Source organism: Mustela nivalis (assembly GCF_964662115.1).
Source record: "Mustela nivalis genome assembly, chromosome: 17".
NCBI classification, from domain to species: domain Eukaryota; kingdom Metazoa; phylum Chordata; class Mammalia; order Carnivora; family Mustelidae; genus Mustela; species Mustela nivalis.
In genome coordinates, this window is record NC_139036.1 from 42,775,482 (window position 1) to 42,891,220 (window position 115,739).

The 115,739-nt window shown below is 45.6% G+C and overlaps 2 protein-coding genes across 6 annotated transcripts; both read right to left on the minus strand.

Annotated features, from left to right (window-relative positions):
- Nucleotides 1-943: 943 nt before the first annotated feature.
- On the minus strand, nt 944-74,229 carry STAT3 (signal transducer and activator of transcription 3). 4 transcript variants are annotated; one of them, XM_082706119.1, is made up of 24 exons: nt 73,879-74,229; nt 33,292-33,442; nt 31,557-31,701; nt 30,703-30,801; nt 23,723-23,818; nt 23,453-23,534; nt 23,162-23,256; nt 22,833-22,984; nt 18,757-18,915; nt 18,554-18,646; nt 17,585-17,644; nt 13,806-13,835; nt 13,613-13,706; nt 13,453-13,500; nt 10,999-11,082; nt 9,827-9,925; nt 9,595-9,730; nt 8,370-8,422; nt 8,052-8,146; nt 7,810-7,949; nt 7,094-7,303; nt 4,166-4,208; nt 3,767-3,879; nt 944-3,060 (listed from the first exon to the last, which is right to left on the minus strand). In XM_082706119.1, exons 2-24 carry the CDS (start codon nt 33,417-33,419, stop codon nt 3,005-3,007), a joined length of 2,310 nt encoding a protein of 769 aa, XP_082562245.1. In that variant the 5' UTR covers nt 33,420-33,442; nt 73,879-74,229; the 3' UTR covers nt 944-3,004. The 4 variants fall into 4 exon arrangements, with proteins under 4 accessions (XP_082562245.1, XP_082562244.1, XP_082562247.1 ...); XM_082706118.1 differs by having other exon boundaries at nt 7,091-7,303; nt 73,879-74,225; XM_082706121.1 differs by having other exon boundaries at nt 3,767-3,829; nt 73,879-74,190.
- A 12,095-nt stretch (nt 74,230-86,324) lies between these two features.
- On the minus strand, nt 86,325-99,259 carry CAVIN1 (caveolae associated protein 1). Of its 2 annotated transcripts, none has more exons than XM_082706163.1 (2): nt 98,567-99,259; nt 86,325-88,816 (listed from the first exon to the last, which is right to left on the minus strand). In XM_082706163.1, exons 1-2 carry the CDS (start codon nt 99,035-99,037, stop codon nt 88,115-88,117), a joined length of 1,173 nt encoding a protein of 390 aa, XP_082562289.1. In that variant the 5' UTR covers nt 99,038-99,259; the 3' UTR covers nt 86,325-88,114. The 2 variants fall into 2 exon arrangements, with proteins under 2 accessions (XP_082562289.1, XP_082562290.1); XM_082706164.1 differs by lacking the exon at nt 86,325-88,816 and adding an exon at nt 93,305-93,529 and having other exon boundaries at nt 98,567-99,185.
- Between the last annotated feature and the right edge of the window lie 16,480 nt (nt 99,260-115,739).

Genomic DNA, 115,739 nt, shown 5'->3' on the forward strand with positions numbered 1-115,739 from the left:
GGGGGGCATGGTGGTAGGGGGAGGGGGGTGCAGCAGAGAACCTCACCAGCAGTCCCTCCTTGCCCCGCCTCTTCTTGGACACCAGCAGGTGGCACCATCCCACTGCCACCAGCCTGTTGAAAGGGACAGACAACAGGTGACTGTAACAACAGTCTCCCCATTTGGACCCTCTGGTGCCGACCCCCTGCCAGTCCAGAGGCTGTCACTGGGGCCCTGGGTGTTTGCAGGGGGTACGGGTTGTGAAGCCATGATGTTTCCTCAGAGCTCAAAGGAAGGGAAGAGGGGTTTGCAGCCCGCAGGCAGGCAGCGCAGGGGCCTGCACGGGGCTGGCGGGGGTGGGGTGGCAGAGAGAGCAGCCGCTAATCTCCCCTTCCATCTCTGCAGGGGCTGGTGGTGCGGTCTCCATGGTGCTTGGCACCCGGGGAGGGCCCGGGGAGGGGGTGGGGAGCCAGCCGAGTGGGTGCGTTGCTGTCTGTGAATTATCACCACCGGTCGGGCAGCCAGTGAAGTGTTTCCATTCATCCCCACGGAGTGAACTGAAGGGAAAGCGATAATGAAGCAACTGTGGGAGGGAGGCCCTGGGGCAGGGTGGGACTATCTTCACCCCAAGCCCCCTTAGGTAGCCCTTATCTGACCCGAGACAGGTTGGTGCAGCTTGTTAAAGGCCTGAGGAGTGGGGGAAGGAAGAGGGAGAGAGGCAGGGCTCCACGGGAGACCTTTATGCAGGAGTATGACCTCCCTAGAGGCCGCCGGCTAACATGATGGGGAGGGGTTGGGTGCCCAGGGCCCCCAAGATGGGCTGCAGAGACCAGCCTGGGAGCAGGGGCCCCCACCTCCTGTCAGCATCCAGGCTCAGCCTATGGGTAAGGCCCCCTCAGAACTGAAGTGGGGAGGGGAAGGGGGGGGACCTCCAGCAGCCAGATACAGAGCTGCCACGCCCTCAGACGGTTCCTATATAACTTTTATTTCTGGAAGTTAAAGTAGATACAGCAATATACAAAAACAAAACAAAAAACCAAAACCCCACAATAATATAAATTTTTACACTACGAAGTATACAGTGGAATCTGATGCGGTGACCAGGAGAGCAGCCCACAAGCCACTGAGCAGGTAGTTTGAGCCATCTACGGGGACGGACGGGGCTGGGGACGGGCAGGGGGAGACAGCGGAGAGAAAGCAGGCAGGGCCTGGAGGGCTCCATTCTTGAAGGGAGGGGCCAAGCCTGGGCTCCTCTCAGAACTTTTGCTACAATCAGAGTTAAAACCAAGTACACATGCTACCTCAAAGCCACGAACTTTACAATATCGGCGCCAGAGAAGCCTGGATCCTTGCCCCAGGTCCCTCTGATCTAAATCTTCTCTCAGTTTCTGAGTTAAGCTTATTATGAAGTGAAGAGTGTTGCTGGAAAAGGGAGAGCTCTGTGCTACCTACCAACATGTCTAGGCCAAAGGACAGGGATGGCCAAGCACAAGCCCTGTCTGTCTTGGAGAGAAGGTCCCCATCCCCTTATTTCTGAACCTGGTGAGTATGGGTGAAACAAACAGCACTCCCCCCAACTGGGATAAGGTGGTCCTGGACTGCCTGATCTGGTCGGGCCTCTGGGACAGAGGCGGCCCAAATACTGGAGAGCACAAGGTGTTCTGAAACGTACAGTAAATGGGGAGTGCTTCTGCTTCATCTGGGAGGCCCCAATGGGGAGAAGACAGTCACCAGCTTCATCTGTGAGGCCACAGTGGGGGGAAAACAGTCACCAGCACTGGGGGGTGAGGTGGGGAGGAGGCCAGGGTGTATACTCCCTCACACAAGGGATAGACCTCAAGTTTATCAGAAAGCCTTTGCCCCTGGCTTAACCAAGTGAAGAAAGGATTAGAGGTGCCGCCGGAAAACATCAAGAAACCGGGATAAGAACCGTATTCCCTGAGCTCAACTAGACCCTTGGGGCCCCACAGTCTGTCGTGTTCCACCTGCTAACTCTCGCCTTCTTATTCCGGGATACCCAAAGCAAACAGAACAGGGGACCTTTCCACACTGGAAGGAGCCCTACACAGGGAAGTAAGGTGGACAGGGAGGAAAGAAGGATCACCCCATCCCTTATAAGGCACCCACAGAACAGCCCAGGCTCTGGAACAGGAGCAGAAGTCCAGGGAGATGGGGGTGGGCGGGCTGGGGCGTCGGGAAACGACAGGTGGGAAGTACTCCTCTGCCCAGCCTTACCTACTAATAGGCCAACAAGTTAAAGGGGAAAATAAAAACTTTATTAAAAAATGTCTAGGATGTTTAGGTTGTCCTTCAACCTTCCTTATTTCATAACCAAAGGCCAAGCCACAGCTTCAGATGTCTTTTAAGGACTGGATCTGAAGCCCATTTCAGGATTTCTATAAATTATCAGCCTGAAGAAAGCTGAATGCCTAAAGCACCAAGAAGGCTATTGACTGAGTTGTCTTAAATACAGAAAAGGCTATGCCAATACAGTGTTTTTTGCCCTTTAATTTTTTTTTTAATTTAAAAAGAAACCTAGGGGCTGTGAAAGTCCTATCTTCTATTTGGTTGTTAGCAAGGTTAAAAGTGCAACGCCAGGAGTAACGTAGCTAGAGGCAGCCTGTGGCGTGGGCTTACAGAGACAGGCAGAGGGATCCGCGGGCACCAGGAGGCACTTGTCCAAGGACAACACGAGCTGCTGAGAGAGGAGGGCCGGGCCAGCAAGAAAAGACCAGAACATTTCCACCCTCTCTCCCTCTTGCCACCCCTTCCACATCCCCGCCGGTCACAGTCTCAGAGAACACATTCTTATTTGCATTTAGGTAAAAGCGTATCACCCACATTCACTCATTTCTCTATTTTTAAAAGTGCCCAGATTGCTCAAAGATAGCAGAAGTAGGAGATTAAAATCTGGAAGCACAGAGTTAGAGGAGTCTCAGACGATCTGGGGCTGGCTTTGTAAGGGGTGGTAAAACACAGGTAGGTGCCTCCGTCCTTGCTCTCTGCAGCCTCAGCCTGCAGCGCCTCACATCGGGGAGGTAGCGCACTCCGAGGTCAACTCCATGTCGAACGTGAGGGACTCTGGGGGGACAGAGCGGGAGAGCTCGTTCAGTTGCCCAAGCTTGTTCAGTTCTTTCCCCAGCCCGACAGCCCGCAGGGCACGCTCCCTTAGCCCTTGTGGGGACAGAGGTTCAGCCACCAATGCCATCCAGTGTCCCTGCCCCAGATGGCCAAGACAGGGTCGGATGCTCCAGATTTACTTTCCTCCCTAGAGGGTCTGGTCTTGTGGAAGGGCTCAGCCCTCTTCCTCTCTTAACTCGTTCCCAACCATCCATGTGGAAAGATGGAAGGCTGTCCTCCTGAAGACGGAAGCCTGGAGCCCCCCCAGGGCGGGGAGGGGGGTACTCAGCACCAAAATATGGCTTTTCCCACTCCAGATGGGCTGCAGCCACACAACATCCGGAAGGTCTCAGAGACTTAGCACAAAAATTAAAAAAAAAAAAACCCTCATTAGCTTTCTCTTGTGTATTAAGATGCTAGTACTGGGGATTTATTGGGTTATAGAAAAGATATGATGAACATTAACTTCGCTTGTTTCTTACTGCTGTTTTTCACGTGGCTACAAGAAAATTCACGCTGACAGGGGTGGTGCACATTTGGTTTCTAAGGTAGAACATGGCTCTAGAACTTTCTACCAATCCCAGGGAGCCAGCTCTCAGCTTGGTGCATGGCACACCAAGGGGGCTGACTTCCCTCCTAAGGACAGGCTCTGTCACCCAACACTCACCGAACTGCCCTCCTGCTGAGGGCTCAGCACCTTCACCATTATTTCCAAACTGCATCAATGAATCTAAAGTGCGGGGGGACATCGGCAGGTCAATGGTATTGCTGCACGTCGTTCTGTAGGAAATGGGGAGCAGCAGGAGGGGAAAGGGCCGGGTTGACAAGACACAATGGAGAAAAAAAAAAAAAAAGAACAAAACACACACACACAAGCCATCAAACTCTGGTCTCCAACAGAAAAATAAAAGCTTCAAGCTTTTTAAACACACAAGGTCACTCTGAGTACTCCACGGAGCCCAGGGCGTTCCGCCCCTTAACCGGGTGGCTGTCACCCAGTGTCCTACTCCCGGGAGAACTGAGGACACCAGAAATAAAGGTCAAATTGAGAAGGGAAGCCACTTACGGTGTCACACAGATAAACTTGGTCTTCAGGTATGGAGCAGCACCTGGGAAGAAGAAAACTGGGGTTTACTAACTGGGACCCCACTGCAGGCAGGGGCAGGAGGAAGCCGGCTGCCTCGTCGGTGCTGCCGAACACCTCCCTTCATCCTGGAGCAGAGACTGTTTGGAAGCCCTATCTCCCCCCAGAGCTGTCCTCCGGCCACTGTGTCCTACTGGGTGTGCAAGGCGCTGGCAGCTTGGCAGTTCAAGGCTTTCCATAAAGCCTTCCTGACCTGCAGAGACTTTTCAGCCCACTCTGGTCCCACCTGACCCTCAACCACCGCCAGCCTCGTTGGTTCTTTCCCCAGATGACGGGAACACTGAGCTGCCCGCATGGGGTCTGGGGACTGCCCTCTGGACTGGCCGAATGTCTTAGCTACAACCTCTCTGCGTGCAGGAATGCAGCTAATGTCGTCTGGGCTCCAACACAACCCAGTCCTGCTCAGATGCCAAAGTCACCGAGTCTCTAAGAGAGACTCATGCTGTTCCAGGGCCAGAGTCATACTTCCCGCTCCTATGGGCATTCGTCTGCCTCAACTACTTTTTAGGTGAGCCGTGTTAGTAACTCCCCAGCTGGAGAGCGACATCACACAAAAAAGCAGCCTCTCTGTGAAGGGAGGACCATCGACTCTGGACTGAAGACAGGAGGCCTGGGCCTCATTATGTCTTCCACAGCTAAGACACCAAGAGCAAAGCACTTTCTACCTACCATAAGAGGGAGGGGGAAGAGTGAGAGGGAGGTACCCATCTCAGTCATTTACAATTCTTATTCCATAGTTAGAAGTGTGGGGATTGGAGTAACTGAATTTTAGGTGCTGAATGTTTACACCAAGAGGTCAAGGAGGCTTGGAGGCACTGGCATGAAATCTGGGGGATTCTGGTGCACAAATCACTTAGGAGGTGTGGGGCAGGGTAGGGTGGCCCAAGAGAAACAGTTACAAAGCTTCAGGTTTATAGAGAGATGGAGGAATCTGAAAGTGTGCTGACAGTCTGAGAAAAGGCATTGTTAGGGGGTCCTCAGACTGCCACTCAAGGTTATGTGGGGCCAAGAAATAGATTCACGTGGAGCAGAATCCAAGGACACTACCCAGGCAGGGTTCTGGGGTCTTATAAATCCACTGTGGCAAGGACCCGAGGGGAGCCGACATCCTGGACAGAGAAGGATTTAGTTTCCCAGTGATCAGGTAGCTCCGAAAGCTAGCTTCAGCCTGAATTCAGCCAGAGCAGAAACGAAGGAGAACCGAGTTGAAACAGGAGCCATGGCTGTGTATCAGGCTGTCAACATACTTCATCCAATTTGTATGGTTAGGGGGCTGTCATTTTTGAGAGAGGAGTCTCGCCCTCAAGCCATAGAGAAATCCTTTGCGGGGTCTAGTGGCAAAGTAAGAGGATGGCAGAGTCCTAGGAAAGACAATCGGAGCTATCCCCGGGGAGGAAAATACCTTCATGATGGAAAACAAGAAGAAATGAGCACAGATCCATCTCCCAGAGGACACCCACTCGAATGCAGGGACGCCCCCCCCCAGCACTTGGCACACCCCATTACCATGCTCCCTCAGTGCCCACTGCTTACACTCACCTCCCCCAGGAGGTGGGCACAGCATTCAAGTAATTAACTCCTTTCTCCTGCCTGGAGTCTTGGCCACGCCCCCCGCACCGAAAACACGGACTCCAGGCAGGAAAGGACCTTGCCTCCCGGTCACATGGGATGACTGATGATAAAGGAAGATTGGGAAACTGGATCATGAAAGCCAACTTTATTTGCTTTCATGCATTTGGACCGAAAGGTCCTCTGCAAAAGGAACAAACAGTAGCATGTTGGGGTTGATAAGCACATCTTCCAACTGAAGCACAGCTGGAAAGCCAGATAAGTAGCAGACAGGAAGTGAAGAGTTAGCTCTTCTACAGTAGAACAAAACCCCACACCAGAACAAAGGAAAGAGGGAAGTCAGTTAGCAAGCAACTCAAACTCCCTCTTCCAAGTCTGTCTTTCCCCCATCACAAGAAATTCCTCAAAAGAGGGGATTCCTAGGAAAGGGGTGTGTGCCTGGATGCATGAGGTCTTTGCACAAAAAATAGATTTTCAAAAAACAAATGGGATAGAGAAGCTACCCTCCAAGGATCATTTTGAAGAGCTCCCTGCTGGCTCTCCAATGAGGGGAAATTCAAAATAAATAAATAAATAAAAGAATGGCGAACCACAGTCTCCCCACCAGGATCAGGACATCACCTTCCATGGTGATGACGCTGGCCGGTACAAACTTACTATGAAACAGTGTCTACAGACTTACAGAAACACCCATGCTCTTGCACATGACCCAACCGCTTAACTCAACTGCTGCACACTCTAAATCCTATCCCGCGCCCTGCCACAGGTTACACGCTCCCCCTCCACCGCCACTCCCCCGCCTCTGCTGGTAAACCGCGTTCCCGTGTTGCGAACACTCATTTCCTCCAGAAAGCCTTTCTCCATCCCACACGACACCGCTGACATTGTTCAGTGATGGGGAAAAGGAAACACGCTAGACTCAAGTCTGAGTTGCAAACCTTCCAGCAGCTATTTCGTAAGAAGAGCTGTGCTGGCTGGACATCCTGCTACTGAAGAAGCCTGTTCTCGCCCTCTCAGCAGCATTTTAGGTGTTTGCGCTGAGTGCGTGTGCACTCTTAGCCTGGCAGGATCCCTGTGGGGCAGGGACGAGTGACTCCGACTCCCCTCCTCTCTCCAACCCCATCAGCCACCCCAAAAGCACTCACTACAAAGTTCTTTCCCACAAAGAGGAATAGAACATCACTAGGCTCTTCAGGCATTTACCTGTGTATCTCCCAGAGATCCTGCAATTTCCCCCCTTTCCCCAGAATTAAATGCCTGGCGCGGAAAATCAACAACTACCTGGGTCAGCTTCGGGATGCTCCTGGCTCTCTGGTCGACAGTACTTTCCAAACGCCTCCTCCTTCGGAATGTCGGGGTAGAGATAGACCAGCGGAGACACCAGGATATTGGTAGCGTCCATGATCTTATAGCCCATGATGATTTCAGCAAACGACATGTTGTTCAGCTGCTGCTTAGTATATGGTTCCACTGACTGGATCTGGGTCTTACCTATCATGGGATATTGTAAGGGAAGATAAGGGAACCTATGGCCAGGTGATTGCAGAGAAAAGGACCCAATTTATTCTTCCTTAAAAGGTAAAGTCTTATGCCAACGTAGCTCCTGAGCCCTGAATGTCCTGTCTAGTCAGTGGGAACTGTGGAAATGCCCAGCTGCCTTCTAGAGACAACCCAGGTGGCTCACAGACAATATACCTGAAGAACTACTTGCATAAGGTGTATTAACAAGGCAGATAAGAAAGGAGATGAAGAATGAGGTTTAAATGGCAAATATTTCTAGGCAAATATTAGCCCCCAAAATAAGTAAAATAAATCTGGCAAACAACCCTCCAGCTGAAAGAATTTGGAGAGAATTCACTATAAAGCGTCACTTCAAGTCCAAGGTAGTAGAGTGCGAAGCCATCTTTTCCCACTAGGGGGCAGCAGGTGCTTGAAACTAGCAGCAGTGGGGACCGCAGAAACTGCCACCAGGTGGGGCGGGTTAGAGTCCAACTTACCGCTGATATCCTTCTCTACCCAAGTGAAGGTGACACCTCCTTCTTTGCTGCTTTCACTGAACCGTAGCAGGAAGGTGCCTGGGGGCTTGGTGCTCAAGATGGCCCGCTCCCGCTCCTTACTGATAAAACCCATTATGTACCTGGAGCCAAAGAAAAGCAAAAAGAAGGTCTCCACCACGGGGCTCCAAGAAAGCAGGTGACTTGTTACACACGTGCACTCAGCCAGACACATTTCAACCTACCCTTCATTCCAAAGAGCCAGGATGTACTTTTTCACAAGGTCAATGATATTGTCCAGCCAAACCCAGAAGGAGAAGCCTTTGCCAGCCATGTTTTCCTGAAGAAAAGAATAATGGAACAGCTAAGTCTACCCACAGCCACCTCTTTCCTCGGGGCACGATGCCACCAAAATCCCCAGGCCCATCTACCCTCAAGTAGGTCCTACTGGCCACGAGACCATGAGTCTTTAGCCTTCAAGCCCAGTACCATCCCGGACAACCTCACATGTGAGCACTCCCTCCCACTCCCAGAGGCAGCGAGGATTTAACAAGATGGCTTACTTTGCAAAATTTAGCCCATGTAATCTGACACCCTGAATAGTTCACACCAGGTCCTGAAGGAAAAAAAGAATAAAGCAGTGTAATTCGCAGCTTTGAATCAAGGTCGTCTTTCCTAAGATTTTTATTTATTTATTCGACAGAGAGAGATCACAAGTAGGCAAAGAGGCAGGCAGAGAGAGAGGGGGAAGCAGGCTCCCTGGTGAGCAGAGAGCCTGATGCAGGGCCCAATCCTAGGACCCTGGAATCATGACCTGAGCTGAAGGCAGAGGCTTAACCCACTGAGCCACCCAGCGCCCACGGTCTTGTTTTCTTGTAAAAGAACACACATTCATACACATCTGTCCCACAATGGGCTGAGACACCACTGGCTTCCACGTGTTTGAAGCTTCCTACTGTTGTATGCATGCCTGTGCTTGCACACGGACACACACATCCACCCTCACAAAACCCCACCATCAGAGCACCTGGGGTGTGGTGGTGGATGACATGTCAAGTCCCGCCCCCCCCCACCACCCCGCCACCCCCTCCTCGTCTTGGTGTGGTGGACTGGGGACCAGTAGCATACACAAATAAGCTGACAGTGTCAAGAGGCTCATGTTTGGGGACAGCACAGGATAAAGCTGCTTTCAGTCCAGGAAGCATGCAAAATAGAGCACTGAAAAAAAAAATTTTTTCAGGAGAAAAAAATAAAAACAAGCCTCCAGTTTATTGAAGAAACAGACAGGGATGTCAAGCTTTTACCTCTGCCTTCTAACACGCACTTTAAAACCCCTCTTCCTGGGTGCCTGGGTGGCTCAGTAGGTTAAAGCCTCTGCCTTCGGCTCAGGTCATGATCCCAGGGTCCTGGGTTAGGCCACATATTGGTCTCTCTGCTCAGCGGGGAGCCTGCTTCCTCCCACCCCCGCCCTCTCTGCCTGCCTCTCTGCCTACTTGTGATCTCTGTCAAATAAATAAAATCTTAAAACAAAACAAAACAAACTCTTCCTAAGGCTAGACAAAGTGGTGCTCTGGAAGGGTGAGGGGTCCAGCCACCAGAAGAAGAGACATCTGCCACCCACCTCCGCAGGCACCCACCTCCGCAGGCACCCCCCACCCCCCTAACTGCACAAACGCATGCGTCCTAGACCCAGCGGGAGCCTCGCTCAGCACATTTTCCTGAAAACAGCCCCATGGGCCAGATTCCTTTTCTGAGGAGGGCAGCAGGGAAAAGAGGGAAAATGCTGACCTAAGAGTTTCTCAGCCAGTGTCGTCAACTGCTCGATGCTCAGCCCTCGCTTTGTGGTGGAAGAGAATTGCCAGCTCAGCACCTCGGCCACTTGATCCCAGGTGCCAATTGGGGGCTTGGTGAAGAAGTTCACGTTCTGTTGAAAATGACACGGTTGCTCAGTGAGATGAGACAGCGGTGGCCGAGGACCCACATGAGGGACTACAACGGTTTCCAGAGGACGGGCACCTACCTTGGGGTTGTTGGTCAGCATGTTGTACCATAGGATTGATGCCCACGCGTTTGGCATCTGACAGATGTTGGAGATCACCACAACTGGCAAGGAATGGGTCTGTGGAGAAAGTAGGCAATGAGCTGGGGAGGCACAGGGCCCTCCCAGCATCCAACAGCTCTTCAGTCATACCTGCAGGTTTTGGAATAAAAGAATGTGCCGTGAACCACACCTACCGCCAACTTTTGGGGAAGAGCGTGGCTGAGTCAGCTCCACAGCCAGGGTGGAGAGAATGCCAAACATGGGCCACAGGGCACAACCAGGAACTTGAAAATCTGACTTGCTCAAACCTGGAACTCACAGCCCTCTGATTCCCCATCTATAACACCTGGAAGGCAGCCTCTGGGAACTGAAGCTGTATCTACCCATTAAAAGAGAGGTCCCAGGAGTACAAGACAAGGATTTTTGCTTTCTTCAGCTCCATCTTTTAACTTAAAGATCAAGGAAGTTGGTAAAAAGAGAAGGCTAAGGGCATGATTGCCTGTGTACTAAAACACTGGCTGTCTAAAGATTATTTTGCCCAAACCTTATAAAGTTAACGATAACTAATTCTAAATACAGATTTTTCACATCAAGTCCGCTAATAGCTGACTTTAGAGTTGACCCTTGAACAACATGGGTTTGAACTGCATGGGTCCATTTATACGTGGATGATTTTTTTTTTTTTTTTAATAAACAGAGTACAGGACTGTAAATGTATTTTCTCTCATGATTTTCTTAGCAACATTATCTTTTCTCTAGCTTACTTATTGTATGAATACAACATAGAAAACATGTAACATACAAAATGTGTGCTCATAGACTATGCTATTGGGAAGGCTTCCAGTCAACAACAGGCTGTAAGTTGTTAGGTTTGGGGGTGGGGGTCCAAAGTTACACCCAGATTTTCAACTGGGCAAACGGTTGGCCCCTAACCCATGCTGTTCAATGGTCAAGAAGTACATCTTCTAAGCACTCAAGCAAGACTCTGCTTTCAGTGGAATACGCTGAGGTTTTGGGAGAAAAACAAGCAAAAATAAACACAGTGCAAAGCAGAGAGTCATCTCTCTACCGTCTCTAAAGTCCCAACTAGAGGTTCTTGTCTTCAACCACCCCCGCACACAGCCCCATCCCAACTCTGTGGCAGAACTCACCTCAAGGTCAATCTTGAGGCCTTGGTGATACACCTCAGTCTCAAAGGTGATCAGGTGCAGCTCCTCAGTGACAATCAGGGAGGCCTACAACAACAAGGAGGACACTCTCTTCCTCAGAGAAAATGGCCCTGGACACTAACAGCCATGGCTGAGGAGAGTGATAGGCCACAGCCATGCTGCACCAAGAAGGGCAGTTAGTTCACCAGTAGGCCATGGACACGTGGCCAGGGACACAACTCTGGGCACATGCGTTCTACGACTCTTAAGTGCTATGATCTTCAAACTCATCCTTTACTAGTTTTATCAGACTAATACAGACCCAAGAGATTATTTGTAAAACGGGGAAGAACACCTGTATGGGTACAGTTTACCCAGTTTAAGGAAAAGACTGTTATCACTGAGATTCTCAGGATGCCTTTCCCCACTGTTATCCCTGTCCCTTCTGGGTTTGGGTTTTTGGTTTATCTTTGGGTTTATCATTTCCTAGCTTTTCTTTATGGCTTTACCGAATTTCTATCTCTAATAACGTATGCGCTGTTTAGTTTTGGATGTTTGTGAACCTAATACAGATGTGATCATACCCTATGTACTGGGGTGCCTCACTTTTTTGCGTCCGCGGCTGTATGACTCTGCTGGTTATTCATATTTATAGCTATATCATATTCCATCACAGGACTCTACACCAAATCCTTTATCAACTCCGTGGTGACGGTGGGCTGCATTTAGGACTTACCGTCAGGCTGCTGTGACATTTTGTACATGTCTTCTCACACATATGTGCAAAGATTTGTCTACTATTAAATCCTGGGAGGGACGCCTGGGTGGCTCAGTTGGTAAAGCAGCTGCCTTCGGCTCAGGTCATGATCCCAGCGTCCTGGGATCGAGTCCCACATCGGGCTCTGCTCAGTAGGGAGCCTGCTTCTCCCTCTGCCTCTGCCTGCCATTCTGTCTGCCTGTGCTCTCTCTCTTTCCCTCTCTCTCTCTGATAAATAAATAAAATTTAAAAAATAAATAAATAAATAAATAAATCCTGGGAGTGGCACTGCTGGTTCATTTTTTATAATCCCAAACTGTTCTCTGAATTGTTTATACTCCCACCAGCAATATCGCAATCTTATTTTCAGTGAGACTTCCAATGAATTTTCAGAAACACAATTCCAATTCATTTTTTAAGATTTTTTTTTAAATTTATTTGTTTGACAGACAGAGGTCGCAAGTAGGCAGACAGGCAGGCAGAGAGAGAGAGAAAGAGAGGAGGAAGCAGGCTCCCTGCTGAGCAGAGAGCCCGATGCGGACTCGATCCCAGGACCCTGGGATCATGACCTGACCCAAGGCAGAAGACTTTAACCCACTGAGCCACCCAGGCACCCCAATTCCAATTCATTTTTAAAACACTTTTTTCCTAACTATAAAAATAATATATGTTCAGTTTAAAATACAATTATTATGAAGATAGGATAGAGCAGTCCCGGGCACGGACAGCAGCAAAAATGCATCAACACTGGCATATATTCTTTGAGAACTCTGGAATACATACACAAATGGGCAAAAAAACTGTGTAGTACGCTTTGCAAACAAATATACTAATTTACTACTCAAATGATTTTGCATCTTACTTTTTTTTTTTTTTTAAAGTAGGTTCCACATCCAATGTGGGGCTTGAATTCATAATCCCAGATCAAGAGTCACCCATGCTCTACCCCATATCTTGCTTTTTCAAAACAAACATGCCACATACATTTTTCTATGTTGTTGAACTTCACTCTTAATAGTCAAGTACTATAAATTCATTTTTTTAAAAAAGGTTTGCTGCATTTTAGAGAAGAGGGAAGACTGGCTCAGGACATAAACACCAGAAAAAGAACAGGGTGTCACAATCTTTTCAAAAGATTAAAAACCAGTTTCTGGTCACATTAACCTATTTTTTTTTAAGTTTATTATTGACACCAAGCATTCAATAATCTGAATCAGAGGGAGAGAGACAGTAAGGGAAATAGGGGGACGGGTTTTATTCTTTTTCTTTTTCTTAGATGTTTAACTCCAACTTAATTACAACCTTCAGTGGCCCCAGTGAGAAAAACAGGTCACCAAAAATGGAGCCAAGCCATCTCAGCCAGCAGAAGTTGGAAGGGGAATCTGGAAAGCCCCAGGCAAGGTGGAAAACTTCTTTTCTACCAAATGGGTGTGGGTAAGTCAGTCAGGGACTTTCCACTCCTCCTTAAAGATGAGCCAACTCCCACCAACTCCCAGGACCATCATGGAAATGCTCCAAGTTGGAGAACTCCAGAGCAGATGTGACTTCTGACCATGTCATTCTGAGCTGTGGTGATTTTTCTGTATGACTACAGCTTAACCACAGGTTGGTGTCTCTAATTCTGGGCAACAGGAAGGCTCTTGTTCTCTCCCCATCAAAGACGACCCTCCCAGGTGGCTCCCATCCGCAATAATACTCACGTCACAATTGGCTCGGCCCCCGTTACCACATCTTTGCTCTCTCAGGGTCTGTAAGAGAGGCAGGGAACACCTGTGTCACGTGAGGCACCCCCTGCCACCAACCTCCCTCTCCCTCTTCCTGATTCCCCAGGAGACAGAGACCCAGGCTCCCCCCTCATACCAGGTGTTTGAATTCTGCAGACAGGCTGCCATTGTTGGACTCTTCCATGTTCATCACTTTTGTGTTTGTGCCCAGAATGTTAAACTTCCGGGACCTGAATCACAGCAGAGAAACCAAGCACGCAGGTGACTGGGCAGCCAGAAGACAAAGTCAGATTCAGCAAATCAAAAGGAAGCCTCTAGGCTGAACTTACCCTCTGAGAGCTGCAACATCCCCGGAGTCTCTGTGAAGAATATAAACTGGTGTTAATAAAACTGGCCCCGGGTTTCTTTGAAAAGTCTACTCTGAATACCTGTCATTTACTCTGCTGGAAAAACCACGGTTTTCCAGGGAATTTCTAGAAACGATTCAATTGCATTTTCTATGGGCAACATGACAACCCTCTCTGTACCTACCCAGCCTCACCTCTCCCTTCTCAAGAGACCCTTGGTTCTGCTCAAGTGTCCTTCCTGTGCCCACCTCCAGGGGATCCTGACTGTTGAATACATCAGCAGCCGTCCTGAGGGTGCAGACATGACCTCTACTGTCTCCCTCAAGCTGGGAAGGAGTTACAACCCAGCTGGATTTACTTTTTCCACAGCTTCAACTGAACAGAAGCAAGGAAGCATAGGACCTTAATTACCAGAAGCAGCCATACTGGAACTCAGAAGGGAATGTTGCAAAGCTGATGGTACTCATGATGGTGGAGGCGGCAGACGGAAGATACTGGGTCCTGGGTGACGTAAATGAGTCACTAATCTCACTGTCAGGAACTTGCCCTAACTCTGCATTTCCAGTTACACTGGGCTGTAAATTTCCTTATTATTTAAGCCACACTGGACTTTCTGTAAAGGTTTACTGTTACCAGTAACTCAGACCATCTCATCTGGTATTAGCTGGAAACATTCCCCCTGGTGTGTCCAGTGTCTTTTGCTCTACTGTATTTGAATATATGGTTTTTTATATAGTCGCATTTCTCATTCTTTCTTCTTTTTTTCTTATTTTAAGTATTATCTTAAGAGTGGTTCTCCATTGCTATATATGCACTAGTGTAGCTCCTATTTATTAATCAGAGCATTTTGTGTGGGTTTATAGATTAAAACTAATTAAATTTTAAGCCATTCAGAAGATATCTTTCCATATATCACATTTAAGAGTCTTGTTACCAGGAAATCCTCCCTCCTGTTTAATCTAGACTTCCTTTTTATGTATTTATTTTTAAGATTTTTTTTTTAAAGATTTTATTTATTTATTTGACAGAGAGAGATCACAAGTAGGCAGAGAGGCAGTCAGAGAGAGAGAGAGGAGGAAGCAGGCTCCCTGCTGAGCAGAGAGCCCGATGCGGGACTTGATCCCAGGACCCTGGGATCATGACCTGAGCCGAAGGCAGCACTTAACTGACTGAGTCACTCAGGCGCCCCTCTAGATTTCTTTTTTTTTAAAGATTTTATTTATTTATTTGATAGCGAGAGATCACAAGTAGGTGGAGAGGCAGGCAGAGAGAGAGAGAGAGATGGAAGCAGGCTCCCTGCTGAGCAGAGAGCCCGATGCGGGACTCGATCCCAGGACCCTGAGATCATGACCTGAGCCGAAGGCAGCGGATTAACCCACTGAGCCACCCAGGTGCCCTAGATTTCTTTTTTAGAAAAAAAAAATTGTGTATTATACCTTTGATACATACCTGATGAACAATAAAGTGCACTACTGAAAACGTATGTGGATAAGGTCTGACATATGTATGTACATATGCTACACATACCTGTGAAATCACCAGCACGAACTAAATAATGAACAGACCCATGATCCCCAAAGTTTCCCCACGCTCATTTGCAATCCATTCCCGAATCCCACACCCCACCCCACCTCTGTCCCCAGGCCACCACTGATCTGCTTTCAGTCCTCATAGATTCATTTTCATTTCCAGAATTCTATATATGGAAACTAAAGGAAAGTCTTTTTTTTTTCTTCGTTTGGCTTCTTTCACAGAGTGTAATTATTCTGAGATTTCTTATGTGTTTTAAGTTATCAGTAGTTCATTCCTCTTTATTGGTGAATAGTCCATTCATAGATAGACCATAAATTATGACGTTCCAGTGGCGCAGTTGGTTAGCACAAACTTATAGACATGCCACAAATTATTTGTTCCCCAATTAATGGACATTTCTGTACAGCCCTGTGTGTGAATATATACTCTCATTTCTTTTGGGTTAATACCTTGGAGTGGAATAGGTGGCTCCTAGGGTAGGTGCATGTTTAACTGGTAGGAAACTGCCAAGTTCTTTTCCAAATTGGTTTTATCATTTTGTGATTTTACCATCATTATATTATATATATATTCATCCACATGTATTTAAGATACATGAGTTTAAACATACAGATACATCTGATGGTTAGCAAACAGTACAACTTGAGTTTCTCATTCAAATCCTCTCCAACAGCAAGTCTTCCCAAAACTCCTTCCTGAATAATCCATCCTTTACTCCCCGATTTATCATTTTAAACATATATGCATTCTTTATATAAACTTGAAGGTCTATTTCTGGACTCAAGATTTTATTTCAATAGTCAATCAGTTTATTCCTGCACCAGTAACACACTCATTGAGTAGCTGAAACTACATTTTTGTATCTGGCCAGGCACCTTCCCATACCACTCCCACTTATTTTTATTCATTAAAATTTTTTTTTCGGAAGTGAACTGGTGGTCACCAGGGACTGGGAGGATTGGGAAACGGGGGCTTGTTGTCAATGGATGTAGTTTCCATGTTGCAAGATGAAGAAGTTGTGAGATTTGTTGCCCAACAATGTGAATATACTTAACACCATATACCTAAAAATGAGTAAGATGGTAAATTTTGTGTTAAGATTTTTTACCCTAAAGATAAATAAATACATCCATTTTTTTAAAAAACTATCTTTGTGGAGTGCCTAGGTGGCTCACTCGGTTAAGCACCTGCCTGCAGCTCAGCTCATGATCTCAGGGTCCTGGGATCAAGCCCCGTGTCAAGCTCCCTGCTCAGTGGGGAGTCTGCTTCTCCCTCTCCCTCTCTCCCTGCTCGTGTTTCCCCTCTCTCTCTCTCAAATAAATAAAATCTTTAAAAACCCTAAAAAACAAAAACTATCTTTGCTTATTTTTCTCATCTAAGCTACAACTTGAAGAGTTAAGTTACAGAGTTTAAGAAATTCTATTTGCATTTTGTTTGGTGTCATATTAACTGAGAACAATCAACATCTTTATAATGCAAGTCTGCAATTCAGGAATAGGATTATTTTGTTACTTTTTACAATATCGCTTCCTCATAAAATTTCATAATTTTCTTCAAAGAGCCCTTAAACATTTCTGTTAAGTTTATTCCAATATATTTTTTTACTTTTTTGCTTATTGTGGAATTATTTTTTCTATTATAATTTCTGACTGGTTAATGCTAATGTATGGCTGAAGTTATTAATTTTTGTTTATTAAACCTACTGCCTTCCATAAGTCCCTTATTTCATTAGTAATTATTTTCCAATCATTCTCATGGTTAATTTCCAGATACTTACATCACCAGAAATGAAGGGTAATTTTCTTTTTTTTCAAATCTCTTCAAAGTGTATGTGCATTTTAATTTTTGAAAAGTATAGTTAAATTTTGAGAAGTATGTATTCCATTATGTGGTGAAGCGTGGAACAATAAACAGCATCAATTTTTCCCGTATAGTCAGGGTTTTATATGATATGCATAAATTACATTTATAGGTAAAAAAAATTAAATAAAAACGGGGACCCAGGGTCACAGCAGCAATCGCAACTCACATCTGTATCACCAGCTTTATGATTTTGTTCAGGCACGTAAGTGACAATGCACTACAAGACTTTTGAAAACTTTTGTTCAAAAAATGAAGATTCCCTGAATGGAGATGAAGTCTCTTACGTCACATGATTATCTAAGTTCTCATTTCTGTTTCTCATTTGAAAAAAAGAAAAAAGAAGAGTGAAGATACAGAGTACTTACTTGTCAATGCACACTTTAATTTTAAGCTGATAATTTAACTCAGGGAACTTGACCAGCAATCTGTTTCAAAAAAAGGGGGAAAAAAAGTTTTTGAGTAAAGAAAAAAATAACAGTTAACAAAGAAAAAAGTCAGTAGGCTCCCCGCCAAGCAACTCTTACTTAGAGGAATATAAAATTCAAAACCCTTTGTTTCTAAAAGGTGAAAAAAGCATAATCCCAAATTCCTCTTCCTGCTAGTAGTGTGTCTTTGACCTTATGCCGAGTATCACCTCTTCGGGCCAAGAGGTACTGAAAGAAAGCCTAAGAACCTCGAACTTGGACAAAGTTGTGAGAGATTCACGAAAGTCGTTTCATGAGAAGTATTACAGGAATACAAGCTCCGCAGCTGGTGTTCTTTCTGTTAAACCTGAAACCTAACACCAAGTTTCTGAAGAGGGAAATTTCACTGCAGAAGGGCAAACCCCAACATACCTGTTCTTACTTAGGTGTGAAAGCCACACACACACCTCCTGCCCCCCACCTCCTCCCCCTCCAACCCCCACCCCCCAACCCCACACCCTCCCCCCACCCCACTGCAAGGCACACCACCCATCTGCTCCGGGGCTTCTTAGCTTCTGGATCTCAAAGCCTTACTCATTCTCTTAAAATCCTTAGGGAAAAGTAGGCTCCAAGAACAGAAAAAAACCAGCATTATTCTGCCTCTGTTGCAGGAAAGAAGGAGACACAACAGCCTAAGAATACAGGCCTGAAATCATAGGACTATGCCCAGTAATCTCCAAAAGAGGTAACCATTCCTTGGCTTTTGACAGGAGAATCACAGAATAAGCTGGTATTATGTCAACAAATTCCATACCTCCCATCCTACCGCCTGTGATGCCTAGAAAGGACAACCATGGCCACCAACTCTGCTCTCATCCTAAGAGCGTCTCTCAATAAAATATCTAGCGAAAGAGGAAGTGCGGGGCCCACCTGACTTTGGTAGTGAACTGGACTCCAGTCTTGATGACCAATGGCCGGTCAGGATGCATGGGCATACACGGCTGCCGCTCAACCACGAAGGCACTGAAAGGCAAAGAGAGGGACAGCGGTCCACATGCTTCACGGGGAACCGGTCTCCATCCTGTGCCTCTGAAGCAAGAGGATAAAGGAAAGAAACCAGAATTCTATGTTACCTTTTCATTAAGTTTCTAAACAGCTCTACAATCCTCTCCTCCAGCATTGGCCGGTGCTGTACAATGGGGTCCCCTTTGTAGGACACTTTCTGCTGCAACTCCTCTAGTTTCTTAATTTGCTGGCGGGTCTGAAGTTGAGATTCCGCTAATGAGGTTATCCTGCCAATAAGATAAGAAAGCACTTAGTTACCTGAGTCAGTGCGTACCAGGGAGCTGGAGAAGAGGCAGGGAATCCCACAGATACAGACACCACCATGCAGACCCCTCAGATCAGAAAGGGAATTTTTTTTTTATTGTGGTAAAATATATATTGCATAAAATTGATCATTTTAAGTGTGTAATTCAGTGGTATTAAATAAGAAAAAGTGGGGGGTGGCTGGCTGGCTTAGTCAGGAGAGCACGTGACTCCTGATCTCGAGTCATGAGTTCAAGCCCCACACTGCGCAGAGAGCTTACTAAAAAAATTAAAATAAAAATAAGGGAATCTATTTTGTTTTTTAAAAATAGTCCTTTCTGGGGTACCTGGGTGGCTCAAGGGCTTAAAGCCTCTGCCTTCAGCTTAGGTCATGATCCCAGGGTCCTGGGATCGAGCCCCACACTGGGCTCTCTGCTCAGCGGGGAGCCTGCTACCCTCTCTCTCTCTCTACCTGCCTCTCTGCCTACTTGTGATTTCTGTCTGTCAAATAAATAAATAAAATCTTTAAAAAAGAAAATTTTTTTAAACATAGTCCTTTCCTAAAATTTAAGATTTCAAAGAGAGAGCTAGGCATAGAGGAAGAAGTGTTAAAATTTATCCTCCAAAGAAGGGGTGCCTGAGTGGCTCAGTCATTAAGTGTCTGCCTTTGGCTCAGATCATGATCCCAGGGTCCTAGGACAAAATCCTGCATTAGGCTCCCTACTCAGCCAGGAGCTTTCTCCAACATCTCCCTCTGCCCCTCCCCCTGCTCATGCTCTCCTCATGCTTTCTTGCTCTAATAAATAAAATCTTAAAACAAAACAAAACAAAACAGGGGCACCTGGGTGGCTCAGTGGATTAAGCCGCTGCCTTCAGCTCAGGTCGTGGTCTCAGGGTCCTGGGATCGATCCCTACATCCGCCTCAGCATCCCTGCTGAGTGGAGAGCCTGCTTCCCCCTCTCTCTGCCTGACTCTCTGCCTACTTGTGATCTCTCTCTCTGTCAAATAAATAAATAAAATCTTTAAAAACAAACAAACAAACAAACAAAAAACTTATATTCCCAAGAAGCATGAAGAAGTGACAAGCATTCGAACAAGCATTCGAATTATGAAAAATATGAAATATAAAACTTGGCATTCACTGTCTTCATCCTCACCTGTCCTTGTACCAAAATGTAGGGACAGGGGAAACGCAATTAGACAGCTCAAGAAGATGAGTTTGAGCTAGCTCTGCCACTATCTGTGCAATCCTGGCCATGTCCCTTCACCTTCGCGGGTCTTCATGACCCCCAGGCATGACAGAAGGAGTTGAAGCGCATGATTAATAAAGACTAGAAGACCTCAGAGAGAAGGTGTAGATGTGCTAGGGGGTGGGGGTAGCGGGGGCAGGTAGGAACAGGACAGCTGCTGGAATTTCTGGGCTCCCTGACTCTCTTCTGGCACTTACATTTTCCCATTCCCAGAACTTCAGATTTTTGGTTCCCTGATTAGAAAGCACTTAAGGTGGCCTGTGTGGCTCAGTTGGTTAAGCATCTCCTTCGGCTCGGTCCTGATCGCAGGGTCCTGGGATCAAGTCCTGCACTGCGCTCCCTGCTGAGCAGGGGGTCTGCTTCTCTCTCTCCCTCTGCCCTTCCCCTACCCCCATCTCCCTCTTTGTGTCTCACAAATAAACAAAATCTTAAAAAAAAAAAAAAAAAGTGGGACGCCTGCATGGCTCAGTTAAACATCTGCCTTCAGCTCAGGTCATGATTCCAGGAACCCGGAACTGAATCCCATGTCGAGGTCTCTGCTCAGAGGGGAATCCGCTTCTCCCTCGGTCTCTCCCCAGCTCGTGTTCTCTCTCATCCTCATTCTCTCAAATAAATAAATAAATAAATAATCTCTTAAAAAAATAGTATGTATTTTTTATGGGCCCAGCACTAGAATGTATTTTTTAAAAAGCACTTAAAACTGCTTTCAATGAATTCACAAAATTCAAGGTTAGTGAGGATATGAACAAGCAGGCTTTCTCGTGTAGGGCTGTCCTAAATTTTCAGTTTCATGCTCTACACCTGCTGCGTGTCCTTTTATGTCAAGTTTCTCATAGTTTAAGCTGGTGCATCATAGGCACTGCTGGGCCTTGCACATCAAGGATGCTCATTAAGGACATGCTGCATGAACAGCACGGAAAGAGCAGATGAAGAATCATCCCACCGATGTGAAAATGTAGAAATGACTACCGTATTTTCTTTTCAGATTTTTTTTCAAAAGATTTTGTTTATTTATCTGACAGAGACAGATCACAAGTAGGCAGAGAGGCAGGCAGAGAGAGAGATGGGGAAGCAGGCTCCCTGCTGAGCAGAGAGCCAGATGCGGGGCTCAAACCCAGGACCCTGCGATCATGACCCAAGCCGAAGGCAAAGACTTTAACCCACTGAGCCACCCAGGCGCCCCATCTTTTCAGATTTAATTAATGTATTATTTTAGAGAGAGAGCATGCATGCACTGGGGTGGGGGAGCAGAGGGAAAGGGACAAGCAGACTCAGCACCGAGTGCACAGCTCAACATGGGGCTTGATCTCATGACCCTGAGATCAGGACGTGAGCTGAAATCAAGAGTTGGATGCTTAACTGACTGAGCTACTCAGGCGCCCCTAGAGATGACTATCTTTATGTCCATAGGTACAGTAACATATGGCAAGGGGGATGGCCACCAAAATACCACGTGTAGGGACCTCTGAAGGATTGTTTGTTTTTTTTTTTAAGTTTTATTTATTTATTTATTTATTTGACAGACAGAGATCACTAAGTAGGCAGAGGCAGGCAGACAGGGAGAGAAGTAGAGGAAACAGGCTCCCTGCTGGCCAGAGAGCTCGATTTGGGGCTCAATCCCAGGACCCTGGGATCATGACCTGAGCTGAAGGCAGAGGCTTTAACCCACTGAGCCACCCAGGCACCCCTGAATGATGGGTTTTTAAAAGACTTTTCTTCTCTTCATTAATTTTCTGTGTATCAACTTTTTTCCCTTATAAAAAGCATGCATCACTTTAAGATTATTAGAATAACTAAAATTCAAACTTTGGTCTGTGCCACGTAAGTTAAAACCAAAAGCTTTATTTAAATTATTAAATAAAACGGGGCGCCTGGGTGGCTCAGTCAGCTGGGTGTCCGGCTCTTGGTTTCGGCTCAGGTTGTGACCTTCCAGGCATGGGGTTCTGCACTCAGCACAGAGTTGGCTTCGGATTCTCTCTCTCCCTCTCCCTCCTCCTCTGCCCTTCCTTCCATGTGCATGCTCTCTCTCTCTCAAATAAATAAAAACATATTTAAGATATCTCAACATAAATAAAATTTTATTAAAAAATTGTCCAGGGGTGCCTGGGTGGCTCAGTCATTAAGCGTCTGCCTTCAGCTCAGGTCACGATCCCAGCGTCCTGGGATGGAGGCCCACAGGAAACCTGCTTCTCCCTCTCCCGCTTCCCCTGCTTATATTCCCTCTCTGTCTCTGTCAAATAAATAAATAAAATCTTTAAAAAGAAAATTGTCCAAATAAAGTAAAACTTTTTAGATTTTAACTCTCAGACTTAACTATTTTTTTTTTAAGATTTTATTTATTTGAGATACAGTCTGAGCACACACAAACCAGGCAAGGGGTAGACGGAGAGGGAGAGGGAGCAGCAGACACCCCCCCTCAGCGGGGCAGGGAGCCCAATGTGGGGCTTGATCCTAGGACCCTGGGATCAGGACCTGAGCCAAAGGCAGACGCTTAACTGACTGAGCCACCCAGGTGCCCCTAGGCTTAATCTGAGTCCATCCAAGTCTGCACCTGTGAGATGCAGTCCACTCCTGAGTTTACAGTTAAGACCGTAATTTCAGAACAGCGTTCTAGAAAAGAAGGAAACACTCCTCTGCCTGTCATCTTTTACCAGTTTTCGAGGCGATCTAGGCAGATGTTGGGAGGGCCTCCAATGCACGCAATCTGTTGCCGCCTCTTCCAGTCAGCCAGCTCTTCGTCTGTGAGAGTTTTCTGCACATACTCCATCGCAGACAACAGCCCCGCCAACTCACTCACGATGTTCTGGTTGGAAACCAAAACAAAGTCAGGAAACATTTCCTCAGACCGTCTCTAACCACACTCTTTAGTCAATTCCAGAGAAGGAACTCATTAGAAACCAGGCAAGTTCTGCCAGGAAGTGCCGTGACCGCCCAGGTCGGGGGGGATGGTGCAGACAGGGAAGGTGGTCTGAGCTCTTACCCGTCGCATCTGGTCCAGCGCCGTGAGCATCTGCTCCAGCTGCTGCATCTTCTGCCTGGTCACTGACTGGTTGTTTCCATTCAGATCCTGCATGTCTGTGGATGAAGGAAAACCCCCTTGATTCGATGGAATACTTGTGTCCTTAACCCTCCCAGAAGCACCAGAGCCCCTCTGTGCACCACCTCCATCCCGGCCACCAAGTCTGAGCAGGCACCCGATACACGAGTCCCAGGACTCAAGTAACAGACGCACTTTCTCCAGCAGATTGTAATGTTTCTAACTGTCACTTGCCTCCTTGACTCTTGAGGGTTTTGTAGTTGAAATCAAAGTCATCCTGGAGATTCTCAACCACTTTCATTTTCTGTTCTAGATCCTGTTTAAAACCAACACACAAAACACACCAAAACAAAACAAAAAGGCAGAAGTGAACAAGAGTTTCCTGGGAAGAGGGAAAGGAAAGTTTCTGAGAATTAAAATGAACCCAAAACCTCAAACAAGACACACGCAGGACCCACAGGCAATGTCCCCCAGGAAAGGCTTCCTGCCCACGACTTGCTTCACCTGAACTCGCTTCCGAACATCTTGTAGGTGCTGCTCTAGCATCTGCTGCTTCTCTGTCACCACGGCGGCTGTAGGGTGGTTGGCCTGGCCCCCTTGCTGTCAGAAAAGGATATCAACACACACGTGAACACAGGAACTACGGGGAGCTGTCCAGTGCCATCGCACCCACCACCCTTCCTGTTTGGCTGAGGTGCTGCTGCCACTGGTAGGGGAAGGGATACTGGCCGCAAGCTGGGCGTCATCAGCATGGTGCAAGGACACTACCCCGAAGTTTGGCCCGTGTCCTTGCCTTGACCTCAGGCCAACTCTAAAGCCACTCTCTGTTGGACTACGGAACCACACATTGAGCTAAGACATGGTCCCTACCTTCAAAAACCTCATTCTAAGTTAAGTATGTTAAAAAAAAAAAAAAATTCAGAACCGGGGTGCCTGGGTGGTTCAGTTGGTTAAGTGTCTGCCTTCAGCTCAGGTCATGAGCCCAGGGTCCTGGGATTGAGTCCCCTGTTTGGCTCCCTGCTCAGTGGGAAACCGACTTCTCCCTCTCCTGCTGCCCCTCACCTTGGCTCGTGCTCTCACGTGCTGTCTCATGTTCCCACTGCTCTCTCTCGAATGAAAAAAAACAAACTTTTTTAAAAAAAATCAGAACAATTATGACCGCAGATCTTGGATGCCCACTTAGTGTAGTTGGTATCCGACACATTTTGGTGGCGTAATGAAAAACCACCATCTAGGGGTGCCTGGGTGGCTCAGTGGGTTAAAGCCTCTGCCTTCGGCTTGGGTCATGATCCCAGGGTCCAGGGATGGAGCCCCGCATTGGGCTCTCTGCTCAGCGGGGAGCCTGCTTTCCCCTCTCTCTCTGCCTGCCTCTCTGCCTACTTGGGATCTCTGTCTGACTTGTGATCTCTGTCTGTGAAAGGGATAAATAAAATCTTAAAAACAAAACAAACAAACAAACAAAAAAACACCCCAAAACAAAGAAAAAAACCACTGTCCCAGGGGAGAAATGCATTATTAAGAGAGAATACCTCACGGGACGTACCCTGGAAAAGGTCAAATAGCACATGAAACGTGAACATGGTATATTTCGTCAAAGTAATAGGATATTTGGGGCACGTGGCTGCCTTAGGTGAAGGAGCTTGTGACTCTCGACCTCAGGGTCATGGTTTCCAGCCCCATGCTGGGTACAGAGATTACTTAAAATGAGTAAATCAATAAAAACTTGCTAAAAAAAATGAATAAGATACCTGACCCCCAATAAAGACCACATAAGGGTGCCTGGGTGGTTCAGTCTGTTAAGCAACCATCTCCTGATTTCAGCTCAGGTCATGATCTTGGGGTCATGGGATCGAGCCCCACGTTAGGGTCTGTGCTCAATGGGGAATGTGCTAGAGATTCTTTCCCTCTCTCTCTGTCCCTCCCCCTGCTTAAGTGCTTACTCTCTCTTGCCCTCAAATAAATCTTTTTTATTTTTTAAAGATTTTATTTATTTACTCGAGGGCAAGAGAGAGAACACAAGCAGGGAGAAGGGGCAGAAAAAGGAGAAGCAGACTTCCCGCTGAACAAGGAGCCTGACATGGGGCTCGATCCCAGGACCCTGGGATCATGACCAGGGCCAAAAGCAACACTTAACCAAATGAGCTGCCCAAATGTCCCTAAATAAATCTTAAAAGAAAAAAAAAAAAGCTGCAGTGTTCAAGACAGTACATATTGGTATGGGACTGAGGAAAGACATCCTGGTCCCAGTTTTCCAAATTAGAACATCTCCGTCTCAAAGACAGATTTCACACTGAGTCACCAAATCCTCCTGGCTCTGGGCTCCATAATCTCACATACAGATCTCTAGTTCCACTGGCTCAGCTCAAGCTCCAACTACTGATCTCTTTGCCTCTAGTCTCTCATTTCCAATCTGTCCTCTATACTGCTACCAGGCGTCTCCAAAGTAGACCCAAACTTGCCAGTCCTACAGGGACCCACTCTCTCCCTTTCCAACAGTCCCCATCCAAGCCCACAGAACACCAACTTCCATGAGTTCAGGGAAGGCAACCACCACCCCTATTTATTCTCTTCACAGTGAGAGTGACTCATCTGATTGGTGAGATTAGGAGAAAGACTGCACACACAGATCTTCGAAGAACCCAGCACTTGAGCTGGTGCCTCTCTCTTCCACCTCTGCCTTCCTGGGGCACACACGAGGCAGGAGCAGGGGCCTGGTTTCTAGAAGCCATTCTAGGGGCCTCTCACTCTGTGTTCAGTGGGTCCATAAGGATATCTGGGGACTGGGTGCCTGGGTGGCTCAGTGGGTTAAGCCGCTGCCTTCGGCTCAGGTCATGATCTCAGGGTCCTGGGATCGAGGCCCCCATCGGGCTCTCTGCTCAGCGGGGAGCCTGCTTCCTCCTCTCTCTCTCCGCCTGCCTCTCTGCCTACTTGTGATCTCTGTCAAATAAAAAAATAAATAAAATCTTTAAAAAAAAAAAAAAGGATATCTGGGGACATACTGTCCTGCAAACCACCCCCAGATCAAACACAGGGGCAGGCATTAGAAATCCCCAATGGTTACCTGCCCAAACCACATTTTCTAGTCTTTTTTTTTTTTTTTTTAAAGATTTTATTTATTTACTTGACAGAGAGAGATCACAAGTAGGCAGAGAGGCAGGCAGAGAGAGAGAGGAGGAAGCAGGCTCCCTGATGAGCGGAGAGCCCGATGCGGGACTCGATCCCAGCACCCTGAGATCATGACCTGAGCCGAAGGCAGCGGCTTAACCCACTGAGCCACCCAGGCGCCTTCCAGTCTTGTTTTATCAACAATACAGCTGACAGTTTACTGTTTTGGACTGCCCTGTCTATTTCTAAATTGGTACTGCACTTAAAGGGAAACAGATATGGTTCATTGCCACACACAGAAGCCCACCTCCAGGACCAGTGTAAAACCTACCGGCTCCCTCTGCTTCCAGGTATAGACATACATCTCCACTGAGCACACACCAATGCAATCTGATGACAAGGGAAGCCGACCCTGCCTGTGTTTCAGTCACCCCATACTACCCACTCTTCCCCACACACAGCATGCTCCCCACACACCATCGGCTCAGGCTGGCATGCGCTTCCACCCAAGGACACCTGAACTTCACCTTCAAACTCAGTGCAACTGTCTGCTCTCCTTTAAAACCTTATTCAACTTCTGTAGGCAAAATTACTCACATCTTCCTCTACATTTCTCTCGCTTTGAGTGTTTGTATACCTATCATCCCAACTAGACTGAGAGCCCTGCCTGGAAGGGCTCACAACTACTCGTCTTCCTAGCTTCTGGTGCTCTACCCATAAAAGACACTTAAGAACATGCCAGATGATGTAAAAAGAGAAACTTATAGAAGGCCTGCATTAAGACATCAAGTATCCAATTTGTAGTTCTAGGTCAACTGTGGCAAACTTTCCCTTATAAAGGCTGTGGTACATATTTTTGGCTTTCTGGGTCATCCAGTCTCTGCTGTCAAGACTCAGCTCTGAACCCGCAGCATGAAAGCAACCAGAGACAACGTGTATATAAACGGGTGTGGCTGTGTTCCCCAAAATTTCATTTATTTAAAAACAGGCATGGCAGGTTGGACGAAGGCCACAGGCACTGTTTGCCAACCCTGGATCTGTAAGATTGGGAACATCCGCAGGGAACCCACTGTTCCCTTGCCTTTTGTGATCAATTTGGGAGCCTCTACCCAAATTGGCTTAAATCGAGTATTTTTATCTTACCGGACAGGATGAACACATAAAGGTTCTCCACAACAGAGAACTCCTGTGATGCAAGGAGGAGTGCCTCTTTGCAAGCTGGACTGTCTCTGGTGTCTCAAACAGTGACTGTTATCAGTTCCCCCTCATGTGTATCTGAGCACATCAGTGCTCTGCTCTGGGTTCCTCAGTGGGTTCTCATTTCTTACAGTAATGGTGACCGCGACGATGATGACCGTGATTGTGACAGCAGTAGCGGGGAGCAGTTCATGTTTACTTTGCACGTATGTGTCAGGCTCTAAGCACTTACAGGCACGAGTCAATGTAATTCTATGAAGTGAGGTATGATGACCATTCCCATGGAGGCACATTCCCACAGCCTGAGGTTATCCAGCAAGGGGCAGAGCTACGAGGCTCAAACCCAGGCAGCCTGGCCCTTGAACCCTTGTGATAAACTGCTCTTTCAAAGCCCAGCTGCTGGGCATGACTGACTAAAGAGATTCACAATACGGCCCTTGACCGTTCCTTATCCAACCAGATGCGGAATTTTCCACAGCTCCTCCCAATACATGCGTTCATGCTTCCCTGTCTGAACACGATCTTCTCTCTGCCTGGAGTGCTCTCTCCTCATCAGCCTGGTGTACTTGCCATCAGCCTTAAATCTTGGCTCAAACACATCTCTCTCTCTCTCTCCCTGTGATACCTTCCCCAACTCCCTCAGTTAGACTTAGATGTCCTTTTTATTCTGTTCCTGCTACATTTTTGTCTTGTAAGAGAAAAAACTGTACACTTCTGTTCACAGTAGCATTATTCACAATAGCCAAAAGGCAGAAGCCATCCAAGTGTCCCTCAACAGATGAATGTATAAACAAAATGTGTCTATATACAGCGGAACATCATTCAGCTTCTGAAAGACAGCAAATCCTGAGACGTGTTACAAGGATGAACAGTAAAGCATTATGGTAAGGAAAGTGACCCAGACACAAAAATACAGGGTAGGAGTCCACTTCTATGAGGTCCCAAATTCACAGAGACAGAAAGGAAAGTGGTGGTTGCCAGGGGTTGCGGTGAGATGGGAACGAAGAACTGTTGTTTCATGGGTCTAGATTTTAGTTTTGTAAGATGAAAAGAGTTCTGGAGATGGCTGCACAACGATGTAACTGAACTCCAACACTATGAAGTGTACACCTGAAAATATATCAGATGAGGGCTTGGGTGGTTCGGTCGGTTTAGCGTCAGCCTTTGGATCAGGTCATGATCCCAAGGTCCTCGGATCGAGCCCTGCATCAGGCTCCCTGCTCAGCAGGGAGTCTGCTTCTTCTCTCCCTCTGCCACTCCCTCCCCTGACTCATTCTCTCTCTCAAATAAATAAATAAAATCTTAAAAAAAAAAAAAAAGAAAGATTCAGATTGTAAGTTTCATGTTGTGTGTATTTTAGCACAATTTTTTTTAATAGTAATATTCTTTTTTTTAAGATTTTATTTATTTATTTGACAGACAGAGACCACAAGTAGGCAGAGAGGCAGGCAGAGAGAGAGAGAGGAGGAGCAGGCCCCCTGCAGAGCAGAGAGCCCGATGTGGGGCTCGATCCCAGGACCCTGGGATCATGACCCGAGCCGAAGGCAGAGGCTTTAACCCACTGAGCCACCCAGGCGCCCCGGCACAATTTTTTTTTTTAAAGAAGTGGGGCCAGGGGTGCTTGTCTGACTTTGGCCCAGGACAGGAACCCAGCGTCCTGGGATCAAGCCCAGCATCCAGCTCCCTGCTCAGTGGGAAGCCTGCTTCTCCCTCTTCAGCTCCCCCTGCTTGTGTTCCCACTCTCACTATCTCTCTCTCTGTCAAATAAACAAATAAAATCTTTAAAGAAAATAAAACCCCCTCAGAGAAAGTTAAAAAAAACCTCCTATAACCAACTACTGTGATGAGTCAATATATAAACTTCCAGTCATTTTATCATATTTACCAATAATACATGCATATTATATACAATGGTTTCTACTATTATGAATCAGATCTTTTCTTTCCTGACATTTTCTAACAGGTTACTGTAGCTATTATATAAGATTCTTAAAATACTTACCTTGAATGCAGTCATCTTTCTAAACTCTTGTTAATGCCAATGGCTTTTTTTTTTTTTTAATTATTTCTCTTGGATCTTATAGGAAGACCTATCTATCTATAAACAATGACAGTTTTGTTTCCAGCTTTCCAACATTTTTACATAATGTAATATTAAATGAAAAAGGCAAGATACAGAAAAGTAAACTCATTTAAATATACTGTGCGTGTGTTTATTTTCTGTAGTTTGTATGAGCCTGAAGAAAGGTACTGAAGGATATACACCAGACTATTCACATTGGTCTCCTGGGAAGAGATAATAAAGAGAGGGAGGGACATTTCAGATTTTTGTAAAACTTTCTTCCTTAGGGTGCCTGGGTGGCTCAGTTGGTTGAGCGACTACCTTCCCCTCAGGTCCTTGAGCCCTGGGATCCAGTCCCGTGTCAAGTTCCTGGCTCCACGGGAAGTCTGCTTCTCCCTCTGAGCGGGATCCCCTCTCACTCTCTCTCTCTCAAATAAATAAATAAAATCTTTAAAAAAACAACTTTCTTCCTTATACTATTGTGTCAAATTTTAATTTTTTTAAAAAAGACAGTGCATTATGCACTCAAGAAAAAAAACAACTTGGGGTGCCTGGGTGGCTCAGTGGGTTAAGCTGCTGCCTTCGGCTCAGGTCATGATCTCAGGGCCTTGGGATCGAGTCCCGCATCGGGCTCTCTGCTCAGCAGGGAGCCTGCTTCCTCCTCCTCTCTGCCTGCCTCTCTGCCTACTTCTGATCTCGCTCTGTCAAATAAATAAATAAAACCTTTAAAAAAAGAAAAAAAAACAACTTTTCATTGTTTGTAAGAAAAACCCTAAGTGGGGCCCCTGGGTGGCTCAGGTGGTTAAGCCTCGACCTTCAACCCATGTCATGATCCCAGGATCCTGGGATCAAGCCCCACATCTGGCTCTCTGCTCAGTGGGGAGCCTGTTTCCCCCTCGCTCTCTGCCTGTCTCTCTGCCTACTTGTGATCTCTGTCAAATAAATAAATAAAATCTTTAATTAAAAAAAAAAAAGGAAAGAAGAAAAGAAAAACCCCACGCATCCACTTTTCCCACGGAGGTCTTTGCACACTGTTATGACTGTGTGAGAGGGAGCCCATCTCTGCACACAAGAAGGGAAGCGCATCTTCAGTGGTGCTTTGTTTCTTCCCCCGTCTCACCTGGGCTGCAGTGGCTGCGGTCTGGAGCAGGCGGGACTCTTCCCACAGGCACCGGGCCACGATTCGGGCAATTTCCATTGGCTTCTCCAGATATCTGCTCTATAACGGGGGAGACAAAGAATGAAAAGTAGCAGTAGACCAAGGAGTTGTGGACGCAGAATATTACACCTACTACATGAAACAATAAAATGAGGCCCTCAGAGCCTGGCTGCCACCAGTGGGAGATGAAGGGGAGAACAGAAAAAAGACCGTCACAGTGAGCTGTCCTTCTGTGGCCGAGGGCATACTGAGTCTTTGCACAATATGTTATCTTGGTGTCCTATGGAGGTGACAGACCTGGTCCAAGAGTTCTGATTACAGATTTTAAAATACTTAACATCTAAAAATAAATCATCTGGGGTGTCTGGGTGGCTCAGTCAGTTGGGCGTCTGACTCTTGATTTCAGCTCAGGTCATGATCTCAGGGTCATGATATCAGTCCCGAGTGGGGCTCACCCTGGGTGTGGAGCCTGCTTAAGAGTCTTTCTCCCTCCTTCTGCCCCTTCCACCACTTCCTCTCTCCCCCCCCCCAAAAAAAAAGTCATTTTCCTATGAAACCACTAGCTCTGATCATGTCATTAAGATGTACTAATGTAAGATGATTACTGTAACAATTATGTCTCCAGCAGACAAAAGAAGTGTATTTCAGATAATGATGCCCAAGGTTGGGTATACAGAGGTTTGAGGAAGAGCTAGTAATTTCTCCTTTGATTTAAAGTACAAGATAGGATCCCATTACCTAGGCAAATGAGGAAAGAAATACTTCCTGGACAGAAAGCTAACAGCCTACTCTGCGGGGTCAGTTTCGCATCCCACCTGAAGGAACTGCTTGATTCTCCGCAGATTGTGCTGATAGAGAACATTTGACTCCTGCAGGAAACGGCTGTATTGCTGGTCAATCTCACCCAGGAGATTATGAAACACCAAAGTTGCATGTGATTCCTTGCTGGCCGCATATGCCCTAGAAAAAGGAAGAAGGATACAACGGTTCTGAAACCGACACACATCTGCATACACGCACACACACACACACACACACCATAAGTGTGCATGCGTGCATGCAGACAAATCACCATCAAGGTGGAAAAAAAACAAATTTGGGAAAGGTGGGGAAAAAAAACCAAACTTGATACTTTAACCCACTCCTCACTTTAGATTCACCTTGCTCAGCTGCAAGAAATATCATGAATTCAAAGATTATTAAAAATTATTCCAGACACTATTAGCCACTGCCATAGTCTATACTTATGAAATACTCAAGTGGGGGCGCCTGAGTGGCTTAGTTGGCTGAACAGCTGCCTTCGGCTCAGGTCATGATCCCAGAGTCCTGGAATCGAGGCCTGCATCAGGCTCCCTGCTCAGTGGGGAGCCTGCTTCTCTTTCTCCCTCTGCCTGCTGCTCTGCCTACTTGTGCTCTCTCTCTGACAAATAAATAGATTTTTTAAAAATCTTAAAAAAAAATACTCAAGTGAAGTGGACAGATACGCTGTTTTGCTTTTTTTTTTTTTTTTCGCTGTTTTGCTTTTTAAAATTCTCTCTCAGTCAGCTCTGCAGTCACATTATTAGTAACAAATAAGCAAACCCAGATCCATCTCCATCATCTCTGACTCACCTTCCTGGATCCTCTTCAAATTCTAGAAAAACTAGGTCATAGTCCTGAATTAAATGAAAATCAATAGGTAGATCTGAACACATTAACATGAAGGAAAAAACAGTGCTTGCATGGCTCAGTCGGTTACGCATTCAACTCTTGGTCGGCTGGGGTCATGATCCCAGCATCATGGAGCCTGCTTAAGATTCTCTCTGTCAGGACGCCTGGGTGGCTCAGCTGGTTAAGCCGATGCCAATGCCTTTGGCTCGGGTCATGATCCTGGGGTCCTGGGATTGAGTCCCGCATAGGGCTCCTTGTTTGGCAGGGAGCCTGCTTTTCTCTCCGCCTCTGCCTGTTTGTGGGCTCTCTCTGACAAATAAATAAATAAAATCTTAAAAAAAAAAAAAGAAAGATTCTCTCTGTCCCTCTCCCTCTGCCCTTTCCTCTACTCTCTCTCTCTAAAAAAGGAGAAAAAAAATGAAGGAAACAGTCCTTGGAATTCTGGGCCATCATCTCTATGAATGAGTCTGTTTCTCTTAACTCTGTGTCGCCTTCTTTTAATTAAAGGGGAATCAGAATTACATACCCAAATCTCTACCCATGGGAGAACTGTCCTTGAGATAAAATATATTTGTAGCACATCCCTGGAGTGTCAGAACACACAGAGGCTCTCCCCAAGGAGACAAGATCCAAATCAGCCTTCAAAACATCTACCACCAAGCAGGCTGCTGTCCCAGGTGCCAAGAGACGGCTGCCTGCACACACTTCTAACATAGAACACATTTTGCAAGACGGAGAGTCCGTCTTTATTCTCCTGATCGCTTTCACCCCATCACCTACACCCTTAAGTTTTCTGATGAAATAGCACAGAGTTAAGCTAGAACAGGTTGGGTCTCTTGACTCAAACCCAAACCCAAACCCAAACCTGACACTCTGGGGAGTTTCTCAGGAAGGACTTACCAATCCTGACTCTCGATCCAAGCAGCCAGAAACTGCCGCAGCTCCATCGGGAAGCTGTCGCTATACAGCTGATGAAGCTGCTCCAGGTACCGTGTATCGAGCTGCTGTAGCTGATTCCATTGGGCCATCCTGTGGCAATCAGGGGTCCCAACTGTAAACCAAAGCGTCCACAGGGTCACTGCAAGCCTTAGGAGGAGCAAACCACCTAGGAACACCCCATCTACCCAACACAGGCATAGGGTCCGTGATTAGGGATAAAAGATGCTTTGCACAGGATCCTCTGTGTTTCTCCCAGTTTACAGTAATACAGACACCTCCCCAGTCTCTGCCTCTGGAAGCACATCACAGCTTCTCCTGCACTGGGATGCCATTGTGGGTGTGGCATCAGCCAAGTTCCAGAATCTGTTATCTAGCAGACAGTATGTGAAGTTGAAAAACAACTTTCAGATTTCCACTCCCTCATCTATAAAACAGAGATCATCATTCCCACCTCTCATGGCTGTTGAGATATTTCTGAAGAAGTTAGTAAAGTATGTTGCATAAAGTCAGACCAAAATGTGGGGGGATGTGACTGTTTAGGGAAAACAAAGCTAATTCCAAGAATACAGGCTTAAAAGTATAAGCAAGGACCTGCCTGAGATTCTCCAAGTCAATGAAAAGTAATTTTGTTTTGAAAAAAGTTCTCAGTTAACATAGGCAGCAATCTCTTCGATCTCAGTGGCAGCAACTTCTTCCTAGGAACATCGCCAAAGGCAGGGGAAGCAAGGGCAAAAATGAACTATTGGGACTTCATCAAGATCAAAAGCTTTTGCACAGCAAAGGAAACAGTTAACAAAACCAGAAGACAACCGACAGAATGGGAGAGGATATTTGCAAACTACATATCAGATAAAGGACTCGTGTCCAGAATCTATAAAGAACTTAGCAAACAACACCCAAAGAACAAATAATCCAATCAAGAAATGGGCAGAGGACATGAACAGACATTTCTGCAAAGAAGACATCCAGATGGCCAACAGACACATGAAAAAGTGCTCCATATCACTCGGCATCAGGGAAATACAAATCAAAACCACAATGAGATACCACTTCACACCAGTCAGAATGGCTAAAATTAACAAGTCAGGAAATGACAGATGCTGGCAAGGATGCGGAGAAAGGGAAACCCTCCTACACTGTTGGTGGGAATGCAAGCTGGTGCAGCCACTCTGGAAAGCAGTATGGAGGTTCCTCAAAAAGCTGAAAATAGAGCTAGCCTGCGACCCAGCAACTGCACTACTGGGTATTTACCCTAAAGATACAAATGTAGTGATCCGAAGGGGCATGTGCACCCTAATGTTTATAGCAGTGATGTCCACAATAGCCAAACTATGGAAAGAACCTAGATGTCCATCAACAGATGAATGGATAAAGAAGATGTGGTGTGCGTGTACACACACACACACACACACACACACACACACAAATGGAATACTATGCAGCCATCAAAAATTGAAATCTTGCCATTTGCAACGACGTGGATGGAACTAGAGGGTATTATGCTTAGCAAAATAAGTCAGTCAGAGAAAGACAATGATCATATGATCTCCCTGATATGAGGAAGTGGAGATGCAACATGGGGGGTTTGGGGAGTGGGAAAAGAATAAATGAAACAAGATGGGATTAGGAGGGAGACAAACCATTAACAGGCTCTTTTTTTTTAAAGATTTTATTTATTTATTTGTCAGAGAGAGCGAGAGTGAGCACAGGCAGAGAGTGGCAGGCAGAGTCAGAGGGAGAAGCAGGCTCCCTGCGGAGCAAGGAGCCCGATGTGGGACTGAGCCACCCAGGCGTCCCTATTAACAGGCTCTTAATGTCACAAAACAAACTAAGGGTTGTGGGGGGTGGGGAGGAGGGTAGGGAGAGGATGGTGGGGTTATAAACATTGGGGAGGGTATGTGCTATGGTGAGTGCTGTGAAGCGTGTAAACCTGGCGATTCACAGACCTGTACCCCTGGGGCTAAAAATACATTATATGTTTATTAAAAAATTTAAAAATTATATTTTAAAAAAAAGCTCTCAGTTGAGGGACGCCTAGGTGGCTCAGTCGGTTAAGCGTCTGCCTTCAACTCTGGTCATGATCCCAGGGTCCTTGGATGGAGACCCGCATCAGGCTCCCTGCTCAGTGGGGAACCTGCTTCTCCCTCTGCCCCTCTCCCTGCTCAGGAGGACCCGCTCTCTCAAATAAATAAATAAATAAATAAATAAATAAATAACTTCTTAAAAGAAGAAAAAGTTCAATAAAGCCAAGAAAGGAGAATATCAGAATGAAGTAATTGACCCCATCAGGCCAATATGTTTCCATAAATAAACTGAACCTTCTGATGACACCAGAGGTGGTGCTTGGCACTGATTTAATTTTTTTTAAACAATGTTTTCCTTCCTCTTAGGCATCTCCCAAACATTTTCAGCTACCACACCTTTGCTGTTGCCCCTGTCCTCACTACCCCCAAGACCAACCTGCTGCATGACAGATGCTGCTTGGGCCATGGTACATGTATACTAAGCACTGGCTGGAACAAAAGCAGTAGCTGAGGCATTATAACCACGGTGGGTATCACCCTCGATAAGAAATGAAAGGCCAAGATGTCGGGGTGGCTCAGTGGATTGGGCGTCTGCCTTCAGCTTGGGTCATGATCCCAGGGTCCTGGGATCGAAGCCCCACATCAGGTTCTCTGCTTAGAGGGGAGCCTGCTTCCCCCCACCCCGTCTGCCTCTCTGCCTGCTTGTAATCTCTGTCAAATAAATAAATAAAATCTTAAAAAAAAAATAAAGTACACTCTCTACCTGCAATGTGGGGACTGAATTCACAACCCCAAGATCAAGAGTTGTGCTCGCTTCGCCAGCACATATACCAAGATCAAGAGTCACATGTTCCCCCAACTGAGCCAGCCAGGTGCCCCTAGACACCTAATTTTTATAATAAAGTCCAATGTTATAAGTTAATTTAAAAAACAGACTAATTACTTAATTCCTTAACTTGGATACAAATGTATAGCCATCACAATCTACTCCCTAAAGTTCCATGTTAGAACCATAAAGCGACACCCCACTATACCTGCTCAACTGGACGTGAACGTTGGGTCACACACAAATATACACATTTTCAGCAAACCATTAAAAAAGTACAAGTTGTTGAAAACTGTCTAGTTCATTTCTAGGTCCATAACTCAGCAGTGTTTTTTGCTGTTGTAGTTTTGGCTTGGGGGTTGGGGAGGACAACACAAAGGGGATAGTAAGTAGTATAGTAATTTTGTCATTTATTAAACCACAAACCAGTTACTAGTTTTGTTTTGTTTTGTTTCCGTAAAAGTAAAGCACCAGGGGCACTTGGGTGGCTCAGTGGTTTAAGACTCTGCCTTCGGCTCAGGTCATGATCCCAGGGTCCTAGGATGAAGCCCCATGTAAGGCTCTCTGCTCAGCGGGGAGACTGCTTCCCCCCCCCTCTCTCTGCCTGCCTCTCTGCGCACTTGTGATCTCTCTTTGTCAAATAAATAAATAAAATCTTTAAAAAAAAGAGTTAAAAAAAAAGTAAGGCACCAAAAATGACTGGCATTATGCTTCACTTCTTAGTCTAATCACTGTAGGTAACACTGTAATAGCTATACTTAAAAAAAAAAAAAAATCACTGCAAGTTAAAGCCAAAAGCAGACAGTATTCTCAAGGAGAAGATGAACAAAGAGCCTTATAGTGATGATTTTCTTAAAGGCAGCTTAGCTACAAACCATATTTAACCAACAACAGCCATGAGGCAATCAGCCCAATGTTCTTCATAAGAACTATATATCCTTAGGAGATCACCAGCCAAACTGTCTAGGAAAACCATTGCCAACTAGCTTGTGGCCACTGTTTTACCGGAAAAAGTTTTACAAGAGCCTACCTTATTTCACAATCTCAATTCTGTTTTTTAAAATTACAAGTTAATCTAAAGAACTCCACTTAAGTTCTCACTGAAGTATTTATCTACAAAATAATGCAAAGCCTGTGATTTAATAACCATTTTCACAGACCCGCAGGACACAGAAAGTGATCTGTACAATCTGAATGCCAATTGCCATTCTGGGTACAGAGAGAAATGAGTTCATTCCACAGAGAGACTGGCTTAGGGCATCACGCCGGGCTTAATTCTCTCCAGAGGTGAGTGCTAAGTTTACATTAGCAGACAGCAGATGGGGGCATATAAAGGGAATATTAAATCTGATTCTGTTTTCTACAACTTCAGAGAAAAGAAAAATAAAAATGAAACAGCAAGTCACCAAAGACTTTCCGGACTTTTCAAAACAGGAATTTCTCAACCCCTTGGGGATAACTTAGCAACAAGTCATAACTCAAACAGCTATTGTCTGATGAGGAACTGATTACTGTAAGGACCAGTAAAGTTTGTCCAAAGTCGCAGTTTTCATTTATGTATTACATTCTAAGGAAACCAAGAGACGTGTCAAGAAACACAAATCAGGACCCCTTACAAAAGGGATTCATTACATCATTTCGTAAAACCTCGTTTTAAATTAAGATTTGTAAATCACATCCACGCACTAATGGATTTGTGGTAGAGTGAGGGGCCAAAGTGAGGAGAGAGACGAAACCCCAGCGCATATAATCCAGAACAGAAAGTGATCTAAAGATAATTTCTGTTCCACCTTGTGACAAGATTCTTTTGGGTGTCAGCCATACTTTGTATTAGAAATACCTATATTATAAATAGAGTAAAGCCGTTATCTTATCCATTGCCTCTACTAAGCCCCTTTTGCTTCAGGAAAGGCCCGGTGACTAAAGCAAACAAAGAAGTAACAGAAGTACCCTTGCGCTAATTTCTATAGACATTACTTTCCATAAAAGTAAAGCACCAAGGGCACCTGGGTGGCTCAGTGGTTTTAAGAAGGTACTTTTAAAAAAGATTTTATTTATTTATTTGACAGAGAAGAGAGAGAAAGCATACAAAAGGGGGAGAGGAAGAAGCAGGCTCCCCACTAAGCTGGGAGCCTGACTCAGGGCTTGATCCCAGGACCCTCAGATCATAACCTGAGCCAAAGGCACATGCTTAACCAACTGAGCTATTCAGGCGCCCTAAGGTTTTTTTTTAAAGATTTATTTATTTGAGAGTGTGTGTGGCGGGGGGAGGACAGAGGGAGAGACTCATCAAGCAGACTCCCCACTGAGCTCAGAGCGTGAGGTGGACTGATCCCAGGACCCATGGTTTTATGACCTGAGTGGAAAGCAAGAGTTAGGCCCTTAACCAACTGAACCACCGAGGCACCCCTTTAAGAAGATATTTTTAGGGGCACCTGGGTGGCTCAGTCAGGTAAATGTCTACCTTCAGCTCAGGTCATGATCTTAGGGTCCTGGGATGGAGCCCCTAGTTGGGCTTCCTGCTCAGTGGGGAGTCTGCTTCTCCCTCTGCCCTCTGCCCCTCCCCTCTGCTCGCACATGCACTCTCTAATAAATACAATTTTTTAAAAAAACATTAATATATAGCAAACTCTTTTCTATGAGAAGATATATTTTTTTAAAGATTTTTTTTTATTTATTTGACAGAGATCACAAGTAGGCAGAGAGGCAGGCAGAGAGAGAGAGAGAGGAGGAAGCAGACTCCCTGCTGAGCAGAGAGCCCGATGTGGGACTCGATCCCAGGACCCTGAGATCATGACCTGAGCTGAAGGCAGCGGCTTAACCCACTGAGCCACCCAGGCGCCCCTATGAGAAGATATTTTTGTTCAAATCCCTCGAAACAACTATCTCATTTCTATTAGTGTTTTCAATCTAATCCTACTAATCTTGAGGGCCACAAAATTATTTAGACATGCAAGCTCCAATTTGTTTATCCTCCCCATACCACTTCTAAAATAATCTGAGGTAGCTGCAAACTCCATAAAGTAAATTAGGGAGAAGAAAAATTATTAAACTAAAATGCAATTAATGCTAGATCAAGACACTCAACCTGCATGAAATTTTCCTTGTGGGACAAAAGGTGTAATGAACAGCAGGGAGCCCATATTTAAATACTGTATTTTTAACAATTTAACCATGGATAAATTTTTTTTTAAAAGATCCAGGACCCAGAGATCATGACCTAAGCTGAAGGCAGACATTTAACCAACTAAGCCACCCAGCACCCGGGGACCCATAACCATTGATAATTTAACCATTCATAATTACCTTAGACATTAAGACTGTGTGATTTCAAATCAGAAAAAGATAATTCAAAATAACTATGCCTGGGGGAGACTGAGAAGCTCAGATGTTAAGCCTATGAATCTTGCTTTTGGCTCAGGTCATGATCTCAGGGTTGTGAGATCAAGCCCCATGTGTGAAATCATACCCAGTGTGGAGCCTCCTTAAAATTCTCTATCTTTCCCTCCCTCCTAAGCACACACACACACTCTCTCTCTTTTTAAAGTAGGCTTGTATAGTAAACATATAATTTTATTTCTTACAAATCCAAATAGTACTTTTAGTTTAAGTCCAGGTGTTTGCCTTTGTAATAGGAAGTTTATATATAAATCTAATTTTGATTTCCTAAGAAGAGAAAATATTAACAGTTGAGTGCCCAATCCAACTATAGTTACTGTAATATTCAAATATATTTAATTACAAATAATGGAATTTGCTTTTAAGTCAGAAACCAACTTTTCATTGTAAAAATGGATATTGAGATATAAAAGAACATGAATTCTAGTTCCCTACTAATGTGGCAAAATTGAATATATGGACAGAGTATTAAACTACTGGGGAGTAGAGTTCAGGGAAGCAAGGGAAAGGAAAGGATGGTTTTGGGGCGCCTGGGTGGCTCAGTGGTTTGGGCTGCTGCCTTTGGCTCGGGTCATGATCTCAGGGTCCTGGGATCGAGCCCCGCATCGGGCTCCCTGCTCCGCAGGAAGCCTGCTTCCCTCTCTCTCTCTCTCTGCCTGCCTCTCTGCCTACTTGTGATCTCCATCTTTCAAATAAATACATAAAATCCTTAAAAAAAAAAAAAGAAAAGAAAAGAAAATCAAGGGCTATCAACACACTCTGAGAGCAGTTTTCCTGTGTTTTGTCTCTGGCACGTGATTGGGATTTAAAACTCCAGATCTTAAAGGAGCCAGCATCACTGGAATCTGCTACCTTCTCTGATTAGAGACTTAGAGACTTACTGTGCTTTGACCAGTGCCCTTTGTCCGACTGACTTTAACTGACTGAGCTGCCCAGGTACCCCGAGAAAGGGGAGTTTTCAATGGCACTCTGGAACATTCTCAACCCAAAAGTCTATTATCCCTCACTGCTCATATCTCACTTTAACTCTTGGTAGAGTTAAAGAATCTTGTGCCAAGCACCTTATTTTTTCCATTCTAAATCCTAACATGGTGTAAGGTCTTACCACTAGCAGTACCTTCTAATAGTTCTCTAATCCATATCTAGAAACATAGAGAATAAAATTTACCAGATTCAGTTAACTTTAAGAAATGAATTGTGCCAGGAATGTGAACAGCAGAAAGGATAAAAAGATCTAGGGCTCTGATCCATGAAGAATAATCAAGATCTTAAAAATAATGGGGCACCTAGGTGGCTCAGTCCGTTAAGTGTCCAACTCAATCTCAGTTCAGATCTTGATCTCAGTCTCATGAGTTCAAGCCCTACGTCGAGCTCTACAACAGACCTGGAGCCTACTTTAAAAAACAATAAAAAGGTCTTAAAAACAAAACTACAAGAACTACTCAGATCTACTGCTCCTCCAGCTATCCAAAAGGATTCTGTGAACTTTGAATTGACCAAGTCTCCAATTATGTCAAATCTAATAGCATTAATGACATTAAAAAAAAAAATGATTGGGGCACCTGTGTGGCTCAGTTGGTTACACATCCCACTCTTGATTTCAGTTCAGGTCACGATCTCATGATTGTGGGGCTAAGCCCTGAGCTGGGCTCCTCGCTCAGTGCCTCTGCCCCTCCTGCTTGTGCTTGCATGCTCGTGCTTGCATGCTCGTGCTTGCATGCTCGTGCTCTTTCTCTCTCTCAAAATAAATAAATAAAATCTTTTAAAAACCCATGTATTCTCCATACTTGATTTGGTACAGGCACCATATCTGATCACAAATATTTCAGACTAAAGGAACAATATAAACATAATTGCTTCTAAACTGAAAGTAACACAAGTAACGTGCTTTTGTCAATTACTAAGTGTGCAGTTTATGGTTAAAGCTGTTTGAGAACAGGTCTGAGCTCTAGATAAAAACCACAGAACAGACCAAATTGGTGCGTCACATGGCCTCCCCATTTTGTGACACTTCCACTCCCCCGACCAGACAAGCTCCACTGAAGCAGGGTGATGGGAGGCCAAGGACACGGGACAGACTATCCCACAGGATGGGCCTGGGTCCAAACCCTGCCTGCCATTTATCAGTGATTTCTTTTATGGGTATTACTTGACTTCACTAAAATGGGGAAGTATCATTCTTTTGAAAGACTGCCGTAAAAGTTAAAAAAATAGTAATAATGGGGGCGCCTGGGTGGCTCAGTGGGTTAAGTCTCTGCCTTCTGCTCAGGTCATGATCCCAGAATCCTGGGATCGAGCCCCGCATCGGGCTCTCTCCTCAGCAGGGAGCCTACTTCCCCCTCTCTCTCTGCCTGCCTCTCTGCCTATTTGTGATCTCTGTCTGTCAAAAAAATAAAATAAAATCTTAAAAAAAAAATAGTAATAATGGATATACAGCATCTCTCACAGGTGGTGCGGGGTGCCTAAGGGAGCTGGATGGTTCCTCCCTCCCACAGCATTCCTTCCACTGGTACTTCTTAGCTACATCTATCTCCTCAATGCCCAGGGAAACAGATTAATTCATCAGATTAGGGGCGCCTGGGTGGCTCGGTGGATTAAGTCTCTGCCTTCGGCTCAGGTCATGGTCTCAGGATCCTGGGATCGAGCCCCACATGGGGCTCTCTGCTCAGCAGGAGCCTGTTTCCCCTTCTCTCTCTCTGCCTGCTTCTCTGCCTACTTGTGATTTCTGTCTGTCAAATAAATAAATAAAATCTTTAAAAAAAAAAAAAATCATCAGATTAACCATGTTAAATGATGAAGTCAGCTTTCTCTGCCATGCAAAATGCATGCATTTCAATGAGTCTTTGTATTATCTCCTGAGGGAGGGAGTTCATAATGCTGTGATTTAGTGTACGTGTCTAAGGGGAAGAGAGAACAGCAGGAGGGCTGGGGGGGTGCTCTGATGAAGTTTATCTCCCTCCATACACAGTTCACCTAAGGATAGCTCCAGGTGCTAGAAAGACCAAAGGTAAAAACACTAAATGAGGGGCACCTGGGTGGCTCAGTGGGTTAAAGCCTCTGCCTTCAGCTCAGGTCACGATCTCAAGGTCTCAAGGATCGAGCTCTGCATCGGGCTCTCTGCTCAGTGGGGAGCCTACTTCCTCCTCTCTCTCTCTGCCTACTTGTGATCCATCTGTCAAATAAATAAGTAAAATCTCAAAAAAAACCACAAAAACCACTAAATGATAACCAAATGAAAGAAGACAGAAAGAATGAACCTTGGTTTAAGAGCAGGCCAAAAGGGGCACCTGGGTGGCTCAGTGGGTTAAGCCGCTGCCTTCGGCTCAGGTCATGATCTCAGGGTCCTGGGATCGAGTCCCGCATCGGGCTCTCTGCTCGGCGGGGAGCCTGCTTCCCTCTCTCTCTCTCTGCCTGCCTCTCCGTCTACTTGTGATTTCTCTCTGTCAAATAAATAAATAAAATCTTTAAAAAAAAAAAAGAGCAGGCCAAAATAACTAATGATTATCACTAATGTTTATATAGCACTTCACTATGTTCTAGGCACTGTTTTAAGCACTTGACATATTTCAGTTACTTATTTCATCTTCACAACAACCCTATAAGATAAATACATTTTTAACCCTGTTTTACAGAGGAGGAAACTAAGTACAGAATTTTAAGTGATTCACCCAAGCTCATCAGATAGTAACATCATGGAGCTCGAATCCTAACCCAAACAGTCTGTTTTCAGAATTCCTGCTCTTACCCATTAGGCTAGAGAAGGAGTTTTCACTGATTTTTAAGTAACACATGAGTCAATCATGACATCAAGCCAATGTGATCATATGGGTTTTTGTTTTTTGTTTTTTAAAGGTTTTATTTATTTATTTGTCAGAGAGAGAGAGCGTGAGAGCGAGCACAGGCAGACAGAATGGCAGGCAGAGACAGAGAGAGAAGCAGGCTCAAGCAGCCGGATGTGGGACTCGATCCCAGTATACTGAGATCATGACCTGAGCCGAAGGCAGCCGCTTAACCAACTGAGCCACCCAGGTGTCCCTGTTTTTGTGTTTGTTTTTTTTTAAAGGAAGCTCTCTGCCCAACATAGGGCTTGAATTCACGACCCCAAGATCAGGAGTCACACGCTCTACCAACTGAGTCAGGTATCCCCATCTTACGTCATTTTCAACAGCCACATACGGTGTCTGAATTAAAGCTATCCATCCCGCTATAACCAGGCTCACATCTACAATGAATCTCTAAATGTATCATAATTTAAATGGCATGACTAAAAAATAAACATATTCAGGGAAGGGTAATCAGGTTGTGAAGAGTCTGAGAACTTGAGCATTTTGCCCAGCATGAAGGCTTGGGAACAGGAAGTGTGGTTAGAAGAGGAGAAGATAATTACAGAGGAGTAGCTCTTCAAAGATGGGGAGATCTGTACATGCAAGGGCGAAACACTCCAGAATCAATCTGCTTCCCCTCAAGACCGACCCCTGTTCTGCCCTCTGGAGCACTCCCTCTGCATCCACAGGTACCCATCCTGGCTGCAGTTCTTTTTTCTTTGAAGGGAGAGATGCCTGGGAAATCAAACCAGATTTATTAAATCAGAACTGCCAAGGGAGGGACCCATGTTTCGATATTTAAAATCTCCCCGGACGATGCTAACTGTGTGGCCAGACTGAGGACCCAGGAATGAGCGCAGAGATCAGGATCTGGGTGGTCAGGATGACGTGAGGGGCTTTCAGAAGCCGGAGTCTGCTCCTTACTCCTGATGTACTGAATAATGATCTCCAGGGATGGGGTCCGGGCAGATGTAACCAAGCCCCCACGTAAGCCATACTGAGAAACATGAACACTGACCGGGGGTTACAAGGAAGTCTGAAAAGTCTGAAAAGTGTTCAGCAGGCTGGGGACAATCTGATTTACATTTAAGATCCCTCAGGCAGCAATAAGAGGTAAGATCTGGCAGTGACCGGAAGTTGTTGCAAGGTGGACATCTTCCAGAAATAGAGGGAGCTGTGATGGGGCTTGGTGACTGTGTGAAGGGCAAATGGGACTCAGACAAAGGGAGGACGAGGAACAACCTCCCAGGCTCCTGTTGTGTTTGGGGTTCAAATGGAGGTTCATTGTTCACTAAGACACACTGGGAGACCCCAGGCTGGATGGCCTCCAGAAACTATTCGATCTGTAAACTGCGATCAGGCTCCATTCCCTCAAGACATTAAGGTTGCTGTGACCCAAGAAAAAATGCTGCAGCAGAAGGAGTACACGGATATTTAACAACAAGGATCTGGGGCTCGCACACCAACTACCAGTTAGCCTCTGTGCCTCAGTTTCCCCACCTGTGAAAAAGGGCAGAGAACAGGACTCACCTCATAGGGTCACTTAAGAACTGAATGAGTCAATGTACACAAAGGACTTAAGATGCCCAAGCAGGCAGGCAGGATGTGTCTCTAAGTGTCATTAGTGCAACCGAGGGCCTGGTGAGCCCCGCCTTTCTTGCCCTCAGCTGCTACTGGCCTGCTGGCCGAACGCCCAGCACTCACCCTGCTCTTCTTCCAGCTGCTCAAAAGCACCAAGGCCTCCCTCTCAGGGTCCTCCTTCTATCACCATTCCCTGCCCAGCGCTGAGCACCAGGATTCCATAACCCGGACCTGCAACCACTTGGCCGGATGCCAGCTCTGTGAGGTCAGGAAGAGCCTTGCTTAGTGTGGCTCTGTAATGTGTTCTCCTCCTCACCCACCCCTGCCCCAAGCATCCAACACAGTGCCCTGCTCACAAAAGGGAGTCCAAAAACATGTACTGAATGAATCAACTGCTGGGCTATTACCACTCTAATTCAATCAGCCAGACGAGGACACCACATCTGGTAAGAATTACTCAGAGGAGCAGACCAACTGACCAATCCTTTCAGTTCTGCTGTCGGAAAAATTCAAGAATGGTCCCTCAGGGATCTTTCAGTAAGAGTAAAATCCCAGACAACACTCCCCAAGCAGAAAAGCGTACACTAACTTCTCACTGTCCAATCCCACATCTCTACCCCTGGCCAAGGTTCTGTGACTCCTCGGCCAATTCTGCCACCTCCCTCCTCTCTCCAGCCTCAAGAGGAGTCTCAGGTCTGTTTATCTTCTCCCCCTTATCCCCCACCCCAAACACCAGCCTTTGTTCCTTTCTTGCAGAGAGATGTTCTTGCCTGAAGTGTTTCTCCCCTTGGTGACACTTATGTCCCTTCGCTGTCCCCAATGGAAAGGCACCTCTGGCACAACCCCTGCTTTAACGATGAACCTCCACAGCACTTAGACATGAGTCATGGCAATTCTGATTCCTTCTCCATGTGAGGAGTTCTCCGTTGGCAGCCCTCATGTCTCCTTCTGAGTTAGAGCTTCTGACCGGATGTTAGAGGATGCCAAATGAACACTGCCTTTAGTTTCCTTTCCTCGCCTTTGCACACAGACATAAATACCAGCTCCCACTGCAGAAGTGTCTACTGATGGCCACAATACTGAAAAGCAGGACATGAATATGACTAACTGCATCTGGGAACAAGATCTGCTCTAGCCTGGATGACTGGTGATCTAGACTTTTTTCTGGAGAGAAGCAAAGCATTCTTCCAACGTACAAATGCTGAGGGCTTCACCCTCGCAGGAATCAAAAGTAGGCTGCCAACTTTTTTTTTAAAGGTTTTTATTTACTTATTTGAGAGAGTGTGTGTGTGCACAGAGGGAGAGAGAGAAGCAGACTCCTTGCTGAGCAGGGAGCCCGATGCAGGGCTCGATCCCTGCACCCCAAGACCCTGACCTGAGCCAAAGGCAGATGCTTAACCGACTGAGTCACCCAGATGCCCCAGGCTGCCAACTTTTTAAAACAGAAGGAATATAGCCCTTGAGAAACTGTAGATTGGGCAAGCAAACATCATGTCAAAATTTCCAGGCTTGAGGGCAACTGAAGGGAGAAGGGCAAGTTGCTGGTAAAAGCCTGCAGATATTGTATCCTTGGACAAAACCCAAGTAAGAGTCAAAAAAGCACCCACTGATCTGAAATGCTAGTAAGTTATAGTATTCTTCAAAGACAGAAAAACTGAAATAAACCAGCAAAAGGGAACTTAAATTTCTAAATCTGTTATCACAGACCCATAATATAGCTCACTACTTACTGGAGACAAGCAAGTACCTTTTCCCAACCTTATTCAAGTCACTTCCCTAAAAGAGGTATCAAGGTAATCCTGGTCACTTAGCATGCAGCAACGCACAAGAGGGGCTGAGAACACACAGCCATGGATCCCATGTCGGAACTCCTTCCTCCAAAGAAACGATGGTTTGGGGGCAGAACCTTAAATTCAAAGGGCATTGGCGGTGGTTATACATGGCCCCAATTTCTTTAATACTCTTCCAGTTGAGACAAGAGTTCTTTGTCTCCTCCCCTTGAATCTGGCTAAAGCCATGACTGCTCCAACCAATCGGGTTAAGACAAAAGGGTCGATACACAACTTCAAGGCTTCCGCCTGATTCTCTTGGCAGGCTCATTTCCCAGCCAACACCCTGTGTGAAGCCCAAAGGCACGAGGGGCCACGAGGAGGCACTTGGTCTGCAGTCCCTGCTGAGATCAGCCTTTGGCTCATCTCAGCCCAGGCATCAAATATGTGAGTGAAGCAGCTCCAGAAGACAATTGCCCCAGATGTTCCCGTCTTCCCAAAGCTGTGCAACAAAGGCAGCCACCCCTGCTGTGCCGATCACATTTTCTGCCCCTAGCATCTCTGAGCATACCAAAATGGTTCTTGCCTTGTGCCCCTGAATCTAAGAGGTTTATTCCATTTGGTACTAGAACACCATTTTTACTAAATAGTGATAGAATATTGTCTTTACATAGAGTCTAACTTCCATGAGAAAAGAATTTGCAGTTTTAAAGGAAAAGGCTTTGCTGTTAAAACTATTTTATTTTTTTGAAGTTTTTTTAAAAATTTATTTGAGAGAGAGAGAGAAGCAGAGGGAGAGGCAGCAGCACGTTCCCTGCTCAGCAAGGAACCCAATTCGAGACTTGATCCCAGGACCCCGGGGACCATGACCTGAGCCGAAGGGAGACACTTAACTGACTGAGCACCCAGGCGCCCATTTTATTTTATTTTTTTTAACTTTATTTATTTAAGTAATCTCAACGTGCAACATGGGACTCAAACTCACAACCCTGAGATCAAGAGTTGCACACTGTTCTGACTGAGCCAGCTAGGCGCCCCTACTGTTAAAATTGTTTTGTTTTGCTTTAAAGATTTTATTTATTTATTTGACAGGGAGAAAGCGAGCACAAGGAGGGGGGTGCGCAGAAGAGGGAGAAGCAACCTCCCGGCTGAACAGGGAGACCCTAGTCAAAGGCAGACGTCAAACCAACTGAGTCATCACGCACCCCTTAAAACTGTTTTCATAGTAAACCTCTTTCCTCTGTGCACTCCCCTTCTAAGTGATCCATCTAATCCCACTCCTTCAAAATGACATGTACACCCTGACAATCCCCAAATTTACATCCCTAGCCTTAACCCCCCTCTCGTGAGCTCCAGAGTCACATCTAACTGCCTATTCAATATCTCTACCTGGATGTCTAACAAGGAGCTCATATTTAATGTACCCCACACCAATCCCCTCATTAAAAACCTCTCTGGCCAACTTCTCCATTTTAGCAAATGACAACTCCATTTTTGCATAGGCTCAGGCTAAAAACCTTTAAAATAAGCCTTGACAGCGTGCCTCAGTGGCTCAGTTAAGCATCTGCCTTTAACTCAGGTCATGGTCTCAGGGTCCTGGGATCAAGCCCCACATTGGGCTCCCCGCTCAGTAGGGATTCTGCTTCTCCCTCTCCCTTTAACCTGCCTCCCTGCTTGCGGGCGCGCTCCCTCTTTCCCTCTCAAATAAATAAATAAAATCTTAAAAAGATAAATAAAATAAGCCCTGACTCCAATCTCTTTTCTCCTTCTCTTCCCTCCAACATCCAATCCATTAACAAGTCCTGTTGGTTCTACCTTCAAAATGTATCTAGACTGTGAGCACCTCTCACCATCTCCGCTGCTGCTACAGTCTTAATCTGAGCCACTGCCACCTCTATTACCTGGCTGCCACCACTGTGCTGAATTCCTAACTGGTCTTGGTATTCACTCTAATCCCACCACAGTCTATTCTCCCCATTACAGATCCTTTCAAAAGAGAAATCCCAGGGCGCCTGGGTGGCTCAGTGGGTTAGAGCCTCTGCCTTTGGCTTCGGTGGTGATCCCAGGGTCCTAGGATGGAGCCCCACATTGGGCTCTCTGCTCAGCAGGGAGCCTGCTTCCTCTTCTCTATCTCTGCCTGCCTCTCTGCCTGCTTGTGGTCTCTGCCTGTCAAATAAATAAATAAAATCTTTGGGGGGAAAAAAAAGGGGAGAAATCCCACCATGCCATTCTTCTGTTCAAAACCCACGTAGGAAAAAGTTCAAGCTCCTACCTCAGCCCACCAGATGACCCAATTTGCCTCTGGAGATCTCTCTGATATCCTTTCCCACTGCTCCCCCTTTGCTCATACTGGTCCCCCTTTTGCTTCTGGAACATGCCAATCCTCCCCAGAAAGCTCTTCCCTAGACTATCACTTGGCTCGCTCTCTGTCTTCACTCAGACTTCTGCACAAACACTTCACATCACTTCATCGAAGAGCACATCTACCCCTGCTGAGTATTTCTTCATGGTACTCAACACCCTCTAATACACCATGTATTTCTTTTTTTTTTTTTTTTAAGATTTTATTTATTTGACAGACAGAGATCACAAGCAGGCAGAGAGGCAGGCAGAGAGAGAGGAAGGGAAGCAGGCTCCCTGCCCAGAAGGGAGCCCGATGCAGGGCTCAATCTCAGGACCCTGGGATCACGACTCGAGCTGAAGGCAGAGGCTTTAACCCACCTGGGCAGAGCCACCCAGGTGCCCCTCTTTTTTAACTCCTTCCACCACCAGCAGCTAGAGATGTAAGCTCCATAAGAACAAAGACCTTTTTCTGTTCACTGCTATGTCCCCAGGGCCTAGAAGATGCTTAAATATTTGTTGACCAAATGAATGAAAATTAGTTAAATTGTTGTTTTGTTTTTTTAAATCTGTGACAGGGGCACCTGGATGGCTCCACTGGTTGAGCACCCAACTCTTGGTTTGGGCTCAGGTCATGATTTAGGGTTGTGGGATCGAGCCCCACAAAGGCTCTGGGCTCAGCAAGGAGTCTGCTTGAGCTTCCCCATCTCCCTCAATCCCCCCTTGCCCCGCTTGCACGGTCTCTGTCTCTCAAATAGTTTTTTATAATTAAAAAAATAAATTAAAAAATAATAAATAATTCTTAAAAATCTTAACATACTGCTAGCACAGAGAAGCCTGAAACACCTTAAGAAGGTAATTAACTTCAGGGAAGGATATCCACTGATCTTCCTTGAGCATGAGCTAACAGGTGCAACTAATTCATGCAGATTTACTGTCAGTGACAAGCAAATATGTAACATTTCCCAATAGAAGAATTTATATTAAAATGTTAAACCTCAAAAGAAAAATGATTTTAAATATAAAGCTAGGGCTCCTGATGGGCTCAGGTGGTGAAGTATGTGACTCAGGATTTTGAATTCCAGCCCCACGCTGGTCTTAAGAGATTACTTAAAGAAATAAACTAAAAAACGAACAAAGAAACAAAAAGCTTAAAAAATAGGGGTGCCTGGGTGGCTCAGTGGGTTAAGCCCCTGCCTTTGGCTCAGGTCATGATTTCAGGGTACTGGGATCAAGCCCTGCATTTGGTTCTGTGCTCAACAGGGAGCCTGCTTCCCCCCTCTCTCTCTGCCTGCCTCTCTGCCTACTTGTGATCTCTCTCTGTTAAATAAATAAATAAAATTGAAAAAAAAAAAAACTTAAAAAGTAAAATAAAAGGCTAAACTGTTACAGAGTTGTTTCCTCCTTAAATTGCAATAAGGAGACTTTTGCACCTGTCATCATCTAAAAGAAAGTATTTCGTGACATGTGCCTGTTGGTAGTATTTGGAAATCTAAGAAATTATACCCTAAGTTAATACTGATGGGTAGACACTGAAATGAGACATCTCATAAAACATAAAACCCCTGGGATGAGTAAGTTTATTCTGAGATACTCCCAAAGTAAAAGGTAAGACCCAACCTAGAATCAACAGCAAACTTCTCTACACAGTAAATCAATTATCTGCTTTTCAATGCTTTACCCTCAAGACACTTGGACTCAGGGTGACTGGGATCTCAGTGGGTTAAAGCCTCTGCCTTTGGCTCGGGTTATCGCCCCAGCGTCCTGGGATCGAGTCCTGCATCGGGCTCTCTGTTCGGCGGGGAACCTGCTTCTCCCTCTCTCTCTGCCTGCCTCTCTGCCTACTTGTGATCTCTGCCTGTCAAATAAATAAATAAAATCTTTAAAAAAAAAAAAGACACATGGACTCAAACTTATTAACAAAAAATATGTTTGTGATGGTTGTTGTTTAACAGCCCTTAAAAAATAGAAAATCCAACCTCCTCACTTTACAGACATGGAAACAGACCACGGATGTGAACATCGGGAATAATAATCAAAAGGGCAGCCTCTTGACTTGAATTATGGTTCTTTCCACCCCACTATGACTTAAGAGGCAAGGAGTACATTGAGCCGTAAACTTTGTAACTGGAAAAATGTGGCTAGAGTGGAAAAGACATGTGACTGCAAAGAGAAAATCATCTATCCAGGCAGAAAAAGAGAGTCATAGTTGTTATTCTCCCAAAGAGAGAAGTACTTTATTGTTGGGATTAAAAAAAAATAATAATGTATCACATAACTGTGACCTTGCTAAATAAAAATGCACAGAAGCCAAATGCATCATTTCTCAGAGGTTTTCTTTCTTTTATTTTCAGTGTTACTGAGATAAAATTGACATATGACATTGCATTATTTTTAGCTGTACAACATAGTGTTTTGATGTATGTAGTATTATGAAATAATCACCACAAGTTTAGCTAACATCCATCATCTCACATACCCACAAATTTTTTTTGTGATGAGAACTTTTAAGATCTACTCTTACAAACTTTCACATATATAACATCGTCTTATTAACTACGGTCCCCCTGGTGTATATTACATACCCACCCTATAGGTGTTCTGGCCCACCTGTGACATTCAGGTGGCCACATGTAGAGGTGTCCTTGGTTCACTCGACACCTGAGTGCCTCTTTACCACATGCTTTGCCAAGCTGTGGGGACACCAAACTGCAGAATTCATGGTCCCTACCAGAGCAAGAGGGATGCACAATTTCAGAGGGCACCCCCGGAACGTAATTCCAAAACAACAAGGCAAATGGTGCTCCTGGGAGTGGTGCAGCCTGGTCCCCACTGTCCATGAAGATACACTTTTCAAAGAAAAGCAGGAGGTGCCTGGGTGGCTCAGCCGGTTAAGCGTCTGCCTTTGGCTCAGAACATGATCCCAAGGTCCTGGGACTGAGCCCCAGCTCAGGCTCCCTGTTCAGCAGAGAACCTGCTTCTCTCTCTCTCTCTGCCTGCTGCTCCCCTTGCTTGTGTGCTTTCTCTCTCAAATAAATAAAATCTTAAAAAAAAAAAGAAAAGAAAAGAAAAGCAGACATGTAACAAGATAATTACGTATAAATGGAATGGTGTAACATTAGAAGACCAATCCTTTACAAGGACTGGTGGTCATGCTATGGAGGAAGGGGTAAGCAGTCCCAGCACAGGGAACAGCATGTGCAAACACGGAAGATCTCCAGAGAACATGACACGGATCTCCTGGTTAACCATGACCCAAAAGCTTATTAAAGTGATAGTAAAGCAAGGGCAATGAGTATAAACCCACAAGGACAAAAAGTGGGAAATGAGATGACTGTGGACTAAAGAAATCAACAGATGCTGGAATCCAGCAAGTGGAGACAGGGTCACTGACCTAGCACAGCAGAGAACTGAATAATAAGCGCCTGTAGAAGTGATTTCCAGCCAGAGTTATGCTATATGACCCCCAAAAGCTCAAAGTTAGAGGAAGTAGGTGTGGTTCAATGGCAGGGATGAAAGGTTTGGCTGAAAAGAAGAGAACTGGCTGGACAATTTGTATAGTTGAGATTTTCCAAATAACTACCTCTCTCTGAACCCAGGAGACAAAGTACTCACTGTCTGGAAAAAACCAAGTACAGACCCGGGGATGCCAGACACAGCTTAGGGCAAGGCAGTCACTGAACTAAAACAACAGAGATTAGGTAAGAAGCTAACATCAGCTCCCAGAATCCTAGGAGCCAGGGCTTTCCCCAGTTACCCCACAGTGAAGCCCAACAAGCAAATAAAACCAACTTGAACTGAGAAGTAAGAACTACCACACTTTTTTTTTTTTTTTTTTTAAGTAAGCTCTAAGCCCAACATGGGCTTGGGCTTGAACTCACAACCCCAATATCAAGAGTCACATGCTCTACTGACTGAGCCAGCCAGATGCCCTTAAGAATTACCACACTTTTGAAGAAAACCTCCAACATAAGAAAAAGAGGGATGAAAATAAGAGGAACCCAGGAATCAGAGAATGCCAGGAGCATATAAAAATTTCATTGAACTAGGGGTGCCTGGGTGGCTCAGTGGGTTAAGAGACGGACTTTGATCAAGTCTTGATCTCAGAGTCATGAGTTCAAGCCCCGAGCTGGGCTCCATGGTAGCCATGAAGCCTACCTAAAATACAAAACAAAAATATCACAGAACTATAAATGGAATTGTCAGAGAGACAAATTATGCATATTAAACAGGATTAGGATGAAAATGAAGATAAAGAAAATGACAAGTGAAAAAGTGCTATTGAAACTGAAAATGGGAGCCAGAATTGAAAATTAAGTGGATGAGTTGAAAGACAGAGCCAAGGAAACCTTCCAGAATACTCTCCAGAACAAAAATGATGGAAAATAGAAGCAGAGGGGAAACAAAATAAAACTCTGATGATCTGTCCAGAAGATCCAATTTCTGACCTAGAGGATTCCCAGAAAAAGAGAAGGGAAGAAGGGTAAGATAGAAATTATCAAATAAAGAATAAGAACTTCCCTTTCCAGATTAAAAGGGGCCCATCAGGGGCACCTGGGTGGCTCAGTTGTTAAGCATCTGCCTGCCTTCAGCTCTAGTCATGATCCCAGGGTTCTGGGATCCAGCCCTGCATCAGGCTCCTGCTTGGCAGGAAGTCTGCTTCTCCCTCTCCCACTTGCCCTGCTTGTGTTCCCTCTCTATCTCTCTCCCTCTCTGTGTGTCAAATAAATAAATAAAATCTTAAAAAAAAAAAAAGAGGGGCCCATCTACTACCCAATCCAATGAATGAAAACTGATCCACACTAAGGCACATCCTGTGAAATTTTGAGAGAGGGAATAAATAAGTTCTAGAAGCTTCCAGAGAAAAGAGCTACGTCTCTCAGAGAGGATCAAAATCAGAAAAGCCTTAGACTTTTTTTCTTAAGACTTTATTTACTTATTTACTGGGGCCTGGAGGGCAGAGGGAGGAGAAGAGAATCCCTAGGAGATTCCACTGAGGAGCGCAGCACAGAGCTCGAGGCAGGGCTTCACCCCACAATCCTGAGATCATGACCTCAGCCAAAGTCAAAACCAAGAGTTGGACTCTTAACCCACTGAGCCACCCAAGCACCTCAACACTGGACTTTCAACACAAACTGTGAAGGATTCTAAAGCCAATCACTGAGCCAAAATGCCTTCAAAATGATGGGACATACGATTCGATGCTCAAATGATCATTCAAGTCAGAAGAAAGAATAAAGACATTCCAAATACTCAAATTTTCAAAGAACTGAGTTTCCACGTACTTTTTCTTGACAGCATGTTCCTGGAATAGGTGCTTCAAGAAATGAAGTAGTAAAGCTAGAAAGAGGAAGACATTGGATCTGGGAATGAGGGACTCCAACATAGGAGACCTTGATTGTGGCAGAATAGGGGGTGGGGCAGGGTTGATTGCCAAGAACATAAAGACTAGTTTCCCAATGTGTTTTAAGCATTTGAAGCAAACTGCCAGGCACTTGAGAAACCTGCTGGAACACTTGGGGGAAGTCAGCAATAGGTGTTAAGAAAACCGAGCAAGTTTTTAAAAATAAAAGTATTAACTCCAGAAAACAACAACAACAAGTATTTGTATATAAAAGGAAACATAACCATAGCATACTTCTTGGCTTACCAGTGAACCACCGTTGGTCAAAATAAAACATATGATTAGTGGTTTTGCTAAAGTGGCTTAAAATTTATGACCACTCTATTGTGAGGGATGGGAAGAACAGCTGTGGCAAAGAATACATCCTCACCAATGGTAACAGGAAGTTAAAGGGCATCTAAAATTCTGAGAGGTCAAAAATAGCAGTGTATACGTATTACTGAGAAGCATGGGATAGTTGGAAAGTAGCTTGGGAAGTAAGGAAGGGTGGGACAAAAGACTGTCATTTTCAATGTAAGTTTTTCAGTATTCTTCAATTTCTAAATTATCTGTGTGCATTACTTGGATAAAAATTATTATTTTTAAAAAAATTTTTAGAAAGATTTTACTTGTTTGACTTGTTTGACAGAGCGAGTGAAAGAGGGAAGAGCAGGCTTCCCGCCGAGCAGGGAGCCTGATGCAGGGCCTGATCCCAGAACTCTGGGATCATGACCTGAGCTTAAGGCAGACGCTTAACCACTGAGCCACCCAGGAGCCCCTTGGATAAAAATTGTAATTATGTTTTCTAAGTGAAAAGCTTAATACCAAAATAAAACTTAGGTAACATCATGTTCTCTTCTTTCAGAAGGAACCTCCTTACTTGACTCATTCATTCATCTGTTCATTCATAAAAGAGAAACACATGGTAGGAAGCAAGGGCAAGGTATGGAATGGTGAACAGGACAGGTCCCTGCCCTCCTCAAGACACAGACACAAGACACAGGGAGGCAGACAGACAAGTAAATAAGGAAGTAATTACCACTTACGATAAGAGCAGTAAAGATGACAGGATAATGAGTGACTGGGGCCAGGCTGGTAAACTTGAGAAAGTCAGGAAAGGCATCTTAGAGGAAGGAATTATTTGTCCTGGCTTCTAAAGGCAAACACACCTTTTGATGTTAAAATCTCAGCTTGGAGGGATGCCTGCTTGGCTCAGTAGGTTAAATGTCTGCCTTAGGCTTGGATCACAATCCCAAGGTCCTGGGATCCAGTCCCACATTGGGCTCCTTGCTCACTGGAGAGCCTGTTTCACCCTCTGCCTGCTGCTCCCCTTGCTTGTTCTCTCTGACAAATAAATAAAATATTAAAAAAAAAAAATCTCAGCTTGGAGTTTCCAGGACCAAAAAGGTAGTGTAGATCTAAATGTTAAAATGGGCAGGCCTATGCTTAGGAATGGTTTTGGGAGACTTGGCTGCTCCAACTCCTCACCAAGGACAAAGGCCTGGTCTCCTGCCTAGAGCAGCCTTTAAACTAAAAATCCTTAGTTAAGGGGCACACAGGTGGCTCTCAGCCAGTTCAGCATTGAACTTTAGACTTACACTCAGGTCATGATCTCAGGGTCATGAGTCTGGCTCCACACTTAGCACAGAGTCTCCTTGAGATTCCCTCTCTGTCTTCCTCTGTTCCTTTCTCCACTCACGCACACACTGTCTAATAAATAAAATCTATTTTTTTAAGTCCATGGTAAAAAGGTAAATGCTAAACTCCGAGCCCCATTATAAAAGGGTAAATTCTCTCTTTTTTTGGGTGAGATTCCATTTGCTTTTGGCCTCTCAAGACTTCCTCAATTTTTTTTTTAAAGATTTTATTTATTTATTTGACAGAGAGAGAGATCACAAGTAGGCAGAGAGGCAGGCAGAGAGAGAGAGGAGGAAGCAGGCTCCCTGCTGAGCAGAGAGCCTGATTTGGGACTCCATCCCAGGACCCTGGGATCATGACTTGAGCCGAAGGCAGAGGCTTAACCCAGAGCCACCCAGGTGCCCCAACTTCCCCAATTTTCTTAAAAGTTTCTGCAACATTTCTTTGTGTTCCGCACAGGAGGGTTTTCAGGATATCTAGTCTACCAAAGAGCTAGAACAGAAGTCAATCAAGATGAGACAAGAACAGGAATTTAAGAAAACTTTAAAGGTAGCACCAAAAGGACTTGCAGATAATTGAAGAGAAGCAGAGGTATGAGAAAACAGGGGGTTGAGGGATTATTTCCAGATTTTTGGTTTGCACAGTGGGTTAGATGATAATGCCATTTATTTAGATGGGGGGAAATGGGGTACGGAGAATGGCACAAACTTACGGTGAGAAAGTTTAATAAGAGTTACGTTTCAGACAAGATAAACAGGAGACAACTACAAGTTGTCCAAGGGGAAATGTCAAGTGAGCAGCAGGACACAGGAACTGGGAGCCTGGAGAGGCCCTTGGTAATCACCAGAATGGAGACGACATTTAATGCCGAAGTAATGCAGGAGATAACCTGAGGACAAAAAACAGAAAAAGGAAGGAAAAGAAAGCCCCAGAGACCTGAGAGCCTTCAAACGTTAGTTTCGGATAGAGGATGAACCAGGAAGGCAACTAGGAAGACAAGTAAGACTGAAGAGAAACCAAGGGAGTATGTTGTCACAGAAGCCAAAAGAGTGTTTTACGAAAAAGGTGTTCAACTGTGTCCAAAACCGCTTAAAGGATGAGCAAAATGGTGACAGCATCCACTCAATGTGGTAAATGCAGAAGTCTCTGGTGACATACCTAGTCCTTCCTTCAATTAGGTTAATGTTTCTGAACCCCAAGACAAATTCACCAAGATCACAAGGGCACTCAACCCCCTGGAAGAGTATCTTCTCACTTTTGTCCCTTAATCTGATACATATCCCCCCCGCAAAAAAAAGGCAATTTAAAAGGCCCCTAGAAGGATGATCTCTAGAAATACTATTCTTTTTCCCAAAAAAGATTTGGAAATCTCCAGTATTTCTCCACTATTTCAATATACCTGGGATCAGAAATGTTCAGGTCTTAAATGAGGAATCAACACTCTATCCAACATATGCCATGGAAGGGCACATGGCAGAGAGATTACGCTAAACATCAAGATCAGTGTTTAGGTCTATCCTCTGGACTACAACCCTCCAGCCAGCCCCATCTAGACCCAGAAGAATTTGAAAATTAAATGTGGAGAGGGAGCGAGGTTAAGTATTTCATTTCCTTGTTCTCAAAGTGCTAACCACAAGCATCCTGAAGTTTGTTTCTGTATCAACTTGAACTCTAGGAGAGAAATTTATGCCAATTAAAAACATTTTAAGGGAAGAAAATTAAATATATCATAGCAAGTATACAAAGAACTCTTAAAATTCTCTGAAAAATAAGAAAATAACCCAATTTAAAAATGGGCAAGGGGCACCTGGGTGGCTCAGTGGGTCAAGCCTCTGCCTTTGGCTCAGGTCGTGATCTCAGGGTCCGGTGATCGAGCCCCGCATTGGACTCTCTGCTCAGTGGGGAGCCTGCTTCCCTGCCTACTTGTGATCTCTGTCAAATAAATAAATAAAATATTTAAAAAATAAAATAAAAAATAAAAATGGGCAAAAGGGGTGCCTGGGTGGCTCAGTCGTTAAGCATCTGCCTTCAGCTCAGGTCATGATTCCAAGGTTCCGGGATCAAGCCCTGAATCGGGCTCCCTGCTTGGCAGGAAGTCTGCTTCTCCCTCTCTCTCCCCCTCTGCTTGTGTTCCCTTTCTCGCTGTCTCTCTCTCTGTCAAATGAATAAGTAAAATCTTTAAAAATAAATAAATCAACAAATAAATAAATAAAAATGGGCAAAAGATCTGAACAGGCACTTCACCAAAGAAGATATACTACACATGCCAAATATGCGTATGAAAAGATGTTCAACTTAATACATCACCAGGAAACTGCAAATTAAAACAACAATGAGATGCTTTTACACACCTATTAGAATGGTCAAAATCCAAAATGCTCACAACAAAAAATCCTAGTGAGGGTGTAGGGCAACAGGAACTCTCATTCATTGTTAGTGATGCAAAATGGTACAGCCACTTTGGAAGATACTTTAGCAGTTTCTTATAAAACTAAACATACTGTTGTTTAAAAAAAAAAAGATTTTATTTATTTATTTGAGAGAGAGAGAAAGCATGACTGAGGGTAGGGCAGGGGGAGAGGGACAAGCAGACTCCCCACTGATCACAGAGCCTAACCCAGGGCTCGATCCCAGGACCCTGAGATCAAAGTCAGACACTTAACTGAATGAGCCACCCAGGTGCCCCACAACTAAAAATACTCTTAACATATGATCTACCCATTATGCTCCCTGGTATTTACCCAAATTAGCTGAAAACTTGTATCTACAACAAAAGCCTGCACACAAATATTTATAGCAGCTTAACTTCCAAAACCTGGAATCAATCAAAAAGTCCTTTATTAAGTGAATGGATAAACAAATTGTGGAGCATAGAGGGAAAGGAGTATTAATCAGCAATACAAAGGAATGGGCCTATCAGGCAACAAAAAGACATGCAGTGATTTGGATAAATGTTGCTAAGTGAAAGAGGACAATCTGGAACAGCTACATACTGTATAATTCCAACTATATGGTGTTCGGGGAAAGACAAAACTATGGAGAGAGTAAAGATGAGCTGGTTACGGTGGTTTGGGGGAGGGATGAATAGGTGGAACACTGGAGATTTTTTGGGCAGGGATACTATTTTATGAGATACTATAATGGTGGACACATCTGTCAAAATCCATAGAATGTACAACAAAGTGAGCTCTAATGTTAACTGTGGGCTTTAGTTAATAACAATGTACCAATACTGGCTCATGGGGCACCTGGCTGGTGTGACTCTTGATCTCTAGGTCCTGAGTTTGAAAACTCTGCATTTGGTGTAGAGATTTAAAAAATACATACTGGCTCTTCAACACTAACAAATGTACCACACTAACACAAGATGTTAATGATTGGAGAAAATGGGTGAGGGGAGAGGAGAGGGTGTATGGGAACTCTATACTGCTCAATTTTCCCATGAACCTAAAATGACTCTAAAATATATACAGTCTATAGGGGCGCCTGAGGGGCTCAGTCAGTTAACATCCCAGACTTTTTATTTCAGCTCAGGTCATGATCTCAGGGTCATGAGATTGAGCTCCGTGTTGGGCTCTGTGGCAGGCATGGAGTCTGCTTAAGATTCTCTCTCTCCCTCTGCCCCTCCAGTCCACCCCTGTGAGCGATCTCTCTCTCTTAAAAAAAAAAAATAATAATAATATATATATATGTGTGTGTGTGTGTGTGTGTGTATACATACACACATATATATACACATACACATATACACACACATATATGTATATGCATGTGTATCTATAAAATCTATTAATTTTTTAAATATAGGATTTGAGCTTTATGAAAAGGATTTTTTTTTTAAGATTTTATTTATTTATTTGACAGAGAGAGATCGCAAGTAGGCAGAGAGGCAGGCAGAGAGAGGGAGGAGGAAGCAGGCTCCCTGCTGAGCACAGAGCCTGATGTGAGACTCGATCCCAGGACCCTGAGATCATGACCTGAGCCAAGGCAGCGGCTTAACCCACTGAGCCACCCAGGCGCCCTAAAAAGGATTTTTAAAGATAAATATGACCTACAAGGCTTAAATTTTATTCCAGATAAAAGATGAGCTATCTCCCCAGTTAAAACAAACTTTTCTCTTAAGCCTTCATAAAATGAATAATATACTTAGAAAAATAAGTCATATCATATACATCATGGTTTTCATGATGTAAATACTCAGAAAAGAACTGAACTTATCCATTAGCATCTCCATAAGAGCTTATGAAAAGGCTCAATTACTCATGAAATTATAACCCAACAATGTGAGGTGGTAGACATGATTTAGAGAAAGAATAAATACTTAGAATCACAGCTGTACAGAACCTGGCCTGAAGCAGGAATTCACATTGGACGCCCCAGTCAATCACTCAGCCAAAAAGAACCCTGAGGCGGCCAAGATACAGTAACAATTCTATCAAATAGGTTGTTGTTCCCATTTTACAGATAAGGACTGAAATGTGAAGCAATCACAAAGATAATGGTACCACCAGAACACAAATTTAGAATCTTCAAATTCCCAGGCTAGTGGAGGCAAATGATCTGTCTTATCTCTGGTGTGCGATCTCTGACAAGCACATTCCTCTTCGAATTGGTTATATAAGCAATCACAAGAAGAAAGGAAAATCATAATTTTACGTATGGGGGCACCTGGGTGGCTCAGCCGTTTAGCATCTGACTCCGGCTGGGTCATGATCCTAAGGTCCTGGGATGGAGCCCTGTATCTGGCTCCCTGCTCCTTGGCAAACCTGCTTCTCTCTCCCCCTCTGCTTCTGTTCCCTCTCTCACTGTATGTCAAATAAATAAAATCTTTTTAAAAGAATGTACACCTAGGGGTGCCTGTGTGTCTCAATGGGTTGAGCCTCTGCCTTCAGCTCAGGTCATGATCCCAGGGTCCTGGGATAGAGCCCCACGTCAGGCTCTCTGCTCAGCAGGGAACCTGTTTCCCCCTCCTCCTCTACCTGCTTCTCTGCCTACTTGTGATCTGTCTCTGTCAAATAAATAAATAAAACCTTTTAAAAAAATGCACACTTAAAAAGAATTTTACATTCATTTATTACATGTAATAAATGAAAGTTAACTTTATTATGAAGACATGTCTGAAGGGTGCCTGGGTTGCTCAGTGGGTTAAACATCCAACTCTTGATTTCAGCTCAGGTCATAAACTCAGGGTCATGAGACTGAACCCCATGCAGGGCTCTGGAGTCCGCTTGTCCCTCTCCCTCCCCTCTGCCTCTCTCCTCTCTCATACTCACTAAAACAATTAAGTAAATAAAATCTTTAAGAAATAGTATTAAAAGAGAGCCTGGGTGGCTCAGTGGGTTAAAGCCTCTGCCTTCAGCTCAGGTCATGGTCCTAGGACCCCTGGGATTGAGCCCCGCATGGGGCTCCCTGCTCAGCAGGGAGCCTGCTTCCTTCTCTTTCTTCCTGCCTCTCTGCCTACTTGTAGTCTCTGTCAAATAAATAAATTAAATCTTTAATTTTAAAAAATGAAATATTATTTTTAAAAAAGACGTCTGAAATAGACATGCCTGGAACTTATTATAAAGACATGTATGAAATTAATCAAAGCAGTCAGAAACTGTCTTAATACATTTATGTATGGTCTACCAATATAGTAAGACTGAACATTAATCTGGTAAAGTCATGACTTTTTTTGATAGTCATAATCCACCCCTAATTAATATTAAAGTTCATAAATACTAAGAGGAGTAAACAGACGAAAAGGAAATACCCAGGGGCCCCGAGATCAAGAGCGATGTGCCCCTCTAACTGAACCAACTAAGCACCTGAGCATGTGACTCTTGATCTTGGGGTTATGAGTTCAAGCCCCACATTGGGTATAGAGATTACTTGGGATTTTTTAATAAATAAATAAATAAATAGAAAGGAAGGAAGGCAGGGAGGGAGGGAGGATCTCCAAAGCTTTTTTCCTTAGTAAACTACATGCCTACCATTTACCTTTATCTCCAAAACAACAATGATTCTAAACCCTGTGGACATGACTCTGCTAATCTGAAGAAAGATTTTAAGACTTAACAGTTCTTCAGAGCAAAACGTCTCAAGCCGGGCGCCTGGGTGGCTCAGTGGGTTAAGCCGCTGCCTTCAGCTCAGGTCATGATCTCAGAGTCCTGGGATCGAGGCCCACATTGGGCTCTCTGTTCAGCAGGGAGCCTGCTTCCTCCTCTCTCTCTGCCTGCCTCTCTGCCTGCTTGTGATCTCTCTCTGTCGAATAAATAAATAAAATCTTAAAAAAAAAAAATGTCTCAAGCCAAGGACCACCTACATCAGAATACCTGACTGCTTGTTAAAACAACCCTAGATCTATTAAATCAGACTCTCTGGGTCAAAACAGTAGAATCTTCTTTTTCTTTTTGAAACAAGTGTCCTGGAGGTTCTTGTACTAAAATCTTTAGACCAACAGTTCTCAAACTTTTTGCTCTCAGGACCCCTTTATATCCTTAAAACTAAGAACCTCAAAGAACATTTGTTTATGAAGGTTCTATCTACCAATTATTTACTATATTAGAAATTAAAACAGAAATTTAAAAATATTAATTCATTGGGGTGCCTAGGTGGCTCAGTGGGTTGAAGCCTCTGCCTTCGGCTCAGGTCATGATCCCAGGGTCCTGGGATCGAGCCCCACATCGGGCTCTTTGCTCCATGGGGAGCCTGCTTTCCCCTCTCTCTCTGCTTGCCTCTCTGCCTACTTGTGAGCTGTCAAATAAATAAATAAATTTTTTAAAAAATATTAATTTGCTTAAAAATAATAAACCTATTATATGTTAACATGAATAACATTTCTATGAAAAGTAACTATAATTTCTAAAACAAATTAGTGGAAAGAGTGACACTGTAAAAGTTTTAGAAATTTCTCTAATGTCTGGCTTAATAGAAGACATCTGGAGTCTCATATCTGCTTTTGCATTCAATCTGTTGCAGGATGTTGCTTTGATGAAGAAAACTTGATGTCACACTGGTTGGAAAAGGGAGGAGACTATCTTAATAGCCTTTACAGATAATTCTGGATATTCCATAACACCACATAATACCACACCAAAATTCACAAGTGGTCATTTCTTTTATTTTTTTTTTAAAGATTTTATTTATTTGACAGACAGATATCACAAGTAGGCAGAGAGGCAGGCAGAGAGAGAGGAAGGGAAGCAGGCTCCGCGCCGAGCAGAGAGCCCAATGCGGGGCTCAATGCAGGGCTCAATCCCAGGATCCTGGGAGCATGACCTGAGCCGAAGGCAGAGGCTTTTAACCCACTGGGCCCCCCAGGCGCCCCAACAAGTGGTCATTTCTTAAAGATCAGATGCAATGTGGATTGCATGCCACTGGATCTCAATTAACTTTTCATACTCAGCTGCAATGAGATCCACTAGTCTATCTGGCATTTTGAACAGAATGTTTTCCCAAGCATGATCTATTCATGTTGTGCATTAATCATCTGGAAAACACTATCTCAGAGACATGTAAACCTTCCACATGTCAATACATTTCATTATGAACTATCAAAAAATCACATCTGTTTTACCATAAAAAAATTCCACTCGTTAATATGGGAAAGCTGTCAAACTCACAATTTTTCTCCCAAGTTTTCTCAAATTCTAATTTTTACTCAAAAGTTTCAATTTTATCATTGGCAACAAATACTGCCAGCCAGTTGTTTCCTGGAAGAGACAGCTTCTCTTCTTTCATTTTTGAGAAAATGTCTACCAACATCCCAGCTGGTCTGTCATTCTTTCACAGTAAAAACAGGGTTTCAAGAAAAAAAGGAGCTAGTTTGAGATTATAACTGAAAATTTTCCCACAAGAGATCTCCCCTGAGACAACCATCATACTTCCATGATGTTGCAGGGAAGAGCTCTTGTGGAACATTTCAGTTATCATCTCAAACTAGCTGCTTTTTTCCTGAAAACGTTGTTTTCTATCTTTAGATTCTGCAGTCTATGGCTATCATTAGGAGATTAAATAAATTATTAAAATTTTTAAAAAACGCTTAAAAGAAAGAGGCGCCTGGCTAGCTTTGCCAGTAGAGCACATGACTCTTGATCTTGGGGTCATGAGTTTGAGCCCCACCTTTGGGGGGTAGATTATACTTAAAAAAGAAAAAATATATAAATATATTATAGCATCCATAGCCTAGAATACTGGGCAGATCTTAAAAAACACCAGACAGGGGTGCCTGGCTGGCTCAGTTGGAAGAATATACGACTCTTGATCTCACACTTATGAGTTTGAGACCCAGGTTGGCTGTAGAGATCACTTAAAAATACAATCTTAAAAACAAACACACACAAAAACATGAAACAAAACATATCCACATGGAGGGTTTACTAAGATAAACAAAGTGACAAAAAGTAAGATACAGTTATATGTATAATGTACTATATTCTTTGGCAAGGGAAAAAGAGAAAATAATATGTTTGCCTGCATACAAATGAAATCACCCGGAGAAGAATAAAAACTAGGCGACTAGCTGTCCCTGAGAAAGAGAATTTGAAAGAAAATTTGAGAATCTGGAAGAAAACCTTCCACTTACTACTAAATTTTTGTACTGATTAAACTTTTTCTTTTTTTTGTTTTCCTAAAATATTACTTTTACGATAAAGAAAGCCGGAGTCTGGAACCGAAAAACAAAACTGATATTCTTGCAGCCAATCTGTGGTTAAGACTAGCTAGCATTTATCTTTCCTGGGGGAAAGGGGAAGTAGTTGAATCCACAGACTGTAGGGTGTGTGGGTTTTCTCTACCTGCCACCTCCAACCTCCTTCTCCCTTACTCGGAAGATATTCTCACTGGGTATATAAGAATGGTACTTTCATTGTAAAGCTTAGGGTAAACTAAGGCAGATCACACAGGGCACTTCTGACCCAGGACACCTTAGATATTCCTGTAGAAAGATTTTAATTAATAAGCTTTATTTTAAGGGGTGCCTAGGTGGTTCAGTCATTAAACATCTATCTGCCTTTCACTCAGGTCATGATCCGGGGATCCTGGGATCAAGTCCCACATTTTGCTCCCTGCTTGGTGGGGAGCCTGCTTCTCTCTGTCTCCCACTCCCTCTGCTTGCATTCCTGCTCTTGCTCTCTCTGTCAAATAAATAAATAAAATCTTTTTTAAAAAATAAGCTTTACTTTTTAAAGCAGTTTTTAGGTTCAAAGCAAAATTGAGTGAAATTGAGCAGAAAGTACAGAGTTCCCATAAACCACCTCCCCAACCCCAACAGGCACAACCTGAACATCGAGAAACAGGAATTTCAGATGGCTCCATGAACCCAATATTCTCCAACCATTATTAGGACCTTAAGGGTCCCCACGTGCTTCTCTGCAGTTACAGTCCACTCTTATGCGCGTAAATGCAAAGGGACAATAACACATAGTATTAAGAACAAATACTGAGGGGCGCCTGGGTGGCCCAGTGGGTTAAGCCTCTGCCTTCGGCTCAGGTCATGATCCCAGGATCCTGGGACTGAGCCCATATCGGCTCTCTGCTCAGCAGGGAGCCTGCCCCCCCCCACACACACACCCTGCCTACTTGTGCTCTCTCTCTCGGTCAAATAAATAAAATCTTTGAACAAATAATGATATTTGTGGGGCACCTGGTTGCTCAGTCGGTTGAGTCCCTGACTCCCGACTTTGGCTTGGGTCATGATCTTGCAGTCATGGGGTCAAGTCCTGCATGGGGCTCCATTCGGGTGAGGGGTCTGTCTGGGATTCTCTCTCCCTTTCCCTTAAAAAAACAAAAACAAAAACAACCCAAGAGTTCCTAAACAGAATGCAGTATCTGTTCAGAAAAAAAGGGGGGGGGGTGCTAGGTTCCCTCTCTCTCCGTTGAGAGTCAGTTAAGGGTCTGACTCTTGGTTTTGGCTCAGGTCATGATCTCAGGTCTTGAGATGGAACCTCACCTAGGGCTCCAGAGTCTGCTTGTCCTTCTCCCTCTGCTCCTTCTCCTCACGCTCTCTCAAATAAATAAATAATTTTTTTAAAAAAAGATTTTATTTGGGGTGCCTGGATGGCTCAGTCATTAAGCACCTGCCTTTGGTTCAGGTCATGATCCCAGTGTCCTGGGATCGAGTCCTACATCGGGCTCCCTGCTGCAAGGGAAGCCTGCTTCTCCCTCCCCCACTCCCCCTGCTTGTACTCCCCCCTCACTGTCTCTCTCTCTCTCTCTCTCAAATAAATAAATAAATTTTTTCAAAAAAATTTTTTAAAGATTTTATTTATTTATTTGACACAGAGAGAGAAATCACAAGCAGGCAGAGCAGCAGACAGAGAAAGCAGGGGAAAGCAGGCTCCCTGCTCAGCAGAGAGCCGGATGAGGGGCTCCATCTCAGGATCCTGAGATCATGACCTGAGCTGAAGGCAGAGGCTTAACCCAATGGGCTACCCAGACGCCCCTAAATAAATAAATAATTTTTAAAAAGAATATTGATACTTGGCTCCAGAACACTTTAATTATTCCACCTCCCCCTATGCATAAAAGTCATCAACTTAATTATGTTTGATTTTAGTTAATGTTTCAATAAACTGGCTTTCCCTAAACATACTAATAAAAAGAAGCCCAAATACCAAACTGATTTATCAGACAAAATGAGTCTAAGATTAAATATTTACCATATCTAAGCCACAAGCAGGAAAAAATAAATTCAAAGGCTATTTTAATGCTAACTCAATGCAACATTGCCCTCTGTTTGGTTTATAAGAGAGATAATTATACAGCTAACATCTGGGTTTGGGGGTTTTTGAGGATTACCCTGGTGGGGAGAGAAGGGGAGAACAAAGGAAGGTCTTACGTTTTTCATTCTGTCATAAAAACAGCATAGGCTAAATAGCAAAACAAAAGTACATTAGAAGAGATTCGAAAAACATGCATTTTAGGAAGCTTTCACCTAAGCAGATGCTCAAATTCAGACTCAAATCCTCCATTTCTCATAACCAGAATGAGTGGTCAGGCTACCGAAAACTAATAAAATCAATCAACAAAGCGGGAAAGCAGGTGGTTAACACCAGGCGGGGCAGGGTTTTCCTAAATTGAGCTCACCTTCGCTAATCTAAATCAGTTTTCAGAAATGGCTTTTACAAAAATTACCCAAACATCCCCCTAATAATCTGTACTCCTCCTCCACAACAGGGAAGCCATTTATCTACTAGAAGGTTTACTTTCTCTTTCAAGCTCCGCAGGCTTCCTCCTGCCCCACATACTTGCTAGAAGCAATGGGGCGGCCCTTCTTTCCTGGCTTCTTGGATCCCGAACTGGAGAGCTAGTGTGAGAAAACCTGTTTCACGGAGAAGCTGAGTGGTTCTTCTTAACCGCAAGACTATTTTGAATACAGATGCACTTTGCAAAGGAAAGTTACAGGACAAGAAAATAATGCTCTATTCCTCGGGTGAAAACATATGCACTTACACACACACACACACACACACACACACACACACACGAAAGGACAAATCATCTCTTAGCCACAGACAGGTCATTCATTCCCCTTGGGAAGCACCACACCATCCCCCCCAAAACGGTATGCTGCCCCACCTTCAGAGCCCGACGCCTCTCCCCCTCAAACCTTCAACATCCTGTGTACTTCTGGTGTTAGGAACTCCAAGCGGCTGTTCAAATTCCTAAGGGGTAATACATTTTTAATGTGTCGACTACTACTTAAAATAAATGGCCCATAATCAGAACCTTTGGAAGATGTAGAGAGACCTGTCACAAGAGCATTCGTGTAAACAGGAATTTACGGGTTGCCTATTCCTTTTACGTGACAGCCTCCATCTCCTCCACCACAATGTAAATCCCCCTGGTCCCTATTCATTTAGTTTTTTCCTATTAGGTTAGAATCTCCCAATTACTCCTTCTTTCCTTTGGGTCATTAATGGCCCCCATGAATCATAACTTGCCTGACTTTGTAGGTGGATAGATACTGTAGTTTTTAATGATATTAATTATTAGCATTCAAATTTTAGCTATCTGCCAGGCACCAGACAAAGTACTTCATATGCATTATCATGTGGGGTCCTTGGCTAGCTCAGCCCATAAGGCATGAGACCCTTGATCTAGGGGTGCTAAGTAGAAGCCCCATATTGGCCATAGAGCCTACTATAAACAAACAAACAGTGGCACCTGGGCAGCTCAGTTGGTTGGGTGGCTGCCTTCGGCTCAGGTCATGATCCCAGGGTCCTGGAATAGAGCCCCACATCAGGCAACTTGCTCAGAGTGGAGCCTTCTTCTCTCTCCCTCTGGCTGCTATTCCCCCCACCCCACCCCGGCTTGTGCTCAATAATCAAGCAAATAAATTCTTTAAGACAAACATACACAAATACATATATACACACATTATCTTGCTTAATCCTCACAACTTCCCAGCAACAAAGCCTGGTATCTGTATTTTATGGCTAGAGAAACTGAAGCCAGGAAGTTAAAGCACTGACCTTGCAAGGTCTAAGAGGTGCTGGATTCAGGAATAAAGCCCAAGAAGTCTGACCTCACAGTCCATTCTTTTACTTCCCATAGCAGCTTTGGCTCATGAGACCCTCAAACACATGGCCCAAGCATTTCGACAGTACAATGTTACATTAGGAATGCTCAAAATGAGTTCCTTGTCCAATGGAGTTATAAAGCAAGCCAAAGGTCAGGCAAAAGTTCAGTGATTAAAAGAGTCATTTATTGGGGCACCTGGGTGGCTCAGTGGGTTAAGCCTCTGCCTTCGGCTCAGGTCATGTTCCCAGGGTCCTGGGATGGAGCCCCACATCGGGCTCTCTGCTCAGCAGGGAGCCTGCTTCCTCCTCTCTCTCTGCCTGCCTCTCTGCCTACTTGTGATCTCTGTCAGATAAATAAAGAAAAAATCTTAAAAAAAAAAAAAGAGTCATTTATTCTTATGGGTGAGGGTAGCAGAAAGAAAACCCAGATAATCCAAACCTTATCATATTTTGGGGGGTAGATTTGCCTTCCTTATTGTTTTTTTATTAGGCTATTAGAAAGAAATTTGCTATAATTATGTCCAAGTTAGGGCACCTGGGTGGTTCAGTGGGTTAAGCCTCTGCCTTCAGCTCGGGTCATGATCCCAGGGTTCCAGGATCGAGGCCAGCATCGGGCTCTCTGCTCAGCAGGGAGCCTGCTCACCGCTCCCTCCCCACCTTCCTCTCTGCCTACTTGTGGTCTCTGTCAAATAAATAAATAAAATCTTAAAAAAAAAAGTCCAAGTTAAACTGGTAAGTAGAAAAAGGTACAAAAAATCTGGAGATACACACACCATTAACCATTAATACAAGTATTAACAGGATATATATTATATATATATCCACACATACATATATATATAAAATACATAGAGCTTATAGTTCTACAAATTTAAATATTTTGTAACAGCATATATTTCTTTTGTAAGCAGGACCAAACAACTTAGTTTTGATAACATGTGAACCCAATAAGGAACAGAAAAGAAGGGGGAAGAGCCACAGCTCAGCAGCTTCCTTTCCCCTCAGTTCAGTCCTCCTAAATTAAGAACTTACACTTGCAGCTCCCTGGCACACTCTGCTGTTTTAAGCCTCTGCACATTCATGTTCCCTGGCCTTGAATGCAACGTTCACCACTCAACTTCATCAGGAGAACTCCTATTCAAACCTACAAAACATAGGTGTTCCGACCTGATAAAGACCCTTTTCATAGGTGTTCTGACCTGATAAAGACCCTTGGTCATAAGCCTTTTTCTTACCCCTAAAGAAAATGAATCTCTTTTCTGGGACAATTAGTAAGAACTTACATTTATGGAGTTCTTACTGTGTGCCAGGCATTATGCTAAACATTTTACCTGTATTTTCTCAATGCATCTTCAACAGTTCCAGGAGATAGGCCCTGTTACCCTCTACTTTTACAGATAAGAAACTGAGACTCTGGTTCTGAGGAGGAAGCAGCTGATCCAGGATCTGATCCCAGACTTGTCTGACTCCAGAGCATCAGATGTGAACCTCTTATCCTGTCACCTCCCCTGCCCTGTTTCCTTACTAAAGCAACACACACCCTCGTCTGCATCACGCCTCTAGATCCCTGAAAATAGGAAGCATATTTCATTACCCTTAGATACCACCAAGCACAGTAATTGGCTCTCAGTATAAAATGTCTGCCAATAATTAATTAATTAAAACAAAATGAAATGAAATAAAATATTTGCCGGCCTGATCTAAGAGTTCTGACAATCCTCACATAATGAGAACTGAGCAGAATAGAAATTCATTCTTCCACATGCTGCTCCTTTTAAGAACTAGAGACATTTCAAACAACTGACCACCAAAGTACCATCTGGCCATCCAGACTAAAGTACACCACAGTAAGCGGAGGTTCTGAGGGACAAACATGTAACTGGGATATTAATCCTTTTCACCGTGACTGACAAAGTCTGAAAAGGCCGGGCAAAGTCATCCTGCTGTATCTCACCAAGGTTGCTCTAGGAACCAGGACTTCAAGATCTGGGGACACCCTTCAGTGCTCTTTTGGTGGTTTTTATGAATGACCCAAAAGTTTCAGTAGAATTGTTTAAATATGGAAGACATAAAATATAAGTGGCCATTTATAGCCAACCAAAAATCCTAAAAGACACTTCTGCACTTAAACACACAGATCTGTTAAGTCAGAACACCTCTCTGGGTGCTGGCCCAATTTATAAGCTCAGCCCCAAGGACAATTCCCCTAGGGAAGATGCCATGTGCACTGATCTACTTTGTACAAATTAACCAATGCTAGGCACGTGCCCAACACACAGGAGGCACTCACTCCACAATTAAACACCAATACTTGGCCTCCTACATCTTTGAAAGGACAAAACCTGAAATTCCATGGTCTGGCCTCAAGACCTCTTATGAGTAGACACTCCTCCCCTACTTACCTTCCTAATCTACCAGGATTTTATTCCTACTGTACCACCATACCTCCTTACCCCCAATTCTTTACACCTATCAAATTCCAGCTATTATTTGGGACTCAGATCAAATCTCTCCTTTGGCAAGACGACTTCCTAGACCATTCCAGACCTTATAACCTCTTCTTCCTCTGAAGACCTATAGCACTTAGTGCAGCACTGTCCAAAAGAACTTTCCAGGACAATGAAAATGTTCTATAGCTATGATACTTTTTTTTTTTAAGATTTTATTTATTTATTTCACAGACAAATCACAAGTAGGCAGAGAGAGGCAGGCAGAGAGAGAGGGGGAAGCAGGCTTCCTGCCAAGCAGAGAGCCCGATGTGGGGCTCTATCCCAGGACCCTGGGATTATGACCTGAGCCGAAGGCAGAGCCTTTAACCCACTGAGCCACCCAGGTGCACCAGTTATGATACTTTTAACATGTAACAGCTACCTCATTGAATGATGGCACAGATTTAAGGTCTTAGCACCTCTTTAAGGACATGTTGTTCTACAGGGATAATGCATTTATCAAGCCCCTCAGTGGACTGCAAGTCCTGTGAACGAAGCCTCTGATTTTTCATGGCAACTTTCACAAAGTCACAAAAGGCAAATATGTGTTGATCTGTACACCACCTCTGGGGAATCCATAAGGTAAAAAGATGCTGGACTCAGCATCTGGAATGCTCACTACCTCGGCCCCATCTCCTATTGGAAAGTTAAAGAGAACCAGAGCCAGGAAGGAGAAAGCAACTTTCTAGAGACACGAATGATCACTGATCAAGCCACAAAGCACTCTGGATTAAACTGCAATTTTTTCTCCCTCTCCATTAGCAAATAGCTAAATTCTGACAAGTTACACTAACTAAAAAGTTTGTGACTTCCCAAGTTAGACACAGCAGATGAAAAAATAACCTAAGCATACCCTGTTTCTACTTATTTTTGCACCTGTACTGGCTATCTCCCTTGGAGTCTTAACAGCCTAATGGTGGTATTTCACTGTCCAGAGAGATGTTACAATTTCAGTGACACTTTTCCCAGCAGGGTCCGGACTCACTGTAAATCAAGACCTAATACTTAACATAGACAGACAAAATAACACAAAATATACCAAAAATACGAGTTCCACCACTGTGACATTCTGCTGCCTTGGGCAAGCACCTTGTTTCTTTGGCCTCAGTTTTCTTATCTATAAAATGGGGATAATGTCATGTGAACTATCTACCCTTTGTAGGGCAAGTCATAGCTGTGGATATTTCTAAACAGTTATTCTTGCCAAAAGTACTATATACAGAAAGAAAAGATCCGTGAATTTGCTAGTGGTTCTCCGTGGTGGATATGCTAACGAATATACAGACTTTAAGATCAAACCTCTAATATCTAATTTTTTCCCCTGGTATTCCAGACTTCTTTTCTCCATCCCACTATGCAAATATCTGAGCAAAAATTCTGCTAGTATGCCAGTCTGGCACATGTAACAAGGAAATAAATGTGTTGATTCAAAGAACACAGACATATTTAATATAGAACAGAAATTTGGCTGAATCGAGTCATAACAGTCCAAATCCACATATGAAAGACTGAGATGATTTATAGTCCTGATTTATTCCAACCAATGCTTTATCAGCAAAGCCAGCCAAAAAGTTACAAACCATACACAGAATATAACCTGTAGATGCACACATGAGAAAAACCAGCAGATACACATTATGCACATTTTTATTTAAAAAAAAAAGTGTGTGCCAATACCAGACACAAAGATGTGCACTAAATATGGAAAAAGCAAGTTGGATGACGGTGTGAATTTTACTAACTTAAGCCCAACCACACCCCCCAATCACAGGTAAAGTTTGCACACATGGCTTTGCCAAGGCCAGCCTGTCTTTGTTTCCCTCTGCGTTTACCCAAGATCTTGGCTCTAAGACAGAAAACTCCCACTCTCGATTGGTTCATTCTGTCCTATGCAATTAAGCAACACCACAATCCAGTAAACGCAAGGGCTCAATTATTTATCTTCTGGCCAAGTTTACCAGGTGTTTATAAAAGAACAATGTCAAGGAAGAAAGGTTTATTTCTCTCTAGAACTGGCTTGATAGAGGTTTTATTTTGCTTTGTTTTGTTTTTAGAAGGGGAGGAGAGAAGCAAGGTTTAATGTATAGGGGGAAAAAAAGACGGGAGGGAATTTAAAAAAGAGTCCAAGACTGTCAATTTCCCTACAGGAAACTTGATTCTTATGCAATAATCCTAGCCACAACCAACCAGCCTGTGGGGCTGCAGGGGGGAGACACCTATTCCTACCTCTAGAGGGGCACAGCTGGCTCCTAAAGGAAAGAGAACAGGGCAAGGCCGAGGAATTGGCTCAGCCGGGAATTGGCCGCCGGGGAGAGGGGAGAAAGCTCTTTCCAACACCCCCACGCCCCTGCCCGTGATCTCTGCCTGCGTGACAGTTGCTCCTGTTGCCGGAACGTCCCCAGAGCCTCGGGGAGCAGGAAGTCGGGGGGCTGTCCCTCACTCCTACCACCCCCACCCTGGGTGCTTTCGCCCCACTGTCCTCCCCCTTGAGCCCGTTTTCTCTCTTCTTCGGCGTCTGCCCTTTCTCCGAAGAACGAAACTTCCTTCCAGCGCCCCGTCCCTTCAGAGGCCCGTTCCTGTCATTCCGGGAGTTGTCCCTTCAGTTCAACCCTGGCGTCTCCACGTATTCGCCACTACCCCCCCGCCCCACTGAAGTTTCCATCCACAACTCCCCCAAACACCGCAGAGGCTCCCGGCCCCTCCCGCGACCCCCCGGGATCCCCAGGCCTGGGGGCCGTCAGGGAAGGCGGCCCCACCCTTCACCCCCTTCACCTGTTTCTCGGGCTCAGGCCCGATAGACCGGGGCTGCGCTTGCGCCGGGGTGCGGGCGGCGGGTCTCCCTCAGGCCGCAGGGCCTCTCCTGGCAGACGCGGAGAGAGAACGCAGAGCAGGGGTGCTCGTCAAGGATCCGGTTCGGGCTCGCTCGCTCCGCGGCGACGTCGGAACCCCAGACTCCCCCCTCCCCGTCTACGCCGCGGCAGCTCCGGAAACCGCTGAATTACAGCCCCTCCAGCCAATCCCCGCCCAGCCCCAACTTGGCAGGGACACGCCGCTTCTGCATAATTCATGAGACGGCCAGTTTTCCCGGCCGCCCAGAGGCACCGGTGCGTGTACTGTACACCCGAAGCCCCACCCACTAGCCAATGAGGAGAGCCTCTGGGGAAAGGGCGGGGACAACAGTTGGCTGGGAACGCCCCTGTGCTGGCTGTTCCAAGCACTAAGTATCTCTCCCTCCGCCACAGCAGAGGAGGAGCCACGGCCTTGGGCACAGAAACCCGGGGGAGGGAGGGAAGATGACCGGAATGTCCTGCTGAAAACTCAGCTGAGTTCCTGGCAATGCGTGACGTCAGGACACTTTAAATGCCCCTGATGCGGCTCTCTTCAGCCTGCTCTCCCTTTTCCCAGCTTTTGGCACCACGTGGGGTCGCGGTTGCAGGCCACTTACCACGTGGGAATCAACCAGTTAGACAGTCCCCAGGTATCGCCAGATCCTCAGGGGCCCAGCGCCAGAATTGGGTTTTTGGGGACAGCAAAAGGAACATGGGTGACTCCCGCCGGCTTTGAACTTCAGTTTCTGCGTGAGTCGGGACACACAGACACCCGGAAACATGACGTGGAAATAGAGTAATTACTAGAGTGCGTGGGGAGAGGGTAGTGGATTTAACCCTGTTCTCCGTTCCGTCGCTTCAAGCATCAAACGCCAACGGCTCGCATATTGGCGGGTTCACAAAAAGGCAGACGATAAAGCATGTGAAGATTGACAAACACATTATTTTTATAAGTCTGAGCCGAAAATACTTGAAATTGCCTGCCTTTTTCTTCTTCGTCTAGTCTATTTCGATTGCAAATTTTACTGCATTTAAGCCAGTAGTTTATAGGAAATGTAGACATTTTACCTTACAAAATAGGGGATGTACCTTGCATAATGAAATGGGGGAGGTGCCCGCTGACACTATTAGGATTTTTTTAAATAACAGCTATTAATATTTGTGTTTATTGTGTTTACTACAAAACAGTATAAAGATGAGATCTAAACAGGGCTCTGACGACACCATCCAGGTAATCCCTGATGAGTTTTCTTCATTTCTTTTTTGTTAAGTTTTTTTTTTATTTATTTGACAGAGAGAGAGCGGGCGCGAGAGAGAGCAAAAGCAGGGGGAGCGGCAGGCAGAGGGAGAGGGAGAAAGAGAAGCAGGCCCAGGACCCTTGGGATCATGACCCAAGCTGAAAGCCCATGCTTAACGAATTGAGCTACCCAGGAGCCCCAATTAGTTTTTTTTCAATGAAACTTTTCATTTCATGGTTGAGTGAAACATGTTCATGTTTCAAAAACTGACGTAGTTCAGAAAAGTCAAAAATTAAAAATGAACTTCCATCACTTTCTGGTGAGAAATTTCTCAATTTCTGGTGAGAAAATCAATGGCTCTTAACTTTTGGGGTGCAGGGGTAAGGGTGTCACAAGTGCTTCTGAGAGTCGGCTGGAGACTATGAATTCTAGCCCCAAGAAATCAGCAGCATAACTTTTACTCATCGATGGTTCCCCAGATACCTGAAGCCTAGCCAGACTCCAGATTTGGATCTTTGGACCACCTTAAATCCAAGTTAAGAGGAGAAGGTGTCTGTAGCACAATTGGTAAAGTCCCTGGTGGTGGAATTGATTTTCCCATCCCCTTCTGCAGACCCAGCCCAGTCCCAGTGTGGAAATTACTGTACTTGTCTGGGTGTGTGTGTGTGTGTGTGTGTGTGTTCCTGTGTTTATCTTCACCCCTGAACAGTAGAACAGATACCCTTACCTTCCATCTCACCTAAACTCTGCTTTAGCTGTGCTCTTCCAGGCGACTACTGCCTCCCTAAAAACATAAGGTCTGATATTTGTTTAACTATTTACTGCTTACAAAGCACTTACTCTTTACCTCTTGTCTTTTTCACAATAATTATGTGTAGCAGGTGCGCCTGGGTGGCTCAGTGGGTTAAGCCGCTGCCTTCGGCTCAGGTCATGATCCCAGTGTCCTGGGATCGAGCCCCGCATCGGGCTCTCTACTCGGCAGGGAGCCTGCTTCCCCCTTCTCTCTCTCTGCCTGCCTCTCCATCTACTTGTGGTTTCTCTCTGTCAAATAAATAAATAAAATCTTTAAAAAAAAAATTATGTGTAGCAGATAGAAGCCGTATTATTTACCAATAGAAAACTAAGGACAGGGGCGCCTGGGTCGCTCAGTGGGTTAAAGCCTCTGCCTTTGGCTCAGGTCATGATCCCAGGGTCCTGGGATCAAGCCCCGCATCGGACTCTCTGCTCGGCAGGGAGCCTGCTTCCCCCTTCTCTCTCTCTGCCTGCCTCTCAGCCTACTTGTAATCTCTGCCTGTCAAATAAATAAATAAAATCTTTAAAAAAAAAAAAGAAAAAGAAAACTAAGGACAAAAGAGTGTGACACTCCTTGGGGTGCCCAGGTAGCTCAGCTGGTTAAGCAACTGCCTTCAGCTCAGATCATGATCCTGGGGTCCTGGGATCAAGTACTACATTGAGCTCCCCTTGCTCTGCGGAGAGCCTGCTTCTCCCTCTCCCTCTGCCTGCAGCTCCCCCTGCTTGTGCTCTCTGTCTGTCAAATGAATAAATAAAATCGTAAAATTAAAAAAATATATATAGTGTGACAATCTCAAGATCAAAGAGATACTCAGCAGTATACCAGGTAGATTTAGAGTCAAATTTTTGGACTCACCATCCCATAGCTTTGTTCATCCACTCAAACCCTGCCCTCTTTCCTTCACTCTTCAGCAGGTGGCCTTTGCTTCCCTCACTGCCCCCCACCCCCGCCACAGGTCACATAAAATGTTCGCCTGAGCCTGTCTGTTCCACCTATAAAACCTCTCTCCAGCCCCACTACTGGCCTTTCTCCACACTCTACCAAATCCCCCCAGCTTACAGATGGCTCACAGTTTCTCCCACATAAGCCAATGTTTTGACCTGAACTCTGCTTTCCAGCCCTCTTCCCTCCATACCACACACCTTAAACTCCCACACTGAATTTATCACCTTCCTCCAAACATGTCAACACCTTCTGTTACTTTATGCCTTTGTGGATCTTCTTCCCTCCGCCTGGAATGCCTTCTCTTTCCTCGTTCTCAGCCAGAAAACTCTTACTCATTCTTCAAAGCCCAGTCCAACGTTACCTCCTCAGGGCTTTCTGAGATTCTTCCTGGCAAAGTTAATCTCCTGCTGGACTCCTTTAGCAGCTTGTTTCCCCATCCAGGATGGCGCTCTTTACCTTGGACTGCAATGTCTCCATGAATTAGCCTATTTCCTGATAAATGAAATTAATAATTAACACATAGTAAGTAATTACTGTGCTCCAGGAACTGTGCTAAGCCTTTTCCCTAGATTATCTCTTTTGATCCTTACCAATACCCAGTAAGGTAGGTACTACCGTAATTCTCATTTTCAACTGAGAAAATTGTGGTTGAGACAGTGGAAGATAGGTCCAAGGTCTCACAACTAGAAACTATGGACTAACTCAGAATGAGAGTCAGGTATGGCTGGCTCCAAAGCCTGGACTCTGCTTGCATGCTTAAAACACATCCCAAGGATGCCTGGCTGGCTCAGTCCATGGAGCATACAATTCCTGATCTCAGAGTCATGCGTTCAAACCCTACATTGGGTATAAAGATTACTTAAAAAAAAAAAAATATATATATATATATATATATATGTATATGTATGTATGAATATATATACATATATTCCCATAGAAAAAAAAATATATATATATATATATTCCTGTAGGAATATAGTTGTAGGTTCCTGGAAGCTTAAACCCCTAGCTATATGCTAGAATTATTTTCATAATTCTAGCATATATTATTACTATTATAGCAATATTATTTTCATAATTCTAGCATGAAGCATCTAGCAAACTCAACTAAGCATGGGTTAAATATTGATAAACATATATTGAATAATCATTTCTGCAACAGCTAACATGGAGTGTTCACTATGAACTAGCTCTTGCTCTGAGCATATATTATTAACCCAATTATTAACCCACTTAACCCTTGTAATGATCCCATGAAGAGGATACTGTGATTTTACAGATGACGAATAGGTGGCTTATCCTAGTTTAAGTGACTTACCCAAGAACACAGACCCCGTAAATGGCAGAACCAGGATTCAAATCCAAGTGTATGTATGGGACGCCTGGGTGGCTCAGAGGGTTAAAGCCTCTGCCTTTGGCTCGGGTCATGGTCCCAGGGTCCTGGGATTGAGCCTTGAATTGTGCTTTCTGCTCAGCAGGGAGCCTGCTTCCCCCTCTCTCTGCCAGCCTCTCTGCCTACTTGTGATCTCTGTCTGTCAAATAAATAAGTAAAATCTTAAAAAAAAATCCAAGTGTGTCTAACTTGAGAGCCTGAATAGCTGCTCTTCCTTAACTATATCCCCAGGCTGAGCCTTCGTTTGGATTCCTAAGGAAGAGTCTTAAGGAGTGGAAAGATGAGGTGCCCACCATCCTCAACCCATCTAAGTGGATAAATCAGCGTCCATCCCATTCAAGCCTGTAGTGGTTTATAAACACGTTTGCAAATTCTTCTATACTTCCCCCATTTAAAGATAGACTTATTCCATTCCCTTGGTAACTCACTTCTAATAAATAGAACACAGTGAAAATGATGCTGTGTGACTTCTGAGGTGAGGCCATAAAACACCATACAGCTTCCACTGCACTCTTTCCCTTGGGACACTCACCCTTGGAACTGATGGAGGAAGCCCAAGCTATATGTAGAGGCCGCATGAAGGGGTTCTGGCCAGCAGTTCCGCTAAGGCCCAGCTGACAGCAAGCATCAGCTGTGAGTGGAGCCAGCTCCCAGATGATTCCAGCCCCAAGTCACCTTAACAGAGGCCAAGTAAAGCAGAGGTGGGTGGTTTTTGCTGAGCCTTAGACAGATTACAAATTCATGAGCAAAATAAGTGTTGACATTGTCTTAAGCCGGTAAGTTTTGGGGTGGTTTGTTACATAACAGTAAGTAAGTAGGGTAAGCTTCCATTTATCATTTCAGAGAGATTCTGGAACGATAAGCTAGATCAGGAAGGGAGACTGATCAAACTTTGTAAGGTTCTAGAAACTTTATTTACTCTCTTTTCCCTGGAGGAACTAGCAGGTAAACTCTAAATCAAGAAGACATGGCAAAGGGGGCGCCTGGGTGGTTCACTAGGTTAAAGCCGCTGCCTTCAGCTCAGGTTATGTTCCCAGGGTCCTGGGATAGAGCCCCGCATCAGGCTCTCTGCTCAACGGGGTGCCTGCCTCCTCCTCTCTCTCTGCCTGCCTCTCTGCCTACTTGTGATCTCTGTCTGTCAAATAAATAAATAATTTTTTTTAAAGATTTTATTTATTCGTCAGAGAGAGAGCACAAGCAGACAGAATGGCAGGCAGAGGCAGAGGGAGAAGCAGGCTCCCTGCTGAGCAAGGAGCCCGATGCGGAACTCGATCCCAGGAGGCTGGGATCATGACCTGAGCCGAAGGCAGCCGCTTAACTAACTGAGCCACCCAGGCGTCCCTAAATAAATAATAATTAAAAAAAAAAAAAAAAAGGAAGAAGAAGACATGGCAAAGAAGAGATTTGGAGAAGAATCTTGGGGGTGACAAATGAGTGGTGCCTCACTGCAGTGACACAAGGGAGCAAGGGGCAACTTGGGTGTGTGATGGGACCCCTGTGGGGCTCAGCAACAGAAAGGCTCATCAGGACTGCCCAACTTCCCCCTCACTGAAATAATAGAGAAGATCATCTCCTCCTTCCTCCTGTCTGAAGAACAGTCCTCCCTCCTCAATACTTTCAAGGCAAAGCTCTTTTCCTATGCTGCTTAAAACATCATTCATACCATATCATTCTGTCCCTTCAGTGGCTTCCCATGGGGCTTGGGATAAAATGGTTCTCCTTTTTCTTATCCCTGTCAAGTCCCTGCCTATTCCACCAACCTCTCTCCTGCCCACTAAATTCCAGCTAGTCCCTTTTCCACCTCAGGGCCTTTGCACAGGCCTCCCCCCCACCCTTTGCCAGCTTTGGCACATGCTAGTTCCTTCTCACCCTACCGGTCTCACTTGTTCAGAGAGGCAGGTGTAACTGTGTTGTGTAACTACCCCCATTGACAATTGCTTCCAGTGTGTTAATCACTATCTTTATGTGCTGTTTCCTGTGAACTCTTAGCATTCTCATTTATTTATCTGTATAAATTTTCTTATCTGTCAGTTCCAGGAAAATGAATCTTACCTGCTTGCTGCTCCCTTCTCTTCCCAGTGCTAGGCATATTGTAGGTGCTCAATAAATGCTTTGTGAATGAGTGGAAGTGCTCTTGGTCTCACCCTTCCCCTCTCTTGAGTTTTATCAATTCTCCTCTCCTTCCTGACCTTGTCTCTGGTCATGTCTCTGTCTCAATGTTTCTGGAGATATTCCTTCTTTCCTATCTTGACCCTCAAATTACCCCTGCCCTTTCCCATCATGGCCCCCATGTCCTCACCTCCACTCATTCTGCCAAGGTGGCTTCTGTCTTTTTTCTTCATAGGACAGTGCTCTTGAAGGCCACCAGGGATCCCCTCCTCATCAAAGCTAATGTCTTCTTGTTGTCATTTTACTTAACGTTGCAGTAGAATGTGGTACTGTCAATCACTCGCCTGTCTCCTAGACATTCTCTCCTCCCTTGACCATTGCAGCCGTCAATAGAAGCCATTGCATTAACTACAAAGCTGATGGAGCTGAAGTGAGACACACTCGGTTTGAATCTTGACTTTGACATGGAATGGACTGTGCCGCCCTGGCCAAGTTCCTTACCCTCTCTGAGCCTCAGCATCCACATCTTTGAATGGAGAACATAATTCTGACTTTGATTAGTTTGCATTAAAATGTCTTTGATCGGAAGATAATCTCAAATTAACTGTGAAGCATGGCTGATAAAAGCCAGACCCCGGGGCACCTGGGTCCCTCAGTTGTTAAGCGTCTGCTGTCTGCTTCGGCTCGGGTCATGATCCCAGGGTCCTAGGATCAAGCCCCACATCAGGCTCCCTGCTCCGCAGGAAGCCTGCTTTCTCCCTCTCCCACTCCCCCTGCTTGTGTTCCCTCTCTCATGATGTCTCTCTCTGTCCAATAAATAAATGAAATTTTTAAAAAAGATTTTATTTATTTGTTTGACAGACAGAGACCACAAGTAGGCAGAGAAGCAAGCAGAGAGAGAGAGAGGAGGAAGCAGGCTCCCCACCACGTGGAGAGCCCGACTCGGGGCTTGATCCCAGGACCCTGAGACCACAACCCAAGCCGAAGGCAGAGGCTTTAACCCACTGAGCCACCCAGGCGCCCCAAATAAATAAAATCTTAAAAAAAAAAAAAAAGAAAAGAAAAAAGCCAGACCCTGGCAGTGTTCACCACTCAGCCACCCCACCTACGCAGCAATGTGACCCTGGGCCAGTTGTACGACATCTCTGAGCCTCAGTTTCCTCCTCAATGAAATAACTATGAGAGCACCTCCCTCATAGGTTGCTATGAAGATTAGATGAGGTAACCTGCCAAGCATTCGATACAACATCTGGCTCATGGCAACCCCTTAATAGACATTAGCTCTCATTGTCTTATGCAATGTCTTTTTAAATCACAAAATCGGGGAGACTTGTTGGAAGAAAACCGAGATTTCTTCCAAATTCCAGTAAAGAGTTGAACAACCACACCCTGGGAAGGGCAATTTTAGGGTCCTCACCAGAGCGAGTCCTTGCAGAACATCTCACTCAAGTTCTGTCTATCCTTTGTTATGACTGGAAGCTGTTGCTGAAAATGTTCAGTCTCTCTGGCTGTCAGCTCAAAATTCTAAATTGCTGGCTGAGAGGATTTCATTGGCCCAGAAAGGACATCCTTGGCAAGGCATCTATGGATGGGGCAGGGGTCTAGGTCAACCAGCAGAGCCCTGGAGGGAAAGGGCAGGGTCTTTTCTGAGCAGAGGGACATCCAATGCTGCTCAGAATTACCTGAGATAATGTTTATGAAAGTGCCCTGCATGTAGCAGGATGTACTTCCCCCTCTCTGACTATCCATGGTCCACTTTGCTGCTCCCCCCTTCCAATCTCCACGACCTCCTAAGATGTGCCATCCCTAAAGACAGGCACTCCTGCCTTTAATTCTAAATTCCATTCTCTTCTCCCCCACATTCCCTCCCTTGGCACACTCATATATTCCTAGCACTTCCAGGGCCACCTCTCTTCTGTCAGCTCTTTTGTGCTGAGTCTTACTAGGTGCAGATAAATTACTTTCTCTTCTGGGTCTCCAGCAACATCCTCTGTAAGATGACTCCTTCTATTGCCTCATCTATAAAACAAAACCCTTTTTAGTTCCAACATTCCATAATTCTATTAATTCTTCCTCAATCATGCCTTCAGCTTTCCTGCCTCTACCTTTCCACACACTATCCCCTTTGCCTGGAGAACTTTCCCTGTCCCACATCACTGCTTTCGTTCAATTACCTTTATTGAATACCTACCATATTAACAGATACCTCTTGGATCCTGCCTGGTGCTCAACAAATCCTTCTTTCCTGGGGATTGCTCCTCTCCCCACTCTGCAATCGTACACTGGAATGGGTCCTTTCAGCCACGCCTATATTACATGAGCCTGTCCTTCTGGCCATAGATGATTAAATCCAGGGTGAACACTGATGTTAACTGCTTTAATCAGATTCTCTGTGCCAGGAATCTGGAATTTGAAACTGAGAACCACAGAGCCTGGGAGCCCTTAGAGCTGAGTTCCATTAATGTCAGCATGTTAGAGAGGGCTATCCATCAACTCCCTCTCAGAAGTCCCTGGAGATCCCCTGGTTCCTATTCTTCCTACCTTAGCTGTTCAGCGGTTCCTTGGAGTCCACGGGATATCTTGGCAGCCTTCCAATGTAGGTTCCTTTTTCCCTTTATGGCCAGTGTCTTTTTCTTATATTTCCAACCAAATAATCATTAACCACTGCAATAACTGAGACACCATTAGGCTCTGGTGGCACAGAAATCATGGAAAATGCTATCTCAGCCCTCCACCAACATCTATTTGAAATCCTACCCATGTTTAGGAGTGCATCTTTCAAATGTCCCCATTTTCCCCAAGCAGGATTAATCCCTCTCCAGTGTACTGCTTTTGCATTTTGCTTTACCTCCCTTACCTCCCACCTTGAGCTATTTTGTATATCTGCTTTTTCCACTAATTGCAAATGCTTTAAAATCAAAAGCTAGATATGTTATCTTTTTAGTCTCTTGGCTCCTAGCACAGTATCACAAACAGATCACTGTTGTTTCATCGTCTGGCTATCATCCTCTCCCTTTGCTGTTGATAACAGCAGCCTTCCTTCACTCTCTAGTCTATGTACCACTGTACATAACCTAGATGTGGTCAGAGGCACAGAGATTCAGATTTATGACCTATTTATGACCTTTAGGGCCAATGGACATCCTATCTGCGATTCTGGCTGGAAGGATTTGGAAAGAAACCCTCCTACAGTTACTGATGGTCATCTTTGCAAAACATGGGGGAAAGTCTGATTATTAATCCAACAAACAATGAAAAAGAGAAAATAAGAGGGGAAATAAACTGCTAATGACATTATATCAGAATTTGCATCTTGGACACCCTTGGAACCTATTACCAGGAATTATTTTATCACATTAATTCCTTCTGCATTTGTTTTCAGCTTTTTTCCCCTTCATTCTTTTTTAAAAGATTTATTTTTTTATTATTTTTAAAGAGAGAGAGAGTTAGGAGGGAGAGCCTGCACCCAGTGAGGGGTGGGGCAGAGGGAGAGAATCTCAAGCCGACTCCCAGCTGAGGGGGAGGGGGCGCTCCATCCCATGACCTATGTGATAATGACCTGAGCGGAAATCACCAGTTGGCTGTTCAACCGACTGAGTCACCAGATGCCCCTTTATTTATTTATTTATAAGTAATCGCTATATCCAGCATGAGGCTTGAACTCGCAATCCTGAGATCAAGACTCATGTGCCCTACCGACTGAGCCAGCCCAGGCACCATGATTGTTTTTTTTTTTTTTTTTTTTTTTTTTTGCTTTGTTTCTATTGCAGCTGGTTTGAGTTTATGACTCAATAGAAGGAGTCTTCTCATTCATTCAACAAGTGTTTATTGAAATAAAGTTCTATGGGAGCCCTGAGAAAGGCAGGGATAGTATAATCAGGGTGGAGCTGGGGAAGAGGTTGGCTTAAGAGAGAAAGTGGGGAGGGGGAGGCCATTCCATAGAGAGGGAGCAGCCTGAGCAAAGGCCCACAGGTTTGAAAATGTGTGGTCCACTTCTGGCCAGCAAACTCAGTAAAGAGCATGTTGAAGACCAGTAAGAACTGGGGCGGGGACTAGTCTCTTAAGGGATCTTGTGAGCCACGTCACTAAGTTTAACCCTTTGGTCAGAGGAAGGGGTTTAAACTGTAAGGTATGTTTTCTTTAAAAAAAAAAATCTGTTATCTCTAGATCTTCTATCTCTATCTGGTAGTAATTTGGGGAATGGATTGGAAAGAGAATTTAAAGTCCATTCAAAAATCCAGGTGGGAGCAGACGAGGGTCTGGACCAGAGACGGGCTTAAACTGTTTTCTTCTGACCTCAACAGACCCCAGCCTTCTTAGCGCTTTGGAGGTACAATTTAGAGACCTGATAAACTCAATCTGAGGCTGTAGAACTTCCTTAGATCCCAAGGCGCACTTTTTGTTATCCTTTGAGAAGGCAATACCCCTAGTTTATTGTCATGGAAATAATGCTAATGATGGGTGGGCAAGTTCAGGGCAAGTTCAGGATTACTTTGTGGAAAAGATGCTTTGAAGCTGCGGGACCTTGGAATGCCCTTAAATCCTATTGGTCAGCTGTTGACTATCTCATCAGTACCTGAGACCCGCCCTCCTCCTCACTTCAGCAGCAAGAGAAGAGGGAAGGGAGTATTTCTGGTTCTGGGGAGGCTGTGGTCCCTCACTTTGCCGTGGAGCAAGGGGTAGCAGAAATGTGGCTGCTCAGAGAATTAAGACTGTTCTTCACAAAGCAGTGTCCAGGATAATCTGGGTAGGGAAGGCACAGCAAAGTCATTGCCCTGGTATTAAAATTGTGGTGGACCAGTGAGAGGCATGGCTTGTAGAAGGGATGTGTGTGTGTGTCAGGTGCCCGATTGTGGATAAGAGAAGTAAATGACAGCCTGGTATCTCAGGACTTCCCCTGGTTTCCCCTGGCCTTCTTACTTCACAGCTGGGGTCCTGACATCATGCCCTGCTTCTCACAGCTGTACATCTGGATCCCAGAGGAAGAAGGATCCTCTCCTGGCAAGAAGGAAGTTTCCTGGCTCCCAGGCTCTGAATTTTCAGCATCTGTTTTCATTTCTTTTGGCAGGAAGCCAACCCTTTCTGGGAGATTTAGAACTCCAGACTGCTGCTGTACTTGTTGCTGGTGGCAGGGATAGGGGAGTTGAAGGGAAATGCATGGTTCATGAGGAAGGGCTCAGCTTGTTTGAGTTGTGGGAAAAAGCTGGGATGGAGCCCCAGAAGTGACACTATTTTCATTAGGGAGATTCTGATATATACGTGGAATCCACATGATGACTTGAGTCCATTGTTCTAAAAAAAAATCCATAGCTTGTGGACAGGTAGGGCAGGCTGCTTACTCAAGGGGAAGAGAGACTGCATAGACAACAAAATAGGTGCTCATCCCAGGATTGTGGGGAGAATTAACTATGCTGTGTGGCTATGACCGGCACATCCGACATGCACTGGAATCCTTTCTCTATGACATTCAGCCCTCTGAGTCAGGGTCTGTGAATATTCCCCTCCCCAGGTTGCGTCCTCTAGGCCAGATCTGATTCTGAAGGGTGGATTTGGAGAAAGCTCAAACTGAGTAGGGTTAACAGTGTGTCTGAAGGGCTAATGCCCTGACAGCAGGGAATGGATCCACACCAAGAGAAGGTTACAGATTCTTGACAGTTAAGACCATGGAGCCAGGCTGCCCAGCTCAGAATCCCAGCTCTGCCACTTACTGAGTACGTGACTTTAGACAAGTCACTCTGTGTTTCTTCATCTCTAAAATGGGGATGATAATAATACCCCACCCCCACACCCACTCCAGGCACATGGGACAGGTTTAAACCAACAGTCCTCTCCCTCTTCCCCACCCTGGTTCTCTCCTGTCCTCTACCACTCAGCCTATGTAACTGCCTTTAGACAATATAATCCAGCACAGATCCTTTTAGAAAAGCGGGTTTATTGGTCGGGCTGCTTACCAGGACACAGCAACATGAAAGGCTCCCAGGAGCCCACAGGAAACTGTATCTGCCCACAACTCAGGCCCCTTCAGCCCATCAGCACCAAGGGACCCTGTCCCACAATCCCCATCCTCCCTCAGCTGAAGCGTCTCCAACCGTTCAGAAGAGAGAAGGGAACCAAGAAGGGGGGGAGGGGGAGGGGTTGGGAGCGGAAAGCAAAGCTTTGTATTATAAAAAAAAAAGTTTGTGTCCCCAGGCTCCCTCCCTCCACCCCTTAAAACTATTAGCTGCAACTCTAAAAAGCAAAGCAGGGAAGATAAGACAGAGGAGATGGGGGAGGAGGAAGCCCTCAATCCTCCTTTTTGGGCTGTGCTTGAAGAGGAAGGGAGTTGTCTTTGCTTCTGACAAGCGGCCTTTACTGGAGAGGAATAGGGGGGTACTGAAGTGTCCTGAGGAGAACCTTTCAGTGCACAACAGGACTGGAAGTAGCATACCCATCATCCCCAATGATTCAGGAGAAGAACCCACAAAGGCAAGGAGGTCTTGGCAAGTTTCGCAGTTTTATGATACTAGCTCTAGAGAAGGACCTTGAGAAGAAACTACCAGGAGTGAGCCAAGGCCGGGTTGCTCCATACACTCTCTCCATGTCCCCTCCAGCTCTCAGCTTGGTGGCCGGGCCATGAGCACGTTGCTGTCCTTCCAGTCGGCCTCCCTGCTACCTCCCAGCTCTCTGCAGTCTGGTGCTGCCCCCTTCTGGAACCCTCATATTCTGGATTTGAGAAATGGGCTGCCACAAGGGGCACCATTCAGATCTCAGTCAAGGGACAGGGGTGAGTGAGGCGTACCTCTCTCTCCTCTTTGGATCATCTCTTTCTCACTGTCCATCCTCCTTATTCTGAAAATTGTCCCGCTGTCCTCTGAGAACCCCACTACCACGGGATTCTTGTCCTGTGTTTCTCATGATGCTAATGAGGAGAATTCTCCTCTCTTCACCCATTTCCACTTTCTACTGTTTCCCATTCTCTTCCCAAAGCCAGAGCCATGTGCTGCTGTTGCAGATGCAGAAACATCGTAAATGTTCCCTACATCATCTCCTCCTTCCCCAGGGCTCTGCTTGGCTACAGACTTCCTTGTTAGAACCCTATACAGATACAACAGTGCCAGCCTCTCATTCCAGGGTCACGCTCACTCTGCCCTCTTCCCCCAACTGCCCGAGGTTCTCCTGAAAGCTGCTTTTAAGTCCTTCCAGTATGGGGCCTCCCGTGTGGGCAAGGGTCCTCTTCAGGATTCACTCTTTCTTTTTATGGTAGTTTTAGCTTTCAAGCCTCCAGGGATCAGGATGAGAAACAAGAGCTCAGTGAGCAGGAATGACAGCAGCTGGGTACAAGTGTGAGGTGGAGGTTGGGGGGGGAAGGCAGCCTACCCCAAAGTGGGGTGGGGCAGCCACGGAAACGACAGCCATTTCCTTTAAGATCCCTGACTTGGACAACCACGACACACATCACTCCCCTCTCCACTCCCACCCAGACTGTGCCCAAACTGGGGCGATCTATGGTGGAGGCTGCCTCCCCCTCCCATCTTAACAGCCGTTAAGACTTGGAGAGGTGCTCCTCGAGGGGCGGTGTTGTCAATTTAGAAACATCTCAGCCCGCGTGGGGCCGAGAGAGAATGCGAAAGAGAAGGGTCCAGAGGGAAAGGCATGGGGAGGGGGCGGGGAATGGCGGGGCAGGGTGGCGCGGCCTCCCGGGCAGAGCCCCGCGTGCGTCCGCTCAGTCGCTGTCGCTCTTGTCCACCAGCACGGCATCCGACTCCTCGGTGATCTCCAGCAGCGTGTGCACGTCGGGGCTGCTCCCGCGCAGCAGGTCGGCCGCCTCGCCGCGCTCCGCGACGCCCTCGTCATCGTCGGCGCCCACCTCCACCATCTCGGTGGCCTTTAGCACCTCCACCTCGCCCTCGCGGATCTTCTTAACGTGGAAGGTGAAGGGCGGCACCTTGTAGACCGCCGTCTTGGAGCGCGCGTACACCACGTGGTCAGGCGTGAAGGACTTGCGCAGCTTATCTCGCGAGGTCTTGAGCTTCTCGCGCCGCTCGGCGGGGACGAGGCGCGTGCCCAGCTTGTTCATGCGCTTCTCGAGCGTGTGCCGCGTCTTCTCCAGGTTCTCCTTGGTCTTGAGGCGGGTCTTCTCCAGGTTCTCGCGGGTGCGCACCTTGGTCTTCTCCATCTTCTCCTTGGAGAAGGCCTTCTTGAAGTCGTCCACGCGCCGCAGGCCGCTGCGCTTGATGCGCTCGGCGCGCGACTCCTCGATGACCTCCTCCACCTCCACCGCCTCGTCGGACGACAGCTCGAGCGCGGCCGCGTCCTCCTCCGGCCGCTCGCCCTCGCCCAGCTCGTCGCCCTCCTTCTCGGGCAGCGCCTCCGCCTCTTTCAGCGACTTGCCGATGCTCACTTTGGCCGGCAGTTTCACCTCGTCCTGAAGGGAGAGCAGAGCGAAGAGGTGAGGGGGCAAAGCGGACGGCTGGGCGGGGACCTGGGGGACCCTGGACGAACCCGCGGCAGGAGGGTGGGTGGTGATTCGGGGGAGTGCGTGGTAGCTGTGACATCCGCCCGACCCCTTCGCCGGTGTGCCAGTGTCCAGTGAGCTGGACATTGCGTGGGCGCCCGGTAAATTATCTGCTAAATGAACGGTAACTATACAGACCAGGCGAGGAGCGAACGGAGCTTCCGGCTTGTGCAGTCATTGCACTTTAGCTAAGTATCTCTGCAGCCCCCAAACCTGTCCTACATCCTGCGTCCACGCATCTTAAACTACTCCTAACTCAGGGAACACAGTTTAACTTTGGAAATGGGCAGAGCGCCCCCTGGTGCACACTGCTCTAGCTAGACCAAAAAATGCAAAGGGGTTTGAGAAGTCGTTGAGGGCGTGGGAGGAGGGAGTGAGCTCACAGCCAGTCAGGCGACCCCCAGGTACGGTAACTTGAAGGCAAGATAAAGGGAGTGTTTCCCAGACTTCAAATAAGTTCAGAACCAGTCTCAGGGAAGGAGAGCTGTGCTGAGCCCATGCGCCCCATCCTTGATCTCCTTATACTGATTTGTTCTAGCAGCGGTCATTACACCCACGTAGAAATTGAGAGAGGAAAGAGGAAGAAGCTGGCTGGCAGCCAAGAGCATGTTTTCTCCCCAACATGGACAATTATTCTGGTTCTGACTTCCCAGCCTTGGAGTGGAAGGGAGGGATTACTTTTTCCATTGTGATTTTTTTCTCCCCAGACCAGAGCTTAAGAGGCCAGGAATGGGGTAGTGGTCCCAGAGTCCCTGAGATCTAGAGCTCAGAGCCAGTTCTTCCCTTTGCCTCTGGGAGTACCTAGCACCAGCACTGTCTTCCATTCTGGGAAGATTTTCCAAGGTCCTGACTCTGGGCCAACATTCCAGAATCTCAGGATTACCCTCTACAAGAAGGTAAGGGAGGCTGAGCACAGAAAGGGCAAGAGGGTATATTCAAGAACATAAACATAAACCCAGAACTCTTTGGCTCAGACTCTCTTTAGGGACTTCAGATGAAGGAAGGAGACAGTAGGTTTTCAAGGGGTTTTCTTTTTTTTTCTTTTTAAAGATTTATTTATTTATTTATTTGACAGAGAGAGAGAGATCACAAGTAGGCAGAGCAGGCAGAGAGAGCAGGGAGCAGGCTCCCTGCTGAGCAGAGAGCCCGATGCGGGGCTGGATCCCAGGACCCTGAGATCACGACCTGAGTTGAAGGCAGAAGCTTAACCCACTGGGCCACCCAGGCACTGCTTCAAAGGGATTTCTGAAGACCATTTCCCAGAATTGTAAAAAACAACAACAAAAAAACCCATCTGAGAAAAATGAGGCAACATGAATTGACCCCTCTCATAAACACACACACACACACACACACACACACACATACACATTTCTACTTGGTATCTCAGCACCACATGCTACAGAAATTCCTCCCCCAGCCCCCAACCTCTTTCCTCTTCCCTCCCATCCACATCCCCCCAAGAGTTTCCTGGTTTACACTGAAAACTAGGAACACCCCCTCCCAACTTCCTTCCCTCCCTGTCAATAGCATTAGCAAGGACAAAGACAGAATGCTGGCTCCACCCTTTCTCCCAAACTGGACACCAGTACTGCTGGGCATCGAGCCACCTCAAGCTGTCATTATTTAACTACACCTCCCAGCAGGCAAGGTGATCTGGGCTCAGGGCATTCTGGGACTTGTAGTCTCCGTCTGCCATAGCTGGCTTAGTACTGTCATTCTGCCATCCCTCTCCCTCTTATCACTCACAGAGGAGTTGAAGGGATTGTTTTCCTTGTCTTGAGTGTTAGAGGATCCCAACCTCTCTTAACATTCCTTATTTCCAGTTGTACCCTTTGGGTTTCCTTTTTACAGTCTTTCTGCCTGCTACTCAAGTCCCCTCACACCATTTGAGGACTCTCCATGATCTAAGCTCTCTGCTACCTCTTCATCCTTCACCCAGAATTTACCTGCAACCCCAGTATCAAAAAAATTTCTGATCTTCTTCAAAGACTCTCTGACTAAAACCCCACACATGCTCCACCAAAGGATAGTAGAGAACCCCTCCTTTCACTAAACTCAGACAATATGGATGGGCTAGGGAAGGATTAGGGTGATGGGGGAGAATAGTAAGGAAATAGTCCCAGCTGCTGGAAAACAAATGGACATTGTCCCCCTGCCCCACCCCCAACATCCCTGATGCCTCCCCTTACCACCGCCCCCTCACCCCTGCCCCACCCCATCCCTTAAAGGCTGAGCTGACTGGTTTTCCTGGCCTCTGGCTTCCTAAATTAAAAGTGTTTGCCAGCTGAGCTTGAACGGGGCTAAGGACAGAGTCGCGGACCTCTTGTAGCCAATCCCATCTTCCTAATTCTTGTTGAAAGGTCTCAAATACAACATCAGGGAACAATCCCAGTGAAGGGGGTTTATTCCTGGATTTGGAGGTGTCTCTCCCAGTCCAGAAAGTTATATGAAAATATATTAACACCATTCATTGTAGGTTCCCCCCAGAGTGATAGCTTACACCAGAAGAGCTGCTTTGGTGGAAGGTCAGGGGATGGGGGAAGAAATAACTTGACCTAACTCCCTGGACAACGTCCAGTAGACTGGCTCTGCAGAGGGTATACCACTATGATTTTAGCTTTTTTCCTCCATTAATGGATTTTCTCTTTTCTCCCCCTTTCCAAGCCAGGTTTCCCCTATGACTCATAGGCTTGGAGTGCTGTTTTGGGTCCACCCCATCAGCCTGTTGCTACAACAACCACCAACACAATTCCAAAGCACCTCCCCCTACCCTGGGCACAATGGCCAGGCACCCTTGTCCCACCCCTGCTGCCCTGGCAGAGCTCCTACACCAAAGGAGGGGCCTCAGGGGGTGGCTCTGCTTGTTCTGTTTTCACGCTTTTATTAAAGAAAACCACCACTCCCGACAGGCTTGGTTTCCAGAGTTACCTTTAATGACCAGGTCTGAGCAAAAGCATGCACAGCTTCCCCTCCCCCCAACCAAGCACACACAGTTCTCCAACCCAGGAAGGCACCAGTCCAAGATGGGTTTCAGGAGCCCCAGGGAAACTTCCCGCCCCATCCGCTCCACTGCCCAACTCTGCTTTATAAACTGAAGATCCTCTGGTCTAGGAAGAAGATTTTAATATGATTATAATTTAATCGAGCACCTACTATGTGCCTAGTCCTTGGCCAGGCACTTCACATTTGTCAGGGAGAAGGGACAATGTCATATGACTCTTTAAGTAGGAGCCTTTCTTTGCTTTTTTTTCTTTTCTTTAATCTTTTTTTTTTTTTTTTTTTTTTTAAGTAAGTTCTATATCCAATGTGGGGCTCAACCTCATGACCCTGAGATCAGGAGTCACAGGCTCTACTGACTGAGCCAGCCAGGCACCCCAGGAGACTCTCTGGACTTTACGCTCTGTCCCCAACTACCGCCTGGGACTAGCCAGAGAAGACTCTGGAGAGGGCATTCAGAGACCCAGGATCTGCTCAGAGAGTAAGTTAGAAGAGGGGCAAGACTTGGGGAGAGGTAGAAACGAGGGAAAGTCATAAAATCTCAGGATTGCTGAGGGATTCATGTTGCCCCCAAGAGGGTGGAAATTAATTCTTGAGGGGAGAGGTGAATTTAGGTATCCCAGTAGTTTGTAGTGCCAAAGAGTCCCAATACATATGTAGATAGATAGTATATCTGTAGCATTAAAATTTCGTGGAGGAGGGGACAGTTAGGGAAAATGTTTAAAAGGATTCCTTAGGAGGATGATTTTGGAAAAGGAAAAAAAGTTGGAGGAAACCCTTTTGTGCTATAGGGAAGCCAGAGGATCCAAGCCAGAGCCAGCTAAAATGTCCCCCCTTCTGGCCTCTCCGAGTTGGCAGCTTTTGGGTGCCCCACCCAAGGCAGGATCTGGCAAACATAAGGGATCCCTTTGCAAAACACTTTCTAAAAAAAAAATGGAAAAAATAAGTTTAAATGTTTTCCTCAGCTCCAGGGAGGGGGTGTATGGGGCACAGAACAGACCCCAGGCCTGGGCCTCATGAGGGCCCTCTCCAAAGAAGCTTTGAGCCAAACTGGCCTGTCCCTGAGGAGGAGGCGGAAGGGGAACAGGAAGGACAATCAGATGCCATGGCACAGTTTCATGCAATTTCATGCAGGGCAGCACGGGCTACAGCTCCAAAATGGGGTTTGGAGCGTCTACTATTAAGAGAGAAACCCAGAGGTGGGGAAGGGCCCCGTCCCTTCGCTTCCCACCCCATTGCACACACCACATTTGCCTGAACTCTGCGTACTGCGAGAGTGTTTTCACCATATCCACCACCAACCCAGGGCTTGAAAGAGGCGTCTCATCCCAGCACTGACCACCACTAAGCAGTGAGCTGGTGGTGGATTGAAGTGACGGCCCATGCCCATTGCGCCATGTCACCCAAGAGACCCTAAGCGCCCCCACCGGCTGTCGGCTTCTCTGGGGTGGGCAGAGACACAGGCTCTGGGTAATAGGGCAGTGTCCTAGGCGTCTGGTCAAAGGGTGGGAGCTCAGGCACTGTCTCAGGCTTCAGGTCAATGGGCTCAGTCTCAGGCAGAAGGTCAAAAGGCACGATCTTGGGTGTGGCCAGGTCAGAGGGTGCTTTCAGCTTCTTCTCGGGCTAAGATGAGGAAAAGGGGTGTAAATGGGGCTTGAGTTGGGTACGGATGCGGTTGAGAGAAAGAGGCCTTAGTGGGCATGCAGAATTGGAGTTGGCGAGTAGGGGGAAGGGAATATGGCATGCATCAGGCTGGAAAGGAACCATATTTTATATGTTTCATCAAGAGGGCCCCGGGGATGAAAGTGTGACAAACCCAGGCCCGTGTTTAATAAACAGTTTAAACAGAGCTCCTCTCTTCTTCCCTCTAGAATCTTCCCCACTCCCATCCTTAGCCTTCTGCCTTCTGCCCCTACCAAGCCATAGTCATGGGATGATGCTGTTGAGGGCTGGAGTGCGGGAGTAAGAGGCTGCTGCAACGTAGAAGGGGCTCTCTAAGCGGTCAGTTACCGACTCTAGCTGGAGAGGCTCTGAGAAGTGAAAAAGAAGGCAAGTAGGCGAACAACTCTACTGTCTTCAGAGTCCTAGTTCTTATTATTTCCCCAGGGCAGGGTGGGCACTGGGTGCCGCCCAGGATAAGGAGAGGTAGAGGCGTGGAAGAGGGACATCCTGGTTGTTTCCCTTTGGCCATGTCCCCACCTCTTGTCTTCCTTGCCACTCCTCCCCCTACACATGCCTGGGATAGCAGACACCAAGATACACAGAGAAATCAGGAACAGCTGGGCTTGCATCCTGGAAGACCTAGCAGCAGCTCCCATTCTTCCTCCTGAGGGGCTGAGCTGCCACTCTTGCCTTGGACCATCATGAGAAGTCAGGGAGAGAGATAAGTTAGGGGCACTACCAGACTCCAGTGACAGCAGTGGTGGGTAAAAGCCTGCAGCCACAAAAACACAAAGTAGCAGGTGCCAACCTTCCCTGTGGAGTATAAGGAGAGGGAAGGCCAAGGAGAAAGCCAACATGGTCCTCTCATAGCCAGCTGCGGAGCCTATGCCAGGGGGATACCCATACCGGCCAGGGAGCTCTATGCTTTACTCTCTGTACCCCTCCCTCCTCCCTCACTGTCATTGGTCCTTTGTCATCGGCCATTGCCTCTGCTTCAGTACTAGGAGGCTAAGCAACTAATGGCCACCAACCTTAGCTACTCTTAGTAATGTTGATTGCACCCTCACGTGTACACACACATGCACATGCACACATGTACTCAGACAGCAGCCCAAGTGCCAGGATGGTGCAGCTATCTCCCTTAGAGAATGACGGAGCCAGAACAAACTCACTGTTGGAATAACCTCTGCCCTGGTTTCTCCGCAGAGCCCGGGAATGGAGGGAGGAAGTGGGGAGCAGAGAATTTAGCAGAAGAAGGGGTACACCTGGGTTCTAGTCCCAGCTTTGACCCCCCCACTGACTTGAGTGACAGTAGGCAAGTAAGTTCCCCTCTTTGGGCCTCCACTTCCCCAGCTATAGAATGAAGGAGCTTAAGCTGATTATCTCTGAAGCATCTTCCAGCTCAAAAAAATCTGTAATGGCAGAATAATGAAACATGCACAATGGTATGCTTCAGTGAAATGGAACAAACCACTACTGATCTCTGAGGTTGGTTGCCTAGCAACAGTATCCTCTCACTTCTCTATATCAGTAGCTTATTTTGTGTCATTGCATCCCTTTTTGATTTTGACCTTTATAATAGTCAGACTTTAGTTATTTAAAAAAAAAATCAGAGGGAGGAGTATTATTTCCTTTAGTCTTAGGATTACCCCTAATAGTATCCTCCCTGCTTTGGATCCAGTGACCAGGAAAATCTCAGTGTTTCAGAGGAAGGATGTGGTAAGCACTCTTTCCATGGCCACTAGGCTCAGGGACTGAGCGGGGCAAGAGCCTCACATTGGAATATTTGGGAACAAAAGTTTGGAGTTCTGGAACAGAGAGCCCTCATTTGCCTTGAGTCCAGTAAAGAGCTGTAGGGTTTAGGCTAGGATTTGGGGAGGAAAAGCCAGCAAGCCCTCATTCCAGCCTTGGTGCCCTTGCTTTTAAAGCCTGAAAGTCCTTAATCTCTTAAATGCTTCCTGGTCCTATCATCAAGCACTGGGAGCAGGTCAAAGGGTCCTTGTGGAGATCATGTCTCATCACAACTGCTCCAGAAAGTGTTTCTTTCCATTTTAGCCCCCTTTCCTGCATTCTAAAAGAACACTAGTAATTTCCAAATCGTTATCTGTAAAAACCGAATCTTTAATGATCAGTGCCCCTCCCGTTTGTGCAGTGCCCAGGATCTGCCTGATCTTCCCAGCAGTCAGTTCTCAGTCCACTGACCCTTCACTACTAGTAGATTTCGTTCTTCTCCTTCACTAGATGTTGCCTAGTTAGGTATCACCCGGATAGGATGGGATGCCAAACTGCTAGTTTTTATTAGGGGATAGGGAAATGCCAGAGGACAGTAATGACTCAGAAGTGGGTTCAAGGTGAGGGCTCTGATATCCTGGGGTGGGAGGTGCTAAATTTCATGGGGGAGCCAGGGGGATCGAATACAAACTTAACCTGTGGAATCATTATGTCTAACAGTTCCTTGAATATGGGGTGAGGCCACACAAGGGATTCTCTTCTTTATCCCCCCCCAGGAAAAAGGTATGGGGGGGCAGGTGGCCTGATCCCACAGCTGGGGCCTTCCTGGCCTTTCATTCTCCCTTCCACCCTGCCCCCACTGCTGCATCATCACCTCCCACATCTGCAGCGGGGAATGCAGTATCCACTCCCCTGTTCCCACTCGGGAAAACTCACATTCTCCCAGGAGGCCTTTCTCCAAATCTCTCTCTCTCTCTCTCTCTCTCTGCCTGGCCACCCAAGCATCCTGCCCCTCAGCCTGACTACCATAAATGCTGCCGCCCCCAATCTTCCCTATTAGGTCTGCCAAGGCGCAGAGCTATTTTTACCTCCTTCTCTTCCCAGGCCTGAAGACCTCAGAAAGGAGCAGCCTCTGCTCTTTCTTTAGCTGCTGAGTACCCCACACCCTCGCCCCTTACCTGGACATCTGCTCTGCATCTCAGGGAAGTGCTGCTTCCCTGAGCCCCACCCCTGTTGCTGGAATCTTTTCCTTGCCTCTGAGCTCCTCTCCAGGTTGGAACAGTGTTACTTATTAGTTAGTTGTCCTGTGGTTTAGAGGCACAGGGCCCCCAGCTTGAGCCATTCTTTCTACCTCCAGGCTGTGATTAGACCCCACCCCCCACCCCCAGAGACACATGACAGATAGATCCCTGCCAGCTGCTGAGCGGGAGTAACAGAGATGCCACTGGCCTCTGCACAGGAGTTTTGCTTCCTAAGGATTCATCCTTCTCTCAGCATCTCTACCTTTGACATAGGTTTACCTCGAGTCTGAGAACTTTCCCACGTTCTGTGGTCTGGGATATTTAGAGTGAAGACAGGAACCTATCCAAGCCCTTCGTGGCAACCCTCTAATACACGAGGCTGTGGAGAAAAGAGCTGGCAGCTGTGGTTCCAGACACCTGAGTGTTCTTCCCTTGGTGACACCCCCTTCCCTGGGACTTATCATATTTCTTTTAAAATCTCTCTCACATACAGTCTTCCAAGCATTTAGATTAAGTGAAACAGCTCTAGACAAACATTTCTACCAGATAGTGCTATATGGGCTGATGGGGGAACTAGCGCCACTTGGGAGGAGTCTCTGGGCATTGGAGGGAAGGGGACCGTGCCAGTTCTGTATCTGTCCCACCACCATCTCCTTGGATGGGTACAAGTTCACCCATCTCCCTTTGTCTACTGTCCCAAACACTTGTCCTAATCTGCATCTCTCTTAGTTCCTCTTAGAGACACCCAGTTAAGGACCTCACTGAACCCCAGATGGTCACTCAGAATCCAGCTTGGTGCAGTCAGGGAAACCACAGCTCCCTGACAGGTTCTCTCACCTAGAGGGTGTGGGAAATGTAGCCTTCCTTTTCTTTCCATTCCCTTCTATAGGGAGAGGAAGGGGCTGAGGGAGCATAGACTAACGCCTTCACCCCCGATCTCACCTCCTTGGGGTGAGAACGTCAACCAGGCCAGTGGGAAGAAGACAGCAGGAGAGGCTTGGCAAATTCCCACCCGTCCAAAGATCCCCAAGCCCTCAGCTCAGAGCCTCTTCTAATGTGATTGGGGAGGAGGGAGCGGGGAGGACCAGCAACACTGAGATTTCCAGGTTTATTTGCGGTCAGGATACAAAAATGGCATTTTTATCCGAGCAAAACCGGTAGAGGAGCAAAGGAAGCAACAAGCGGCCTGGGCGGAGCCTGGCGCGTGCCAGCCTCCTCCCGCCTGTCTGCCAGCTGCTCCGCTGTCCCGCAGGCCAGCAGGGTGATTCCTGCGCCTGGATCGTCGGGCCCGGCAGGGACTGTCCGCTTTGCCCCACCAACCCCGCTTGCACTCCTTACGTTGCACCCCCACCTCCCCTCCCCAGTCACCCCCCACAACCCCCGCGCCTTCTTCCATCTAGCAGAGAGGGGTCGGGAGCGCTGCCTGCGTCCCCAAGGGCCTGAAAGTGCCCAGAGGCTCGGGGCAGCTCTCAGCCCGAGGACGCGGGGGCTGCCGAGGCCCATGCGGGTCCGGGGGCGTGTGCTGGCGGTCGCTGCCCTCGCTTGGCGCAGCCCCCGCCGGTGCGTGCCTGAGCCCTGAATCACCCGCTATATTGGGCGGGCAGGGCCGGAGGCCCCAAACCCGGGCCACGCCGCCAGTGTCCGCTTACAGTGGGCCCACCGGCCGCCACGGACCCCTGGCTTTCCCCAAAACCTCCGCCAAGCAGGAAGACTTCGCACAGCAGAGCTGGGAACAGTCTGCGAGGGGGGACGTCCTCAAGCCCTGCCCCCTAACTTTTTTGCTAGTTTGTTGCCAGAGGGACGGGGCTCCGTGAGAAGGCATGGGGTGCAAAGCGCGCCCCTCTGCGTGCTCCAGGAATCTGGAGCCCACCCCGCCCTGCCCCACCCCACTCCAACGTGCTCCCGGAAGGAGGGTGGGTCCCGTGAGCCACCCACGCCAGGCTGGCGGGAGCGCCGCGCGGCAGGCAGGTCCTCCTACCCCAAGCTCCGGAGACCCCGGGCCAGACGCGTCTACCCCCCAGCTCACCTGGTAGATCATGACTTTAAAGTTGCGGCGCCTCAGCAGCTCAGCCTCGTTGACCTCCAGCTTCTTGATCTGGCCGGCCTGGCGCTCCAGGCTGCCGCGCACGGTCTTCACGTTGACGCTGACCTTGCGCACCTTCTCCAGCAACTTGCTCACGGTGTTGCTGGTGGTGGCGTGTGCCTTGCCCAGCTTGCTCAGCTCGCCCTGGATGCTCTGCACGGCACCCTCCATCTCCGCCTGCCGTTCCTCCAGCTGGGCTTGGGTCAGCTGGATCTGGTCGACGGCGCCGATGATTTTGTCCAGAAGGCTCAGCACCAGCACGCCGTTCACCTGGTCCGACTTGATCAGCTCCTCAGAGCCGGCCCCTGACGGCTCCTCCACCGCTGGCGCCGCCATTGGGGAGGACCCCGGGTCCCCAACATCGGGGTACCCGGGAAGCGGCTGCTCGATGATATGGAGCTGGGTGTCCTCCATGGCTAGCCGGAGCCGTGCGGGGCCGGCCGGGTGGAGCTGGAGCTGAAGCCCAGAAGAGGAGGAAGAGCAGGAGGGGGGAAAGCGAGAAAGAGCGGAGAGCCGAGGAAACTCGAGCCACGTCCGTGCGCACCGGGACGGTGGCCAGAACTGTAGGGCGGGGAATCGGTGAGCTCCCTGGCTCCCGGGCCAAACCCCAGAGTCTCCTCGCCCATTGGCTGGCCCCACCCCAGAAAGGGAGGGACCGGGGCCGAAGGGGAGACCGATGGTGGGGAAGGGGGGCAACCGAGGGGGACCCAAGAGCCGAGGGCCCCACCCTTCCCAGGATGGTTGGAATAGTTGGAGCGGGAGACTAGGGCCTCGGCTGCCAGCGGAGGCCACGCCGCGGGACTGGGGCGGAGGAATGTGAGCCGTAAACCCGGGAAGGGAAACAGGTCCAAGAGTGGGGCTCTCCTTTTCCCTCCTGTGTTTTTTTGCTCACGCACAAAAGTACCTAAGCCTTTGAAGTTCTAGAACAGGGAGTCAAGTAGAACACGAGATCTAAAGTTGTATCCAAAATACTGGATTTGCCTGTGCCCAGATTTTGAGAGGGAAAAATATCCATGGCTTCCACAGTGTTTTCCAAGGGAGGGGAGGTCTCTACTCCCTCACAGCCGAGTTACTCACCACCGTTCTAAAACGCATGAAGAGTTCTGGGGTGCTGGCTGGCTGAGCCAGTAGAGCATGTGACTCTTGATCTTGGGGTTGTGAGTTCAAGCCCCACCTTAGATGTAGAAATGATTTATAAATAAAATCTTTAAAACAAATGTTTGATGGGTTGTTAGGGGCAGGGAGAACTTAGATTAGGATCACAGTGGTGGTGAAGGGCTGCACAGCTCCTCTAGGTTTTTAGATTTATACTAACAGAGTAGGACTAAGATGGACAATAAAGCAAAAAGCAAAGCCTTTTACCCACCTCTCACCGCTCTTTAAAAATTACCTTTCCCTGTGTTTCCTCCTGCCAGAGGCCTAGCTCACATTGACTTCCCAGAGCAGGACCTAGGAATGTATCTATCTTTCTAATGCCAGAGACTGGCCCTTGGCAATGAGAGGAATCATCAAATCCCACCTCCTCACTTGACAAGAACAGGAGGGCCTGGAGGGGACAAGTGACTTGCTAGAAGTACCCACAGGTTAACCTGGGCTTGGTGCTCAAATCAGGCCCCTATATGTCTCTCTTGCTCTCTCTGCCTTAGCATTCTACTTTTCACTAGGACAGGGATGGGCAGTCATGGCTGCCCATGCATACTGTTTTCCAGTATGTGAGCCTGAAGATTAACTACAGATATATTTTCAACTGTGTTGGGCATCAAGGACCAGAACCAAAGAGGACCCTTGACTCAGAAGTCTAGAGAAAAAGAGGCTGTCCATGCTCCCCTGTTTTGCTCTCTAGCACAGCACTGGAGTAATGAATTCCCTGGAGTGGCACCAGCCCTCTTTCCCCCAGAAAAGCTGCAGACCTTTTCCCTGCTTAGGAAACCAAGCTTGGGTTTCCCCAGCTGGGTGGATGATGGTTTTGGCAAAAGGTCACTTCTAGTCTGGCATGCATTATCATTAGGAAGAGTGAAAAACTGCTCCGTGGGGTCTCAGGCCCCAACAATCCATTCAGAGAACCAAGCCAGAAAGATGCTGAAGAGTTCAATATCTGGGACTGTGATAGCCCCAATGACTGGCAGATATATATCTGTTAGAATTGACAGATGACCATACTAAATTTTTTTTAGAAATTAAGAAAAAATGTACTGGGTCATCTGGATGGCTTAGTCAGTTAAACATCTCCCTTCAGCTCAGGTCATGATCCTGGGGTCCTGGAATTGAGCCCTGCATTGGGCTTCCTGTCCAGTGGGGAGCCTGCTTCTCTTCTTCCCTCTGCTCCTCCCCCTGCTTGTGTTCTCTCAAGTAAAATAAGTAAAGTCTTTTAATAAAAATTAGAGAAAATGTGCTATAGCAGTTTAAGTTGCTTCCACTGAGGATTGATAAGACTTCTAGAAAAAAAGAAGTGGGATGCCTGGGTGGCTCAGTTGGTTAAGCCACTGCCTTCAGCTCAGGTCATGATCCTGGAGTTCTGGGATCGAGTCCCACATCAGGCTCCCAGCTTTTTGGGGAGTCTGCTTCTCCCTTCTCATGCTCTCTCTCCCTCTTTCAAATAAATAAATAAAATCTTAAAAAAAAAAGAAAAGAAAAGAAAAAAAAAAGATGTGACAGTAGAGAACCTTACTAGCCTTTTATAAGGTCCTTATTTATTTATCTGCACCCTGTATGGAACTAGAACTCATGAACCTGAGATCAAGAGTCCCATGTTCTTTGGACTGAGCCAGCCAGGGCCCTAGGTTCTTACTTTTTAAAATTGGTTAGATTGTTTTCACGGGTGACACACAAGATACAGATTGTGAACAGGACACAGAGAAGTAGAGGGGAAAAAAACTTTTCCTTCTACACCTTCTGCACAACTAATTTCTCCCCCCAAGAGACAAACTGTTACTGTTTTCTTGTGAAAGAAACACACACACACACACACACACACACACGTGCACACACATGCACATATATGCTCAGCGCTTTGCCTTTTTTCAGTTAATAATATACCATGAAGATTGTTCTGTGTCACTGAATATAGAGCTGATTGTTTTCCAATGCATGGATATGCTATACTTATGTAGCCAGTTCTCTATCAATGGAGATTCAGAAATTACGATTTAAACCCCACTGGGGATGGGGGAGATGCTTAAGAAGAGTTTTAGTGGTTGATTTGTTTTTTGTAGTTGCATGCTTGCTCAAAGGAATTAAGTCCATGCCATTTTGGCTTTCACATTTGGAAAATATTTCTGTTCTTCAAAAAGGAATATCAGTATTTGTGGATGAGTCAAGTTATATCCAAAGGACAGTCCAGGGAATACATCTCTGACTCATTTGATGCCTCCTTAATAGAGAATTTTGCAGAAGGGCCCTTACCCCTGCATACCTACTTCTAAGAAATTGCAAGGAGTTTCTCTCTTGTTCTTCTTCTTACTGAATGCCAGCAAAATCCAACAGGGGGCGTGCTAAGACTTGTTGCATCAGCTTTATCAATCCTGATAACCAGAAATGGAGCCCAACAAGAGCCTTAACCAGAAGGCTTCACTCCATTTCAGTGAAAATAGTCAGTTTCTCTTCATTTGGAATTATATTCACCATGCCATTGCTTACATTCAAAGTTGATGCTTTGCATTTTCCATCGCTCGCTCTATTTGCTGAAAGGCACAAGGTTCCATTGTGTACTTTCAGCTGCTGAGGCAAGAGTCTGTAAAAGGGATGGAGAGGTGGAAACAAACAACCCTTTGGCCCAGAAAAAAGAACACCGGGATACAACCACGTCAGCAGCTGGGAACTCACAGAGCTCTGTCATATTCCTCTATCCATTCATTTGCTCAAAAAGGGTGACTACTTAACATGAGCCAGCTGCGGGACTGGGGCCTTCAAGGAGGAATCATAAAGCCAGTCGCTCCTGGTGAGAAGCTTATAGTGTAACAAGGAAGACATGTACAAATAGTTTCTTGTACAAAGTGGAAGGTCCTCCAGCAGCTTAGGGAGTACTCCCTCTACTTCCTGGGAGAGGAGGGGAAGGTTTACAGGAGGGAGAGTCTCTAGGTGTAAAGGAGGAGGAAGTGCCCCCCCCCCCACACACACCCTCACCCCCATCCCCGCAGCAACAACACGAGGTGTGAAAGTGCAGGGCTGGGGAAGGAGATAACCAGGCACCGTTCATCTCTTACTGTGGTTCTCGTAGGTCCTCTGAGTATATAATTAGGGAGATCCAGCAAGGTGTGAGGCACATAGCATGCAGTGTGTTCCATTCAGTTTCGGATCCGTCCTGGGAGAAATCCTAGGGAGACAGTAAGCGTTCTTAGTAATAAACAGTTTGGATAAATGATGTGTCTTTACATTAGAGAAACCATGCCACATGAAAAACCAGTCCCCAGGAGCTGGCTATCAGCTGCTACAACACCAGCGGTGTTTTTCTCCCCTGATTTATAGGCACTATTTTTGTCCCTCTGACATAAACAAAACAAAACAAAACAAAAATGCCTGTAATATTTGCATATTTCTCTTCCTCAAAAATTCCTTCCTTCTCCCTATATAAGGTAGCTTTCGTGAGGCAGAAAACAGTTGAAATTATTTATTAAGAGCTAATTTATTGGGGCGCCTGGGTGGCTCAGTGGGTTAAGCCGCTGCCTTCGGCTCAGGTCATGAGATTGAGTCCCTCATCGGGCTCTCTGCTCAGCAGGAACCCTGCTTCCCTCTCTCTCTCTCTCTGCCTGCCTCTCTGTCTACTTGTGATCTCTCTGTGTCAAATAAATAAATAAAATCTTTAAAAAAAATAAAACAAATTTTTAAAAAAGAGCTAATTTATGCACAGCTTAGTGCTAGAAACCTTTCAAAGGCATAACAAATTTGCTGTTGGGAGAGTTTTTTTTTTTTTTTTTTTTAAGATTTTATTTATTTATTTGACAGAGAGAGATCACAAGTAGGCAGAGAGGCAGGCAGAGAGAGAGAGAGAGAGAGGGAAGCAGGCTTCCTGCGGAGCAGAGAGCCCGATGCGGGGCTCGATCACAGGACCCTGAGATCATGACCCGAGCCGAAGGCAGCAGCCCAAACCACTGAGCCACCCAGGCGCCCCTTGGGAGAGTTTTTCATCTCAGAGAAGCAGTGATGCAGCCAGGCGAACAAAACTTAAAGAAAATAAATTAATGACGGGGCACCTGGGTGGCTCAGTGGGTTAAAGCCTCTGCCTTCGGCTCAGGTCATGATCCCAGGGTCCTGGTCCTGGGATCCAGCCCCGAAGCGGGCTCTCTGCTCAGCGGAGATGCTGCTTCCTCCTCTCTCTGCCTGCCTCTCTGCCTACTTGTGATCTCTGTCTGTCAAATAAATAATATCTTAAAAAAAAAAAAAAGAAATTAATGGAAATGCCCTAAAACCTCTCCTCCTCCTCTGCCGTCAACATGCACTGGTCTCTTATCCTAAAAATAAGAAACAAAACACACAAACAAACAAAAACTGCAGTCTTAATTGGTTTTACCTTCCTGTCTCCTCAAGGTTAGGTCTGTCCATTTTCTAGCATTCAAATTTCATTGTTTTTTAGAACTGCTGCCCCAGATCCCTAACACTCAATTCAGTTCTTAAACTTCTGCCATTTGCCCAAAAAGATGGCTTCCTCTCTACTAAAAGAGCACTTAAAAGTCACTAGTAAACTCCATATTCTCCCAATTACCTCTCCTTTTCTAATTTTATTTGAACCCTGCAGCATTTAGCACTGCTGACCAATTTGTCCTTGACACTCTCCCTCTTGGTCTTTGTGAGGTTGTATTTATTTCCTGTCCTATTTGGTAACTTATTTTTTCTTCCTCTCATTTTCTTTTTAAACAACCCACCTTTCTAAACTGTTAAAAAACTAAAAACAGGGGCGCCTGGGTGGCTCAGTGGGTTAAGCCGCTGCCTTCGGCTCAGGTCATGATCTCAGAGTCCTGGGATCGAGTCCCGCATCGGGCTCTCTGCTCAGCAGAGAGCCTGCTTCCCTCTCCTCTCTCTCTGGCTGCCTCTCCGTCTACTTGTGATTTCTCTCTGTCAAATTAATAAAAAAAAAAAAAAAAAAAACTAAAAACAAAACAAAAACCCAGCTTTATGGAGATATAATTCACATCACATACAACTCACCTATTTATTTAAAGTGTACAATTCAGGGGCATCTGGGTGGCTCAGTGGGTTAAGCCTCTGCCTTCCAGTCAGGTCGCGATCTTGGGGTCCTGGGATCAAGTCCCGCTTCGGGCTCTCCACTCCCTGCTTCCCCCTCCCTCTCTGCCTGCCTCTCTGCCTACTTGTGATCTCTGTTGAGGAAATCAATAAAATCTTCAAAGAAAAAAAAATAAAGTGTACAATTCAGGGGCGCCTGGGTGGCTCAGTCAGTTTAGCATCTGCTTTGGCTCAGATTTTGATCTCGGGGTCCTGGGATCGAGCCCCACATTGGGTTCCCTGCTCTGCAGGAAGCCTGCTTCTCCCTCTCCCTCTGCTGCTCCCCCTGCTTGTGCTCTCTCTTTCTCCGTCTCTCCCTGTCAAATAAATAAATAAAATCTTACAAAAATAAAAAATAAAGTGTACAATTTAGGGGTTTTAGTACATTCACATAGTTAGCAACCACAGTGAATTTTAGAACATTTTTATCATCCCCAAAATGAACACCTGTTAAATAAGGTGTTGTATAAGGTATTTGGAGGCAAAGAGGCCGAAGTGAGATTGGGCAGGAAAAAAGATGCCCAATCCCAGAGCATCCTGGAAGTCATGCTAATAGGTCCAGGCCATTATCCTAAAGGTTAAAGGCTTAAAGGCACTGTTTAAGGATTTTAACCAAAAGAGCAAGAGGGGAGAAAAAAAAACAAACGAGGGAGAGGAGATGATTTACATTGTATTTTATTTTTTTAAAGATTATTCATTTATTTGATAAACAGAGATCACAAGTAGGCAGAGAGGCAAGCAGAGGCGGTGTGAGGGGGGGCCAATCGCGCTGGGAGCAGGCCCACTGCTGAGCAGAGAGCCTAATATGGGACTCCATCCCAGGACCCTGAGATCATGACCTGAGCCAAAGGCAGATGCTTAACCAACTGAGCCACCTAGGCGCCCCTGTTTTTTTGTTTTTTTTTTTTTAAGATTTTATTTATTTGAGAGAGAAAGAGAGCATGAGGGGGGAGGCAGAGGGAGAGGCAGGAGCAAGACTCCTTATATTTATTAAATAAAGAACTTATATAGAGAGTAATTTCAGCTCATAAATGAAGATAGAATGATATAATATCACCATTTTGTAACCTCTAGTGAAATAACAATGAAGATAATGATCATTAATACCTGGTAAAACTCTGAGGTGGAAACTAATGGGGAACTCTATAACTGTTATATCACACTAACACCTAAACCTACTCATTAATCTTAATATCGCAAACAGAGAGGATTGACATTATGTGTCTAGGGTGTGATAGGAAGTACACACCAACACCTATGAAGTACTCTTGACAAAAAAACAAGCAAAAAACAATCAAGCTGGAATCTGATCAAGCATCTGGATCTAACTACCAGTTCACAGGAAACCTGAAGGCCAGAGAAATACATTAAGCGACACCATTTTAATGCAACCAGCAAAAGTCAGAGATGGGAAGCTCTACAGGACAAACAAGCCAGTTTCTCCAGCAAGCAAATTGTAGAGGTGGAGGGGAGAGGAAGAGATGATGACGAAGGGGGAAATCACTAAATTAAAAGAAACTTCAAAAGCCTATTTAAAAGAAGCGAAGGGGTGCCTGGGTGGCTCATTTGGTTAAGTGTGTGACTCTTGGTTTTGACCGGGGCAGGATCTCAGGGTTGTGAGATCAAGCCCTGCATCGGGCTCTGTGTTTAGTGGGGAGTCTGCTTGAGATTCTCTTTCTCCCTCTCCCTTTGCCCACACACCCCTGCCTGTACTCTTGTCTCTCTCTCTCAAGTAAATAAATATATATATATTTTTTTTTAATAGAAGAAAAGAAGAGGGGTGCTTGGCTGGCTTAGTTGGTAGAGTATGTGACTCGATCTCAGGGTTGTGAGTTCAAGTCCCACATTGTATAAAGAGCTTACTTAAGGGCAACTGGGTGGCTCAGTCTGCTAAGTGTCTACCTTAGGCTCAGGTCATGATCTCTGGGGTCCTTGGATTGAGTCTGGCATCAGTTTCCTGCTCAGTGGGGAGTATTCTTCTCTGTCTGCCCTTTACCCCATTCATGCTCTATTTATCCTTCTTTCACACAAAAATAAATACATAAAATCTTTTTTTTAAGAGCTTACTTAAAAAGGCAAAAAAAAAAAAAAAAAAAGAACAGTCAACCAATTACAATGTGTGGACCTTATTTAAATCCTGATTTGAACAAACTGTTAGCAAAAAATGGTTTATGAGACAATCAGGAATCTGAATACTGATTAGATCTTTGGCATCAGGGAATTATTATTAACTTCTAAAGTCTGATAGTGGCATTGTGGTCATACTTCAAAAATAATTCTTGGGGATGCCTGGCTGGCTCAGAGGGTGGAGCATACAACTCTGGATTTGGTGGTTTGAGCCCCACAATATAAATCTTTATATTTAAGAGATATATACTGAAGTATTTTTTTTTAATTTGTTTGACAGGCAGAGATCACAAGTAGACAGAGAGGCAGGCAGAGAGAGGAGGAAGCAGGCTCCCTGCTGAGCAGAGAGCCAGACGTGGGGCTCGATCCCAGGACCCTGGGATCATGACCCGAGCCGAAGGCAGAGGCTTTAACCCACTGAGCCACCCAGGCGCCCCATACTGAAGTATTTACAGATGAAATGATACCACATCTAGGTTATGATTCAGAAATAGTCCTGAGGGAAGTGGCTGGGGATCTAGATGGAAGGAGATTGGCCATACGTTAATCATTGCTCAAGCAAGGTGATAGGTACATAGGGATTCACTGTATTATTCTATTTTTGTCTACAGTTGAACTTTCCTGTTATAAAAAATACCAAGGTTCTTTGGAGGAGGAAGTGTGTTTATATATATAAACAGATATGTTAGAATGGTCGACATACGTACCATTGGTGGCAAGAAATGTGCGTAACCATTTTTCCCTTTCATGCACTTAAACCAGTTAAGAACTGGTAGTATTCAAGACAACTTTCTGTTAAACCCATTCTGTTGGACACAAGAAGACCTCCCCTGCACCCCGCCTCCTTTCAACTTTCCAGTTGGAATCAAGACCAGATCTTCAAAACAAGATACAGTTTAAGTGTTTAGCAGCTGTGCACATTTAAGCAAAAGCATTTAATTGTGAAATCTGGCCCTTTTCCCAGGAAACCATGTTTCCATTTCACAATGTAACACAACAGGAAGAATGTGAACTCTTGTTCGGATATAGATTCCTTGTGCTTCACTCAGATTTCTACATTTTCTTTGTGCTCTGGGTGTGAGAGTCTAGCTGTGCGTTGGTGGAGTGACTCATTTTTCCACCAAGACACATATTTCTATGAATCCCAGAGGCTACTGATTGGTGTGAAAGAGCAGTCAGCACAGACTTGGTTTCTGGATCCATCGTATGACAGAAGAGAGATGATTTAGTTTTTCAATGGGCTTAAGTTGAAAGAATCAATTAAACTATTCAGATAATTCATGTTCCAAAACCTTTAGTGTTTTCAAGTGGTTATTAAGAGCAGCTATTTGATACTTTAAGGGAATACAAAGGAAATAGAAGCATAATATATGTCTCTTGGGGGTTTGATAATCTCATCGAGGAAATAGATTAGATTAGAGAGAAATGTAGAAAGATCCTCAAATAAGTAGATGATATTAATACACATTTATATCAAATATATCCATCATTGTTTAGGTGCTCTAGAATAACAGAGTGATCAAAATGAGAAAAGGCTATCTGGAAAAAGTTTCATTTACAAAATTTTTAAATCATTTAAAATGTATAGAAAAGCTTTTTTTTTTTTTTTTTAGTACAAAAAGATTATTTTTTTCTGAACCATTTGAGAATAAGTTGACAGCTTGATGTCTGATCTCCCAAATACTTGAGTATGTGTTTTCTACAAATAAGGACCTTCTGATACATAACCAGAGTACAACCATCACAGTCAGGAAGTTAGCATAGATGCATATCACCATCTGTTTCTCAGCAGCCTACCAGATTTCATCATCTGTCCCAATAATGACCCAATCTGAGATCAGACTTTTTTTTTTTTAAAGATTTTATTTCTTCATTTGACAGAGACACAGCAAGAGAGGGAACACAAGCCCGGGAAGTGGGAGAGGGAGAAGCGGGCTTCCCACTGAGCAGGGAGTCTGATTTGGGGCTGGATCTCAGGACCCTGGGATCATGACCCGAGCTAAAGGCACACACTTAACAACTGAGCCACCCAGGCACCCCTGAGATCACACTTTAAATTGAGCTGCCCTTCTCTTTAGTCTTCCTCAATTAGGGGCATAATTCCTCATTCTTTCCTTGTCTTTGGTAACTTTGGTCTTTTTGAAGATTACTATGCATTCATTATGTATAATGTTGCTTGATTTGACCTTATCTGATGTCTTCTCATGATGGGATTTAGGATGTTTATCTTTGTCAGGACTGGCACCAAAGGGATGCTGTGTTCTTGTCGTTGGATCCCATCACGTAGCACACAGTTTTGATTTACCAGTTGCTAGAGATGTTAACCTTGATGAGTGGTGAAGGTGATGTCTGGAAGACTTTTCCTGTCTAAAGTTACTCTTTCCCTCTTTGTCATCCATAACTATTTTTGTAGGGGGTTGTCTTGAGACTAAGTAAATATCCTGTATTCCAATTTCTCGAAAAGTACAAACTACCACAACTCACCCAATATGAAATAGTTTGAATAGCTCTGTAACAGTAAAGAAATTTAATTTATAACTTAAAATATCATTTAATTAAAGAAGGAAATCTCTGGCTCCAAATAGTTTTAGTAAGAATTCTACCAAACATTTAAAGACTGCAAAGCTCCTAATATACACTTGCCCTAGAGCCCCTGGCTGGCTTAGTTGGTAGAGCATGTGACTCTTGATCTCAGGATCTTGAGTCCCACATTGGGTATAGAGACTAAAAAGGCTAATAATAAAATAAAAAAAATAAAATAAAATTTACTTGCCTCACAGGGTTTACTCAAATCTCTTTAATAGCTATACATATTGCCGGAAAACTTTAAGGTCCCAAGGTGTGTGTATGTGTGTATGTGTATTTTTTTTTTAATTTGAAAGAGAGAGAGAATAAGTGTACATGTGTGTGTGCACGTGAAGCAAGGGGCAGAGGGATAGGGAGAGGGAAAAAGAATCCTCAAGCAGACTCTCCACTGAGCTCGGAGCCAGATGCTGAGTTTGGAGCCAGATACTGAGCTCAGTCAGTCTCAAGACCCTGAAATCATGACCTGAGCCAAAATCAAGAGCCAGCAGATTAAGAACTGAGCCACCTAAGCACCCCCACAAAGCATACATGTATATGTCTATTTATATGGGTGTATATATGTATGTGTATGTATATAATTTTTTTAAAGATTTTATTTACTGGAGAGAGAGTGAGAGCATGAGCAGGAGGGAAGAGGAGGGGCAGAGGGAGAGGGAGAAACAAGACTACCCGCTGAGAAGGAGCCTGATGCAGGACTCTTTTTTTTTTTTTTAATTTTTTTAAAGATTTTATTTATTTATTTGTCAGGCAGAGATCACAAGTAGGCAGAGAGAGGAAGGGAAGCAGCCTCCCTGCTGAGCAGAGAGCCTGATGCGGGGCTGGATCCCAGCACCCTGGGGTCATGACCTGAGCTGAAGGCAGAGGCTTTAACCCACTGAGCCACCCAGGTGCCCCTTGATGCAGGACTCTTATCTGAGGATTCTGGCATCATGACCTGCCAAAGGCAGATGCTTAACCGACTGAGCCACCCAGGTGCCCCAAAGTGTGTGTGTGTGTGTGTGTGTGTGTGTGTGTGTGTGTGTATTTTTAAAGATTTTATTTATTTCACTTGAGAGAGAGGGAGAGAACACAACCTTGGGGAGCAGCAGAGGGAAAGCGAGAAGCAGACTTCCTGTGGAGCAAGGAGCCAATATGGGGCTCAATTCCAGGACCCCAGGATCATGACCCAAGCCAAAGGCAGAGGCTTAACTGACTGAGCTACCCAGGAGCCCCATCCAAAGTATATTTCTTTAATAGAAATAGTTGTTCGCCTGTATTCAGAATTTCTAAACCTAACAAAAAGAAACGTATAATGAAAATAGGACTCAAGGCAATATCCAACTGAAGATTCACTTTAGGTATCTTTCTCCTCCTAAGAAAATTTTTCTTCTCTAAAGACCATACCCTTGTACATCCTCCCTAAAAATATCCTGCAGGCTCCCTTTCCCACAACTCACTCCTTAAAATATCACCCAAACCCAGTTAAACACTGCTTTATAAAACAAAACAATTCAATTATAAAGCATAGCAATCTCTAGCCTTAACCTGACCCAAAATCAAGAGTTGGATGCTTGGGACGCCTGGGTGGCTCAGTTTGTTAAGCGGCTGCCTTCGGCTCAGGTCATGATCCCAGCGTCCTGGGATCGAGTCCCACATCGGGCTCCTTGCTTGGCGGGGAGCCTGCTTCTCCCTCTGCCTCTGCCTGCCACTCTGTCTGCCTGTGCTTGCTCTCGCTTCTCTCTCTATGACAAATAAATAAATAAAATCTTAAAAAAAAAAAAAAAGAGTCGGATGCTTAACTGACTCTTCTAAAAATATTTATTTAGTAGGGGTGCTTGTCTGGCTCTGTCAGTAGAGCATGCAACTCTTGATCTCTTGATCTTGGCGTCTTGATCTTGGGGTCATTAGGGTCTCCATATTGAGTGTAGTGTTTACTAAAGAAAAATTTATTAGGTATATATTAAAAATCAGGCACTAAGATGGGCAATACAACAGTTCAAATTAAATACATCCCTTGCGGGTGCCTGGGTGACTCAGTGGGTTAAAGCCTCTGCTTTTGGCTCAGGTCATGACCCCAGGGTCCTGGGATCGAGCCCCACATCGGGCTCTCTGCTTGGCAGGGAGCCTGCTTCCCCCTCTCTCTCTGCCTGCCTCTCCACCTACTTGTGATCTCTTTGTCATATAAATAAATAAAATCTATTTAAAAAATGCATCCCTTGATCCTTGGATCAACCAGATCCTTTCTACTGGATTTTTCCAATGTATTTCTTCACTCTAAGTCTCACCTTTTTTCCAAGTCACTGGAAACCCAATACAAAACATTTACCGGATTGTCTACTTCAGAAATCTCCTTGAACCAGTTTCTTGTTTCTCTGGCAAGTATTTTGGGCCTAACGTCACAGAGTCTCTTCTCTGACCTATGTCAATCAGTCCTTTCCCTTCATCCCAAGTTTTCTTTCTTTCTTAAAGATTTTATTTACTTATTTGACAGAGAAAGACAGTGAGAGGGAGAATACAAGCTGGGGAGAGGGAGAAGCAGGCCTCCCGTTGAGCAGGGAGCCCTATGCAGGGCTTAATCCCAGGACCCTGGGATCATGACCTGTGCTGAGGGGAGGCTCCCCCCCCATCTCAGGTTTTCTCAATTAAATTTTTTAAAATTGAGGAACAGTTGACACACAATGTTGCATTAGTTTCAGGTGTGATTCACAACTACATTGTGATTCACAACTACATGTTGTGCTATGCTCAGCAAAGTTTAGCTACCATCTGTCACCATAAAATGCTGTTACAATACCATTGACTATATTTCCAATGCTGTACCTTTTATCCTCATGACTCATTTATTCTATAACTAGAAGCCTCTGTCTCTTGCTCAGCTTCACTCGTTTTGCCCATTCCTCCACTCTGCTCTCTCTAGCAGTCATCAGTTTGTTCTTTGTTTTTATGGTTCTGTTTCTGCTTTTTGGTCATTTGCTTATCTGCTTTGTTTTTTAGATTCCACATTTGGTGAAACAATATGGTTTGCCTTTCTCTGAAAATTTCATTTCATTTAAAAGCTTTTTTCTGGGGCGCCTGGGTGGCTCAATGGGTTAAAGCCTCTGCCTTCGCCTCAGGTCGTGATCCCAGAGTCCTGGGATCGAGCCCCCGCATCAGACTCTCTGCTCAGCAGGGAGCCTGCTTCCTCCTCTCTCTCTCTCTGCCTGCCTCTCTGCCTACTTGTAATCTCTGCCTGTCAAATAAATAAATAAAATCTTTAAAAATAAAAAAAAAAAAAAAAGCTTTTTTCCGTGGCATTCTTAACTTCCACAAGTTAAGCGTTCCTTCCCTTATGTGTTGGTCACAAGTCTTGAGGGTTACATAAAATGTCACATGCCTTAGGCTCATTAATATCTCCTTGTGGATGTAATCACTAGCAGAGCTAAGGGAAGCTGACATTCCTTGAACTTCAAAGGAAGCCTCAAAAGCTATTATGAAGAGATTTTTACTTTTTACCCAAAGGCTTTTATTTTAAACATTGACGGGTTTTAAAAGTAAAAGCAGAGTATTATTTTAGAGAACTCGGGGTGAAGAGGAATTACTTCTGTGGAAACACATTGCTAATCATCATTTTCAAGAATGATGGTCAAATGTGATTACAAGTCACCTGAAAGTCGTGGCAGGGGAATCCTCTCATCAACACTAAAGTCAGTTCCTGGGCCTCCTGGCTGTCTCAGTCAGTGGAACACAGGATGCTTGATCTGGGGTTGTAAGTTCAAGCCCCATGTTGGGCATAGAGCTTACTTAAAATAGATAAATAAATAAAATCAGTTCCTTGGTAGAACTAGAGTTCATTTTTACATAGAAGGGGAAAACAAAAAATGATTTTACTAGACGCAAATCATCATTAAACCGAGTGACTATCATCTCAAAGAAATGTAGGCAAGCAAAAGTAAAAATTTAAATCGCAATTTTGCTGTTTGCTGCCAACTACTTGCAGGTGAACAGTTGGAAAAATTGAGGGGGTAAAGGAAAAACATTTATTTTAGTCATTCTACTATAGTGACAGGTTTTTTAAAAAAAGATTTTATCTATTTTGAGAGAGAGAGCATGAGAGGGGAGAAGGTCAGAGGGAGAAGCAGACTCCCCATTAAGCGGGGAGCCTGATGCAGGACTCAATCCTAGGATTCCAGGATCATGACCTGAGCCAAAGGCAGTCACTTAACCAAATGAGCTCGATCCCAGGACCTTGAGACCATGACCTGAGCCGAAGGCAGAGGCTTTAACCCACTGAGCCACCCAGGCGCCCCCATAAAATCATTTTTAAAAAATATTCTTCAAGTATAGTGCTTGGTGGTCTGTCTTCTATTTCCCTTTCCCTCGCTTCTGAAGAGAACATTCCCCACACTCATGGCAGGGATTTTGTGCTCAGTAGTTCGGAGATCCCCAGACCAACTCCAAAATGTGAAAAAAGGTGTGGAGTCTCTCGTGTGTACAGATTGAATTCGTCATAAATTTACCAAGTCAAGAATTCCAGATAAAGTATTTCAGCCTTCAGGGATGCCTGGGTGGCTCAGTCGGTTAAGCATCTGCCTTCAGCTCAGGTCATAATCACAGGATCCTGGGACCAAGCCCCGCATCAGGCTTCCTGCTCAGCGGAGAGCCTGCTTCTCCCTCTACCTGCCTCTCCCCTGCTTATTCTCTCTCTTTCTGATAAATAATAATATATAAAATCTAAAAAAATTAAAAAGATGCTTGGATTAGAAAAAACACATACTCCTCAAGGTCCCAAGAATATCCCTTCAGTGAATGCAAAACTGTAAGTGGTTCAACATTTGATAAGAATCAAGCCTCTCATGGGGGCGCTTGGGTGGCTCCGTGGGTTAAAGCCTCTGCCTTAGGCTCAGGTCCAAAGGTTCCCAGGGTTCCCAGGGTTCTGGGTTCGAGCCTTCATCGGGCTCTCTGCTCAGCAGGGATCCTGCTTCCCCTCCTCTCTCTGTGCCTGCCTCTCTTCCTACTTGTGATCTCTGTCTGTCAAGTAATTAAATAAAATCTTAAAAAAAAAAAAAAAGAAGCCCCTGAGGTTGTCACAAGGACTTCTAGCAGAAAAGGACCTGTCTAAAGGTGCCTCACAGCCGCTGGGGAATCAGTAGATCAGGCAGCAGTTAAGTCCTAATTGCAGAGCAATTTCACATTAAAAAAATGTAAATCATTTTTATTTAAAGATAAGAGAAGTGGGACACCTGGGTGGTTAGTCAGTTAAGTGTCTGTCTTTGGCTCAGGTCATGATCTCAGGGTCCTGGGATTGAGCCTCACTTTGGACTCCCTACTCAGTGGGGAGCCTGCTTCTCCCTCTCCTACCCTCTGGTCTTCTCTCTTGCTACATTTGTCTCTCAAATAATTAAATAAAATATTTAGGAAAAAAAAAAAGATAGGAAGTGTTCTCATTAAAACACACACATATACAGATATACATATATACATAGGTATGTATATATATATGTATGTATGTATTAACATATAATGTACTATTTGCCCCAAGGGTACAGGTCTGTGAATCATCAGGCTTACACATTTCACAGCACTCACCATAGCACATACCCTCCCCAATGCCCATAACCCCACCACCCTCTCCCTACCCCGCCCCAGCAACCCTCAGTTTGTTTGTGAGATTAAGAGTCTCTTATGGTTTCTCTCCCTCCCAATCCCATCTTGTTTCATTTTTTCCTTCCCTACCCCCCACAACCCCCTGCCCTGCCTCTCAAATTCCTCATATCAGAGAGGTCATATGATAATTGTCTTTCTCTGATTGACTTGTTTCGCTCAGCATAATACCCTCTAGTTCCATCCACATCTTTGCAAATGGCAAGATTTCATTTCTTTTGGTGGCTGCATAGTATTCCATTGTGTGTGTGTGTGTGTGAGTGTGTGTGTGTGTGTATATCACATCCACATCTTCTTTATCCATTCATCTGTTGATGGACATCTAGGCTTTTTCCATAGTTTGGCTGTTGTGTACATTGCTGCTATAAACATCCAGGTGCACGTGCCCCTTCGGATCACTACATCTGTATCTTTAGGGTAAATACTCAGTAGTATGATTGCTGGATCCTAGAGTAGTTTTATTTTCAACTTTTTGAGGAACCTTTATACTGTTTTCCAGAGTGGCTACACCAGCTTGCATTCGCACCAACAGTGTAGGAGGGTTCCCCTTTCTCTGCCTCCTCGCCAA

Bases quoted from the DNA above. Each gene is read 5' to 3' on its own strand.
- CAVIN1 (XM_082706163.1), bottom strand. From the start codon at position 99,037: ATGGAGGACACCCAGCTCCATATCATCGAGCAGCCGCTTCCCGGGTAC. The intron at 88,817-98,566 runs GTGAGCTGGGGG...CTCTCCCTTCAG, and splicing joins TTAAAGTCATGATCTACCAG to GACGAGGTGAAACTGCCGGC.
- STAT3 (XM_082706118.1), bottom strand. From the start codon at position 33,419: ATGGCCCAATGGAATCAGCTACAGCAGCTCGATACACGGTACCTGGAG. The intron at 18,647-18,756 runs GTAACATAGAAT...TTTGCCTTTCAG, and splicing joins TTTAGAAACTTAATGAAAAG to TGCCTTCGTGGTTGAGCGGC. The intron at 7,950-8,051 runs GTAGGTTGAAAT...CTTTGGCTCCAG, and splicing joins CTGGCTCTTTGGAATGAAGG to GTACATAATGGGTTTTATCA.